At 44.4% G+C, this 144,179-nt stretch overlaps 1 long non-coding RNA gene across 2 annotated transcripts; it reads left to right on the top strand.

Moving 5' to 3' along the window:
* Nucleotides 1-61,427: 61,427 nt before the first annotated feature.
* LOC137544182 (uncharacterized) lies at nt 61,428-98,786 on the top strand. Of its 2 annotated transcripts, none has more exons than XR_011025765.1 (3): nt 61,428-61,498; nt 93,530-93,623; nt 98,622-98,786. It is a non-coding gene; the product is annotated as an uncharacterized lncRNA (long non-coding RNA). The 2 variants fall into 2 exon arrangements; XR_011025764.1 differs by lacking the exon at nt 61,428-61,498 and adding an exon at nt 89,206-89,292.
* Nucleotides 98,787-144,179: the final 45,393 nt, after the last annotated feature.

The following is a 144,179-nucleotide window of genomic DNA, read 5'->3' as shown; positions in this document are numbered from 1 at the left end:
ATTTTCCCCCGACCCCCCTACAGTATCCCTTTAAAGTCATAATAACTTACACTGCAAGACAAGCAGCATTTTCCTGAAGGTCACACAGAAAGTCAGTGGCCACAAACAGTAGCAGTTTAACTTACAAAGCAGTTTCCTTCTTTTACATTTACTCAGTACTCTAATATTATTTATTTCCCCTGCTTTTAAACCTTGACATGAAATAGATACTCTGCTGTAATTGATACAAAGTATTTAAAGGTTAAATTACACCCCTCTGCATTAGTACATAAAAATGATTACAGAATTCCAGTCTAAAGGTCATTGCCTTTTCAGTAATTGTACAGTAATTACTACGATGAGTGGCAGTGTCATCACTATGGAATTCAACCGCTTAGAAACTTTGACCCTTTGTGTGCTGATCTACCATCACAGAACATTGTGACCAAGCGAGCACTGATGAAGTCTCAAAAACAGGCCACGTGGATCCGTCCATATAAATAGATGTTAAAGAGACTCTGAAGCGAGTCAAAATCCATGTTTCTCACTTCTATTTATGTTAAGCACTATAGCTAGTGCTAAAACGATGCATCCTTACGGAAAAACAAGGGGTTTATACCCCCCTAATCACAGGGGAAAAATCCACGACTTTCTTGGTCGTGGATTTTGCTGCCCAGGGAGGCAGAGCTTTGAGCTGCAGCTCTGCCTCCATTTGCGTCAATCCACCACGGATCTCCGCCTCTTTCCCGCCCCTCTCAGTGAAGGAAGATTGAGAGAGGCGGGGAGAGGTGGCGATCTGCGGGGACTGATGCGAGGAGAGGCAGAGCTACAGCCCTAAGCTCTGCCTCAATCAGGAAGTGTTCTCGCATGTAGCCCAGGGGATTTGGGGGTATAAACCCCTCGTTTTGCCGTGGGGATGCCACGTTTTAGCACTAGCTATAGTGCTTAACATAAATAAAAGTTCAAAAGCATAGATTTTATCTCACTTCAGAGTCTCTTTAAAAAAATTAATCTTTAGAATGATAATTAAGAAGAACAAACGTTTTCTTTCCTAAAACAGAAAGAATTTGCGATAATTCAGGTTGGAGTGAGCTTGAGATGTCTCCCAGAGCAACACTGCTGAATATATGCAAATTAACCATTAATAATAATTAGGAAGATGAGACAAATGTGAAATATCCTATTCCTTCATAACTTAGAACTGCCAGGGTCAACTCATGCTAGTAATGATCAGAATGCAGGACAGGAAGTAAGGTAACCAGGGGCCTAGTAATAGCCATAGCAGCCATAGCAACTACTATGGGGCCTTGGAGCATAGGGGGCCCGAGTGGTAATTGATGTCTTAAAGGGAGCCTTAACTCTAAAAAAAAAATGAGTTTTACTTACCTGGGGCATCTGCCAGCCCCCTGCAGCCATCCTGTGTCCTCGCAGTACCTCATGGCTCCTCTGGTCCCCCGCTGCCAGCTAGTTTCGTTTTTGCTGACTGGGATTCGGTCGCCGCCATGCATACGTTTTTACGCATTTCCTGCTGGTGCAGGAAGCTATTGCAAACAAGTAAATTTTTGTACGTGTTACGCGTGTAATGCGTAAACTTTTACGCATTACAACCGTAACGCGTAAAAACATGTACTTGTCTGCAATAGCTTCCTGCACCAGCAGGAAATGCGTAAAAACGTACCCATGGGGGCCGGCCGACTCCCAGTCGGCAAAAACGAAACTAGCTGGCAGCGGAGGACCAGAGGAGCCATGAGTGACTGTGAGGGCACAGGATGGCTGCAGGGGGCTGGTAGATGCCCCAGGTAAGTAAAACTCATGTTTTTTTAGAGTTAAGGTTCCTTTTAAGTTAACTATTAATTTTCCTGTATTTCTTCACCAACTGACTTTTTATTGGTCCCCATAGACTGTTTGCAGTGTACATTGCATAGGAATGTCCATTTCCCAGTCAACTTATATCCCATGAGGTAGGGGCAGGTGGCATTGCTCAAGATTGCCAACATCTGATGGCCCCCATCAAAATTCTGCAATGGGGCCCCATGATCTCTAGCTACGCCTCTGAAGTTAACCTCTCTATTGAGGACAGAGACAGAAATGAAAACCTGACAGAAGTTGCAACCATTGTCTGTGCTACCGAGAAGCAAAATTGTACTGTATTGTCCATTAGTGTTATTTTTTTTCATGTCTTCTTTTGGTGCCTGGCCAACTAAGGAAAGGAAATGTTGATAAAACCATGCATTGCAAGCCGTATAAACTGAGCACTTGATCAGTTGTATAGGGTAATACTTTTAAAGGACCTCTACAGCCAAAAAAGAAAGCAGTTTACACATCTGACAGAACTGACAGGTTTTGGACTAGTCCATCTCCTCATGGGGGATTCTCAGGGTTTTCTTTGTTTTCAAAAGCATTCCCTGAATTTCAGTTCCCAGGTCTAACTGCCAAAATAGTGAGCCAGTCAGTAGGGAGGCTGGCTGGTATATTGCTATTTTGCATTTCCATTCAGGAAATACTTATGAAAACAAAGAAAACCCTGAGAATCCCCCATGAGGAGATGGACTAGATAGACTAGTCCAAACCCTGTCAGTTCTGTCAGATTTTAACTGCTTACTTTTTCACCATAGTGGTCCTTTAATACCTAACTGTACAAGAGATCTTTGCACGATTTCAAAACTTTAAGTTTCTTCGTCAGGCAAGATACAGAACTGGATCAGAACCATATAAAGCTATTTCTGATCTACTTCTGTATCATGTATGAAGAAGAAACTTAAGAGAATCTGTAATGTAAAACCCCCCCTCTTGAGGATACTTACCTTGGGAGGGGGTAGCTTCCGGATCTTAACGAGGCTTCCCCGTCCTCCCCCATCCCCCTGTTCAAGCGCCGGGACCCCCCGAAGTGCGGGGAGGTAAATATTTACCTACAGCGATCCTGCGCAGGTGCACTAGTGGCTCTTTGTTCTGGTAAGTCGATAGTAGTAAAAATGTTTCTGTACCGTGTTAGCCAAACAATATATGTAGGTAGAAAAAAACAAAGTCTTGTAAAAGTAATACCTTTTAATGGCTAACTGATAAAGTTAAATAATGCTAATTATTATATAAGCATTATTTAACTTTATCAGTTAGCCATTAAAAGGTATTACTTTTACAAGACTTTGTTTTTTTCTACCTACATTCTGGTAAGTCGGAAATAGCCGAATCCAATCAGTCCCGCTGTGCTGCGCAGGAGCGAGTCCTTAGCGCCTGCGCAGTAGAGCTGATACGATTAGGCTTGGTTATTTCCTCCTAGCTCGAATGAAGAGCCGCTAGTGCACCTGCGCAGGATCGTGGAAAGGTAAATCTTGTCGGGGGGGTTCTGGGGAGCCAGCGCCGGATTCCTCCAAGCTTCAGATGTCGGGGAAGCCTCATTGGGACCCTGAGGCTTCCCCCTCCCGAGTTAAAGGGAACCTTAACTGAGAGGGATATGGATGTTTCCCATTAAACAATACACTTGCCTGGCATCCTGCTGATCTCTTTGGCTGCATTAGTGGCTGAATCACACACCTGAAACAAGCATGCAGCTAATCCAGTCTGACTTCAGTCAGAGCACCTGATCTGCATGCTTTTTGAGGGGCTGTGACTAAAAGTATTAGAGACACAGGATCAGCAGGAGAGCCAGGCAACCTGTATTTTTTTAAAAGGAAAAATCCACATCCTTCTCAGTTTAGGTTCCCCCACAGTTTTTTTTTTTTTGTTACAGGTTCTCTTTAAACTTTGGAAAGCCTGCAAGGAAACCTTGTAAATGTAGTCATTAAATGTATTACCTACACAACTTTTGTTGTTATGTCTTTGGATTATCTCCATAACTAACACAGGACCACAAACAACTGAGTATCAGAAACTTCAATTTTATAAAACTTTTGGCATCTATAATAAATGATAATTGTACACCAGTGGCGTATGCTGTTGTGTGGCTGAAGAAGTTCCACTTTAAAGAGAATGTTAATATACAAAACTTACTGGAAAGCTTTTAGCCACCTTTTACTTCACAGTGCCCTACACAGATGCTGTGAAAGTGAGGAATGAGAAATATCACATTCATCATTCAAGGTGTCTTCTGGCTCAATGAACTGCAAAGAATGACTAGATAGAGAGAAGCAGAGCTGGTGCTGTCAAGTTGTTATAGATGAAACCACGCACAGCATATGACGGAGTGGCCAACAGTCCAAATGCTACAGCCCCCAATGAAAAGATTTGTTGCAGTGCAAACCATTCTTTTTTTTTCCTCTTTGTCTCAGTTCTCATACTGTTTTCTGCAGATAACTAATATTTTTTCTCTGTTTATTTTAATAAAAGCAGTACAAATAAGAACTAATAAGTGTAAAAGGGTTCACTGCTGAAGTAACATATTGTTTAGAGGACCCATGCAATTAAAGGATACCTTAGTCCAAAATAAAATGTAAAAATGGGGGGACCCGGTATGTGTAGTGGGGTCTCCTCATGCCCTCTGCTCCCCCATTCTCCTCTGTTACTCTGTACCAACCTGCTGAAGCTACTTCCTGGTCAGCACGGTCGGCGAAGGCCGTGCCATCGCTGCCCGGTGACACGCGTCCTTGATCGCGTGCCCTTAGGCCAGGAGCGCTCTGCACATGCGCACTGCATCACAACTGCGTAGTGGGCACGCACAGAGCGCTCCTGGCTGCGGGCACACAATCAAGGACATGCGTCGCAGGGCAGCATCTGCACAGTCTTCGCCAACCCCCCTGACCAGGAAGTAGCTACAGACATAGGAAAAGATCATGTGAACTCTTTATTTTTGTACTCTTTGATCCCAAAATGGTTGTAGCTTGGTGCAATTACCCTTATTATTGCATTTTGTTACATGAAAACATGGACTTCATACACAAATATTTGTTTCTGGCATTCAGTAAGTCTCATTTTGACACCAGGAAAATGAGGAATTGTTATTTTTTTAAATCTGCAATAGTATTTTTTTCAACTTTGTGGTTTTCAAGTAGTAAAAAGTGTCCCATGCAGCATCTATTTATAACACTCCAAAGTACACCAAAGCACAAAATAACAAGTGGAAAGCAGGATAATGCTGCATTACTTATTCCATCCAATTTATTGCAACAAAATTCACAAGAATTAAGGTAGCCATACACTGCTCGATTTGCCATCAGATTCGACCAACAGACAGATCCCTCTCTGTTCGAATCTGATCAGAGAAGGATCGTATGGCTACCTTTACTGCAAACAGATTGTGAACTGATTTCAGCCTGAAACCGTTCACAATCTGTTGTGGTGGTGTTGCTGCCGCCGCTCCCCCCGCCCGCGTGCCCGCATACATTACCTGCTCTGCCGGCGCGACTCCAGTCCCCAGGTCTCCGCTGTCTTCTCCGCTCTCGTCTCCAGGTCCGGCATGCTTTACTTTTTCCTGCCTGGCAGGAAGTTTAAACAGTAGAGTGCCCTCTACTGCTTAAACTTCCTGCCGGGCAGGAGGAACTGAAGCATGCCGGAGACCAGCGCGGACACGGAGCAGCGGTGACCGGGGGTAGTCGCGCCGGCGGAACAGGTAATGTATTGCCGCTCTATTGCGTCGGTCGTCGGGCACTCGAACGCCGCTAGCGACACGCTCCCTACCCGCGGGCGATCGACGGTAATTTTCCGCACGGAGTGATCGACGGGATCGGACGAAATGGATCGAAATTCGGCATGTAGCGCGAACGATTGGCAGCAGATTCGATCCCAGTGATCGAATCTGCTGTCGAAACGGCGGCAAATCGGGCCAGTGTATGGCCAGCTTAAGGCTATGTTCACACTAGACCACATCCACAATGTGGATGGTCACTTCAGGCCCAATGTAAACTTGACAGTGTCTGATTTCATGGTGTCCATTGAAACAGACATGTCATAGATAGCTTGCCATCTATGGCGAGTCTTAAGGCCCATACACACGTCGGATTTGCGCGAACGACGGGTCGTTTGAACGTTCCGTCGTTCGCACGTTTCCGCATGAAATCCGGCGTGTGTACAGACTATCGTTCGGGAGATAAGACTGGTTACCAGCGATCCGCCCGGCGGATCGTTGGTAACCAGTCTTATCTCCCGAACGATAGTCTGTACACACGCCGGATTTCATGCGGAAACGTGCGAACGACGGAACGTTCAAACGACCCGTCGTTCGCGCAAATCCGACGTGTGTATGGGCCTATATATATGTGCAGTGTCCGGAAAAGTCAAGCCGGACTGGACTTTGCGTTCCATCACCGCCACTGTCAGAAAGGACAATGGACAAAAGGACATGTCTGAACATGTCTGAATGGATCCTATAATTAACATGGAAACCACCAACATGTACATTTGTCTGTTGCAGAAAACTAAAGTGTGTGAAGCTAGCTGAAAGCTGAAGAAGAGACTGCAAAATATTTGCTATGACGGGCAGATTTCTTTGGGAAAGGGCAGGAAAGACGAACGTAAACATGCATAATGCAGTTTTTGGAGGTTTCTTGCTGCTTTTGGTATCTTTAAGTATAATGTTGTGTGAGATATTTATGATAATGACAAAATGGCCTCAATTCACTAAGCAGTTTAGACTAGTCTACAGATTGTTTTTAGTCTACTAATGGTTTGGTGTAATGTTGTAGACCTAGGCCAGGTTTAACATTCAGTAATTACACAATTCACAAAGGCAAACAAGGAGTAACCACGCCCACTTTTTCTGACAGAGATTAGACCAGCTGATTTCGGTCGGTAAAGTAATTCTGTGAGGTATTTTAGATGTGAGAATGGAACCTTTTGAATTAATTATGCAGTAGTTTAATTGTATGCAGAGGAGAAGGATGTCAGTCATAGCTACTTGTTTGTGAATTGCATCTTTTGATCATTTCCCCTGCTTTACCAACCTAATTACCAAATGGTTTAGACCAGGTCTAAAAACAGGTCTAAAACATTTGGTAATAGTGAATTCCCCTTTGATGCAACTGACCAAACCATCAGTAGACTAAAAACCATCTGTAGACTAGTCTAAACTGCTTAGTGAACTGAGGCCAATGTATATGAGCCGTCACCAGGCAGGCGGCACCAGGTAAGACAAAATTATAGATAATTTTGTCTTACCGTGGACTGATGAACAGCAAGGCACTTGGAGACACTTTTATAACCCTTTCCAGCTTTATGCAAGTCAACAATTCTTAATTGTAGGACTTCTGAGAGCTCTTTTGTGGGAGTTACCATTCACATCAGGCAATGCTTCTTGGGAAAAGCAAACCCAAAACTGGTGTGTGTTTTTTATAGGGCAGGACAGCTGTAACTAACACCAACAATCTTATCTCATTGATTGGACTCCAGCTGGCTAACACTTCACTATAATTAGCTCTTGGAGATGTCATTAGTCTAGGGCAGTGATCTGCAAACTTGGCTTTCCAGGTGTTAAGGAACTACAAGTCCCACAATGCATTTGCCTTTATGAATCATGACTGTGGCTGTCAGACTCTTGCAATGCATTGTGGGACTTGTAGTTCCTTAACAGCTGGAAAGCCAAGTTTGCAGATCACTGGTCTAAGGGTTCACATACCTTTTCCACCTGCACTGTGAATGTTTACATGGTGGGTTCAAAAAAACATAGAAACATTTAATTATGTGTGTGGTATTAGTTTAAGCAGACTGTGATCGTCTATTGTTGTGACTTAGATGAAGATCAGATCACATTTTATGACCAATTTGTGCAGAAATCCATGTAATTCCAAAGGGTTTACATACTTTTTACTGCTACTTTATAGCGCCAACATATTACACAGCGCTGTACAATACATAATTTTACAGACAATGATAACAGGGGTGATCGAAAACACAAACAGGTAATAAGCAATAAGATGCAACAACATAATACAGGTAATAAGCAATAACATACTTATCAAAATACATGTAATAATACAATGCCAGATCATACACTGAAGCGGTAATGCCAATAATACAAGCTCACATTACTCTGGGTAGAGTCCACACTCAAGTACGATACACAAAGAGAGAGGGCCCTGCCAGCTGCCAATGGCTTACAATCTAGAGCAGGGGTCTCAAACTCGCGGCTCGCGGGCCATTTGCGGCCCTCGATACAATATTTTGTGGCCCTTGCCGGCAAAAGCTTCCTTATAGTTCGCTTCAGTGCTCCCAAGTAATCCGCTGCATCCCCGCCGCTAAACGAGGGCTGAAGAGCCCCCAAATCTCCCGGGGGGCAATCCGCCTGCATTTCCTGGAAGGAGCAGAGCTTTCAGCTTCAGCTCTGCCTCTCCTGACGTCAATCGCCGCACGGATCGCCGCCTCTTCCCGCCCCTCTCTGTGAAGGAAGAGTGAGAGGGGCAGGCAGAGGCGGCGATGCGCCGCGATTGTGAAATTCCTTATGCGGCCCAGCCTCATCCTGACTTTGCCTCCTGCGGCCCCCCAGGTAAATTGAGTTTGAGACCCCTGATGTAGAGGGAGGGGTGGTGTCACAAAAGTACTATCTACTATACCTCTTTGCCATCCAGATGCACATGAAGCATGTTCAGGCTGAGCCAAACACATGGTACATATTCATGTAAATATTTTTAATGACAGTTTCATGTGTATTGAATGTTTGTTCTTGTCTTTCCCCCTTTTTACTGATGTAGCTTCCCATGGCAAATGGATGCACTGGGGTTACAGACAGGTTGGGAGAGGTGTAAACCCGGCCTGCTGGTGCGTGCCCTTGTTATATCTATAGAATAATTTTATTTGAGTTGAAAGGAAGAATCACCCTAGAAAACAGAGGTTAAACTCCTGACATAAATGCAATCTTAGGGTTAGAAGGAAGGACAATATACCACCCCAGGCATGCAAACCTTGGCCACAGAACACTTCATTATGAGAATGTGTTACAGTTTACATCTGGAACTACAGCTGCATAGAAAAATGGGGACGGAACGGAAGTTACACACTGGCCAGGCCAATCATTTTGGCATGATTTGGTACAAAATTGATTATATTTCAGCCATCTGGAATACATTTCTTGCTGTAAAAAAAAAGTTTTGAAACATCCATGTGTAATGTTAGATTCCCTTGAAAACCATGCAGAGGGGAACTCTAAATGGAAGTTAAGGTTCTATAAATATAAATCTGAATGATGTTACTCATATGTGAACATTACAAATAGTAATGTTTCCTAAGGTTGCTACACACAAACCATTCACTTAGAGAGTCCTGAACCATTGCCACAGAGTAACTACTAATTACAGATAGACCCAAGTACTGAAAGCTCGGCTACTGTACCTGTGGCTTATTCCTTCCTGTTTCCATCCCAAAATGTTCTTTGCTATGGTTTACTAAAATGTTTTCTGCAATATCAATGAATGCGTCAATAGATTTTGTTAAAGAAGGGAAAAAGACAAAATGATTACATAAAATAAAAAAAAAAGTAAATCTAAAGTATGCTGTCTTAAGAAAATTACTCAAGACTTATTTTTAAAACGTACAAGAGAAGGAAGAAAGAAAGAAAGAGAGAAAGAAAGAAAGAAAGAAAGAAAGAAAGAAAGAAAGAAAGAAAGAAAGAAAGAAAGCAGGATTCTTTTCAGTGTTCTCTTTGTGTGAGGAGATTACAGTATTACTTTTATTTTCATTAAATATTTTAAGTGCTTTTACTCTGTCTAAGAAGATCAAAGAAATAGATCTATTTTTGTGTGTGCACGATGTGCTGGTATATCATTCATAAAACATATTGTAATGAAATATTTTACATAATTATTCCGACAATGAAAGACACACTCTATAATCCTGCTCAGCAATATTATGTAACTGAGTTATATGCCAGGTGTATGGTAATACTTTGGCCAGCTGGTCTTCCAGATGGAACCAAGTATGTGAAGTTATTTATTAAACAGTCCAAAACCTGTTATTACGTACATGATTGAAGACAGCGCGCGTATTGCCTCGCTTTGAGATCATTCAAGGTAAATTCTGTTTTGATCATGTTCAGTGCAGCAGACACGGGCGGAGAAAAAAAAAGTTTTCTCATAGTTTCTTTAAAATCTGAGATGCTCAAAATGGATCTGCAAGATTAAAAAAAAAAAAAAGCACAGCCACTGGCCATCAATTCCCCCTCCCGCCAATTGCCCATGCCCATACAGCAGATAGAAATATCTCTAAACAACCAAAACAGCTATTGCCTGACAGTCACATGAGAAGCACAGGCTGCTCCTTTTTTTTTTGCGCAGGATTGTCATGCCGGCCGCCGTGATGATGTGTAGTGGCCGGTGTGATGATGCGGAGGGTCCAGATCCAGGAAGTGTCGGCCCGACACCCGGTGTCGCCGTTAAGGGAGCTGCCAGCAGGACCTGGAGAGGCGCCAGGAGGACGCCAGGGGACCTCCTGGCCTAGGATGGGCTGGAGGAAGCCCCAGGTAAGTGACATTTTTGATTTTACCTACTGCACAGGGTCCTTTTAAAGGACTTACGAGGCGAATATTAGAAAAAATTTTAGTTACCTTATTGCAATATCAGACCTCAGGGCAGATGATCAGTGCCTCCCCTGTCAGTTTCAGGCGCTCTGTTATCTAAATCCAGGATTCATTACAGGCCCCGACCCTCTGCAGGGTCGCCTGAACTGATGAGCTAAGAATTGCCGCTTTAAACAGCAATGTGAGTTACACTCGTGGCCGCCACATAGCGGCTCCCTCCCCAGCTGTGAGCCGCTGCTAGGAGGGAGCTGCTGCTATAGTAGGCAGCCCTGCCGGTATCATCCATTCACAAGCCGCGGCCTCCCTTCCCCCACCCGCCGAGCAGCCAGCACATCTACTCTACCCCCTTTTTCGGCGGAATTCTGGGCATGCTGACATGCGGTCACTGAAGAGCCGCTGACTCATATTGAGCAGAGAGTCACTGAGGAGCCGCTGGTGAGCCGGCTCACGTACGAGCGGAGTGCAGATAACAAAGAACCGCTGGTGAATCAGAATCAGAATACAAATTCTGATTCTGATTCACCAGCGGTTCTTTGTTATCTGCACTCCGCTCGTACGTGAGCCGGCTCACCAGCGGCTCCTCAGTGACTCTCTGCTCAATATGAGTCAGCGGCTCTTCAGTGACCGCATGTCAGCATGCCCAGAATTCCGCCGAAAAAGGGGGTAGAGTAGATGTGCTGGCTGCTCGGCGGGTGGGGGAAGGGAGGCCGCGGCTTGTGAATGGATGATACCGGCAGGGCTGCCTACTATAGCAGCGGCTCCCTCCTAGCAGCGGCTTACAGCTGGGGAGGGAGCCGCTATGTGGCGGCCACGAGTGTAACTCACATTGCTGTTTAAAGCGGCAATTCTTAGCTCATCAGTTCAGGCGACCCTGCAGAGGGTCGGGGCCTGTAATGAATCCTGGATTTAGATAACAGAGCGCCTGAAACTGACAGGGGAGGCACTGATCGTCTGCCCTGAGGTCTGATATTGCAATAAGGTAACTAACATTTTTTCTAATATTCGCCTCGTAAGTCCTTTAAGGGAACGTTTATAGACTGCAAAACTTTATAGAAAGGGGCCAAATCCAGGAAGCCAGCCCATATAGAATAGAGCACCAAGTACACTGCCTACTGGGTGAGGACAGCTTTTTTGATATCCAGCGCTATTTTGGAATCTTATCACTTAAAGGGAACCTGTACTGAGTACAATTATTTAAAATAAACACATGAGGTAACTTCAAATGAACATTAAATAGTTACCTTGCCATCAGTTCCTCTCAGAAGCTCACCATTTTCTTCTGACAATAATCTCTTCCAGTTCTGACAACATTTTGTCAGAACTGAAGTATATCAGTTGCTGTCAGTTATATATCAGTTGCTGTCAGTTATAGCTGAGTGGACAACCGATGTGCCCGGTAATGTTCATGTTTCCCTATTGCTCAAGTGGGCGATGTTAACAGTGTGCTGACCAGAAAGCTGTTATGGGGTAATGTCCATTTTTAAAAAGGAGGACGGAGAATTCCCTTGATCACAGTGGACAAACAGGACACGGGAGAGGATAAAGAGATTGAGGAGTAGACTACATGGGAGGTAAGTATGACTTGTTTATGTTTATTTTGACTTTTAATTTTCAGTTCAGGTTTTCTTTAAGGTGGCTACTAGTGGTCCAATTTCTAGCAAAAAATTGTTTGAGCGTTCAGAAATTCTGATTGGATTGGTTGTAAATAATCTCTGTTGATGGGCACAATCTTCCCATTGGATTTCCGTTAAACCAACATTTGAATTTTCTTATTGGTTGTGATAGATAGGAAGCAAAGATTGGTTTGTTGATGGTTTAGTGAACGATTTCACTTCCAATCAGAATTATCTGATCGCTCAAACAATTTTTTGCTAGAAATTGCATCGTTAGTGGCCACCTTTAGAATGCAATGCAGTAGAGGATCTGATCTGGAAGAGGCACACCTTGCCATCTTTGGTTGGGTGCATGACCAGGATGCAAAGCGACATCCAGTGCAGTAAACCGTGCAGGGTCAGTTAGCACACCAGAAGTAAGTTGCTGAAGTATTTATTCTTCAATGCATAAACATTGAAGAATACATACTTCTGCAACTTACTTCTGTTGTGCTAACCGAACCCTGGACTTTGATCACTTAGAATGCAGTGATGTCTGGGGTGAGAGAAGGAATTGCCGCCATATTTAAATCCTTAAACTGACAACTAATAATTGGCTAATCTGCTATTGCTCTATGGCACCCTGACTCTAAAAAACTCCTGCCTCCTCCGCCAACCATCCACACATCTCAGGCTTCCTGCATTTAACCTCACACCCCAAGTCTACCTCTCCATAATCAATCTACTGTGTGACTGGCCAGGGTGACCCTTTTTTCTGGTTTATTTAAGAAGGCTCTTACAACTGCCCTATAATTAGTTCAAATTTGCCATACACCATTTTTATACACCCAAATCACATAGCCAAGGCAACCAAGAAGTGGCTCAAGAAGATGCACATGAAGGTCCAGGAGTGGCCTTTTTCTACAGCCCTTTTTTGCCGTAATGTACTGCCCACAGCCTTGAACAGTTGAGTTGCGGCTGGTGAACTGATGCGGTGTCAGTTGGATGCCAAAACGCCAGTTCACCTGCAGGAGGCGGCACTGAATATGGCCCTGCAACGGTGGGACAGATGAAATTGCCAAACGAGCCGTATTCAGTCCAGGGGCCGTAGTTTGCCCACCCCTGGACTAGGAAAAAAATGTGTGTATGTGGATAGAAACCTGGTTAAGGGTAAGGCAAAGGGTGGTGGTAAACGGGTAATGTTCAAAGTGGAAAACAATTAGCAGTGATGTCCTGCAAGGGTCAGTACTAGGTCCTAATCTTTTCAATGTATTTATTAATGATCTAGCACAGGGGTCCCCAAACTTTTTCAGTCAAGGGCTGGGTCTACATACTTTAGACTGCTCGGGGGCCGGAACATACATAAAATGAGGTTGAAAACATTACATTGAATCTAGGTATTGCTTCCCCCCAATCATGCCCGGAGGAGAACTCCCAGCAGCAGCCATTCAGTCATGCAGCACCTGAAGAACGTCTTTGTGCACCAGACAGTGAAGCATATCCAGGTGACAACCTGCCGTCCAGTTGGACAGCAGTGTCATCTGATGCAGAATTGGAAGCCAGCGAATGACTGCTCATTGGCTTCTACAGTATGTGGATGGGTGGTGCCAGCACTGCTATTCTATATGCGGGCCGCCAATCTTTAAATGTGTAGTGAGCTGCATCTATAAGTTATACATTCATGCTCCTGGGAAGTGCCAGTGGTAGAGCACCATATAAGAGAAATGACATACAGTTGGGAAAATCAGACTTGGAGAAGTATTTGGGAACGCTGGTTGATATCAAGTTAAACAACCTAATTCGATGCCAAGCAACAACAGCTAAATTCTGGGATGCATAAAATGGGAAATAAAATCGGGAGATGCTAGTATACTGCTATCTATGTATTAAATACTTGTGAGGCCACATCTGGAGTATTGGATACAGAGTTTTGGACACCACACTATACAAAGGACATTTACATACTAGAACAGATACAAAGATGGGCAACTAAATTAATCAGAGGGATGGAAAGTCTCGGTAAGGAGGAAAAAATGTTTTGCTAAATTAGGTAGAGGTTATTTTACACTCTTAAAGAGAGACTCCGACCAAATATTGAACTTTATCCCAATCAGTAGCTGATACCCCCTTTTACATGAGAAATCTATTCCTTTTCACAAACAAACCATCAGGGGGCGCTGTATGACTGATATTGTGGTGAAACCCCTCCCACAAAAAAACCCTCCCACAAGAAAAGTTCGAACTTTTGGCAGTTTCCTGTCTGTGAACCCTGTTGCATTGTGGAAAATGGCTGTTTACAGCTGTTTCCAACTGCCAAAAACCATGCAGCAGCTACATCACCTGCCAACAGTAAAATGTTCACTGGAGTTCCTTTTTAAATGTCTTATATTTTACCACAGGAAGTAGTTGTGGCAAATGTTATATCTGCATTGAAAGGAGGCTTGAATGCTTTCCTTGCATTGAAGGACATCCATGGCTGTATTTTCTAGGTAATTTCCAGTGGTGTTGATCCAATTATTTTATCTGACTGTCACCTGGCATCGGAAAGGATTTTTTTCCGTTGAAAGGTTAATTGTTCCAAGCCTTATAAGGGATATTTTTTTTTTTGCCTTCCTCTGGATATGCGAAGGTGCAGGACAGAAATACACCTAATATTTATTTCTTTATTTGTTTCCCTTTTCTTTATTTTTTTTCCTCCTGGTTGGACGTGGTAGAGAGATGTATTTTACCAAACTAACTATTTAATTTTGCATTCCCAAACAGGATAGGGCCTCTTCTCCCTTCTTTGTAAGAGCCCAGGTTTTACTGGCATTTGGTGACAACTGGATGAATGATGGTTTTGTATGTATCCTTCTCACTTCTTCTTGTTAGGAGACATGATTGTAGGTGTTGTAGGCTATAATAGCTTCTGTTACCAGAGCTTATCCGTGCTTGTATCACTTTGCTAACCTCATTTCTTTTGGTGATAATAGATCTCAGGAAATTGAAGCTTTCCACTCTTTCATACTCTTCATTGTTACCAACAGGAGGTTCTCCATGTGTGTCACTGCAACCTGTCATTACCATGTGTTTATTTTTCCAATGTTAACGCATAATCCAGCTTGATAGGATGCTTCCTCCAGCTGATTAAGGTTTTTAACCAATGCTCAAGTTTTCCTGTTTATAGGCAGGTATTGTGATGTTCTGTTTGGTGATGGACTACCTGGGTTCCTTCAGATCGAATTATTCTGTCCAGCATGAAGTTAAAAGGCACACAGGGCAGGGGCTGATCTTGTTTCAGTCACTAGTTTAACTTAAATATTGCAAGTTCGCCCATGCTACCATGTAAATAGTTGTGGTTAATACTATTATACATTTGTGTGCAGTCAACAAGCTGATGTACAAAGATTTTACGCAGAACCGTATCAGAGCCGTACAATCAGTTCTGTATACTGTTATGCCCAGGGCCGGCGTTACCATAGAGGCAGAGGAGGCAGCTGCCACAGGGCCCCAGAGCTTGTAGGGGCCCCCAGTGGCTACAAGAGGAAAAAAAAAATTCAAATTGGCCTTATAGTTTTTGAGAAAATCGATTTTAAAGTTTCAAAGGAAAAAAACAAAACACATTTAAAAACCTGTCGACTTTAATGGTTAATAGCAAATCCACCTTAAATGCTAGAAACCCTAAATTTGCAGGATATGTTAAGGAGATCGTTAGGAATAAGAGGAAAAAACAATTTTTTAAAAAGACCTTATAGTTTTTGAGAAAATCGATTTTAAAGTTTAGAAGGAAAAAAGTATACTTTTAAATGCGGTAAATGTCACTTTTAGTAGCAAACCTAACGGTAGTGTAATTTTATATGCTTTAAACGAAAGCGCAATAAATTTCCTGATGGGGTTTCCAATGGGTCTATACGCAGCCACAGCGCTTTGGCCAGAGATCGCTATACAGCCGCAATATGGCTGTATGAAGATCCCTGGCATTTTTTTCTATTTTTCCAATTTTTTTTCTATGTTTAGAGTGTGGGAATTAAAAAAAAAAATTATGTGGGGTCCCCCTCCTGAAACTTTTGAACCCCTTGTCCCCCATGCAGGCTGGGATAGCCAGAATGTGGAGCTCCGACCAATTGGGACTTCACATCCTGACTATATCAGCTGCAAAAAAGGTCCCCTAATGCCGATTTTTGTTCCGGGGTATATGTTGGGGGGGCCCCCCAGGTTTATTTTGCCCTGGGGCCCCATTGTTGCTTAAACCGGCCCTGGTTATGCCTGAAGAAGAAACTTAACGTTTTGAAAGCTTGCAATAAACCATGCACAGTTAGTCATTAAAAGTATCACCAGAATCATTGTTTGTTGGTTTGATGTCTGCATTAACGCTCCTCGACTAACACCGGACCATACTTCACTTGCTTCAGCATTTTTTGAGAAAGCGTCATATAGTAAAGATTTGGACTACCATAGCATTTTTATTGGGTTACTCATTTTGAGCTTATTTTTTATCATTCTTCTCTGGATTGGAAACATCTACATGTGTTGATGAATTAAATAAATAATTTGAGCCAACCATGACTGTTTCCCTGAAATGGGTTTATCCTCATTTAAGGCTCACTGCACTCCTTACATCACAGACATTAAAGTTAACCAAGCACCATTTTTAGCACTCAGTGCATCTCAGTAGCACATTAAAAATGCATGCCAATAAGGGGGGTCATTATAAAAAAAAACTTCAAGTTTACCGTTTCTTTTTACATTTAAAAGTTTAGCAGAGGCTTTTTACGCTACTTTCAAGTCCTGCTCTACCTCAGAACTTCCAGGCAGATAAGGACTGAATTATTTTATTGCACACATTAGCAGAGAGCAAACAAAAGCTATCATCAGGGGGAGGAAAGGGGGAGGGGGTCAGCATAAGACACTTTGCTTCAAAGAGTTTAGAAAAGTCACAGATGCTATCTTCACACCTTCCCTTGGATAAATAATGGGCAGCTAGAAGTTTAGGGAAGGGAAGACATGGCAGCTCCCATAGCTGCTCCCGTGCTTATTTATTATTTATATATTTTTTTATTGTATTTATAAAGCGCCAACATATTACACAGCACTTCTTTTGACTTTCACTAGATGCACACTCGCTCTCGTCTTGCTGGTGTCCCGGCGTGAACGCTCCATGGCCCTCTGCAATTCATGCGCGGTTGCAGTATTTCAATACGGGTCAGGAGCTAGAACGGACCTGGGAGCGGGGAGAACAGAGGCACGCAGCGACGAACAGAGGAGTAAGTGACCACGAACCCCCTCCCTCCAGCACAATATTTTTTTTAAGCAGAGCCGGTTAAGCTCTGGTATCTTTAAACAACTCTGGTTGCTTGACTGTCTTGTTGATGTCTCCAATATGTTAAGTAATTGATCAAGAATGGTCTCTCTGACTAAAGCATGACCACAGTAACCGCAGGCTTGACTCAGGTGTATGTCAGACACTATCGAAGCCAGTAGGATCAATTCAGCAGGACAGCCAGGCAGTTGGCATTATTTAAAAGGAATTGAACTCACCGGGTGTTGCGGCCTTCTGGGCTTGTAATCGCCTCTGTGATATAGGCCATCCCACAGCCTCACTGGCAATCCACCATCACCGCCTTCCTAGCTGCCCTGTCTGCCACTTCAACCAAATCACGTTTTTCTTGGAGTTGGTTGAAGGGGCAGACTGCTATGGAGGCAGTGACAGTGGATTGCCAGTGAGGCTGTGGGGTGGCCTATATCCCAGAGGCGATTACGAGCCCAGAAGGCCCCAACATCCGGTGAGTTCAAACCTGAAGGGGGGACTCTGCTGTATTGAATTGAAATAATCAGAATCATTTTTTTTTGCCAAGGATAGCAAGAGCTATACTCGGAATTATTTGTGGTTCACATGGCATAGACAGCCTAAAGACAGACATACAACACATACAATTTGAAATGCAGTAGACAAATAAAAATGCTGGTAAGGGCCCCGAGTCCATTTTCAGATAAGAACCAAGGCAGGCAGCGGCGTGGGCCGGCTGACCGACCCGGCAGTTAGAGATGCAGGCTGGGCAGGGGGAGGTTGGAGTTCAGTAACCGAACAGCTTGGGGGAAGAAGGTATTCTTCCGCCTGGTGGTTTTGGATGGAATAGTCCTGTAGGGACGCCCAACGGGAGGAGCTTGAAGTAGTGGCTGCCAGGGATAGAGGGGTCACGGGAGATCATGGTGTCCCTCTTCCTCATCCTAGCGGAGTGGAGGAGATCAAGAGGTGGAAGAGGAGACCCGATGATTCTCTCTGCATCAGCTATGACCCTCTGCAGTTTGTGTTTATCGCTGGCCATTGCGCCCACGCCCAAACAATGACTGAGGAGCAGAGGATGGATTCTATGGTGGCAGTGTAGAAGCTGGCCAGCAGCTCCCGTGGCATGCCAAATCTCTTCAGTTGGCGCAGGAAGAACAACCTCTGCTGGGATTTCTTCTGAATTTTGGTGGTGTTATGCCCCCATTTAGGTTGTTAGTGAGAGTCGTGCCGAGGAACCGAACCGATGACACCATAAAGACTTCTGTTCCTCCAATGAGTACAACTCCTCCAATACAACTAGTTCAACAGTCTTTGCTGTGTTAAGGACTAGGTTGTTTTCCCTGCACCAGTTGCCTATTCTCTCGACCTCGCTACGATATTCATGCTCCCCGTTGCTTCCAATTAGGCCGATAAGAGTGGTATCGTCTGCAAATTTTATGACTTTCACAGGGTCAGCGGATGAGATGCAGTTGTTGGTATAAAGGGAGAACAGTAGAGGTGACAGAACACAGCCTTGTGGAGCCCCGGTTTTGGTGGTTCGAACTCTGGAGTAGTAGTTGCCAAGCTTCACCTGTTGCGTTCTGTTAGTCAGGAAGTCCTTGATCCATGCTCGGAGGGTAGGATCAACTCCGAGCTGTGTCAGATTGGTGATTAGGATGTCTGGGCAGATCGTGTTGAACGCTGAGCTAAAGTCTAAGAACAGGATCCTGACGTAGGAGGCCGGGCTGTCCAGGTGCTCAGTGATGTGTGCCATGCCGACATTGATGGCATCCTCCACGGATCTGTTTGCCCTATATGCAAATTGGAGCGGGTCTAAAAGGGCGTCCGTGGACCTCTTCAGCTGGGCAAGGACCAACCGCTCAAGGAGCTTCATGATGTTAGATTTTAGGGCCACTGGACGGAAGTTGTTGTGCTCGGTACTGCCTGGTTTTTTAGGGACTGGTACAATTATAGACCTCTTAAAACAGAAGGGGACTGTACCATCAGATAATGACTGCTTAAATAGGGAGGTGAGCACAGGGGCTAGCTGGTCGGCACAAGTTCGCAGGCAGATAGACGACACACCGTCCGGGCCGGAAGATTTCCTGGGGTTCAGCTTCCGGAGGTGCCGGAGTACCTCCGATTCCAGAACAGCACTAGGAGCCAGGGCGCCGAGTTCACAAGTGGGGGGGGGGGGTCGATGCTGTATGGCCCACGGGCTGGTTGAGATGTTGCTCCGATTCCAGAACAGCACTAGGAGCCAGGGTGCCGAGTTCACCAGGGCAGGGGGGGTCAATGCTGTATGGCCCACGTGCTGCTTGGGATGTTGCTCGAACCTTCAGTAGAACTCGTTGAGCTCCTCCGCCAGTCGGGGGCTCAGGGTCGCCGATTGGGATGCTGGTTTTAAGTTCATGGCTGCTCTCAGGCCCTTCCATACCTCCCGTGTGTTGGTAGACTGGAGGCAGAGCCCCAGCTTCTCGGCGTAGGCCCTCTTTGCCGAACGCAGTTCTCTTTTCAGGGCGAGCCTGGCCTCTCTGAATTCCTCTGGGGAACCAGACCTGTGCGCTTCCTCTTTGCGTTTCTGCAGTCGGCGAAGCTTATCGTTGAACCAAGGCTTGTTATTGTGGTAGACTCTGAGGGACTTAGACGGAATACATGCCTCTTCACAGAAGCTAATGTAGGAGGTGATATTCTCGGCTAATTCATCGAGGGTGGGTGCCTCCAGAGTCGACCAGACGGTGGTTTCAAAGCAAGCTTGGAGCTCCAGTTTGGCATCTACTGTCCATTTTTTAATAGTTTTGATGACTGGCTGTGATGTCTCTAGGAGCCTCCTGTAGGTGGGGATCAGGTGTATTTAATAAGAGACTCTTATTTATCTTTGTCTGTTAATGCTTGTTTTTTGGCATTACACTTTATCATAGACGTTTATGCTATAAGGTTTTTATTCCTAATCTGTGTATGAGCACAGTATCGGTCTGTCTGATCTGTCCTATATCTGCTTTTTATTATTTAAAAGGAAACAAATATGGCAGCCTCCTTAAACCTGTCACTACATGGTCACTTTAATAAGTGTGGTCAAGTAATCCAACTGTGCATGCTAATGCATGTTTCATTGTAATAATTATTGTGTCTGAATATCTAACCACTACTTTACATCACTTGTAGGTGGAAGATGATTACCCAATGCATTCATTTACAATCACATCTCAGATCAGGCAACAATCATGTGTCTCCTCCCATCCTTTACAGCTGTCTCTGCTCCGGTGAGATCAGCTGCATTGGACTTTTCATATAAACTCAATGGAGTTGAAATGGAAGTTATAACAAACAGTCAGACATTAAGATAATGGATACTATATGGTATTGCAAACATAAGATACTGCTTGTTATAATGACCTAAAGACCTGTACCCACCTCGCTAGTTTTCCTACGATATTACCGCTGACCGGCAATTTTTTTTGAGCTACGATCGGTCGTTTCTGCACTCTCGCAACGTGGGTACAGGTGCATGATCACGCAAACGTCATTTAGCGTTGCGCAGCAATAACTGCCATCATGGTGGATCAGATCTTTAAGGAGCCTGATGAATCATGTGCAAAATACCATGATCGCTTGAAGTCTCGTTTGCGCCCGTCATGCCATCACGTAACGTTGCACATACCGGCAGCAGGAAGATAGACTAGGGAGCACTGGTCATCATGGGATGTCGCTGTGATTCATATTCCTTTGTCGCCAGGTGAATATTCAGCTTAAGGAAGACTCCAGTAGCCTGACACCTCAGAAGGTCACTCATTCTTTCCCGATATTTACATCTTTTCTCTTGTTTTCCTTAGTCTTGTCTTTCCTGGTTTAACAATCACATAGAAGATAGGCCTCGATTCATCATTGTCTTTGAGATAGCTTTTTCCAGTTTGTTAAATTACCAAATTCGAAGTTTATCGATTTCTAGTTGTATTCATCAAGTTTTTTTTCCGCATTTGGTGTGAATTCGATAAAATATCGATAACAATTCGGTAACGTGTCGATATTTCCATTTTACAGCGGTAATTTAACACACACAAGGCCATAAGATTCCCATGGAATTGTGGGTAAAAGGCAGTCCTTTGAACGCTACATAGAAACATTCTGAATTGGGCTTAACACCTGGACCAAGATTCTGCAAGTGGCTTGGGACAATCCCACAATTTCGCCAGCTGCGGCTTGATAGGAGCCTTTTCTAAAAAAATATAGTGCTGCTAGCAAATTAGTAAACCCTGGCACTGCCTGTGTTCTCTTACAAGATGATTCAAGAGAAATGCAGATGTCCTGTTATAGCAAATAAATCTATTCTCTTGCAAATTGATATGGTTCTAGACCTTATTCTTGCCCTTCTGCGCCTTTGAATCACTCTCAGCTGATACATAACGACTTCAAATGGCTCCATCTTCTCTGTCAGCGATGATCTGACAGGAATAACGACAGAGCAGTGAAGGAGATAACTAATCCTAAATGTAACGCTAAACCACACCCACATTCATTTTCATGAATTGCACTTTCTTCTATTTTAACGCATCACTAACGAATTATTATTACTGAATGCTCGCTAACAGCTGTAGATAAATTTGATGAATCCTGAAATCAACTTAACGGATTTTACCGAACTGTCGTTAACCAATTATATAAGTCTTGATGAATCGAGGCCATAGTATCGCTGACTGCGGATCTCCTATGAATATTGCCTAGTATAGAACACGCTATACCTTGAATCACTATGTTATACTTACCTGCCAGTAAAACAATCCGAACAGTTGTCTTACTTCCAGATGCACTCTATTCCCAATGATTGGACTATTGTATCTTTTGTAAAGATCCCATTCAAAATCTTTGAAGGAATATAAATCTGTTAAAGTTACTACATCATCCTAATGTATTGATAAGAATAAACTATCTTTACGCTATCTATTCTATGTTCTCTTACCTGACGATTTTCTGTATATTGTTTCACAGATCATTATTTAAAAAGATTTCAAATGGCTGAAAGTAGAATACCAGGCAGAGTCCTGATGAAAAGATAACTGAAGATGGAGATTTGTTGCTAACTGCAGTGAATCATTCAGGGTAATTTTCTTTCTTACAGGCTGACTGTATTGAATAATGACGCTATGAAGCAAGAATAAAAGCATAGCTTATAGTCAATGTATTTTTTTTTAAAGATAAATTGCTATTTTGGAATATCTTATATAATTACAGGCATGGTATAGAGATTTACAGCTAATTACAGTTTACACTTCAGTGTGCTTTGTCTCGCCACTGTGATTTTTTCCAGCACTTTACCTGAAGCAGATGTGAGGTTAACAAACTGATCTGTAATTACCTGCTTGTGGTCAAGCCACACATTTGGAATTTAACATCTTATTAAAGAAGAGAAGAAACTAGTTGAGTGTGAATAGTTATCATCACAGCATCTCCACTGAAATTTGACAGAAATGATGAAACGCATTTAAATGTGCTGTTAATTTCTGTCAATCAATGCAAATTCAGATGTGATTTCACATGGTTGATCACATACTGCGGCACTGAGCTGGGAATATACTGAATCGTCTTTTTTTTATTGGTGTGGATCCTTGTACTGGTGGTTATATGTGTGCAGCACAGCAAGCATTGTTCAAAGCTTCTGTGAATTACTAACGGACCCATATTGGAGAGAGTTAGGGTGCCTACAAGGGATGCTTATTCGGATTTTGCCGATATGAAATTTCGTTATTTCCAATCAGAACTAGGAAATTGGATTTCTGTGGAAATACTGCATTACCACCACTCTGTGATTTTAGCCCAATCACAGAACTCAGAAGCATTGGATCAATCAGAGGATGTAAAGTCAACATGGATGTATTTGGCCAATCAGAGAATGCAAAAAATGACTGAAAAAAAGACTCCTCAGAGATCGGAAAATGGAAATTAGATTTCTGCAGACATACTGCATTACCGCAAATTGGTAATTTTATCCCAATCACAGAACTCGAAAGCATTGGACCAATCAGAGGATGTAGAGTCAATATGGAAGTATTTGGCCAATCAGAGAATGCAACAAAAAAAAAAGACTCCTCAGGAATTGGAAAATGGAAATCAGCAGAATCAGTAATCAGCAATGGTGGAAATGGGAATTTCCATGGAATCAGAAATTGTCTACAGTCAGACTACAGTCAGAACCTGATTTTTTAGCCCCTTATCTCCTACACAGGTTGAGATTGCCAGAATGGCTGAGCCAGAAAGTGTGGGGCTCCGGCAGCTGAACAATATTAGCCCACATGGTCCATGACATGGGGGTGCTCTGCAAGAGGGAGGCAGAAATCCTTTCTTCCCCTTAAGTCCAAGAGCAATAAGCACACCTCTCCCCTCAACCTGTGCAACCAGATTTAAGTCCAAATATTAAAGAAAATCTGTAATGAAAAAAACTCCCCTGGGGGGTACTCACTTCGGATGGGGGAAGCCTCTGGATCCTATTAAGGCTTCCCTCGTCCTCCTCCGTCCCCCGGCGGCGGAGAAAATTCTCCCAGAGCGGCGGCGGTGTAAATAATTACCTTTTGGCTCCAGCGCAGGTGCAGTATCCGCTCTTCCCAAGGAGATAGGCGAAAATAGCCGATCTCCATCGGGCCTCTCTACTGCACAGGTGCAAGTCTCCTGCACCTACGCAGTTGAGCAGCCCCGATGGAGATCGGCTATTTTCGCCTATCTCCGTCAGAAGAGCCGCAACAGCACCCCGCTGGAGCCCGAAAAGGTAAATATTGCCCAGGCTGTCGGATTTGTCACCTGCACGTTCTGGGGGCTGCAGCAAGACCGTCATGGGACACAGGAGGACGGGGTAAGCCTCGATAGGGTCCAGAGGCTTCCCCCTACTGAGGTGAGTATCCCCCAGGGGAACTTTTTTTCAGTACAGGTTTTCTTTAAAGGATCCGAGGCCTGGAAACTAAAAACAATTATGTAAAATAGTACCCGTTAAGTGCTGTCTACCTTTATTTGCTGCCCATGACATTGTCTCTTAAAGGGAACCAGAGATGAACGATTCACACAAAATAAACATATCAGTTGATAGCTTGTAAAGAATAAATGCTCTACCTGATAATTTTGCCACTCTGGTGTGCCTTTTTGAGTGTTTTTTATCCATTATTGCTCCAAGGAATATCCAATATGGCCGCTGGCTCATATCCCTTCTGCTTCCAGGGTAGGAGTTGTGCTGGATGTGCTGTCTAGGCTATATGAGACTATAGACAAGCAGGGCTGCTGCAGCCTTTCATCTGTCTGCTTTCAACTTGATTATTCTGGTATGCTGTGTGGCTGCCTGTAGGAAGTGTCTCTCATAGAAATGAAACTGCATACAGTAGATAATGAATGGCAGCACAGTGCACACAGATACACTGTCTGTTTCAGAGCTTCTTTCTCGGCAGCAGCAGCCCCTCCCATGTCAACAGCTCTGAGTAGGAAATCTGAGCTAGGAGGGGGCAGGCTTGGGCTTGAAAAGACTCCACAGAAGAGTGACTCTGCTATAATGATTCCAGGTCAAACCTCGACTGAATCAGTCGGTGGATTCTTATCACAGTTGATAACAGATAGATTAGACTGAGAAGAATAAAACTAAAAGCAGGGTAGGTGTTTACTGTCATGTTCCCACTGATAAATGTAATAAAATACATGAGGGTGCTTCGTCTCTGGTTCTCTTTAAGGGACCAAATTGTAAATATTGAATGTACAAGTAGCTAGGGCACCTTTAAATTGCTACCACTTCTGAAGTAAACTGGAGCAAACACAGTGTTCCATCACATTATCCCACTGCTGCAGAAAGCCTTATTCCCAAGGGTAACACAGATGCCCAGCTGAGGATGAAGCACTGGGATGCTTTCAGAACAATTGCCAGGACTACCTGTGTCCACTTCACTCCCTGTGTGCCACTCCAGAGATGTCACAATGAAATGGGCATGCATCAATGGCAGAATCCAAGTTTATTGATTAAAGTGGTATACAGAGACTGACAAATAGTGATACTTAAATAAGCATTCCACACTCTGTGGCACAATGCTGGTGCTGAAGGCTATGCCCACTCTCAGTCCGACTGGTTTCGTCTCCTGGCATCATCAGGGATATTGTTATGGTAAATATGGTCCAGGCCTCTAAGTGAAATAAAAAGAACATACATATGAGCAAACTTATGATCAGTAGGTTAATAGGCATTTGAAAAAAATTATGAGCAGTATAGCTAGAGTTTGTTCATACATTTTGTTATATTTTTATTTTGTTGAAGAGAGTTTATGCCAGGTGACAGTTACACTCATATAAAAACGGGAATCAATAGCAACACCAAAGGCTTGATTCACAAAGCGGTGCTAACAGTTAGCATGCTGGTGAAAAGCCCCTTATCACGCCTAAACTCAGTTTAGGCGTGATAAGTTTAGGCATGATAAGTTTAGGCATGATAAGTTTAGGCGTGATAAGTTTAAGCACCAACTGGGTTAGCACCGCAGTGCACAGCTGATCAAAAGTTTTGCTCTAGCAAAGTCTGGAGCACTTCGTATAGAGTTTAATGGCGTTGCTTTGCGCGTGGGACTTTGCGCGTGATCTAAACTTATCACGCCTAAACTTATCACGCCTAAACTGGCTTTTCACCAGCGTGATTCAATGGTTATCACGCCTAAAGTCTTTTAGGCGTGCTAACTGGGTTAGCACCGCTTTGTGAATCAGGCCCCAAGATTCCATTTTGGGCACACCCCTTGACAAATCATTATCCATTTGAAGTAAACAAGACTGGAGACTGCAATAGGTATGCTTCACAGATGCTTAGGACATATATGTGCAAAATGGTGTCATTTCAAAACGTGTTACTTTAACCTTTTCCAGACCGATGCAGTTGAAATTTACGTCCTGTGTGTGGCAGCAGTGCAGATCTGACAGGACGTAGACTTCAGTGCGCCACCACCGCTCCCACTGATCGCACCGCTCTGTTCCCACCGCAGATCACTCGCCCTGCCGTCTATATGATTGCAGAGCTGTGTGAGCCAGTCAGGAGCCAATTTCATTGGCTCCTGACCCTGTCATCACTGTAAGCCAATCCCATTGGCTTACATTGATTGACAGCATCAGGAGCCAATGATAGCAGCTTCTGACCTGCTTGCACAGCTCTGCTGTCATAGCGACGGCAGAGAGAGGGACCTGCAGCGGTCCAGAGTGGCGTGACCGGCAGATCTTTGCGGCGATTCGTCGGTAAGAGACATTACCGTACTAGCAGTCTCTGGTCCTTTAGGGGGCAGAGACTGCTGGTACAGAAGTAGTTAAACCTTTTACAATCTCTTATTTGGTTTTAACAACAAAGCAAAACATAAATATACACTGACTGCTGAGATCCAGTACAGATAGGATATCAAACAATACAAATATATATTGATAGTATAATGCCCTCTCAAAATCTATATCAAATACCTTACAAAGCAAAAACAAATAAGGGTTTTAGTTAAGTATAGTAAATTTCAAAAAGTATAAATCATAACTTTTAATGTCACATAAAAGTACATATTAAAGGACAGATATGTATAAAACAGACAAATACATCATGGTAGTAACATTCGACACAGGCTGATGTGGGTTTCCCTCACACGGATGGTCACTTCTTCAAATAGTATACAGTGGTTTGCAAAAGTATTCGGCCCCCTTGAAGTTTTCCACATTTTGTCATATTACTCCAGACTAAATCCAGACTGAAAACCCACCTGTTCAGTCTGGCATTTGCAGAAATATAACTTTTGTTGTGTGAATACTTCATCCTACTAATTACTGAATCTGAGAGAGCCTAAGCACTTTGAGTCCTATGGGAGAAAAGCGCTATAGAAATGTTATTGTATATTGTATTGTATATTACTGCCACAAACATGAATCAATTTTATTGGAATTCCACGTGACAGACCAATACAAAGTGGTGTACACGTGAGAAGTGGAACGAAAATCATACATGGTTACAAACATTTTTTTTACAAATAAATAACTGCAAAGTGGGGTGTGCAAAATTATTCAGCCCCCGTTGGTCTGAGTGCAGTCAGTTGCCCATAGACATTGCCTGATGAGTGCTAATGACTAAATAGAGTGCACCTGTGTGTAATCTAATGTCAGTAAAAATACAGCTGCTCTGTGAGGCCTCAGAGGTTGTCTAAAAGAATATTGGGAGCAACAACACCATGAAGTCCAAAGAACACACCAGGCAGGTCAGGGATAAAGTTATTGAGAAATTTAAAGCAGGCTTAGGCTACACAAAGATTTCCAAAGTCTTGAACATCCCACGGAGCATTGTTCAAGCGATCATTCAGAAATGGAAGGAGTATGGCACAGCTGTAAACCTACCAAGACAAGGCCGTCCACCTAAATTCACAGGCCGAACAAGGAGAGCGCTGATCAGAAATGCAGTCAAGAGACCCATGGTGACTCTGGACGAGCTGCAGAGATCTATAGCTCGGGTGGGGGAATCTGTCCATAGATTAGTTGTGTACTGCACAAAGTTGGCCTTTATGGAAGAGTGGCAAGAAGAAAGCCATTGTTAACAGAAAAGCATAAGAAGTCCCATTTGCAGTTTGCCATGATGTGGGGGAAACAGCAAACATGTGGAAGAAGGTGCTCTGGTCAGCAAAACGCTATTTGTGGCGGAAAACTGACACTGCACATCACTCTGAACACACCATCCCCAAATATGGTGGTGGCAGCATCATGCTCTGGGGGTGCTTCTCTTCAGCAAGGACAGGGAAGCTGGTCAGAGTTGATGGGAAGATGGATGGAGCCAAATACAGGGCAATCTTGGAAGAAAACCTCTTGGAGTCTGCAAAAGACTTGAGACTGGGGTGGAGGTTCACCTTCCAGCAGGACAACGGCCCTAAACATAAAGCCAGGGCAACAATGGAATGGTTTAAAACAAAACATATCCATGTGTTAGAATGGCTCAGTCAAAGTCTAGATCTATATCCAATCGAGAATATGTGGCAAGATCTGAAAACTGCTGTTCACAAACACTGTCTATCTAATCTGACTGAGCTGGATCTGTTTTGCAAAGAAGAATGGGCAAGGATTTCAGTCTCTAGATGTGCAAAGCTGGTAGAGACATACCCTAAAACCTAGGTTCTCAACATGTGGTACGTGTACCCCAGGGGGTACTTCTGATGGTTCCAGGGGGTACTCGGGCTTGATATACTTAACCAAGAATACCAAATTTCGAGTTTTAGAAAATGATAAATCATATTTAAACAACACCAAATTAGTGTTTTAGCTACTTAAAAGCAATAGCAAATTCTTGGAAATGGTTTAGAACCAATTATCATGTACTACGATTAAATATATATTTGTCAAGGGGTACATGTGATCATTTTTAGTATTCTAGGGGGTACTTGGTGAGTACAGGGTTTTAAAAGAGGTACACACCAATAAAATGTTGAGAAACACTGCCCTAAAAGACTGGCAGCTGTAATTTCAGAAAAATGTGGTTCTATAAAGTATTGACTCAGGGGGCTGAATAATTACGCACACCCCACTCTGCAGTAATTTTTTTTTTTTTAATGTTTGGAATCATGTATGATTTTCGTTCCACTTCTCATGTGTACACCACTTTGTATTGGCCTTTACGTTGAATTCCAATAAAATTGATGCATGTTTGTGGCAGTAATGTGACAAAATGTGGAAAACTTCAAGGGGGCCGAATACTTTTGCAAACCACTGTAGATACAAATCTCCATCTCTTCAGTGTTAAGTTATAAAGTCATTGTAAGTGCAGGAGTCATGCACAGCATGCAGGTAGAGTGGAGGTGAAACACTGAAATAATAAATATGTTATAAATTTTACAGTGGCTAGAATATTTGCAGTTTAAGAGATATGAGATCATAAATGTTGGACAGAGAACAGATAGGTTGGTTAAAGTATAACAGCAAGGTGATTGGGTGCAAAATAAATGCATGCTGTGCGGGTACTTGCTGTTGTGTGAAGTTGAAGGACATATGTCGCAAAACGGAAAAAAATATGTTTTTTTTTTTGTACAACATTTGTGAACTGTACTATAAAAAAGAAAAAACTAATTGGGCATCCTCTATAATAAAACCCCTTTGTCCCTGCGTGTGCCTGTCTCTGTGTAGCTGGGTCCGTGCTTTTTGCTACTGCGCATACGTACGAGCGGCAGGTGCGTGCATGTGCTGCGGGTGCGCGTGTTCGACAGGTGCGCGTGCATGTGCACTATTAAAAGATAGACCTAGAACCCATTTTAAAACGGGCTTGGGTCTACTAGTTATAAAATTATATATGAATGTCAATCTATTATAACATTGATGTTCGATGGACTTAGGGAAATAATAACATGATACCCTGTGGGCATAGAGACCCGAGGAAGCAGTTATTAGGTGAGTGTTAACCCTCGGTTTCCTTCTGTTCGCGACTCTGCATGGAGGGATGGAGAGAGGAGAGGAATCTGGCCCGCGTGCCATAGTTTGCACAGCACTGCTATAGTCTGTACTGATGTGAGCTCAACTACTATGTGTCAGCTTATGATCATACAGAAAGAGGACTGAGGTTATATATGATGTGCATGCATATGTTTTGTGTGTGTGCGTGTGCATGCGTGCGCCTGTGTGTGTGTGTGTGTGCGTGCGTGTGTGTGTATGTGTGTATGTTTTGCGTGTGTGTGTGCGTGCGTGCATGTGTGTGTGTTTGTTTTGTGTGTTTGTGTGTGTTTGTTTTGTGTGTGTGTGTGTGTGTGTGTGTGTGTGTGTGTGTGTGTGTGTGTGTGTGTGTGTGTGTGTGTGTGTGTGTGTGTGTGTGTGTGTGTGTGTGTGTGTGTGTGTGTGGGTGCGTGCATGTGTGTTTGTGTGTGTTTGTTTTGTGTGTGTGTGTGTGTGTGGGTGCGTGCATGTGTGTTTGTGTGTGTTTGTTGTGTGTGTGTGTGTGTGTGGGTGCGTGCAAGTGTGTGTGTGTGTGTGTGTGTGTGTGTGTGTGTGTGTGTGTGTGTGTGTGTGTGTGTGTGTGTGTGTGTGTGTGTGTGTGTGTGTGTGTGTGTGTGTGTGTGTGTGTGTGTGTGTGTGTGTGTGTGTGTGTGTGTGTGGGTGCGTGCATGTGTGTTTGTGTGTGTTTGTTTTGTGTGTGTGTGTGTGTGTGGGTGCGTGCATGTGTGTTTGTGTGTGTTTGTTGTGTGTGTGTGTGTGTGTGGGTGCGTGCAAGTGTGTGTGTGTGTGTGTGTGTGTGTGTGTGTGTGTGTGTGTGTGTGTGTGTGTGTGTGTGTGTGTGTGTGTGTGTGTGCATGTGTGTGTGGCTTGAAGATTATTTTGTTAAAGGGACACTTAAGTCAAACAAAGAAAAATGAGTTTTACTCACCTAGGGCTTCCAATAGCACCCTGCAGCTCTCCGGTGCCCTCGCCGTCTCCCTCCGATCCTCCTGGCCCCGCTGGCAGCCACTTCCTGTTTCGGTGACAGGAGCTGACAGGCTGGGGACGCGAGTGATTCTTTGCGTTCCCAGACACATTAGCACCCTCTATGCTGCTATATGGTATATGATATATGCTATAGCAGCATAGATGGCGCTATTGTGGCCAGAAACGCGAAGAATCACTCGCGTCCCCAGCCTGTCAGCTCCTGTCACCGAAACAGGAAGTGGCTGCCGGCGGGGCCAGGAGGATCGGAGGGAGACCGCGAGGGCACCAGAGAGCTGCAGGGGGCTATTGGAAGCCCCAGGTGAGTAAAACTCATTTTTTTTGTTTGACTTAATTGTCCCTTTAAGCTCTGCATTATAACAAAACCACACTTTGCATTGCTTTTATTTTATTTTCAGACATTTCCTCTTGGCATTTATACATTGAAACTAATCTTTATTTTCCAGGAATTCAGCAAGGAACACTGTGAACTTTTTCAGTTGAGGCAGAGAAGGAAAATATTATGGATATCAGTTTCAATCACTTCCTGAGCTTGTTACTTGTGAATAGGAAGAGACTTCTCATGATTAATCTTGCAACTGTAATACTGTATATATCCGGAATGGATCATGTTAGTTTTATGTAATGTGAAACTGCCATGACAAACTGAATTCTAACTACAAATGTATAAATCATACAGATCTGATCTTAGTTTATCTTATCTGCCTGAAAAACTGAAAAAAAGTATCTTGCTTCAGGTCTAAAAAGTCACACAAAAATACCCTGTAAAACAACGTTTGGATATGGCATTCAATGAATAAGCAAGATGACATATGTGACATCCCTACCATCAAACAAGTACACCTTTTTTAGTGATGGAATGAATGAAATACAACAATTACACATTTTTGAAAAATTGTGAGCAAATTTGACTACTTGGCACTTGCAGTCCATGAATTAATTTCTTGCCAGAGGCGCTTAATTTGAATCCTTGTGCAGATTGTTTGATACTCCTCCCTATATTGCCTGATGAAGCGGGGTTGAACCTGCGAAACGCGTTGCATTTCTTTTTGGAGTTCCTAATAAATGTGTTTGACTGTCTGAATCGCAGTCGTTGTCGTGTCTGCTTGAGGGAGGTAAGACCACCACTTCCTCCTTCAATTTTGCCATTTAAGTTGGTTTTTAAGCTCATTTAATCTAATCTTATACTTTTGGCGCCTCTGTTCATTGTATACAATTTTGAGTCCACCCTTGGTGGAGGGTTGCTACCCTTTCTTCCTGTCTACAGAGAGCGACTTCTTAATCCTGAGTGGGGTCAGGACAATCTCCCCACCTGCCTTTACAGTGGTTGCCTGCTGGTGACCCTGACTTGTGAGTATCTAGCAATACAAACTTATTGCCACCTTGTCCAGTACGAATTACACTATTGGGGCTCTTGGTGTTCCCTGTTTTTAATTTCTTGCCAGAACTCTGTTTGCCAGGGCAACAGCAACAGCCATAGATAGCTATTGGATTCTAGAGTAGGTAAGGGAACACTTTCCTCCTAATTACCTGATTTGTGCCCCCCCCCCCCCCATTTGTGACTGCCAGGGACTTTAGCTACATGACAGAGCTCCGGGAGTGGTATGAATTGCGAGGACTCTGCAGCTGTGCATTTGTGTGTGTGGGGGGGGGGGGGGGAGGAGCAGGGGGGCCCGGGGGGGAACAGTTATCTTCTTTTCCTCTTTTTACTTTATGCACTGTACAGGGGCATACCTAGAAATCACTGCATCCCCCTGCAAAACTTTGGATGGGGCCCCTCCCCCTGCTTTCTACACAGGTAAACTGAGATCCAATGTTTTTCAATTGGCTAGTTCACACTTGAGTGTGTTTTCCCCATGCAGACTTCTCCAGCATCACTACAGGACAGAGCACTTGGGGAGGGGTAGGTTGGGGCTGGACAGTGTACACAAGACCCTGCTGAACCTTGAATAGGGACAGTCTATAAATCTTTGTCTGCAAAACTTTGTATGATTCCTTATCAGTGGCTGAGCAGATGCAGTCATTAGAACAATCATGCAGAGAGTAGAAAGTTTTTTTCACTCCATGTCCTTAGTTGTCAATCTCTCGGAACAGGGAAAATAAAGTTCTCCCCCCAGGGGGCCCCCTGCGGCTTCTGATTACTTCCCCCCCTCCCCCCGCAGCTGCATCCCAGGGTCTGTTGTTATGCCCATATGTTAGCCTCTATGCCATATCCAGTCATACATGAAATTAAGTACCATCAGTTCAATATTCCTAGTGTTGATGATGCTATAAAAATTTTGCTGCAGGACCCCATAAGTCTAGTATGTTTGCCTTGTGTTTGGAAGGGTTTCTTCTCGGTTTGTGATTTCCTCCAACAACCAGAAACCATTCCCAAAGCCATAGGCTAATTGCCCTCTCCCAACCCACCACCCCAACTCTCACTAATAATAATCACATAGATGAGTATCATCCTGTCTGGGAAAGCAAGCAATCATTCTTCTCATATAAGCATTCACAGGATGTTGGACATACACTAGAGGCAAACATACAGTATATTCAGGTGAATTAAATAGTTGCAGTTTTCCAATTCATTGTATTTCTCTAATTTAACTAATTGGCTTTTCCCCAGACTGTCATTGATTTTATACTTAATGATGCAGCTCTTTCACAGTTCAGGTCAAATGCCATCTCAGATCACTAGACCTTTGCCAGTACTTAAACCATGCCAATGCCTCATAGCAACAATTCTACTTAAGAAAAGATTCAGATGAATTGATTGTGTTTGCTTTATTTCTACAGAGCATTTGTATTATTCTTACCAGAACAGCACAATAGTGTATTGGAGAAAATATGAACCTGTCAAATGTCAAATAAGAGGGATTGTACAGTAGCTATGATAAAATATACTAGAGCAATAAATAAACATAACATTAAAATAAAGATATTTTATCTATTGTTTAAATTTGCTTGCTCAGTTTATCTTTAAGAAGGCCCGCTAGTTGTAACTTAAACACAAATGAATAATGAGATACCATCATTGAAGTGTTTGTTACTTTATTGAAGCTTTTATAACTTTATATGCTTGCAGTCACAGCTCACTCCATCTTCTTTCTTCAAATCCAGCAGCAAACTGATGTAATCTTGGCAGTTGCATGCATCTATACACATGTTGGGGCGCCATCAGTGACATCATTGACTTGATTGTGCAGTGTCAGCTAACACCTGCTTCCAGCAGGTCTAATGCTACGTACACATGGGGAACCGTTGTAGCTTGTCGCTAGCACACCGGGGACGTGTGCGCGACAGCTCGGTGACAGCTCGGCGCCAGGTCCCTCTGTACAGCAGCCATACACACGGCACACAGAGGGACAGAGATGCGGCGGAAGCTGTCGCCGAAGGTTCCTCCCCCCCGCCGGAAGTTCCGTGAGTAGTGTATTGTGTTGCTGTCGCTAGTCCGCATTCACACGCAGTACGCGTGGCGGACTAGCGGCAGTTGCGATGAAGTTGCGACGACAGCTGTTGCCGGCGATTGGCCACGCCAATCGCCTGGCAACAGCTCTGACTAGCGACGGTTCGTGGCGCGCGCGTTATACACACGGGCGACCTGTCGCCGCAACGTGCATGTGCCACGTGGTTGCGGTGACAGTTGTAGCCCGTGTGTACTCACCATAAAGCTATTTCTTAGGTCATGCATGAGAAATGCTGCTGGTAACTAAATGCAGTCCTGAATCCTTCACTAATACAAAATGAGATAACTTTGCATGATTTTGCAGTGCTTTCTTGGGACATGGCTTTAGGCTTTTTGGTACACTACAAAAAAATCCAAGTAGTTCTCTATGATTTGTAAATAGCAGGAAAAGCAGGGTGCAGCTCAAGTCAGAGGAGTAAAGGTCTTTACTCTGTGTGAATCTAAGAATGGGCATCTCTCTGCTCACACGGGATAGGATTTGGAGTCTAACCATTGCATCTATATACATTACTGTAAGAACCACTTTGGCAAAAAAAAAAAAAACCTGTACAATGTAAAATACACACATACAAGATCAGTGGCATAGCTTAAGAGCTCTGGGTTCCAGTGTGAATTTTACATTGGGCCCCAGAGCCGGATTAAGGCTAAATGGGGCCCTAAGCAAAGAAACTGATTTGGGCCCCCCCATCATGTTGTAATAGAATCAGAAGATGCAGCTGCACAGCAACATGCCGCACACACCGGGGCAGCCGAGATACTGGTTGCTATGGGCAACAGCCCGCTTTCCTCTGTGGGTGCACAATGCAGGGAATAGCAGCGGCAAAATGCAGAGTGAGAGATGAATGGCTGGGACATTTGCACTCAGGGGCTGGGGCACCCCTGTGAAGAGGGCGCCAGATATCACAGCAGCAGCACTTTCCCCCTGCATCTCCAGCCTGGCAATAGCAGAAAGCTCTGGACAGAGAAATTTTGGATTAGTCCATCTCCTCAAGCGGTATTCTCTAGGTTTCCTATATTCTTTTCAAAGCAATCCCTGAATGGCAGAGACACAGTTCAACTGCCAGAATAATGTCCGTGCAAGTAGGCAGGCTGGCCAGCATGTATGTATAGATCCTTGCCTGGGAGTGCTTTTAAAGAAAGAACCTGGGGCGGATTTTCTAAAGATAACAGGACACAGAGCAGAGGCAGTGCAGTTTCTAGGCTAAAATGCACCCAGGGCGAGGATGTAAAAACTGCGCCCCCCCCCGAGCAAGGTATGGGTGCCCACAGTATAGGTTAGCCAGGTCTAGTTGCACTTAGTATAAGTCCCCCCAGTATAGGTAGCCAAGAATAGGTACCCCAGTATAGGTAGCCAGGCATAAGTGAGCCGGTATAGTTGCCCCCACTATAGGTTAGCCAGGTAGGTGCCTCCAGTATAGGTAGCCAGTATAGTTGCCCCCAGTATAGGTTAGATAGGCAGGCACCCCCGGTATAAGTTAGATAGGTAGGTGCCCCAGTACAGGTTAGCTAGGTGGGTGCCTCTAATATAGGTAGCCAGAATAGTTGCCCCCAGCATAGGTTAGATAGGTAGGTGCCCCCAGTATAGGTTATTTAGGTAGGTGCCTGCAATATAGGTAGCCAGTATAGTTGCCACCTGTATAGGCTAGCTAGGTAGGTGCCCCCAATACAGGTTAGATAAGTGCCCCCAGCGTAGGTTAGATCGGTAGCTGCCCCCCAGTGTAGGTTAGATCGGTAGCTGCCCCCCAGTGTAGGTTAGATTAGGTAGCTGCCCCCCAGTGTAGGTTAGATAGGTAGCTGCGCCCCAGCGTAGGTTAGATAGGTAGCTGCCCCCCAGTATAGGTTAGATGGGTAGCTGCCCCCCAGTATAGGTTAGATTAGGTAGGTGCCCCCAGTGTAGGTTAGATTAGGTAGGTGCCCCCCAGTATAGGTTAGATAGGTAGCTGCCCCCCAGCGTAGGTTAGATTAGGTAGCTGCCCCCCAGTATAGGTTAGATTAGGTAGCTGCCCCCCAGCGTAGGTTAGATTAGGTAGTTGCCCCCCAGTGTAGGTTAGATAGGTAGCTGCCCCCCAGTGTAGGTTAGATAGGTAGCTGCCCCCCAGTGTAGGTTAGATTAGGTAGGTGCCCCCCAGTATAGGTTAGATAGGTAGGTGCCCCCCAGCGTAGGTTAGATTAAGTAGCTGCCCCCCAGTATAGGTTAGATTAGGTAGCTGCCCCCCAGCGTAGGTTAGATTAGGTAGGTGCCCCCCAGGGTAGGTTAGATAGGTAGCTGTCCCCCATAATGGAGGGGGGAGCCGGAGCCACGGGGAGGGCAGCCCGACCTCTCCCTCCCTCTCCTGGGCCGCCCTCCGTGCTCCCCCCTCAGATGCAGAGCGAGCAGCCAGGGAGGAAGTGCTGTATACAACATACCTCCCTGCGTTCCAAGCGCTGCTCTCTCGCCGCCGGTCTCTTCCTCTCTACCTATACGTTGATACACACGCTGCTTCCAGAAGCAGCGTGTGTATCATCGTATAGGCAGAGAGGAAGAGACCGGCGGCGAGAGAGCAGCGCTTGGAACGCAGAGAGGTATGTTGTATACAGCGCTTCCTCCCTGGCTGCTCGCTCTGCATCTGAGGGGGGAGCACGGAGGGCGGCCCAGGTGAGGGAGGGAGAGGTTGGGCTGCCCTCCCCGTGGCTCCGGCTCCCCCCTCCATTACAGCGCCCACCTCCCACCAGCTCCCAACAGCGCCCTGGGCGACGGCACGGGCCGCACGGCCCTAGAAACGGGCCTGCACAGAGGCATATTCTGTGCACAATGACATGCCTCTGTGTCCTTCTATAGAGTTGGGCCGAACGGTTCGCCTGCGAACGGTTCCACGCGAACTTCGGTGGTTCGTGTTCGCGTCCCGCAGGCGAACCTTTGCGGAAGTTCGGTTCGCCCCATAATGCACATGGAGGGTCAACTTTGACCCTCTACATCACAGTCAGCAGGCCCAGTGTAGCCAATTAGGCTACACTAGCTCCTGGAGCCCCACCCCCCCTTATATAAGGCAGGCAGCGGCGGCCATTACGGTCACTCGTGTGCTGCCTGCGTTAGTGAGAGTAGGGCGAGCTGCTGCAGACTGTCTCTCAGGGAAAGATTAGTTAGGCTTAACTTGTTCCTGTCTGGCTGCATACCTGTTCTGTGAACCCACCACTGCATACCTGTGCTGTGAACCCACCACTGCATACCTGTGCTGTGAACCCACCACTGCATACCTGTGCTGTGAACCCACCACTGCATACCTGTGCTGTGAACCCACCACTGCATACCTGTTCAGTGAACCCACCACTGCATACCTGTGCTGTGAACCCACCACTGCATACCTGTTCAGTGAACCAGCCCCTGCATACCTGTTCTGTTCAGTGGACCCGCCACTGTATACCTGTTCATTGAACCCACCACTGCATACCTGTGCTGTGAACCCACCACTGCATACCTGTTGTGTGAACCCACCACTGCATACCTGTGCTGTGAACCCACCACTGCATACCTGTTCAGTGAACCTGCCACTGCATACCTGTTCTGTTCAGTGGACCCGCCACTGTATACCTGTTCATTGAACCCACCACTGCATACCTGTGCTGTGAACCCACCACTGCATACCTGTTCTGTGAACCCACCACTGCATACCTATTCAGTGAACCTGCCACTGCATACCTGTTCTGTTCAGTGGACCCGCCACTGTATACCTGTTCATTGAACCCACCACTGCATACCTGTGCTGTGAACCCACCACTGCATACCTGTTCTGTGAACCCACCACTGCATACCTGTGCTGTGAACCCACCACTGCATACCTGTTCAGTGAACCTGCCACTGCATACCTGTTCTGTTCAGTGGACCCGCCACTGTATACCTGTTCATTGAACCCACCACTGCATACCTGTGCTGTGAACCCACCACTGCATACCTGTTCTGTGAACCCACCACTGCATACCTGTTCAGTGAACCCGCCACTGCATACCTGTTCTGTTCAGTGGACCCGCCACTGTATACCTGTTCAGTGAACCCGCCACTGCATACCTGTTCTGTTCAGTGGACCCGCCACTGTATACCTGTTCAGTGAACCCGCCACTGCATACCTGTTCTGTTCAGTGGACCCGCCACTGTATACCTGTTCAGTGAACCCGCCACTGCATACCTGTTCTGTTCAGTGGACCCGCCACTGTATACCTGTTCAGTGAACCCGCCACTGCATACCTGTTGTGTTCAGTGAACCTGCCACTGCATACCTGTTCTGTGAACCCGCCACTGTATACCTGTTCTGTTTAGTGAACCCGCCACTGCATACCTGTTCTGTTCAGTGGACCCGCCACTGTATACCTGTTCAGTGAACCCGCCACTGCATACCTGTTGTGTTCAGTGAACCTGCCACTGCATACCTGTTCTGTGAACCCGCCACTGTATACCTGTTCTGTTTAGTGAACCCGCCACTGTATACCTGTTCTGTTTAGTGAACCCGCCACTGCACACCTGTTCTGTTCAGTGGACCCGCCACTGTATACCTGTTCAGTGAACCCGCCACTGCATACCTGTTCTGTTCAGTGGACCCGCCACTGTATACCTGTTCAGTGAACCCGCCACTGTATACCTGTTCTGTTTAGTGAACCCGCCACTGCATACCTGTTCTGTTCAGTGGACCCGCCACTGTATACCTGTTCAGTGAACCCGCCACTGCATACCTGTTGTGTTCAGTGAACCTGCCACTGCATACCTGTTCTGTGAACCCGCCACTGTATACCTGTTCTGTTTAGTGAACCCGCCACTGCATACCTGTTCTGTTCAGTGGACCCGCCACTGTATACCTGTTCAGTGAACCCGCCACTGCATACCTGTTCTGTTCAGTGGACCCGCCACTGTATACCTGTTCAGTGAACCCGCCACTGCATACCTGTTGTGTTCAGTGAACCTGCCACTGCATACCTGTTCTGTGAACCCGCCACTGTATACCTGTTCTGTTTAGTGAACCCGCCACTGCATACCTGTTCTGTTCAGTGGACCCGCCACTGTATACCTGTTCAGTGAACCCGCCACTGCATACCTGTTGTGTTCAGTAAACCTGCCACTGCATACCTGTTCTGTGAACCCGCCACTGTATACCTGTTCTGTTTAGTGAACCCGCCACTGCATACCTGTTCTGTTCAGTGGACCCGCCACTGTATGCCTGTTCAGTGAACCCGCCACTGCATACCTGTTCTGTTCAGTGGACCCGCCACTGTATACCTGTTCAGTGAACCCGCCACTGTATACCTGTTCTGTTTAGTGAACCCGCCACTGCATACCTGTTCTGTTCAGTGGACCCGCCACTGTATACCTGTTCAGTGAACCCGCCACTGCATACCTGTTGTGTTCAGTGAACCCGCCACTGCATACCTGTTGTGTTCAGTGAACCTGCCACTGCATACCTGTTCTGTGAACCCGCCACTGTATACCTGTTCTGTTTAGTGAACCCGCCACTGTATACCTGTTCTGTTTAGTGAACCCGCCACTGCATACCTGTTCTGTTCAGTGGACCCGCCACTGTATACCTGTTCTGTTTAGTGAACCCGCCACTGCATACCTGTTGTGTTCAGTGAACCTGCCACTGCATACCTGTTCTGTGAACCCGCCACTGTATACCTGTTCTGTTCAGTGAACCCACCGCATCAGTGCGCATACCTGTGCAGTTAAGTGAACCCACCTACCTACGTGAGTGCACGCAGTGTGATATACCACTCCGTGCATACCCGATATGGACAAAACAGGTAGAGGAAGAGGTAGTGCCAGAGCCAGAGGAAGGCCACCCGGCAGGTCTGCGCGAGGTCGTGTAAATGTAATTTCGTGTGGACCTGGCCCACAGTACAGTGCTCGGAAGAAGGCACGTCCCATCACCTCCCAAGATTGTCAGGACGTGGTTGAGTATTTAGCGACACAGAACACCTCATCTTGCTCAGCCACCAGCGCTACTACTAGCACCACTTCCGCTGCATTTGACACTTCGCAAGAATTATTTAGTGGTGAAATCACTGATGCACAGCCATTGTTGTTACAGCCAGATGAATTTTCACCAGCTCATATGTCTGAGTTACGCGGCAACACTATGGATGTAACGTGTCAGGAGGATGAAGGACCTACTGATGGTGCAAGTTTGGATTTGTCTGAGGCAAGCGAAGCTGGGCAGGATGACTACGATGATGACGGTGATAGGGATCCTCTGTATGTTCCCAATAGAGGAGATGAAGAGGGGGACAGTTCAGAGGGGGAGTCAGAGAGTAGTAGGAGGAGAGAAGTTGCTGAAAGAAGCTGGGGCAGCTCTTCGTCAGAAACAGCTGGTGGCAGAGTCCGGCACCATGTATCGCCACCTATGTACAGCCATCCAACTTGCCCTTCAGCATCAGCTGCTGAGGTCCCCATAGTGCCCACATCCCAGGGTGGCTCAGCGGTGTGGAAATTTTTTAATGTGTGTGCCTCAGATCAGACCAAAGCCATCTGTTCGCTCTGCCAACAAAAATTGAGCCGTGGAAAGGCCAACACTCACGTAGGGACAAGTGCCTTACGAAGGCACCTGGAGAAAAGGCACAAACAGCAATGGGATGGCCACCTGAGCAAAACCAGCAGCAGCACACAAAAGCAAAGCCACCCTCCTTCTCCTCTTCCTCCTCCATCAGGTGCATTATCTGCTTCTGCCGCTTTCTCCCTTCCACTTTCACAGGCACCCTCCTCCACTCCGCCTCTGCCCTTGAGCGGTTCCTGCTCCTCTGCCCACAGCAGCAGTCAGGTGTCCGTGAAGGAAATGTTTGAGCGGAAGAAGCCAATTTCGGCCAGTCACCCCCTTGCCCGGCGTCTGACAGCTGGCGTGGCGGAACTGTTAGCTCGGCAGCTGTTACCATACCGGCTGGTGGACTCTGAGGCCTTCCGTAAATTTGTGGCCATCGGAACACCGCAGTGGAAGATGCCAGGCCGCACTTATTTTTCGAGAAAGGCCATACCCCAACTGCACTGTGAAGTTGAGAGGCAAGTGGTGTCATCTCTTGCGAAGAGCGTTGGGTCAAGGGTACACCTGACCACGGATGCCTGGTCTGCCAAGCACGGGCAGGGCCGCTACATTACCTACACAGCCCATTGGGTGAACCTGGTGGTGAACGATGGCAAGCAGGGCGCAGCGGACCAAATTGTGACACCTCCACGGCTTGCAGGCAGGCCTCCTGACACCTCCTCTCCTCCTGCTACATGCTCTTCGCTGTCCTCCTCCTCCTTGGCTGAGTGGCAGTTCTCCTCTCCAGCTACACAGCCCCAGCTCCACAGGGCCTATGCTGCATGCCAGGTAAGACGGTGTCACGCCATCTTAGACATGTCTTGTCTCAAAGCGGAGAGTCACACTGGAGCAGCTCTCCTGGCTGCTCTTAAGAAACAGGTGGATGAGTGGCTGACCCTGCACCACCTGGAGATAGGCAACGTGGTGTGCGACAACGGCAGTAATCTGCTTGCCGATTTGCATATGGGGAAGCTGACACACATACCCTGCATGGCACATGTCATGAATCTATAGTTCAAAGATTTGTGGCAAAGTACCCTGGCTTAGCGAATGTCCTGAAGCAGGCCAGGAAGTTCTGTGGGCATTTGAGGCGGTCTTACACAGCCATGGCACGCTTTGCGGAAATTCAGCGCAAAAACAACATGCCGGTGAGACGCCTCATTTGCGATAGCCCGACTCGCTGGAACTCGACCCTGCTCATGTTCTCCCGCCTGCTAGAACAGAAGAAAGCCGTGACCCACTACCTCTACAACTACAGTAGAATGAAACAGTCTGGGAAGATGGGGATGTTCTGGCCCGACAACTGGACACTGATGCAAAATGCATGCAGGCTCATGCGGCCGTTTGAGGAGGTGACCAACCTGGTGAGCCGCAGTGAGGGCACCATCAGCGACTTAATTCCCTACGCTTACTTCTTGGAGCGTGCTGTGCGTAGAGTGGCGGATGAAGCTGTGAATGAGCGTGACCAGGAACCGTTACGGCAGGAACAGGCATGGGACCAATTTTCATCAGACCCAGCTGTTTCCTCAACACCTGCGGCAGCACAGAGGGGGGAGGAGGAGGAAGAAGAGAAGTCGTGTGCAGAAGACGAGTCAGACTCAGAGGATGATGAGCAAGGTGTTTCTTTGGGGGAGGAGGAGGAGGAGGAGGAGGGGACAGCGGCAGGAGAACAACCTCAGCAGGCATCGCAAGGGGCTTGTGCTGCTCAACCTTCCCGTGGTATTGTTCGCGGCTGGGGGGAGGAGGTTGACTTACCTGACGTCACTGAGGAAGAGCAAGAGGAGATGGAGGGTACTGGATCCGACTTTGTGCAGATGTCGTCTTTTATGCTGTCCTGCCTGTTGAGGGACCCCCGTATAAAAAACCTCAAGGGGAATGAGCTGTACTGGGTGGCCACACTACTAGACCCTCGGTACAGGCACAAAGTGGCGGACCTGTTACCAACTCACCGGAAGGTGGAAAGGATGCAGCACATGCAGAACCAGCTGTCAACTATGCTTTACAATGCCTTTAAGGGTGATGTGACGGCACAACGCCAGCAAGGTACCACTGCCACTAATCCTCCTCCCGTGTCCACGCAGTCAAAGACAGGACGCTCCAGCGATCTCATGGTGATGTCGGACATGCGGACGTTCTTTAGTCCAACGCCTCGCCGTAGCCCTTCCGGATCCACCCTCCACCAACGCCTGGAACGGCAGGTAGCCGACTACCTGGCCTTAAGTGTGGATGTAGACACTGCTGTGAACAGCGGTGAGGAACCCTTGAACTACTGGGTGCGCAGGCTTGACCTGTGGCCAGAGCTGTCCCAATTTGCCATCCAACTTCTCTCCTGCCCTGCCGCAAGCGTCCTGTCAGAAAGGACCTTCAGCGCAGCTGGAGGCATTGTCACAGAGAAGAGAAGTCGCCTAAGTCACAAAAGTGTTAAGTACCTCACCTTTATCAAAATGAATGAGGCATGGATCCCAGAGGGCTGCTGCCCGCCCCAAGACTAAGTCAGTCCCCGCACTCACAGCATCTCTGCCTGCACGCCGTGTGACTGGCTGCCTGGCCTGCCCCAAGAAGACTAAGTCGCTCCCAGTCCCTCCACACAGCATGTCTGCCTGCAGGCCGCTTGACTACCTTCTCCGCCACCACCAACAGGGTCCGGGACTCCAGGCGGATTGCTGAATTTTTTAGGCCGCTGCTAGCAGCAGCCGCTGTAATAATTTTTCTGGTGCGTGAACATGACTGCCTAATTTTTCTGGCTGCACTGCGGGCAGCTGCAACAACAAAAGAAAAGGCATGTACATGCGCCCATTCCCCTTCGTGATCATTACCTTGCCGTGGTGAAGGGGCTTGCGTATCACAATGAAGCAATGACCGGCGCCTAGATGAGTGTCTCGGGGGGCACACCCACGATAATAAGGTCGTTGCCTCATTGTGGTTAGACCAAATTCGATCAGCTGGACAGTCACTGTTCTGTCATTCAGCTACATCAGCCAGGCGACCATATGGGCTGTAAAGCCACCAAAACCTGCACTCTCGCCATGGTGCGCACCAGTCCAGCACGGCCGTCACTACACAAACAGCTGTTTGTGGTGCGTTACACGGTGAGTTTGGTGTGTCAGTGTGAAGCAGTACCTTAATTACACTACCCGATTGATGTATACACATGCAAGATGTTTGAAAGCACTTTAGGCCTGTCATTTAGCATTCAATGTGATTTCTGCCCTTAAAACGCTGCTTTGCGTCAAATCCAGATTTTTCCCCGGGACTTTTGGCATGTATTCCACTCCGCCATGCCCCCCTCCAGGTGTTAGACCCCTTGAAACATCTTTTCCATCACTTTTGTGGCCAGCATAATTATTTTTTTTTTTCAAAGTTCGCATCCCCATTGAAGTCTATTGCGGTTCGCGAACTTTAACGCGAACCGAACCTTCCGCGGAAGTTCGCGAACCAGGTTCGCGAACCTAAAATCGGAGGTTCGGCCCAACTCTATCCTTCTATTGCCGCTGCCAGTCCCCCCTGATCTCTGCTGTCCCCCCTGAAAAATAGGGCCAGGTTAGCGACAGGTCCAAAAGCCTGCCGGTTCAGAGTCGACACATTAAAAGTCCTACCAGTTATGATCATAATCTGCTAATTATGATTACATGAAATTTCACATACATTTTTGCAATTACGGCCATGTGTAATTACGATTTGGACATCCAACTGATTTTGTGTAATCCATTTGGAATTTCACGTAATATTCACATAAGTTTGTGCCGGATTTAGCAGTTGCTAGCTAAGCCCCCATACATGTTATCGTCTCCAGTATTGCTACATATTAGAAAAGTGGCCAGCACTGCACACTGACCACAATGTGTGTGCTTGGGCTGGTAATTAGACAAAATAGGCAGAAAAGGGTCAGCCCCTAAGAACAGCACTACACAGATAATTATGCAAAAATATGAAACATTTATTGAAAAAGATTATTCCACTACAAAAACATTCTAAAAACAATTAAAAGAGAAGTAGCCATACCAACATGCATATTATAATAGCCAGTATCTTCAATATAACCTTAATATTCAACCTTTGTACCTCATGTCCCCTTGTACCTCTTGTGTCTCCCATTGTCCCCCTTGTGTCCTCCTGTGCCGCCTCTGTTCTCCTTGTGTCTTCAACTATGCACCTTTGTGTCCCCATGTGTCCTCCTCTATGCCCCTCTGTGTCCTCCATTTGTCCCCCTGTGCCCTCCTCTATATGGGCACAGTACAGGGAGTCCCCGACATTGCGGTGGGTTGGAGGTTCGTATTGGCAGGTTTTCACGAGTTAGAAACTCCCTGCATTTGGACTATAAGACGCAGTGACTTCTTTTCCACACTTTTGGGGGAGAAAAAGTGAGTCCTATAGTCCAGAAAATACAGTAATCACCCAAGGTGCTCAATGATAGAGTAGAGCCTATTTGGGATCTGAACCCGGGTTCAGTAACCTCTGTAATTAAAGTGCATCAATAAAGTGAAAAAAAAAACGCTATGAGAGTGACATGGATCTCCATAAGGACATAGTGAAATTAGCATGATGAGAATGCATAGGAACACACATATATAACATACCAAACAGAACTGAGTTAGAATGATATGCAGTGGACAATAGAGAAATAATGTAGCAGATATACTTAGCCGGGCTGGAGAGGTGTGGATGGCAGTGGTATGGTGGATTGGGAGCCCCTGGTAGACTGCTCCACCGGTATTGCTTCCCTCATGCCGCTTTCTCAAAGAGCGGGGGAATCCGACTAATATTGCTACATATGTTAAGAAGAAGGGTGGGAACAAGACAAAAAAATAATAATTTTTAGAAAAATGATAGTTTAAAAACCATTTTTCCTTTCCATTTTTAAAATCTATTTTCTCAAAAACTACAGGGTGTTTTTGAAAAATTATTATTTTTTTACTTGTTTCCACTACTCCCTTAACATACATTGGTGATGATAGCATGTATGGGGGCTTTGCTATTAACTGCTAATGTGGGCACGAAATTACACATAAATTACACAAAATTACGGTTCCTGATTATGGGCTCGATTCACAAAGCGGTGCTAACCTAGTTAGCACGCCTAAAGGCTTTAGGTGTGCTAACTAGGGTGCTAAGTAGTTAGCATGCACAAAGGTTCAGGAAATCGCGCGCAAAGAGTTTTTCGCAAGCTAATTTGCGTGCGAAAGACATTGCACCAACCTACATCTCTGACCTGGTCAGCAGATATACACCTGGCCGCCCACTTCGCTCCTCCAACGACCTCCTCTTAACCACTCCACGCATCTTGCACTCCCATGCCAGACTGCAGGACTTCACTAGAGCTGCCCCTATCCTGTGGAACTCTCTCCCACTGCCCATCAGGCTCGCTCCCACCTTCAACACCTTCAAAAAAGCACTCAAAACTCACTTCTTCAAGGAGGCCTACATCAACTCAACACTACCCTAATCCTTTCTGCCAATAACTTCTTGATGCACCCCCTCCTTTTGTGTCACCAGCCCCTCCCTCTAGATTGTAAGCCTTTGGCAGGGCCCTCTCCCCTTGTGTATTATACTTGACTGTGTGCACTTTACCCAGAATTTGGAACTGGTAATTTTTTATCACTACCATTCCAGTTTATGATCTGGCATTTTACTATTATCTGCATTGTTTTGTGTATCTTATTGCTATTACCTGTATTGTTGTATCTATGGTCTGTTACCTGTATTGTTCTGTCAACCCTGTTATCATTGTCTGTAATCCTATTTATTGTACAGCGCTGCGTAATATGTTGGCGCTATAAAATCTAATAAATAATAATAATAATAATAATAATAATAATTGCACGCAAAGTTTATGCGTAAAGTGCACACGAAAAACACACCTAATATGCTTATTTAGCGCACAGCGCGAAACTTTGCGTGCATAAAGTTTTGCGCAGGTAAAGTTTTAAAGTAAAGTTTTGCGTGCGAATTAACGCGCAAAAAGCTCTTTTAGGCGTGCTAAGAGACTTTTCACAGGCGTGCTAACACTTAGCACCCTTTTGTGAATCAAGCCCTATGTGTGCAAATTAAATTAGTTACGATTTTATCGGAAATTTCGCATTACGATTTTGCAATGTAATTGCGAATTACGATGCAAAATTACGATAATGCAAAATTTGTGCTCATCACTAAGGAAAAGGTCATTTAAAGTGCATGTTTACTGTGGGGCGAATGTAAGTCTTCTATGTATGTCTGCACGTGTTTTTTGTTCACCGTAGTGCTCCTTTTAATTGCACTCTTAGTCATGTTGACTGCATTTGCGGAGAAAGCAATGGCAACTTGCTGACTGTTCCAAGTGGGATATTGATTCTTAAGCATGTCTAATGTGAGTCATTTTGTATGGGCAATTATAACAATGATGTATGGACAAGAACTGTTTGCTATAAATATTTACCTTAATTGTGTGTCATTTTCAATAATTATTGCTAATGGAGATGACCCTGTCCGGATGCGCTGCCCTTGCTGCTGCGCTAGCTAAAATGTGTTATATTGCTACATTTTTTTTAAACTAATTAAGCAAAGCTTTGCTTCATAGATAAAAAAAAACGTCTTTTTAAAGTGAAAATCATTAGAGCTAGTTCTGTTTAAGCTTAAAAGAAAAAGAGACAGAAAAAAAGAGAATAACCGGATCAATCCTGCACACATCAGTGGCAGCCCACCGCATTCTGGGTGTTCTCATATTGACAGACAGGAAATCTCGTATAGCTTTCTTTCCGCTGCTAGAAATAAGCATTTATTCACAGAGGTACACATAGTTGCATAAGTGGGTTTCATCTGCAGCACAGGGCAAGAAGCCAACACACAGAAGGAAAGGCAGAGGCATCACTAATACGCAGCCACAGCCAAAAAATACTCATAGGCCTGACAGTGTATACGTATCAGCTGTATGGGATGTTCAACAGTACACTGAAATGGTTTACAAACACAGTTTGATTTTTTATTTTATATTTTTGTGATACTTTGAATTAACTAGGAATAGAACATGATTCCTCCCTTCTCATCTTGAGATTAGTAAATTACTTATTAATTCAATCTCAAGAAAGACCATAAATTTACATTTATTGAGCAGCGGAAGGGAGTTAAAGTGGTATGGAACTCAGCATTTACTTTTTGTTCTAAAAGATTATTTACAGCATAAAATCTGCTACCACAAAAACATGTGTAGCAGATCAGCATTTAACCACTTGAGGACCTAGCCTTTACCCCCCCTTAAGGACCAGCGCTGTCTTTTCAGATCTGTGCTGGGTGGGCTCTACAGCCCCCAGCACAGATCAAATGACAGGCAGAGCGACCAGACCGCCCCCCTTTTTTCCCCACTAGGGGGATGATGTGCTGGGGGGGTCTGATCGCTCCTGCATGCTGTGGGTGGGGGGGGGGGGGGGCACCTCAAAGCCCCCTCCACCGCAGGATTCCCCCTCTCCCTCTCCTCCCTCCCTTCCCCAAGAGATCGGAGGCTGCACAGGAACGGATCTGTCCTGTGCAGCCTCTAACAGGCTCCCCACTGTCATGTGACAGCGATCCCCGGCCGCTGATTGGCCGGGGATCGCTGATCTACTACAACGCTGCTACTGTAGCAGCGTTGTAAAAATGTAAACAAAGCGGATTATTTCCGCTTGTGTTTACATTTAGCCTGCGAGCCGCGATCGGCGGCCCGCAGGCTAATCACGGAGCCCCCTGCCGTGAAATGACAGGAATTGATTAATTAGCCTGCAGCCGGCGACGCAGATCTGCGTCGCTGGTCCTGCAGCTGCCACTTTGCCGACGTGCGGTATGAGTGCGCGGTCGGCAAGTGGTTAAACAGTTTCACACAGTATTTTTTTCTTCAGTGGAAAGCTCCTGGCTACATACACATTGGTTATAACATTATCTTCTGTTTACATTCCTTTGTCAGATACATTTAGGAAACATTAGCACACTGTCAAAACTGAGCTACACTGAGCTGAGAAGCAGAAATAGCTGAGAAGTGATCACTAGATAGATTTTAATATATAAATACAGCAGGTATACAATAAATTGCAATGGCAGCTTTCAGAGCAGATAAACTGTACTTTGAGAACTTTGAGAACACATTTTTATTGAATGTTATGTCAGAGTTTTATCTCACTTTAAAGGATACCTGAACTGACATGTGACATAATGAGATAGACATGTGTATGTACAGTGCCTAGCACACAAATAACTATGCTTTTTTTCTTTCTCTGCCTGAAAGAGTTAAAGATCAGGTATGTACGTGGCTGACTCAGTCCTGACTCCGGCAGGAAGTGACTACAGTATGACCCTCACTGATAAGAAATTCCAACTATAAAACACTTTCCTAGCTTCTGAGAGCAAGAAAAAAAGAAAAAAATGGGAATTTCTTATCAGTGAGAGCCACACTGTAGTCACTTCCTGTCTGAGTCAGGACTGGGCCAGCCACTTACATACCTGATATTTAACTCTTTCAGGCATGGAAAGAAAAAAAGGAACGCAGCATAGTTATTTGTGTGCTAGGCACTGTACATACACATGTCTATCTCATTATGTCACATGTCAGTTCGGGTATCCTTTAAGCAGGATTTATGTCTATGCATTTGTGCACTGCCCTGAGTAATACTATGAAGGTACCTGGGAGCAGTATGTTGATTTCTGCTAAAATATAAATGAGACAAACATGTGTATGTGGTGGTGGTGGTGGTACTGGGGGGGGGGGGGATTTATTGTTATATTAAAAATGAGAAAAAAGTTGTCCACCTGCAATATTTTATTATCATCCAAATTGAAGGTTGTTTTTTTTTAAAGAGATTCTTTATTGATTTCCAAAACCAATACAAAAGATAAAAAACAATAAAATACACAAAAAGCAAAAGGAAAAGAGAAAGAAAACAGTAGTTCCAGCAAAAACAATGCAATTGTATAGCATTATAACATACAGTAAAATCACATAGCATTAGTACAAAGGTGTTGATAATCTTACTATTCAATATGCTCGATCGACATATATATAGCAGTAAGATACTTATATGACACCCGTTACGTTGCAAGGTTATTATTATTCTATGTGTCACTAAACCCATTGTAGGTCTTGGACTGCGACACTGATATCGAGGTTGGGGATTGTGGTTTCTGAAGCATTGACCCATCTATACCAGACTTTATCAAATTTTTTAAATTGTTTTCGTGATTGGTATGTGATTTTGTATAGTGGGAGCGCTAAGTTTACTAGCTTTATCCATTCCCTTGTGGATGGTGCTTGAGGTAGCTTCCACTTTAAGGTTATGGCTTTCCTGGCATAGTGTAGAAGGATTTTAATCAGAATTGATTGGTTTTTACTACAGGGTATTTCCCCTATGATTCCCAATAAGCATAGTTGTAGATCCAAAACCACCGGCAACTGTAAAGTATCTCGCAGGAAATTAATCACAGATTTCCAATAACTGTTCACTAAGGGACAATTCCACACGCAGTGAAGAAAATCTGCGCGTGGAGCTGTACATTTAAAACAGAAGTCATTATAAGTTGGGCCCATTTTAGCTAGTTTTAAAGGCGTAAAATATATTTGATGAAACCATTTAATGTTTATGAGCTTGTCCTGAGAGGCAATAATATCTCTATTAAAGAATTCAGCGTGTTCTGTCCACTTTTCTTGTGTTAAGCTTGGGTCAAGTGTTAGCCAACGTTCTCTAGAGGACTGAATTTTCCCCTTATTACCGTGGGTGCTTAGAAAGTTGTACATGGTGGATATTTGTTTTGTGTGGTCCTTCCTAAGTAGCATTTCCTCAAGTCCTAAGGGGGCTGTGGAGACTTCCGTTAGTCCAATCTGAGCCCGAATTGCATGGCGCAGTTGGAAATAACGGAAAAGAGCATGTTTGGGTAGACTAAATTCCAAACGAAGTGTAGCGAATTCCTTGAAAGTCCCATTGTCATATAATTGAGATACGTATTTGATATTATGCGCGTGCCAAAAGGTAGTGTCAGGTATTGATTGAAGTTCGGGTAAGTTAGGGTTTCCCCATAAAGGTGAGTTGTGTGATATTTGGTTTAATGGCTCGCCAAGATATCTTCGAGCTCTTTTGTAAGTTTTAATAGTGTTTTGTATGAGAGTTGTTCCTTCATTTCCACTAGATACCTTATATCTATATATCGCCCCACATAGGGACTCATATGAGCCTGCGATGTCTGCCTCAGTTGCTAGACTGGCGTTGGTTCTATCATCGCTAAGCCAACTTTGTATGGGGATTAATTGAGCTGCCATGTGATATAGAAAGAAATTGGGCAGAGCCATGCCACCAAAACTAGTTGGGAGTTGGAGGGTAGCTAATGAGATACGAGGTTTAGAACCGGACCAAATGAAAGAGCGTATCATAGAGTTGATGCGTTTGAAAAAGGATTGTGGAATCCATATTGGGGACATTTGCATAATATATAAAAGTTTAGGAGCAATAACCATCTTGATGACACATACTCTGCCACATAAGTTTAGGGGAAGAGAAGACCACTTCCGTAACCTCTCCTCCGTCTGCGTTAGCGCTGGGACCAGATTTACTTGAAGGAAGGATGTTGCCCGCCGTGTTACCCATATACCTAAATATCTAAATTCCTCTACAATCTGCAGTTGTGAAGACTTAGTAATTTTTTGAGAGTCAAATATATCCAGAGGGAATAGGAACGATTTGGACCAATTAATGGAGAGCCCCGAAATCTTGTAGAAAGCCTCATATATGTTTAGAGTTGTCTCTAAAGAGGGACCCGGATCTGCCAAGTATACCAACATGTCATCAGCGTATAGGGATATTCGTTCCTCGACTTCACGTATCTTGAGTCCTCTAAGTGTGGGATTAATACGGATAGTTTGGGCAAGGGGCTCGATGGCTAGAGCAAAAAGGAGGGGTGAAAGTGGGCAGCCCTGTCTTGTGCCTCTTGTAATAGAAAAAAGGGGGGAAATCAGGGAATTTATTCGTATTTTGGCTTTGGGTTTATTGTATAAGATCTGGAACCACTTTTGAAAAACAGGGCCGAAACCAAAGGATTTCAAGACTGCTCTTACATATGTCCATTCTATAGAATCAAAAGCCTTGTTAGCGTCAAGGGATAGGATTATTCTTGTTCCAGAGTTTGAGTGTGGGTATTGTAGGTTTGAAAACAAGCGTCTAATATTTAATTTGGTAGAACGACCAGGTATAAAACCCGTTTGGTCTGGGTGGACAATAGAGGTGATGCATTCATTGAGTCTGGTGGCCAGAATTTTTGTAAGTATTTTAATATCTGTATTAATGAGGGATATCGGGCGATATGAATCGCAGAGAGTGGGGTCCTTGTTAGGTTTTAAAATTAGGGAGATTAGTGCTTCATACATTGTATCGGGAAGGTGACCAGTGTCAAATATATGTTGGAATAGTGATAGTAAGTGCGGGACTATTAGAGTTTTGTTTTTTGCATACCATTCAATAGGTAAGCCATCTGGGCCAGGTGCTTTGTTATGTTTAAATGAAGAGATGGTCATGTTTATTTCCTGAGCCGTAATGGGAGCGTCTAAAATTTTAACCGCGTCTTCTGATAATGTTGGCAGATCCAGGTCTCCCAGAAATTCCTCAGTTTCTTTGTCTACATTTCCTGTTTTAGTAGAGTATAGATCTGTATAAAATTCCGTGAAAGCATTAGCAATATCAAGGGATGTCGTACAAACCCGTGGGGGTTCTGATGCGGGGAATTGCCATAGATTCTGATGTAAATTTTAAAAGGTATGTTAGTAGCTTGCTACACTTATTCCCATACTCAAAGTATCGCTGGGACTGGATAATATCTCTGCGTTTAGTTCTTTGCAAGGTTATTAATTCAAGTTTTCTACGTGCTATCTGCCATTTTATGTAATTGGAGTCAGAGGGATTAATGATCAGGGTGGTTCGGGCTTCATTAGAGGCCTTTTCATGATACTCTTGTGAGGCGGTTTCGTTTTGTCTGATACGTGAGAGGGAGGCCCGGAAGAGGCCCCTAAGGACTGCCTTGCTTGCATCCCAGCATATGTGTTCCTTAACTGATTGCTTATTGATCTGCCAAAATTCCTCCATGCCTTTTTGACATTCCTGAAGGACCACTTCGTCCTCTAACCAACATGGATTCATTCTCCATAGCGTCTGGGAGGTCAGGGTGGAAAGCCTCAGATTACACATAAGTGGGGAATGGTCTGATATACCATGAGCTAGGTAGGTAATGGAGTCCACTAGGGGCATAGTATCTAGGGATCCCATACACATATCGATTCTGGACATTGTTTTATAGGAGTCAGAGAAGCAGGAGAAAGATTTGGAGTCAGGGAACTTCCATCTCCAGAGATCTTGTAAGTTGTATGTGTCTAACCAACTCAAGAGTGCTGGAAAGGTTCTTCCTCCAGGCTTCAATCTATCTAAGTTGGGGTCTAAAATTGCATTAAAATCGCCTATTAGAATTAGGGGGGCATCTAGAAGGGGATGTATCTTGGTCATCAATTCAGTTAGAACTGATATATTGAAGGGAGGTGGTACATATATGGACGCAATTATTATTGGGCGGCCTTCTATTAAACATTTAATCACTACAAAATTACCTTTGGCATCCACCCTAACATCCGTGACGCTGCCCGGGAATGCTTTAGTAATCAGAATAGTTGTGCCCCTTGAGAAGGAGGAGTAGTGAGCCAAGTGGTATTGCGCTATCCAGGGCTTCTTAAGAAGAAATGCTCTGGCTCCTAATAGATGAGTTTCTTGTAGGCAGATTATATGAGGGTTTAATTTGCGAATGTGGTTGAAAATCAGTTTGCGTTTAATTGAGTTGTTCATGCCTCTGACATTCCATGAAAGTATTGAAGTCAGTGCCATAAGTTTAATTTATTATATTTCTTGAACACTGGGTTACTCACTACTACACCTTCTCGGATAAGGCTATGGGAGGAGGCTTGCTTAGCATAGTTCTGCTGGAGAGAAAAGAAACAAAAAAGATAGCAGTAGTAAAAGAAGACAAGTAACATAAAGAAATAAAATGAGAACCCCGGTGAGGGTTTCCTGTTAACACGGGAACACCCCCACGTGAATCTAACACCCTACCCCCTGTTTCTAAACTAACAGAGAGTCTTATACCCTAAACTGTCTAAAGTGGAGAGCAATAAAAAGGTCCGCTATGTCCATCTCACCACTTAATGACAAATATATATATATAACTTCCTTATAGATATAATTATAATTCCAACATATTAACTTTGTCATGGATACCGCCATTACAGTTATAATTTGGCCTCTATCCAAATTGAAGGTTGGTGCAGCACAACATGAAACATAGCTCCAATCAAATGCATTACATGTTGTTGGTAAAAAAGCAGAGGCAGCAGCCCGTTTCTGGCCTCAACAGCTTATCACAAAAGGGTATAATGCAGATAGCAAAGTTGTGATGCCAAGAAAGCGATGCACATGTTTGCAGGTGTCACTCTCCACCTGGTTTGGATACTTATCTAAGTAGTGGGAAGCCTCTAAATGTTCAGATGCTTTGCAGATCCTCCTGGAGCCCACCACCGCTGCCCAGGACTCTATTCTTCTTCTGGCTACACTCTTTGGCATATACAAGTGCATGTGTACTGGGCATGTGCGAGTACGGTCCACGCATAACCAGTAGAAGAAAGCCACTCCTGCATGGAGAAAAAAACAGCGCACAAACTGCTTCACTCTACTGGGCATGAGTGAACTGTTCTTGCATACACCCAGTATGGATATGCTCGTACATGGCAGGAGCATGGCCTATGGATATGCCAGTACATGGCAGGAGTGTGGTTTATGGATATGCTCATACACGGCAGGAGCATGGCTCATGGATATGCTCGTACATGGCAGGAGCGTGGCCTATGGATATGCTCGTACACAGCAGGAGTGTGACCTATGGATATGCTCGTACACGGCAGGAGCGTGGCCTATGCATATGCTCATACATGGCAGTAGCGTGGCCTATGGATATGCTCGTACACGGCAAGAGCGTGGCCTATGGATATGCTCATACACGCAGGAGCGTGGCCTATGGATATGCTTGTACATGCAGGAGCGTGGCCAATGGATAAACTTGTACATGGCAGGAGCGGGGCCTATGAATATGCTCGTACACGGCAGGAAGGTGGCGTATGGATATATTTGTACATGGCAGGAGCGGGGCCTATGGATATGCTCATACACGGCAGGAGCGTGGCCTATGGTTATGCTCATACATGGCAGGAGCGTGGCCTATGGATATGCTTGTACACGGCAGTAGCGTGGCCTGTGGATATGCTCGTACATGTCAGGAGCGTGCCCTATGGATATGCTTGTACACGGCAGGAGCGTGGCCTATGTATATGCTCATACATGGCAGTAGCGTGGCCTATGGATATGCTCGTACACGGCAAGAGCATGGCCTATGGATATGCTCATACACGCAGGAGCGTGGCCTATGGATATGCTTGTACATGCAGGAGCGTGGCCAATGGATAAACTTGTACATGGCAGGAGCGGGGCCTATGAATATGCTCGTACACGGCAGGAAGGTGGCGTATGGATATATTTGTACATGGCAGGAGCGGGGCCTATGGATATGCTCATACACGGCAGGAGCGTGGCCTATGGTTATGCTCATACATGGCAGGAGCGTGGCCTATGGATATGCTTGTACACGGCAGTAGCGTGGCCTGTGGATATGCTCGTACATGTCAGGAGCGTGTCCTATGGATATGCTTGTACACGGCAGGAGCGTGGCCTATGGATATGCTCATACATGGCAGGAGCGTGATCTGTGGATATGCTCATACATGCAGGAGCGTGGCCTATGGATATGCCCGTACACGGCAGGAGCGTGGCCTATGGATATACTCGTACATGGCAGGAGCGTGAGTTTGGCCACATAAACATATTAAGGGGCTACCTACATCTGAAGTAAGTTTCTAATTTCAGCTTCTGGTAAGCTGTAATATCATCCAGAGTTCAGGAATGCTTTAATAGCGTAGTAGAATATAGAAATGGTAGACATTATTTTTCCTCTGACCAGAGAACTGCAGCAGTTATGAGAAACATTGTGTCCTGGTACATTTCCATGTTTTTTTTTTCCTTTTCGTCCTTGTAGTTTATATCTGTGAACCGATGGCAGTTTTACAACTGTGATTAGATGTAAATTATCTCTCCTCCTTGTCTATTTGTTCCTGCAGTGATTCATAAAAAGCCCAACAGGAACAAACACGATAAGACTAATAGGCTTGTGTATGGATTTATTTAGTCTTCTGGCCCAAACTCAATTCCTTTTTGTAATCTGAAGCACAAACTACATTTTATTTGATTACATTATATTTGGGTGAAATAACGTTGCTTTTATGCCTGTTTTTCGTGAACACCTACTTTTGTGTACATGAGCGAATGTAAACATCCCTCACTAAGGTATGATATAGCAATGTATGACAATGCTGATAAATTGTAAGGGTCTGTATTGTAAAAACATTTCAATTCATGACGGCTTTTACATTAGACCAAGGAAAATAATGATTCTTTTCATTAGGTTGTAGATTGTGTTATGTTTCATTTGCACAGTACTTTAGCATTTTGCAGTGCAACAATTATTCAGTAGGACACTGTATATATCTCAGACTGTGTCTATTTAACACGCTAGTATACAGAAATTGCAGTTTGGCATTTAGCATGTCAGTTCACAACATCATCAAGTTCTTGGGCTTGATTCACAAAGCCATGCTAATGATCGTACTATGCGATTGGCACGCAATGTGACATGCGTGAAGGTTTACGCGCGTAAAGATTTACATGCGCACGCTAACGAATGTGTTCACGCGTTAATGCGCGCACTTTGCTGCATTAGCATGCACACATAAATCTTTACACGTGTAAACCTTCACGCGCGCCACATTGCGTGCTAAACACATAGCACGGTCGTGCTCTGCATTAGCACGGCTTTGTGAATCAAGCCTCTTGTGTGTGTCAAATATCTGGAAGCCCAAAGGTAGACATAGGCATTCAAAGGTAGCCATAGGTATTCAGAGCTAGCCGAAATTGATAAGGACCCAACGTGTTATTCCACAAAACTAATCGAGCAAGCTTACAGGTTCAGCTTTGTTTATTAAGTCCAGCAAAAAGCTAAAATTAAAGACAGTCTGCAGGGCTAGCGCAGATGAGTTCAGCACTGCCCTCCATGTATTACTTGTCAGAGCTTTTGTTTGTCATAGTGCAGTTTGTGTGTCTACTGTCTCCAGTGTCGATTTGTCATTTAGGACAGTGGTTCTTAAACTTTTTTGGGTGAGGGCACCCTTGATGGCTTTAAAAATTTTTCAAGGCACCCCTCGGCAAAAACTACCAAAATACCGTCATGACCCTTAATAAGTAGCACCCCCTCCAAGTAGCTAGTGATGCCTATTAGGCAGCATCCGCCTCTAAGTATTCAGTGACCCCCTCCCACATTATGCAGCCCCCCAAAAGCACAAAAGGATAAAGAGTCAACCTTGTAGACCACAAAGACATTTCCCTACATGGGGACTGCAGTAAGTAACGGGATTAAAGGTTAACTGGCAGGTAATTCAGCTAGTTGCATTACCTGATGGCATTGTACAAAGGAATGGGATGCATGCTGAGGCACCCCTGGGAGGTGCTCAAGGCGCACCAGGGTGCCGCGACACCCAGTTTGAGAACCCCTGATTTAGGAGTTCTGACCACATCTTCTGCAGGCTAGTGACACTTTTGTACAGCATCAGTCTCCAAACAAAACTGTCACCTGAGGGATTGATCTCAGTCTGCATCAACCTCCTTATACAAGTCTTAAAGGAATCATGAGGTAAAATATACAAAATGAGATCTACTTACCCGGGGCTTCCTCCAGCCCCTGGCAGCCAACATGTCCCTTGCCGCAGCGCCGATGGCTCCCGGTCCCCTCAGTTGGAGATGCCAACCTCACCTCGCCTGGTCAACATCTACTACGCCTGAGCGAGAGCCACTTGTGGGCGCACTGACAACTACTTTGCCTGCGCAGTACACTCTGAAACACGTCAATGCGACCACAAGCGCAGGCACAGTAGATGCTGACCTAGAGAGGTTGGCATTTCCAACGGAGGGGACCGGGAGCCACCGGAACTGCTGCGAGGGAAATATCGGCTGCAACGGGCTCCAGGAAGCCCCAGGTAAGTAGCTCTCATTTTGTATATTTTGCCTGATGATTTATTTAAGGGAACCTCATATAGTTCCACTGTCCTTGCAGGCAATCAGCAAGTGTTTGGAAAGTGCTGCTTATGGGTTCCGGCCCTTACTGCACTTTATTTACATAGGCAGTGTTGTGTGCAAGAAACGCCGAATTGTGATCCCCTAATCCCCACCTCCGTTCAATGTAGCTTAACCATTCCAATATCCAAATACCTGCTAATGAATAGTGGCCTTTTGAGTAATTATTGGCCATTTGTGGCTTTTTACAGTGGAGTTCCATCAAGATTACTGTACAATGCACATGGAAAGCACTGTTTTCTATGAGAAGATGTCTCCGAGTTCATCTGCTTCCACAGAAATGTTGGTCTCACAACATTTCTTAAATATGCATCATACTTTGGTCCAACTGCAGTGGTTTGTGATTGACGTTGGTATTGGCCCCACCCAGAGGGGGTGACAGGAAAAGACTGTTCCTGCAGCGTGAAGCAAAATGGATAAAGATTTAATTGTGTGCACCCGAATGGGCTGAATGAATGTCTGAGTCTAAAATGTTTCCTTCAATGTTTTTTCTCTGTCCTGGATATAGCCAGATGTTGCCTTTGTATATACAGTATATATATTTTGTGTTTGGCTGCAGAATCATTTGACAGTCACCTAATTTACATTATATTTATCTCTAGAAGACACTAATATATAATTCAAAGATAGACAGTTGTCAACAGATTTACTTGATTTGGTTTTAGTGTACAATAGTTTACCTTATGCACTCCTAGGCTAACTTTCTTGTTCCTTTGCCTTCTCATGGGACTGCTCTTCCCATCTATGAGCAATATCATCCCTTCTATTACATGTGCAACCTTATGTGTAACATCCATGTACAGTACCCCATCTCCTTCATGTACACCACCCGTGCACAGCAGCACCCCTCTTCCATGGGTTGCTCACCATTTGCACCCTTCCTTTATCATTTGCAGCCTTCTCTTCCATGTTCACCATGGAAGACATGTCTGCCCCTTTAGGCAAAACTTCCCAAGGCCTGGTTTCCAGAAATTTGGTCCTAGTTCAATATGATGAGTATATGGACAGATTTTCTTTTCTGGAGCACTGGAGAACCTGGTGTTAGTGAGACGGGAATAAAGGTCTGTGGCTAATCAGAAACATATAACATTTTTCAGTCATGATAATACAAGACAGTTTGCCATCTATTAAGAAGTTTCAATGAATGCGCTATATAAATGCACATTAATGATGGTAATAAAAAGTTATGTCAAGTCAGTGTAACGTGTGTCTGATGTCTCTTCCGTTCAATCTAGTTTCCTTGGCAAGTTTCATCAGCTACTTGCTCCTGTGACTGTATATTGATTAGCCATTTGCACATCCACCTCGCCTCACGTGCACATAGACCAGTGTATATCAGCATGGCTGATCGATTCACAATGGTAAAATAATTCATTTCTAATGAATGGGCAATACCTATCACTTTATAAAATTGTTTTGTTGATAGAAAGAAAATATTGGATGCCGTGTAACAGCATTTGATCCAGATCTGAGAAGGACTAACAGATGTTTCTAAACTTCCATGATGTTGTAATAACAACAATAATTATTATTATTCATGTATTTAGTGCTGGCGCATGTACAGAGAACACTGAACAAGGTCTAATTCCCGCCGGCAAGGAGGCAGCGCAGAACTTTTTTTAAATTTTTTTTCTCAACTCATGTAGCGAGCCCAGGGCTCGCTACATGATAGCCGCTGAGCGGCGGCATCCCCCACCCGCTCCGATCGTCGGGACGTCACAGGGAATCCCGATCCACCCCTCAGCAAACCCAGCGGGGCCTGAGAAATCCTCCTGCGCAGGTTACCCCGAGCTGAGCTCGGGATAACCGGCAAGGAGGTTAAATGATTACAATAACACATCCTGCTGCTTTTTCTGAACTCACACCTAGACTGTTGTAGAAATAACAGTCAACAGAAACACACAAACAAAAGATGTTAAAGCTACAAAAATAAATCAAACATCAAAAATAGAGCACACCAATAAACAAATAAAAAGGAACAGAAAAACCCATCTTTGCAAAAGTATAAAGCAATTTTATTAATAATCTTAAAAAAGGCACGCAGTGTTTGTCCCTAAAGTGCAAATCCCCATAAGTTAAAAAGACCCAGGAAACATGTCCTAATCACCAACTGCATATATGCAGTTGGTGATTAGGAAACATGTCCTAATCACCAACTGCATATATGCAGTTGGTGATTAGGACATGTTTCCTGGGTCTTTTTAACTTATGGGGATTTGCACTTTAGGGACAAACACTGCGTGCCTTTTTTAAGATTATTAATAAAATTGGTTTATACTTTTGCAAAGATGGGTTTTTCTGTTCCTTTTTATTAATAAATCAAACATGTTTATAAAAATTAAGCTACATACTCACCAAAATGATGTAGGAAGATGGATCCAACGATGTCCCACCACGATGAGTGCTCCCTAATCCAACTTCCTGCCGGCGGGTATGCGCGATGTCACACAACGTTACACGACAGGTGTGAACAAGACTTCAAGCGATTGGGGTACTTTTCGCAGAGTCATCGGGGATTTTAAAGATGCAATTCACTGTGACGGTTATTATCGGCGTGCGCTAGCTCGATCACGCGCCTGTACCCATGTTGCAAGATTGTGGAAACAATCGTTCATAGCACAAAAAAGAACGTCGGTTGTCGGAAAAATCATTGGGAAAATCGTGTGGTGGGTACAGGCCTTTAGACATTAGAAAAAGGTATTTCTAACGGCTTACAGTGCTTTAGAAGTTCTTTATTTATAAAATCAAAGGGGAAGAGATTAGGAGAAGAGATTAGATACTTGGAGAAAGAATTACTGGTAGGAAGCAACAAATACACCCCAGTCATTCCATGAAGACAAATACCAGGTACCAATATACAGTTTCCTCTTCTGTCAGCATCTGGCTTGAGGGATATGCTAGAGATAAGAGCAGAAGCTAAACACAATTGCCTAGGGCCCTCACTGACTGCTGCACTCAAGAGGGCCTTTTAAATTGCAGTCCCATGAGAAAGCAAAGCAAACTAATTCTATTAACATGTTTGATATAGGCTTTACTAAGCTTCAGAGAGGAGCCAGAAGGGCTTTTTTTAATCAACAGTAAAGTAATTGGTTAGAGGGATCCTGAATACCTGTACTGATCCTTGCCAGGCCCCTACTCAATATGTTTCTAAATACAGATGAAGTTTTATACGCAGAAGTATGTTTAATGAATGTTGTTTGCCTTTGTGTTTCAGCCTCCTGTTCCTCCAGCCGCTGCACATTCTTTCACTCTGAAGCCCAGGATGTAAATGAAGCAGAGGGCTCACTGTCTGCTTTTAGTTACAATGTCTGTTTGTTGACATCTCAGATGAAAACCTGCTGTGTCCCTGGCTCTGTCTCCTTCATTTCCCCTCTAATAAGGCTTTGCTCTCAATTAAGTTAATGATGCAACTTTTCCTATGGATCATTTGGTCTTTCAATCAATTAGCAAAATATGAAGGGAGCATCTCTCTTTTAGACATCAGCAGCTTTTACATCAAAGATTGCTGGCAAAGGGTTTCCCTTGATTCAACACCGTATAACCCAATTACCCAGACTCCCAGCTTCTTTCCGGTGAATGGGGCCATGTGCCAGATCTTCCGGTCAGTGACATTGGTTTTCATGGTATTGTAATTATTATCTGTAATTCTTTATGTGTTTGTTTTTGTTTGTTTTTTTCTCTTTTTGCAGAACTAATAAATGTACCTAAATGGCAAAGATGTTTTACTTGTCCTGTGTGCAAAAGAAACAGGACTGCCAGAGAAATGAGGGTTAACTTAAAAAAATAAAGAAAAAATAAAAAAAATTATGGGATAACAGCCAATGTACTTTAAAGTGTACCTAAGATGAAGAAAACAAAATAATTTCTACTTATCTGGGGCTCCTGTATAGTGTCCACTCCGATGTCCTCCCAATTCCATCCATTGATCTGTTGTTAACCCCATTAAAGTCCGTGACTTGGCTCGGTTTTGGACCGGTTTCGTCATGTGACCCAATGACCCTTTTTGAAAAAGTCACATGACGAAACCTAACCTAAATTTAAAACCTTGGGAGCAGCTAAGCAAAAAAAATGTGTAACTTACATTTTGTTGAACAGCGAGGAGAACGCCAGCGCATACCACTAAGGCTGCATCTGAAATGACCACCAGCTCAGTGTGCAGCACCTAAATAGATTTTCTGCACACTTTGCATTCAATTCAGATGCAAATCATATGCAAATCTGCTACTACTTATCATGCAAACAGGAAACTCAGGAGGAGGGGCTGGGAGCAGCTAACCTGACAGTTACATAGTTACAAAGTTAAGAAAAGGTGGGGGGAAAGGCTGCGCATCCCTAAACACATGTTGCAATTGAATGGTTAATCGCACAGGCATACACCGCCTCTGCCAGACTGAAAAATGCATACCCTGCATCCAAGACAGGTGCTAACATTTATTAAACTAGGAGGAACCCTAGTTCGCATCTGAATTGAATGCAAAGTGTGCAGAAAATCTATTTAGGTGCTGCACACTGAGCTGGTGGTCATTTCAGATGCAGCCTTAGTGGTATGCGCTGGCATTCTCCTTGCCACCCTTTAAGCTTTGTATACATGCTAGATAAAACTCAGCCAAGGTGACCGATAACTGCCTCTGCTGAGAATTTAGCATGCATACAGTGCCATCCTATGCCTCATCCAGTTCTCAACCGGGTGGATCTCCGGCCGAGAGCATTGTTCTCACCACTCACCTCACCTGCCACATGATGTTCCCTCCTGTGCCGCTCCATTGACCCTCTGCCCCTCCCCCCCCCTCCCCAGAGCAATAGAACATGTCACTTGCCTGCAGGCTAAAGATGCATCTGTACAATTTTGACCATGCAATGCCATCTGGTGACATTCCTTGTACATGTGCACTAACTTTTAATTGGATTGCTGTTTCCTGGCAAGGTTCGGGACTTTATCCCTCGTGTGACAGCTCATAGCCGATTCTGTACAGATATGTCATTAATCAAGCTTATGATACATCTGTTGCTATGGTGGGGGGGGGGGGGGAGGGAAAGTGAAAGGACCCTGAACAGCGCAGGATGGAGAAGTTTACCAGCATGCTGAATTTAAAGCAGGCAGTGGGTTGCTACTGTCCACAAATTGCATTCACTCAAGGCTCTCAGCTGAGGTAGACAGATTTTATCGTCATGGCCACATTCCGTGCAGCACGTCTATAAAGCTGGAGAGTGCTATGACTACTGGGCCACTGAGGCAATGCGATGGGCAGCAGCTCTATCTACCACCAATGTCCATAAGCCTTTAGTGAAGGTCACCCTTATTAATAAGCAATTGTGTTTGTGTTTCTTTAGCATATATTATGACACAAGGGAGGTAATAATTCAAACTGTGCACAGAGGCTTTGTTCTGAATTGTAAACTTCATATTTGGAAGTCTAAACAATGTTGCAAAGAGCTATAAATAAGAGTTCACAGAAAATAAATTCTCTGTGTGTCTAGCACACCCGTTGATTTTATTATTCTGCTTCTTTGTGACAAATATAACTAGACATGACTATAAAAGTGTAGGACAGAGCAAAAACACAAATTTACTGTCAAAGAGATGCTGCTTACAGTCACCAGAATGGAAAACAGATGAGAGTTGGGTCAAACCTCTATTCACGTTCCATATAATAAAAGGCTGACTGCAGGCTTTGAGCTTTGCTTCCAGTCACAGACAAAAGCAATTGCAGAGCAAGACTAATAACAGGATTTAGCATAAATCCGCCTCAGGAAGTGAAAAGTTGTAGAGACAAATAATTAGCTGGGGAACTTTTATGGCAATATCAGGATGCTCCACACAGCGTAGTCACAGGAACAATGCCGCTATGAAAATAACTTCATTTTCTAGAAGGAATTTATTTACTGTCAGCAGGGCATGCTAATCAGCATTTTATTTGTCTAATTCACAAGTCACAGTCAGTAATGAAATGATCGTTTTAAGGGGGGGTTCCCTTCCTTTCCTATTGCTGTTTTCAGTGACTATGGATTGCATTGTTTACCATACACATAATGACTAATAACACAGTTGTGTCCAGAACATAGATTCTGAACATTTGCCAGCTTGTCAATGCTGGAGAGGAGGTATGAATACCAAACAGGTCATTGCAAGCGATGTGCATTGTCTTGCTATAATAAAGGTAATTTCTTAAAGGACAACTGTAACAAGAGGGTTATGGAGGCTGCCATATTTTTTCCTTTTAAGCAATACCAGTTGCTTGGCAGCCCAGCTGATCCTCTGCTTCTAATACTTTTAGCCATAAACCCTGAACAAGCATGTTGCAGATCAGCCGTTATTATTATTATTTAGTATTTATATAGCGCCGACATATTACGCAGCGCTGTACAATGTATATATATATATATATATATATATATATATATATATATATATATATATATATATATATATATATATATCTTGTCACTAACTGTCCCTCAAAGGAGCTCACAATCTAATCCCTACCATTGCCATATGTCTATATTATGTAGTGTAAGTACTGTAGTCTAGGGCCAATTTTTTTAGGGGGAGCCAATTAACTTATCCGTATGTTTTTAGAATGTGGGAGGAAACCGGAGTGCCCGGAGGAAACCCACGCAGATACGGAGAGAACATACCCGTTTCTGACATTTATGGCAGATCTGACAAGATTAGCTGCATGCTTGTTTCTGGTATTGTTCAGCCACTGCTGCGGGCAAATAGATCAGCAGGGCTGCCAGGCAACTGGTATTGTTCAAAAGGAAATAAATATGGCTGCCTCCATGTTCATCTCACTACAGTTGTCATTTAAAAGTAAGGTAAACTACACACTAGTCTACTGAAAATTGTGCATCTTCTTGATGCAGCAATAAACTAAACTTTTGATTTAAAAAAGTGGAACATTTCTCTTGATCACAATGTCAGAAGGCTTCCCCATTCTAACGCTTGAAAAAAATGTTTGTAGAGTACAGATCACAAACATAGGACCCTACACAGGAAAGAATTGTTCAGACATTAGCATTTAGTCAATTGAAGCAATCATTTTTGTTTCAGCCCACAGTCTACCCAAGCAGTTAGCTGACCAAAAAAAAACCCTCTGTGGCTTATTGCATGTTGCTCTTAAAGGGACTCAGAGCTGAACGAAATAAAAATATTTATATATACATGGGGCTTCCTCCAGCCCCATGCTCCGATCGCTCCCGCGCTGCCGTCCTCCGTTGCCCGCAGCTTTGGGAACCGGGTCCCCGCACTTCTGTCAGTCGGCTCCAGTCTGACATAAGAGAAGTGCGCTCTTTGTGTATCTCTCCAGCAGCAGTGGGTAGACTGGAGCCGACTGACGGCAGTGACGGGACCCGGTTCCCGAAACTGAGGGCAGTGGAGGACGGCGGCATGGTAGCAATGTGAGCGGATGGGGCTGGAGAAAGCCCCAGGTATGTATAAAACTTTTTGTTCCATTCAGCTCTGGTACACTTTAACAAGCACAGAATATGAATGATTTACGTTTATATGTGCAAACATCAAACTAATACCTGTGTCAACCACAAATGATGATGATGTTCTTCAGGAATCTGGTAGCTGTCAGCACTGCAGCAGCTGGACTGGTGTGTGTCTATACTGTATTTTGTGTGTATGACACTGTCTGCATTATTATGTACTCCATGTTTCTTTCTAAAGGTGGCCATACACTAAAGGTAGCCATACACTGGTCGATTTGCCATTAGATCGACCAGCTGACAGATCCCTATCTGATCGAATCTGATCAGAGAGGGATCGTATGGCTGCCTTTACTGCAAACAGATTGTGAATCGATTTCAGCCTGAAACCGATCACAATCTGTTGAGCTACTCCTGCCGCCTGTCCCCCCCACCCGTATACATTACCTGATGTTGGCTCCCGGGCATCTTCTCCGCGCTGCACGGCTCTGTTCCGGCTCCATCCCGGCGCTTCCTGTGTCACTCCGTGACCAGGAAGTTCAAATAGAGGGCGCTCTATTTGAACTTCCTGGTCACGGAGTGACACAGGAAGCGCCGGGATGGAGCCGGAACAGAGCCGTGCAGCGCGGAGAAGATGCCCGGGAGCCAGCTTCAGGTAATGTATACCTGATCGGATCGGCCGCCGCTAGCGACGCGCTCCCTACCCGCGGGCGATCGAGGGTAATTTCCCGCACGGCGCGATCGACGGACCTATCCGATTTCGGGAGGAAATCGGATCGGCGGGTGCGTTTACCGCGAACCATTGGCAGCAGATTCGATCCCAAGATCGAATCTGCTGTCGAAACGGCCGCGAATCGGGCCAGTGTATGGCCACCTTTACAGATTTGCAGCAGATTCAACCATCGGATAGATTTCTGTCAGATGCCTGTCAAGTCGAATCTGACAGGAATCTATCTGATGTGTGCCACACACTAGGAACAGATTTCCAATAGATTTCAGAATGAAATCTATTGGAAATAGATCTAAATGCATTATTGGACCATGGGCAGCACGGTGGGCAGCACGGTGGTGTAGTGGTTAGCGCTCTCGCCTTGCAGCGTTGGGTCCCCGGTTCGAATCCAAGCCAGGTCAACATCTGCAAGGAGTTTGTATGTTCTCCCTGTGTCTGCCTGGGTTTCCTCCGGGCACTCAGGTGTCTTCCCACATCCCCAAAAAACATACAGTTAAGTTAATTGGCTTCCCCCTAAAATTGGCCCTAGACTATAATACATGCATTACATGATATATACATAGACATATGACTGTTGTAGGGACTAGATTGTGAACCCCTCTGAGGGACAGTTAGTGACAAGACAATATACTCTGTACAGCGCTGTGTAATATGTTGGCGCTATATAAATACTTAAATAAATAAATCAATAGATCCAATGCAACCCTATGGGCCATCGATCTGCTGCCAGAAGGAAGATCGACCTAGATTTTCCATCCTGTCAGTTAGACCAAATTGATTGAAATCGGCTAGAAATCAATCAACCAGAGGGGCCCACTAGAGGCCCCACTCCATCTGTCTTATAAGCTTTTCATTGGTGTTATGCTGGTAATGAACACCCCTGTATGTGCGTTGCTTAGTGGTAATCCTTACACTGTTTTCTTACTCTGATTACTCCTCTCTGACACTGCAGCTGTATTTATAGGTTTTGGGGCTCCACATCAATAGAGTGCTAGTTACACCACTGCTTGGTGCTTTATAAATCAATAATAACAAGTCTAATCAGTGGCGTAGCAATAGGGGTTGCAGAGGTTGTGACCGCATCGTGGCCCTTGGGCCTGAGGGGCCCCATGGTGCCCTCCCTAACACACAATATTAGCTCTCTATTGGTCCTGTGCTGGTAATGAGAAAGATTGAGGTGGCTTACCTAGTAGACGACAAAAATACTTTAGGTAAGGAAATTTATTAGAATGTTTGGCACAGGCTACGCGTTTCGTGGGTCTACGCCCACTTCCTCAGGCCAAGTAAAGTGCCCTGGTAGTCTATAGACCGCACTTGGGGCGCCTCTAGTGCGGTCTATAGACTACCAGGGCACTTTACTTGGCCTGAGGAAGTGGGCGTAGACCCACAAAACGCGTAGCCTGTGCCAAACATTCTAATAAATTTCCTTACCTAAAGTATTTTTGTCGTCTATGAGGTAAGCCACCTCAATCTTTCTCATTTTAATTGATTTTAAAGTATTTTATAAATATTGGGCACCTCTCCACCTTCTACTGTACCTTACTCCCCCCGTCCTACCTGGAGGGGGGCCTTGCGCACCTGCTTAAGGAGCGTGGATTTTTTACGAAGAGAGCGACCGAGTCCAGGATTCCTGGGTAACCTGAGTGGAGTCGGGTTTCAAAGCGTTTCAAACGTGCTTGAAGTGGTCGGTAGTACCTTTCTACAGAAATATTTTTCTATAACCCAATACTCGTGATATACTGCACCATTTGGGCTCCCGTTTGTCTTTGTTTTTTCTTTCCAGTATTATAACTGTGCTGGTAATAATTACTTCTATAAATGCTGTAAATAGTTGTAATCATTAACAAACTGTTCCCCATCCCCTTCTTGCACCTCTGACACTGTGGTTGTCCTTGGCAGGTTTTGGTGCGCTGTATCATTTGTTATGTAAAGAGTGCTTGGGGGGCCCCATGTAAAACTTGCACTGGGGCCCATAGCTCGTTAGTTACACCACTGAGTCTAATCAAAGGTTTTGTTATTCCACCAACTTATAGGACTTGAAAGTTCTGTCAGTAATATCTTGGTTCCAGATACCTTTGGACAGCTTCGGTAATGTTTTCCACTTCTCAAAGGGTCAGACTCAGAGACATTTTAGCAGCACAAGTGGGGCCTATGCAATATAAGGCAGGTGATTTTAATGTTTTGGCTGATCAGTGTATATAGTTTTCACATCATTGCAGTTTGGTGCAGCAAATGCATAGTTGAGATCATAGAGAGGACAGAGACCATATTGAGAGTGACTATACAGAGTTGGAGTAGAGCCTAGGGCACATGATTAATATAGGAGTCACTATACAGGTAACCTCGATTCCCAAGACTGTTTATATCAAGACTATTTACTTCATATATTATGGTCTTTAAGCGAACCTTTAATAGAAGAAGACCGAGACACTATTAGCTATATCTATTAAGCTCGTGCCTCATATTTATAGCTATAATCATTTATTGTAATGGTATGAAGTATCAGTTTAATTCAGGACTGTATTGCATTGGCAGCTGCAAAGCTTTTCCAGCGCTCTGAATAAAGTCCATGTTTTGCCAATACAGTAAATTACAGGATGTTTACACAACTCCTCAGCCAAGTTCCTTCATGACAAGGAGTGAAAGTGCTTGTAAACTAAATACATAGTCTAAACAGGAAATACCCTATGTTTGCTTTAGATAACAACTCTGTCCTATGCATGGCAGTTTACTTATGATCATTAAAATAAAAAAGAACTTAATCTTTGACCTTGTAGTGGGGAATAGCTTAAGGGCATGCTGTGAGCTTAGGCTGGCGATCCTGGCCCACAAGATTTGGAGAGGTAGCTATTGATTCCCTTATCTCGGCGTACACTATCAAGGGCATAACCATGTCAACCGGCTCAAGGGCGAGCTGGAGGATTGCTTCTGACAATAAAATAACATTATTTCAGTAATGTAGATGAAGGTAATGTGAGCCTCTCTGCCATCACACTGTGAAGAGGTTTATCAACATTCTATTCTAGAGTTTCACAAGGGTCAAAAAGACATCCGTATTTGTTAGTGAATATATGCCAGTGTTATTAATGGACTCGTGCCTAGAGAACGTGGACTGAACACAAAGCTTCCACAAACATGCAATATATCATTTAAACGCCATAGTGTCTCCATTCACCTTCTCCTGTGGATGCAGTTAGCAGCGGAGTTAAAGCAAACCTTAATATGAGATAATGAACTGTATGTGTAGCACAGCTAAGAAATAGAACATTAGTAGCAAAGAAAAGAGTCTCATCGTGTGTTCCAGTAGAGGAAGAGTTAAAAAAGTCAGTTGTTATCCTTGTTAAAGAGCTTCTCTGAGCTATTTGACCCACTAGGTTGTATATGCTAGATACATACCATACAATTTTGTGTTAGATAGATGGTTTGATAGATCATTTCCGACATGTCCGATCTTATTTTCGATCGTTTTTCTGATCGATTTCTCATAGAAGTTAATGGAAATAGATACAAAAAGATAAGAGAGTCGAATCGGAAAACGATCGGACGGAAAATCGACAGAAAAAACGCATCGTGTGTACCCAGCAATATAGTCCTGTTTTCTGAAGCACTTCAACAGCCAAGAAACACTGCAAGAAAACATGAGATAAGGATTTACTGCAGGACAGTTCAAAGGGTCATTATTTCTCCTTTGTTTTATAGGGTGTGGATTCTAAACATGCAACTGTGACAGAATGATGCAATGTTATAAAAAAGAAAGCTATATAACTGAAAATAAAAATATGAGATTCATTTCTCTGCTACTCAATACTCATGTTCTATTCATTTTCTGCATTACACATACAATTCATTATATCATAAGGTTTCTTTTTGCTTCAGGTTTGCTTTAAGCAGGATTCCTGAGCATTGTAAGGGGCCAAAATGAGAAGTTACTATTATTATAAATTTGTATTTATAAAGCACCAACATCTTCTGCAGCGCTGTACAGAGTATATATAGCCTTGTCACTTTACTGTCCCTCAGAGAGGCTCACAATCTCACCCCTACTATAGTCATATGTCTATCATAATATAGGGCCAAGTTTTTAGGGGAAGCCAATGAACTTATCCGTATGTTTTTGGAATGTGGGAGGAAACTGGAGCGCCCGGAGGAAACCCACACAGACACGGGGAGGACTTACAAACTCTGTGCAGATGGGGCCCTAGCTGGGATTCAAACCAGGGACCCAGCTGTAATGATTGTGGAATTCTCTCCGTGATCAGCGCACAAGATGCACGCCGACACTGCGGAAATCCTCCACAAGCGCATAATTTGAGGGAACCCAGCAAAAGGTGCAACGCACCTGTAGAGGGAAATTCCCGTCGGCAGGTGGAGCTGTGGAGCGCAGAGGAACAGCTCCTCTGTCCTGCCACAGACGCAAGACAGGAATTGCACGAAGGGAAGAAATGCAGGGCAAGATAGCCCTGAAAGAGAGAGATCAAAGCGACAGAGGGTATGTGTGTTCACCAATCTAGTCGCCACACTGCGACGATGAACACACAACCAGGAAGATACAGGTGAGAAGGCAATCGCCAGAGATGGCGATTGCCAACAGCGACACAAGACTGAATAAGCACAGATGAGTAATGTATGTATGTCCACCAATCTAGCCGCCAACCTGCGACGGCGGATACACAACAAAGGAAACCGAGTGAGAACGCAATCGCCCGAGAAGCGATTGCGAATGAGATTGAGCAAAGGGACAGATTGTATGTGTGTGCACCAAACTAGTCGCCAACCCGCGACGATGCATACACAACAGCAGATATGAAGTAGGAACGCAATCGCGGGAGAGGCAATTGCCAGAGGTGACACAAGGCTACAGCAAGGCAGAGCACGAGAGTAGCAAAGGCACAGCAAATCATACAATGAGAAGATAAGGAAAATAACGCTAACTAAACGCAAACACCGCACTCATTCGCAACAGTGCACGCGTTTTTGCGCGGTCTCCGCGTGTTAAGCACAACAGAGACAAGCACGCCTAACTAACCACCGACAGACAAACATGAAACAGAGGACGCGAGCGCTTGCTCAACGGTTACCCCACCGAGCCTCCAGCAAGCGTTCATAGCAGACAAGACAGATACATGAAAACAGGAATAAGTGAGAGAGACGGATCCACAGCACTAGCGTAAGGCGAGTGCGATCCAGGCAAGACAGATTAGATGAGATAGCTGGTAGCAACCGCTGCTCCAGCTACACTCCAAGAACAAAGATCAGAACGACTTCCTGTCGACCACCGCTGGGACAGAACAATCGCAACAGACAAACAAAACTGATATGCAATCCTAACTGCACTAGGGAACCTGCCTTATGCAGTCCTAGGAATTACTCTAAGCTAATCTTTACATAATGAGCAAGGCTGACACTCCAGGAGTTTTTCACAGGACTAACCCTTATGACCAGCCCAGGTCTGTGATATCACATGGTATTTATAGTACAAACCTCCAGAGGAAGTGGCTAGGAAATTTGCATGACCAACATATGCAAATTCCCTAGCAGCAGCAAGCTGCAAAACTGACAAAAGGTCTCTCTTCCAGAGACCTGCAGAATGCAGACCTGAACAGTGGTCAAAAAGTTGCTGAGCGGATCATTACACCAGCGCTGCAAGGGGAGAGTACTATCCACTGTGATGCAGTGATTGCAGACCATGATATCAGGCACCTGGGGGGGATTTTTACTGATTGCAGACTTAATAACAAAATGTTATTGATCCAAGAATCACAAAGCAGTGTATGCACTAGCAACTGCCACATCAGTATTGCTGGTCTCTGTGGTCTGTGTATAGAGCCAGTTCTCTCATGAAGCAAGGTGAAACATTTGTACCAGGCACAGAGATTACAAGGGCGGGATGTTTGTACTATGTTTACACTTACAGCATGCAGTCAGAGTAGGAGGAGAAGTGAGAGAAGCGAGGTGAAGAGGTCATCATTGGGGAAAAGCAGCTTGTTGTGCCGTGTGAGGAGTCTGACATTGAGTGAGGAAGGGGGATGCAGGAAAACAGCAGTGTTTCATTTGACTTGTACAACAGAAGGGAGGAGGTGGCACTGCTGTCCTGAGTGAGGAGGAATGGAGGATGGCCGACTGGCTGAGGGTTAGCAGTTTGTTTGTCACAGCCAACTAGCAAGCCAGTGTGTTATTATGTTGAGCTGCAGCATGTCATATCTTAAATTGCTGCATATGCTCCTTTGCTGACTGAGAACATTAAATGAAACCAAATTTGTGGGTCCTGTGCAGCCAAATTGGTGGGGGGGGGAGAGGGGGATTTTCACAAGTTTGCCTCAGGCAGCAAAATGTCTAGAACCGGCTCTGTCTGTGTAATTGAGGCAAAATGTATAGTTTACTCATCTGGAGGGAAAGGACAGCTCTTGGTGATGCGGTATCACTGTAGAGTATTTCTATACCTAATTTAAGTCATAACTGGATATGTACTTTAATGTTTTCACAACAAGTTAATCATAGCTAAGACTTTGGCGGTGCAGGTAAGGAAGGGGTTCTTGGTACCATTAGTACATATTAGGGGGGGATGGGGGAGTGCAGGTTGGCTGTACAGAGAAGGAAGCTGTAAGTGTAAGTGTGACAGAGTGTAGCAGCAGGCTGTGTAGGGTAGAGGTTGTATCTCAGGGAGCAGAGCAGAGGAACTAGAGTCCTGTGTGGCCACCATTGCCTAAGTACTTCCAATTTAATATAGAAACATTATATTATAGTGTGCTGTATTTCATTGTATTTTAGTATGTTACGTTATCTCTGTTCATTGGAGTTTGCTTCTAAAATATTCCCTCCACTCAGTAAACAGTTAAACCTAATTATGCAGAGAGTGGGGCCAACAATTCCTAGAACAATATATCTAATATGGAACTCTTAACTGTGAGCAGCAAATATTTGCTCTTATCAAACAAGGAGGGAAGTCGTTTGGTTACAAATAAAGCAATCTCTCATAAAACAAGGCTTCACACTGGGTGATTTAGTGGAAAGAAGACTCTCATAAATGCTGCTTCCAATCTGTCTGCTGGTTTAGTAACACCTCCTAATAATTAATGGACAGCTAAGGGAAGTTATGCCATCCTGTGATTTAGCTCAGAGACTCCTTTAGGTTTTGTAGCATTGAAACGACTCTCCAGAATCTCCAGATTACAAAGAAGTCATCCTTGAAGAGTTGTCAGGAGTGTTCCCTGCCTGTCTTCATGTGTCTTACCAGTGTTCCTGCAGTGACTTCACTGCTTGGCATTTATTGAGGAAGCTTGTTGTGTGGGTGGGAGTTTGATGTTGAAGACTATTTTTAGCCACTTAATAATCACAACCTTTAATCTTGATTCCCCATGCACTAGAAATTGTATGCATAGGATGCTTGCTATCACTGTGGTTATGCTGCTTACAGTTCATGCACATTCACTTATGTCCATAATAAGTATATTTGCTGTCCATTGTAATCTAATATTTTCAGCAGTTAAAGATACTTTAAGTTTGCTATCAGTCAACAAGAGGCATATATTAAGGTTAATGACTGCATAATTGATGCTTTATAAAGTTACTAGTAGGCCTAAGCCCATTATAATAACAGGCTCTAGGCCTCCCTCACAACCCACCTCCCCTCCCGCCCCGTCACCGCCGCCGCCGCATGTCACCGCCGCCACACACGTACACACCTGCCCGGTCCCCTGGCCCCATCCTGCTCCTGTCACAACGGCTGGCCGCGTGCTGCGCATGCGCGGTAGTAAAAAGCACGGACACAGGGACACAGAGGACAATGCGGGGACACAGGGTGTTTATTATGTAGGATGTGAAACAGATACAACCAGGACATTATGTCTTTAATCTGGGATCCAGTACTGCTGCGGCAATTTCATCGGCATAGCAACCACAATCATGTTGTGGCTTATACACAATAATGCTTTTTTAAAGGACAACCAAGGTGACATGTGGCATGATGAGATAGGCATGTGTATGTACAGTATCAAATACACAAATGACTATACTATGTTCCTATTTTTCTCTGCCTGAGGCCTCTTGCACACTACATGTGATTCCTATTTTTTATACGATCCGATTTTTGATTCCGGATAAAAAAAAGTACTGCATGCTGCTAGGTTTTTCAATCGGAATCAAAAATCGTATCGTATTAAAAATCGGAATCGCATGTAGTGTGCAAGAGGACTGGAAGAGTTAAACATCAGGTATGCAAGTGACAGTTTCTGTCTGGGTCGGGACTGGGTCAGACTATAGCATAACCCTCACTGATAAGTAATTACACCCATAAAACACTTTCATGTCAGTAAATGGCTTTTGAGACCAGGAAATAGGTAAAAATAGTTCATAGATTAGAGCTCTGGCATACTTCAATGCACATGTCACTGAGCAGAGACAATGAAACAGTAAAAACTTAAAAAGTAAAATTTAAATATAAAATAAAACTGCGGGATGTCTAAAAAAGTCATTTTTAAGAGAAGGAGGATAGATCCAATTGTTTATCTCATCAGGTTATTTTCACCTCAGTTGTCCTTTAGGCCTCTTTCACACAAAAAATGAGTTTTACTCACCTGGGGCTTCCAATAGCCCCCTGCAGCTGTCCGGTGCCCTCGCCGTGTCCCTCCAATCCTCCTGATTCTTCCAGTTTCGCCGTCAGGAGCCGACAGACTGGGAACGCGAGTGATTCATCGCATTCCCAGCCACAATATCGCCCTCTATGCTGCTATATGCTTGCTTTAGCAGCATAGAGGGCGATATTGTGGCTGGGAACGCGAAGGATCACTCACGTTCCAAGCCTGCCGGCTCCTGACGGCGAACTGGAAGGATCAGGAGGATTGGAGGGACACGGCGAGGGCACCGGACAGCTGCAGGGGGCTATTTTTTGTTTGACTTAAGGTTCACTTTAAGGTTGCATAACGTGCCCCTAACGCAACGCATGGTGCTGTTGAAGTTGGATGTCAGATTGAGCTGTGTTATGAGGCTCTTGGTGCTATCCTGGGAAGTCCGGATCTTTTCAATGATTCGGATGATTCGAATCGGATCATTGAAAAGATCCGGATCTTTGAACCCAATTTTTGAATCATTTTACTAGGGAAGCAGGAAGCAGGGGTGCAGCAGAGTGAGAGGTGCAGGAGAATGAGGGCACATTGAGGGTGCTAATGGGGAAGGGAGAGATGCAGCAGGAAGATTGTGCTTGTGCACAGAAGCTGCAGTTCCTGTTTCTTCCAGACATCCACTGTGAACCGAATCCTTCATTGTGATGATCCGGATGATTCGACTCACAAAAAAGATCCGGATCAAAGATCCAAATTGTTCATGATCTGGACAACACTACAGAGCAGTGAATACTAATTAGCCATGTGGCTAGGAACAATAGCGGACTCTCCCCTTACTGAGCATGTGCAAACAGTCTAACTCAGCTAAAATCACCTATAACGCACAGCATGCTGCACTTTCTTTGAACGTCCAGCGTTACACTGTAAAGCAACGTGGGCACTGTGAACAGCCCATTGATTTTTCATTACTGTGAGTTGGGACGCGTTACAGGCTGCACTAACATGCGCCTGTAACGTCCCACTGTGAAAGCAGCCTTAAAGAGAACCCGAGGTGGGATTTAATTATGTTACTGGGGCACAGAGGCTGGCTGTGCACACTAAGACCAGCCTCCATTGCCCCATGGTGTGCCTCCATGTCCCCCCTGCGCGCCGCTATACCCCCGCAGTGCTGGCGACACGCAGCGTGTCGCCAGCACAATGTTTACCTAAGCGCTGTCTGTCAGCGCCGCTCCCCCGCCTCCTCCGCATCGGCGCTACCCGCCCGTGTCCCTTCCCTCCCGCTGATAGGAGGGAAGTGACGCGGGCAGGTAGCGCAGATGCGGAGGAGGCGGGGGAGTGGCACTGACTGACAGCACATAGGGAAACATTGTGTTGGCGACGCACTGCGTGTCGCCAGCACTGTGGGGGGTATAGCGGCGCACAGGGGGGACATGGAGGCACACCATGGGGCAATGGAGGCTGGTCTTAGTGTGCACAACCAGCCTCTGTGCCCCAGTAACATAATTAAAGCCCACCTCGGGTTCTCTTTAAGTTGTATGTGGGTACAAAGGTGCCCAATAACTATACAATTTTTAGTGAACAATCATATTTTCTATTAGAACTTTCAAATTGAAAGAAAAGATTGTATTTAATCGATCCGCACTACTAAACATTCCAACTTGTGATCATATCTCCATCAGTCATGATCATATTTATCAAAAATCCGCTATACGAAACAATCATGTCTTTAGAAAAACAATCCATCGTTCAGGGTCGATTGGGCCCATCAGCTTCTCTATTTTCATGCAATACAATCTGAATAATCTAAAGATTGTTCAATGAATGGATAATTCAGTTCATACAATGGGAAGCATGATCTATGTAAGAGCAGGAACATGAAGAAGCTGTAAAGCACTGCTCTGGAGGCCTCTGTGGTTTTGACACTACCTCTACATGCTATTTGTATACTTCTTAGAAACCATCAAGCATTTCACACGTTTTACCTTTAACGTCTTACCTATAACCTCCTCACGAATGTTAATAATTCTTCCTGTACTTATAATAAACACTAGTTTTAACCTTCGGAAATTTTAAGCATTTGATGAGTACAATTTTTAACTGTGTCGTGATAACAGACTACCTATAACTTCCTCATGAATGTTACTTTTTAACCACTTTACTCTGAACAGTTGCAGGTCTGTTTAATAAGACAATACAAAGAATGCAAAGAGCACCGAGTTCAGGAACTTAAAGTGTGACTTTTACATGTTACCATTTACAGAGTACCCACTGTATAAAGCAAACAATTTGCGTCAGTGTTTTAGCCATTTTTAGCAGTTTTCTCAGTGCAGTGGCAGGGCCATTGTTTACTAAACGTGGCTAAAACAGTGACGCAGATTATTCTGCCAGCTGCATGTAAACAATGACCCTGCCACGGCACTGAGGAAAACTGCTAAATTTGGCTAAAACAGTGAAGCAAATTGTTCTGTCAAACTGCATGTAGTATACTCAGTGCAGTGGCAGGGCCATTGTTTACATGCAGCTGACAAAACAATTTGCTGCACTGTTTTTAGCCAGCTGCATGTAAACAATGGCCCTGCCATGGCACTGAGGAAAACTGCTAAACATGGCTAAAAACAGTGCAGCAAATTGTTCTGTCAGCTGCATGTAAACAATGGCCCTGCCAGTGTACTGAGAAAACTACATGCAGTTTGACAGAACAATTTGCTTCACTGTTTTAGCCATATTTAGCAGTTTTCCTCAGTGCCATGGCAGGGTCATTGTTTACATGCAGCTGGTAGAATAATTTGCATCACTGTTTAGTAATTTGCCATGTTTAGTAGTTTTCTCAGTTCAGTGGCTGGGCCATTGTTTCCATGCAGCTGACAGAACAATTATCTTCAGTGTTTTAGCCACGTTTAGCAGTTTTCTCAGTGCCGTGGCAGGGTCATTGTTTACATGCAGTTGACAGAACTGCAATTGCCAGCTAGCGTCTCCATTCTCCTACCACTGCGCTTAGAAACCCAGCCAGGCAGCCCTTTAAAAGGTAGCAGTTCTGCTCACTTAACCTCTTTTCCAGCTTTTATCTTTCATCTTGTCTCTGAAGTGCCAATCACTGAAATCTAATCCTGGAAACATGATTTTCCTTTTTTTTCTGTTATTAAACTCAGCAAAAATGGCCTCAGCAACTCTGTGCAGACAAGTTTCCAGGTTTTCTGACTACTTTATTATACAATCTTCCACCTTTACTTCCCAAATCAGAATTAGGGCTGGTGCACACCAGAAGAGCTTTTCAGAATCAGAATCAGAAACTTTATTTCGCCAAGCACGACTGGGTCGTGCCCGGAATTGGGCTTGGCATGTACAGGGTACTGATACACAATATAGTTACATATACAGGACAGGACTTGCAGTAGGAACAGAACATTAATAGAATACAGAACATTATATAACCTTTATGCAGAGGGAGACAATGTGGCATAAGTTACAATACAAAAACAACCGAAAGGTACGCTTGAGCTGGAGTGCCGTCTGTGTGCAGAGTGCTTCAGTGCATCATGGTATTGTGGGGTGGGGATGGGCATTTCCATGGAGAGAGTTCAGGCGGTTGACAGCCGAGGGAAAGAAACTGTTCTTGTGTCTTGAGGTCCTGGTGTAGATGGATCGGAATCTGAGCTTCCGGCTCGAGGGGAGCTGATTAAAGAAGCGGTAGCCTGGGTATGAGGGGTCGTTGGCGATCTTTAATGCTCTGGTTTTCAGCCTGGAGTGGTAGAGGAAGTTCAGAGTGGCAAGGGATCTCCTGATGATTCTCTCCGCAGATCTGATGACACTCCGCAGTTTGAGCCTGTCGCTGGCGGAGGAGCTGGCTGAGCGCTTTGTGATTTTAAAAGCTCTTGCTAATGTTATCCTATTTGTGTGTGCTGTGCACACTGGAGCGACGTGATTTTGTAAAAATTCCCCATAGCATTGCATTAGCAGGAGCTTTTAAAATCTCTAGCGTTTAAAAAGCTCTTGTGGTGTGCACCAGCCCTTAGAACGTTTTTTGTCCCGTTTGTAAAGCTAAGTATCCACCGGCAGATCACGGCCAGATGGATCGGGGATCTCCGCCAACGAACTATCATTCCCCGATCCATCTAGCCAAATCTGCAAGCGGCGATAAAAAACAAATGATCGTGTAAAAGATTGTTTACAGGATCGCAGCAAAACCCACGAAAAATCAATGAGGACCGGAATGATCTTTCATGACTTAATTGGATATGGCGGTCATTTAAAACTGAACGATCCCCACGGGTGGGTGTGTCATTACACTTTGTTTAACAATTTTCGTGATATCGTAAAAAAAATTGTTCAGGATAATCGCTTAGGGCCTGAGCCCACTGACACAGTTGTATCCGCTTTTCAGTTACACATCAATGTTAGAGATGCTGAAAAGCAGACAGAAGCGGATACAACTGCATCAGTGGGCTCAGGCCCTTAGTGAGTATGGGCCTTAACTTTGCAACAGAAAGACATTGCCTAAGGGCTGGTGCACACCAGAAGAGCTTTTCTGAGTGGTTTGTGATCTTAAAAGCTCCTGCTAATGTTATCCTATTTGTGTGTGCTGTGCATACTGGAGCGATGTGATTTTGTAAAAATCCCCCATAGCATTGCATTAGCAAGAGCTAAAATCTCTAGCGCTTAAAAGGGGTCACAGAAAAATGGTGCACAGTGCCGATGTTTACAAATGGCGCCGCATTGAAAACATAGCCTTAACGTTATTTAGCAATATCAATGTTTAATTATGGCGCACAAACAAAAAACGAATTGAAAGGCTAACTTGTTAAGCGGCAACGCACCATGAGGAGGATTGCTCCGGCTGCTGGCTCATTCACTGACACAATTTCCTCATATGTGGTGGCTTCTCAAGTTTCAACACAAGCAGCAGGAGGGAAGAGAGAGGAGTGGACGGGTGGAGAGTGGACACATTAGCCCTGCCACCTCTGCCGTCTAGGAAGAGCAGATTCCAGGGTTAGGATGGTTGGCACAGCTCAGGGATGATGCTGGCAGGAGGAGAGCGCAGCCAGAGCCAGAAAGCCACGCAGACAGCAGTGAGCTGGATCACCCACATGGGATCGGCTGCTTGACCACTTCCAGCACAACTTGACTGTGGGCACTGCCTGCCAGCCACCAGCCAGGAGCATCATGCACAGGGTAAGAAAGTACTTTCAATGGCAGTGGCAGAGCCCTGGCATTTATATTTGTAGCCTCTGTCATCTGGCTGTTATTTGACATGGCAGGTTTGAGGTTCTCTTTTAATGAGATTAACAGCAGGCAACACAGAGAAGAACGTACGTGTTATAGCTAAATATTAAATAATGTTTAATAACGTTTATAGCTTATTGTTAAATAACGATAAGCGGCAAAAAAAAACAGTGGTATCACCGTGCACCATTTTTCATACGCGCCATTTTTGACTGGACCCGTTTAAAAGCTATTGTGGTGTGCACCAGCCCTAAGACAGGTTTTTGTTTGGTACATTTGCAATGGAGCTTCTAGCTTTTTGATTCCTGAGGCAAGATATGAACCTCTGAGACTGAACAATCTCTGACCATTTTTACCACCTCCATGTAGTAAGAGAGTTTACTTACACAAAATGTTCAAAGTATTTAAAAATTTGTTGACCATCATACTGCATGGAGGTTGTAAAATTACCCTATCAAAATTGAAGGTCAGTACCAGGCTTTAAAGCGGACCCAAACCAAACATTTTTTTAATTCAAAATATTTAGTTGCACCACTCTGACACATAGAAAGATAAATAAACACTCCTTCAAACCTATGAGCATTTCAGTGCATGCTTTTCACCCTTCTCTTTTCATAGCTAGGGTTATACTGGGGGCAGCCATTAGCAATTCCTCCATTGCCGGACACCTTCTACTCCACTCCAATTTGAAAGGAAGGGAGGGGTTCCTCCAATAAATGTAAAATATTTTATATTTGTCATCATGCAGCTGAAAAAAGGCTGCTATTTATTATTATAATTTAGGAAATAGATTTTATTTCTGAAATCTTGTATTTTTAATTTGGGTCCACTTTAAGCATCCTTGAGGAGCTTACAGTGATTTTGGCCCCGACACATGCACGTCAGACATAGGGATGTTATAGCTGGGCAGTGGGTACTACTGGTGGTAATTGCCTGACCAAAAACTAAAAATATGAATCACATTAACTAGTAATAGTAAATATTGAAAAAAGTAGATGGATAGTCCAGCACCACATTTTTTTTGTGGCCACATTGCTTCTGGAGATGCTTGAGTAGCAAAACGGACGTTAGGCAGGCCGCCACTCCCACACCACCCCACAGCCATCACACTGCCATAAGGGAATGGATATGTGCAATGCAGGCCCAGATTTACATCACAGTAGCCTACAGGCACATATGTCCTGGCACCCTAGACCGCCCTTCATGAACCCACAAACCCCCAACGAACCGCACTGGAAGTGTGCTGGCTGGTCCAGTTTTCACCTCCCCCCTACTTCCCCAACCTGGCATAGGTAGTCACAGGTGCTCTTTAGTATTAGGTACCCAGAAGAACCCTCAGTATTAACCTGCTGGGCGGTCTGGACGAGCACAGCTCGTCCAGTACCGCCGGAGGCTGCCGCTCAGGCCCTGCTGGGCCGATTTGGCTGAAATAAAAAGCAGCACACGCAGCCGGCACTTTGCCAGCCGCGTGTGCTGCCTGATCGCCGCCGCTCTGCGGCGATTCGCCGCGAGCAGCGGCGAAAGAGGGCCCCCCTAGCCGCCTGAGCCCTGCGCAGCCGGAACAAAAAGTTCCGGCCAGCGCTAAGGGCTGGATCGGAGGCGGCTGACGTCACGACGTCGGCTGACGTCGATGACGTCACTCCGCTCGTCGCTATGGCGACGATATAAGCAAAACAAGGAAGGCCGCTCATTGCGGCCTTCCTTGTTTATTCTGGGCGCCGGAGGCGATCGGAAGATCGCCTCCGGAGCGCCCTCTAGTGGGCTTTCATGCAGCCAACTTTCAGTTGGCTGCATGAAATAGTTTTTTTTTTATTAAAAAAAAACCCTCCCGCAGCCTGCCTGGCGATCTTAATAGAACGCCAGGCAGGTTAAGTAGCTAGAGATGTCTCAAAGTATTAGGTAGCTAGAGATGCCCCCGGCTGAAGGGACAACTTGTCAGTGGAATGCTGAGAGCCGGGTCAGTAACCTGTCATTTAAACTCTGCTTGGAACTCTGTATAGGGAAGGAGGGAGGCACTGGGGGAGGGGAGTGAGCCACCTTTCCATCATTAGCGCCTGTAGGCACGTGCCTACAGTGCCTTATGGAAAATCCGGTCCTGGTGCAAAGTATGTGTGATGCTGAGCAGAAATCTGCTTTTAATATTTGTGTAAGCCGACACAATAAAGCTTTTTTATCTGTTGAAATGTGTTGCCGAACTATCCATCTACTTTTTTCAGATATCCATGGACTGTTTCCTCTTGTCCTTGAGCACACATTTTAAAAAGACAGTTTACAGTGCCCAAAACCCAGGAGCCGAGCACTGGGTCATCTTGTACAATATGCTTTGCAGTGCCTGCCACTGTTCTCTTATATGATATACAGTAATTGGTAAATATTGACCATGTTGATACCAATGATGAATGTCAAACATTGCTGCCTGTGTCCGAGGCCACTCACCCCCCTGAAGTTGCTGCCTTGCGTACATTTGTTAAGTTGGGTGTCAGGCATAGCTGATAGCCTATTGGTAAATTGTTGTTATGGACATTCTTCTATGACTGTAACTGCAACTTTACATTCATTTGAGTGTTTGTTGCTCTTCCCAGTCATTCCATTTGGCTATTTCTGCATCCTAATTTAGAAGTTCATTGTCCTCCCTGCAAAAAACCCTTTCTGATGCCTAAACTTAACCCTGCCATGTACATTTCTAAATTTCTTCCTAATACGTAGACGCAGTAGCAGTAGCATAGCAATGCAATAGTAAAATGTAAATGTAAAAGTATTTGTAGTTTTTAAGAAAATCAATTTCAAAGTTATAATAGGGAAAATATTTTTTAAATGTGGTTCGATGACAGATTATGTATCTACTCATCGGTAATGAAAATGTACATGTATCCCCAGAAACAGCAGTGAATTACCTGCTGGAGTATCCTGGTGGTCAATACAATATGCAGTGCATAATGATCACCAGGAAACCTTGGGGCAAGTAGCAACACAGCTAATGTTTGCAGTATAGTTGCAATACTTCTGTATAAGGATTACTGGCAAATATACCTATAGCCTCTTTAACCCCAAGCAGGCTGGTATGGGCAGAATGTGAAGCCCGGACAGCGTGGAGCTCCACGCTTTGAGTGATGCCAGCCCACATGGTCCATGATGGGGGAGGGGGGGCTCTAGCAGAGAGGGGCGGTAAAGCTTTCCCCTCTCCCCATAAAGCCCTTGTCCACACTATTGGACAAGAGGCTTATCCCCACCTCCAGTGCTCAACAGAAGGTGGGGTCTAGATCCTGGGAAGGGGGGTTCATGGTGGCATCTGGGGGTCACCTTTATAAAAAAAGCACCCCAGATGCCCCGCCCCCAGGAAAAAAATGAGTATACAGGTACTGAAGTACCCCTGACCCAATTCATCAAAGTGAAAGAAAAATGCAACCATGGAAATAATTTAAATTTTCTTATTTAACCATAAATACTTACTTATAATCAATGTTCCCATGTCAATATCCTCAGAAATTATCCCATGCCAATATCCTCTTGATACTTGATTGAAGATCCCCGACAACGTCTGCACACATCCCTCTACATCCCAGACACTTGCTATACTAAAATATAGAAAGCGTCGGCAAAGAATCTTTAAAGTGTACTTGAAAGGAAAAAAGTACCCCTGGGGTACTTACCTCGGGGGGAGGAAGCCTCTGGATCCTAAAGATGCTTCTCCATGCCCTTCAGCAGGGGGAATCCAGCGCTGGGACCTCCAAAAAGTTCGCCAACAAGGCTTGTCAGTGATGCTCAAAGGTGCAGTAGCATTCCAATGGGCTTTGGTGGAAATAGCCAAACCTGACCAGGTCTGCTCTGCTGTGCAGGCCCATCTATCTCTGCCGGCGAGGTTTTACCTAGATCCACATAATGCAATGCCAGCCTAGCCCAGTGTACTCCATAGTGAAACATATATCATTAGCATGTAAGGCTAAGGTAGAAAATAAACAAAAGTTTGCTTTCTTAAAACAGAAAGAATTTGTGATACTTCAGGTTGGAGTGAGCTTGAGATGTCTCCCAGAGCATCGCTGCTGACTATGCAAATTAACCATTGTTACCCTTATCATTATTATTATTATTTAGTATTTATATAGCGCCGACATATTCCGCAGCGCTGTACAGAGTATATATTTTTTTTTGTCACTTAACTGTCCCTCTGAGGGGCTCACAATCTAATCCCTACTATAGTACTATGTCTGTGTATGTATTGTGTAGTGCCTGTATCCTAGTCTAGGGCCAATTTTAGGGTGAAGCCAATTAACTTATCTGTATGTTTTGGGGATGTGGGAGGAAACCAGAGTACCTGGAGGAAACCCACACAGACACGGGAAGAACATACAAACTCCTTGCAGTTGTTGACCTGGCTGGGATTCGAACCAGGGACCCAGCGCTGCAAGGCGAGAGCGCTAACCACTATGCCACCGTGCTGCCCTTAGAAGCTAAACACTCCTCCAGATCTGTTGGAATGCAATGATGTGTCAGCTTGTTAATTTGTACAGAGCCATAACTGACTGTTGTATTTTTCAACTGTAAAAACTTTGTTGGTTTGGGCTTGTAAATATGGCCCCCAGCTGTATAATAACTATTATAAAGACCAAATGTATAAATAAACATTTATTATCAGAAAAAAAAAAAAAAAAAAAAAAATATTTGTACAGAGCCATAATAATCCAACATGCATACAGACTGTTTCAGATTGTTTGATCCTCATCAGTGCATGGCATGGATTAATTTGGCTCTATGGATGGAGTAGGGCTTGTAACACCGAGAGGTACAGACTAACCAGCAAGCTCATGGTAACAATGGTTAATTTGCATATATTCAGCAGTGATGCACTGGGAGACATCTCAAGCTCACTCCAACCTGAATTATCGCAAATTCTTTCTTTTTTAAGAAAGCAATCTTTTGTTTTTCTTATCATTTTAGTAAGGGGGCTTTTAGGACCATTGTAGCCCCTTATACACTCCAATGAGTTCTGGGTCACCATGAGCTTGCTGGTTAGTAGAAAATAAAGTAGTTACATTTCTTTTTCAATAAGCAAAGAGCAAAGTACAAATGCACATTAGCTAGTGTACCTAGTGTGATAAATTCAGTAACTGAGCAGGTCATTGGTTGCTACGGGTTTCTGCCCTTTGCACTGTCTAAATAAACATTACCTGCTTTTCGATTTTATTGTTCCATGTTATAAAAATAAAATAAGCATGTTATTAGAAATGGAACCAGAAAACTCTGTCCCGCATCATATATTAAAACCACTGTATTATTTCCCCACCGGCCTTCATGCCGTGCGTTAATAAATTATAGGCCAGAAGAGTGTCGAAAAATCAATGCCAAATAATATCTGCCTGCACAAAAGCAATGTTTCAGCGGAGAAGAGAATTCTGAAGTATTTTACTGCACCAGCCAGATAAAAGTTACTTAGGGCAATCATTTGGATGAGAGCGAAGTCACCAGCAACATCTTCCAGGAAATAGGAGAAAAATGAGGATCAGCACTATTTTATCTCATGGAAGGCATGCATCACCTTTTTTTTATCAGCCAGCAGTAGAATCATGAATTTGTGTGACTGCTGGAGCCAGCACCTCTATAACACTTCTGTAACACTGAGGTGTCTGCTTACTAAGCAGCATTTTTTGCTTTGCCAGCCATCACATTGTGTAACTGTATCAGACCTTTTTCTCTCCAGTATGAATAATGATTTTTTTTCCAATGTTTAAGTGACACAATTCCTCCACTGCGCTGTAAAATTAATAAAGCCTGTAAAATTAATAAAGCCTCTGTGGACTTGTAACTGACAGTGGAGGCAGCACCAACCTCTGCTAGAATGTCAGCGGCTTTCTTCATATCCTAATTGCTCTCCACAGAAACATTATGCACAACAGCTTTGGGAGAAAACAATTTATTTTAGCTATGGATAGTGTGAAAAGGGGTTGAATTATCTTTTAGTTTTTTACTATTATTTGTGTGCCCTTCTGAGAGAATTTTCATCACTACCTGTTCTGACAGGAATTCATATACTACTTTGCTGTTTGAATAGATTAGACATTAAATAGAACCCGAGGTGGGGTTCTAAGAACAAAATCTCCATACAGAGGCTGGCTCTGCCTATAGAGCCCAGCCTCTGTTGCTATTTAGATTCCCCCTAAGTACCCCCTAAGTTTGCAGACACAGAGCGTGTCACAGCGGAATGTATTTACCTCCATAATGCCAGTCTCGCCGCTCCCCCCGCCTCCTGCATCGCTCCGGTCCCCGCCCACGCCCGCAGATTGCAACTTGTGACAAAAAATAAAATCTTCTATGAACTCATCATACACCTAACGGAATACCTTGGGGTGTCTTCTTTCTAAAATGGGGTCACTTGGTGGGGTTCCTATACTGCCCTGGGATTTTAGGGGCCCAAAGCCGTGAGGAGTAGTCTGGAAACCAAATGCCTCAAAATACCTGTTCAGTGGTATAAGCATCTGCAAATTTTGATGACAGGTGGTCTATGAGGGGCCGAATTTTGTGGAACATAAGCAGGGTGGCCTCTTAGATTGACAGGTTGTATTGGCACTGAAGTGCAGGAAGCGCAGGATGTTCTCAAATCGTGACCTGGACATGGCAACAGAGAACATGGGCATGTGATGTATTGGGTGTGTAGACCAATAAGACCGGAAAACATTCTTTTTGACTAGACCCATGCTAAGGAGAAGGCCCCAAAAAATGTTACGTTCGGAAACTTGGAGTGGTTTCCACCGATAAGGCTGGGCATGGTAGCTTCTTGGATTGGCGGTTGCATATTGTGTGGCATAACGGTTGGTCTCAGCGACAATTAAGTCGTAGAGACCAGCAGTGATCAGAAAAAAAAATTCTGTCACTGCAGTGGGACGGGTGAGGGTTTGACCAGGTGATCAGAAGCCCGCAGGGGGCAGATTAGGGCCTGATATGATGGATAGGAGTGCTAGGGGTGACAGGAGGTGATTGATGGGTGTCTCAGGGGGTGATTAGAGGGGAGAATAGAAGCAAACAATGCGCTGGGGAGGTGATCGGAAGGGAGTCTGAGGGGGATCTGAGGGTTTGGCCGAGTGATCAGGAGTAGTGTTGGGCGAACACCTGGATGTTCGGGTTCGGGAACGTTCGCCGAACATGGCCGCGATGTTCGGCATGTTCGGGCCGAACCCCGAACTTCCCGAACATCCTGCTTTTGGGGGCCCTATGAGGTTGCAGGCATAAGGGGGGAGCATGCCCCGATCGCGGGGGGGGGGGGTCGGAAATTCCCCCCACCCCCTCCGCTAGCGCTCCCCCCTCTGCCCGCTTCCCCATACAAAAGTTTAAGGAAAGTAAAATAGTACCGGTGGTAGTGGCTGGCAGTGGCACTGTGAAGTGAGTGAGGAGGAGGAGTCCGGAGAGTGACGCGTTGAGGGAGGCCAGGCAGCGGGCGGTTCAGCGGTAGTACCCTTGTGGTACTTCCGCCCTTTCTCTGACCTCACGTCCTCTGCGTGATGACGCATACGAGGGTACGCGTGACGCGTACCCTCGTATGCAGAGGACGTGAGGTCAGAGAAAGGGCGGAAGTACCACAAGGGTACTACCGCTGAACCGCCCGCTGCCTGGCCTCCCTCAACGAGTGAGGACTCCTCCTCCTCACTCACTTCACAGTGCCACTGCCAGCCACTACCACCGGTACTATTTTACTTTCCTTAAACTTTTGTATGGGGAAGCGGGCAGAGGGGGGAGCGCTAGCGGAGGGAGTGGGGGGAATTTCCGACCCCCCCCCCCCCGCGATCGGGGCATGCTCCCCCCTTATGCCTGCGACCCCATAGGGGGGCCGTAATCGGCCGAACAGGGCCCTGTTCGGGCGAACAGGGGCCCTGTTCGGCCAGGCATTGAGCCGTTCGGGCAAACCCGAACAGTTTGGCCGAACACCACCAGGTGTTCGGCCGAACTCGAACATCACCCAAACAGGGTGATGTTCTGCAGAACCCGAACAGTGGCGAACACTGTTCGCCCAACACTAATCAGGAGCCCACACGGGGCAAATTAGGGCCTGATCTGATAGGTAGGTGTGCTAGGGGGTGACAGGTGGTGACAGGAGGTGATTGATGGGTGTCAATCACAAAGCTGGTTTTAGACTTTTTCCGTCTCTAGGCCAACATTCTTGTGGCTTCCCTTTCAGGTATAGAAGCCAAATCAATGTGCAGACCCCTCTTTCATGTGTAACATTCATGTACAGCTATCCCTCTCTTTCATGTACAGCTCCCCTGAGCAGCTGCTCCCCTCTTCCATGTGTAACATTCATGTACATGTGTCCCTCTCTTTCATGTACAGCTCCCCTGAGCAGCTGCTCCCCTCTTCCATGTGTAACATTCATGTACAGCTATCCCTCTCTTTCATGTACAGCTCCCCTGAGCAGCTGCTCCCCTCTTTCATGTGTAACATTCATGTACATGTGTCCCTCTCTTTCATGTACAGCTCCCCTGAGCAGCTGCTCCCCTCTTCCATGTGTAACATTCATGTACAGCTATCCCTCTCTTTCATGTACAGCTCCCCTGAGCAGCTGCTCCCCTCTTCCATGTGTAACATTCATGTACAGGTGTCCCTCTCTTTCATGTACAGCTCCCCTGAGCAGCTGCTCCCCTCTACCATGTGTAACATTCATGTACAGCTATCCCTCTCTTTCATGTACAGCTCCCCTGAGCAGCTGCTCCCCTCTTCCATGTGTTGCTCCGCATTTGTAGTTTCCGTTTCCATATGCAGCAGTCCATCTGCCAGCTTCAGGTCCCCCATTGGGCAGCAGCCACCCAAAGCCCGGGACATTGTGTCTTTTCCAGAAATCCATCCCTGAAATTAAACGGTACCTTCAAGACACTGGAAATCTAGTTTGCACTCTTTCACTGCAGCCCTGGAGTCCTAGGTCCAAATACCAGTCAGGACTCTATCTGAAGGAAGATTGTATGCTCTCTCTATGTTCCCTTTTCCAATTATAACACAAAAGAAGGTAGATTATTTGGCTTTAAGAGGAACTTTAGTGAAAAGGGGTAAAAAATAAATCATACATTGCAACCTGAGCAGCTAAAAAATAGAAAAGCGTTAAAGAATGATTGATATTTGCCATGCAATTTGTTCATGTTGTTTGATCCACAATGAGCCTGCATGTCATCATCTTTACTACTGGCAGACTAGAAAAAACTAGACAGCACCAATTGCCATTATTTATAACCATACCCACTAAAATTGCAATAGGCTAAACGGTTGTTTTTTTATAGTCATATATATACGAACAGAGGCAAATACTGGTTGCTTGGCATTTGAAAACAGCTGTTATTTGCCAGTATGCAGCAAGGCCCACAGACAGGAAACTGTCAGGACCTAGATCTTGACATCACACTGTGGGATGGGTTTCGCCACGATATCTGCCATACAGACCCCCCTTTTGTGAATATGTAAAGATTTCTCATGGGAAAGGAGGTATCAGCTACTAATTGGAATGAAGTTCAATCCTTAGTTACCGTTCCTCTATAAATTACACCTGAAGTGAGAGGGATATGGAGGCTTCCATATTTATTTCCATTTAAACAGTACCAGTTGCCTGGCAGTCCTGCTGATCTTTCTGGCTTCAGTAATTTGTGAATCACACACCTGAAACCAGCACGTGGCTAACCCAGTCAGACTTCAGTCAGAAACACCTGGTCTGCAAGCTTGTTCAGGATCAATGCCTAAAAGTATTAAAGGAAGATGATTAGCATGACAGCCGGGTAATTTGCACTGTTTAAAAGGAAATGAATATGTCAGCCTCCATATCCCTCTAATTTCAGGCGTGCTTTAAATGGAACCTGAGGGGAGAGGGAAATAGAGGCTGATATACAGTATGTATTTCCTTTACACAATGCAAGTTGCCTGGCAGTCCTGCTAATCCTCTGCCTTTATTACTTTTAGCCACAGACCCTGACATGCAGATCAGATGTTTCTGACAAAAAGCTGCACGTTTGTTTCAGATGGGTGACTCAAACACTACTGCAGTCAAAGGCAACTTGTATTGTTTATAAGGAAATACATATGGCAGCCTCCATATCACTCACCGCAGGTTCCCTTCAATTCAATTCCAGGCCTACCTTTGTAATGAGACCCACCATTAGTGATGTGAACTATTGAATGCAGAAAATGTTTCTCATTAAATCCATTTTATTAAAGTTTTTAAAGGTTAACTGAAGGAAAAAGAATATGGAGGCTGCCATTAGTCTGGCAGCCCCGCTGATCTATTTGACTTGAGGTAGTGTCTGAAAAACATCAGAAACAAGCATGCAGCTAATCTTATCAGATCTGGCAATAATGTCAGAAACACCTGATCTCATGCATGCTTGTTCAGGGTCTATGGCTAAAAGTATAAAGCCCAATCTACACGATACGATTCTTTGTGCAATTCGATTACGATTCTATTTACGATTCGATTACGATTCTATTTACGATTCGATTAAATCCGACATGTTCGATCGGGATTCAATTTGATTCAGTTCGATTTGCAATTGCAAAACAATGGCAAATCGAATTGTATCGAATCAAATCCTGATCGGACATGTCGGATTAATCGTATCGTAAATAGAATCGTAATCGAATCGCACAAAGACTCGTATCGTGTAGATGGGGCTTGATCGAATCTGCTGTGATATTGTTGCACAAACGCTGACAGAATGATCGATTTCCGTACGAAATCAATCGTTCCCGTCGATTCCCGTCAATCCGTCCATGCGGAAGATTTTGCTTGATCGCCGGCGGGTCGGAGTGCGTCGATAGCGGCGTTTGAATGCCTGACGACCGACGCTAGCAGCAATACATTACCTGCTCCAGCTGGCGCGTATCCCCGGTCTCCGCTGTCCCTTCTTCGTGCTCAGCTCCTCCAGCTTCACTGTACTTCCTGTCACGGCAAGAAGTTTAAACAGTACAGCGCCCTCTACTGTTTAAACTTCCTCGGACAGGATGTAAAGTGAAGCTGGAGCCCAGAGCGGAGAAGAAGACAGCAGAGAACGGGGGACTCGCGCCGTCCAAATCAGGTAATGTATGCAGGGGGGCGGCGGCAGCGGCAGCTTCACAGATGGTGAATCGATTTCATGCTGAAATCGATTCACAATCTGTTTGCAGTAAAGGCAGCCATACGATCCCTCTCTGATCAGATTCGATCAGAGAGAGATCTATCTGTTGGTCGGATCTGATGGCAAATCGACCAGTGTATGGCTACGTTTAGTTGCTCAGATATGTACATAATGCTGGGAATATACGGTTCAATTTTGAGCCATTTAGATGGCTCGATAGATAATTTCCGACATGTCCGATCTCCCGCTCGATCGTTTTGCCACTCGATTCCAGATAGCAGTGAATGGAAAAAGATAAGAAAAACGAGCGGAAGAGAATTGACTGCAGATCCCAGAGGCGAAACGATCGAACGGGAGAATTGAGCAGCAAAAATGAGCCGTGTATGCCCAGCATAAAACTTAAGAGGAGCAACTGTGATTGGAACAGTGACAGGAGATTTGAGTCCAAAATAAGGACTGTCTCTCCAAAAAAGGTATAACTGGAAGCTATGAGAATGTAGTTGTAAAATATAAGGCTTGGTACACAGTGAGCCACATCACAAATAGCCTGCTTGAACAGACAGCTCAATGTCCACTCCAATGGTGTTTTTCATGTCTAGACAGGACCAGATTTACCATAAGGGACTGTAGGCACTTGCCTACAGGCGCCTGATGATGGAAAGGCGGCTCATTCTCTCTCCTTCCTTATGATGAATCCTATTGAGAACATAGCTTCCAACTGTCCCATTTGTGGAGGGATAGTCCCTCTTTGGGAACCCAATCCTACTGTCCCTCTTTCTTCCTCATTTGTCCCTCTTTCAGGGAGCAGCTCCAGCACAAGGGACTCAGCTGCTGGGAGAGGGACTTGACTCCTCTCTCTCTCTCCTCGGGTTTCCCTCCATGCTCCCTCCTCCTTTGAAAGAGATGTCAGACAGTGGTGGTGGGAAGTTGGCAATAAGGGCTGGTGCACACCAAAAACCGCAAGCAGATCCGCAAAACGCTAGCAGATTTTTAAACGCTTTTTTTTATTTTTATGAGGCGTTTTGCTAGCGTTTTGTGGATTGCTGCTGCGGTTTTCAGTATAGTAGATTTCATATATTGTTACAGTAAAGCTGTTACTGAACAGCTTCTGTAACAAAAACGCCTGCAAAACCGCTCTGAACAGGCGTTTTTCAGAGCGGTTTGCGTTTTTCCTATACTTAACATTGAGGCAGAAACGCATCCGAAATCCAAAAAATGCCTCACCCAGGCATTTTTCGTTTCTGCAAAACGCCTGCCGCTCTGGTGTGCACCACCCCATTGAGATACATTGACCAAGCAGATCCGCAGCCGCAAGCGGATCTGAAAACGCCCAAAAAGCCGCTCGGTGTGCACCAGCCCTGACTTACCTTCTGGGTTTTGAGTTGCATGTACCGGAAGCGATCAAACGGATCCATTCCAGACTGACAGTGTGAGCAGATCTCATTAATAATATAGTGTGAACTGAGGCTAACATTTATTGCCTTATCAAACAGATTAAATATCAACAGCAAGTTTTCTAGGCAATTCAGGCCTATTTGCCTTTGTCTAGCATGGTGTAATACAGACACCTAAAACAGTCTTCCACTCTGCTTTAGTTGAGAGATTTAGAAATAATTCTAGCTGGAGGATCAGTATTACAGCAAAGAAATTTGCATTTTAATTACGGATGTACTTAAACACCATTGACTAGGAGTACTTTACCAAGGTACTTGGCATTAAAATATGCTTGTTCAAAATGTTGAATTGTAGAATTCAGAATTATGAATACTAATTATGATTATAAACACCATTTTATCTGAGTAACATAAGAGGCATTGATGTTAAAGAGGAGGGGGAAAAAATCACCTCCACACTTATGACAGAATCATCTGAATCATCTCAACAGAGCTGCATCAACAAGACAACAAGTAAGGCCCTTACCCACTATGCGATTTCTACAACGATTTTTCCAAAGACCAGTGATTTTTTGATTGAAGAGCAATTGTTTATGTGATCTCACAACATGGGTACAGGCACACGATTACGCAAGCGACATTTGGCGATGTGCGGTGATATCGACCATAACGGCGGATTAGATCTTTAACATCCCTGATGACTCCGGTGCAAAGAGCTAGTTTGATTTCTTTTTCTCGCCCAATACGTGACTTTGCTTGTACTTCTCTGGCAGGGGAACGCACGTCATCGAGGGACGTCACTGGGATCCATCTTTCTCCGTCATCGGTTGAGTAATCAGCTTGAGACATCAGCTCTGGCCACAGCAGCAGGGGGCCTTAGCTTTACTACAGGGTTGATAGCTTGGTTTCATTACAGATGGTGGCCATGGCCAATAGCAGCGTTAGGGAAACATTATAATTGGGTAGAACCAGTTAGATTTGGGGGGCCAGAAAGGAAACTGAAAGAGCATTGCTATATTGCATTTACCAATACACTAGTATTTGGCTGTGTGATGCTGTATATGCCATCAGTCACCCAATCCTAACTGATGTCCTTAAATGTTGTTTCTGATTAACTACTTCTTGGTACCTCCCCCTCCCCCGACATGTTGCTTCCAGGATCGGCTAAGTGCCGAGAAGATAACAATAATAATAATAACATTTCTATACGCTTTTCTCCCATAGGACTCAAAGCACTTAGGCTCTCTCAGATTGGTGGTCGGATGCAGTATTAACACAGAGGATAAAAATATATTTCAGCAAATGCCAAACTGAACAGGTGGGTTTTCAGTCTGGATTTACGCACATCTAGAGATGGAGCTGTCCTGACTGCTGAGGTAAGGAGTTCAGGATCAAAACAAAGCGGTTGAGCAAAAGATGTTTAATGGCGGTAAGCGATAGTACCAGCGCAGACACAGGGCGACTGCAGGGGGCTGGTAGAAACCCCAGGTAAGTAAACCTGCCTTTGTTGTATGCCTTAAAGAGGAACTCCAGTGAAAATAATGTAATAAAAAAAGCTTCATTTTTACAATAATTATGTATAAATGATTTAGTCAGTGTTTGCCCATTGTAAAATCTTTTAAATCCCTGATTTACATTCTGACATTTATTACATGGTGACATTTTTACTGTTGGCAGGTGATGTAGCTGCTGCATGGTTTTTTTTTTTGGCAGTTGGAAACAGCTGTAAACAGCTATTTCCCACAATGCAATGAGGTTCACAGACAGGAAACTGCCAAGAGTATGTACGTTTCTTGTTTCTTGTGGGAGGGGTTACACCCCAATATCAGCCATACAGCACCCCCTGATGGTCTGTTTGTGAAAAGGAATAGATTTCTCATGTAAAAGGGGGTATCGGCTACTGATTGGGATAAAGTTCAATTCTTGGTCGGAGTTTCTCTTTAAAGCGGATCCGAGATGAAAAACTAACTAGAACAAGTAACTTGTCTATATATCTTATCGAAAGTTTAGATAGTTTACACAGCCAATCTAGCTGAAAACAGCTTTAATAGAATATGATTATTTCTTCCTGTGATGGAATGAGGGCAGCCATGTTGTTTGTAAACATTACACAGAGGCAGGCTTATCTGCATCTTGAGCAAAAAAACCTAATCCCCCCTCCTCCTCCCCTCTGCCTCTAAAATCTCTGGCTAGTAATACCTACCCCTCCTCCTGCCCAGACTGAGCTCCCAATTGCCCTTGCTACTGTCTGAAAGTGCCTTGGCTCTTTAAAAACCTGTGGGCATGGCTTGTTTAGTTTATAGGGAATTAGAGTATTAAAACAAAAACGTATTTGGCTTGAGGAATGCCCTATAAACAATAGGAAAGGAACACATATGCAAACATTTATGCAATGAGTAAAAGTTCATCTCGGATCCACTTTAACCACCTTAGCGGTATGGACGAGCTCAGCTCGTCCATTACCGCCAGAGGGTGCCGCTCAGGCCCTGCTGGGCCGATTTTGATCAAATAAAGAGCAGCACACGCAGCCGGCACTTTGCCAGCCGCGTGTGCTGCCCGATCGCCGCCGCTCTGCGGCGATCCGCCGCGAGCAGCGGCGAAAGAGGGTCCCCCCAGCCGCCTGAGCCCTGCGCAGCCGGAACAAATAGTTCCGGCCAGCGCTAAGGGCTGGATCGGAGGCGGCTGACGTCAGGACGTCGGCTGACGTCCATGACGTCACTCCGCTCGTCGCCATGGCGACAGGAGAAGCCAAACACGGAAGGCTGCTCATTGCGGCCTTCCGTGTTACTTTTGGCCGCCAGAGGCGATCAGAAGAACGCCTCCGGAGCACCATCTAGTGGGCTTTCATGCAGCCAACTTTCAGTTGGCTGCATGAAATAGTTTATTTTTTATTTAGAAAAAACCCTCATGCAAATGCCCTGGCGATCTTAATAGAACGCCAGGGTGGTTAAGTATCCCTTTAATTCCTTACTGACACCTAAGGACAGAAAACGGGAAATACAACACTTCATTAAAAAATACAGATAAGTTGCAAAGCCTATAAGAGTATTCAGTCCCTTTCAACGTTTTTATGTTATTTTCCTAGTAGTAGTATGTTGTACTGGGTTAGCCATGGATAGCAGTAAACAGAAGATGGATAGTTGTTGCAGGCGATACTTTTTATTGGCTAACTGAATAAATTCACAGATGCAAGCTTTTGGGAAATTTTAAATTGTCTTCTTCAGGCAATGTTTTATCTAACATCACCTGTAAAATGGAATTTAAACCTTCCTGAAAGCTTACATTTGTAAATCTATTTAGTTCGGCTATAAAAGATATCACCAGCTAGCTACAACTATCCTTTTTCTTTCTGTTATTCCACAAAGCATTCAAATATTTATTATTTACACTAATCAACACGATGTTATTTATTCAGATCTGTGCAAATTGATTTAAATAAAAAATAAAGAAAAATCGAAAACACAAAAATGACTGACTGCATAAGTGTTTACTCCCTTTAAGTAAGGCTAAGTTTACAGTGGATATTGCGTTGTTTGCCTGTAACAGCAAGACTGCAATGCAGTGGAATGGGGAAAATGGCCCTGCATGTTATTCATTGCGTGGCATATAGTGAAGCATACAGTCAATGAAAAGTAAGCTTCACTGTTACTTTTAACACACACGTTATGTGGTAACGCACTGGAAACTTCCCATAGGTGGTGCATTACAGGGTGGCAAGCCAGGTTAAAGGACACCTGAACTGAGAGGGATATGGAGGCTGATATAATTATTTCCTGTTTAACAATACCAGTTCCCTGGCAGCCCTGCTGATCTCTTTGGCTGCAGTAGTATCTGAATCACACACCTGAAACAAGCATGAAGCTAGTCCAGTCAGAATAATTTAATCTGCATACTTGTTCATGGTCAGTGGCTAAAAGTATTAGAGGCAGAGGATCAGCAGGACAGCCAGACAATGTGCATTGTTTAAAAGGAAATACATTTGCCAGCCTCCTCATGTCTCTCACCTTAGGTTCCCTTTAAAATGTGGCTGTTATGCCGCACCGTAACGCCCCATTGTTAATTAAAGCCTAGGAATGGGGTCAAGCAGGTGCTGAGTCTTCCAGATCTTGCTAATGGCCGTTCTGTGGTTTTGAATACATTTTAGTAGAGTACCTGTTAAATTTGGCGCCTGTTCTTGCTGCTAGATAGAATCCTGGTAGTGTTACCAGTGTTCTACTATCAGCTTCTCTTAGCTATACCACACACTAACTTCCCACCTATTCCTATCACTAACCCTCCAACCCAGGCCTAACACTAGTCACCCCCCCACCCCACCTACGCCTAACAATCGCCACCACCCTACCTTCACCTAATGCTAAAACCAACCCTAACCCAACTAGCCCCCACCCACCAACACTAATGCTAAAACCAACACTAACCCAACTAGCCCCCCACCCACCAACACTAATGCTGAAACCAACACTAACCCAACTAGCCCCCCACTCACCAACACTAATGCTGAAACCAACACTAACCCAACTAGCCCCTCCACCCACCAACACTAACATCCCCCCTACACCTAATACCAACTGAGCTGATAGCCATGCGACACGCCACGGCCGATCTGCTATTCAACTATATGATAGTCGAACCCTGGCTAGCGATTGTCCACTCTCATCACACAATATAATATCTGCTCCTCAACTACATATTAGTCAAACTGAAATTTGTTGAAATGTCAGTGCAGAAGAGAGGAATCTGGAACATATATAAAATAAATATATTAAAAATATAAACATCATATACTTGATTCCCAGACACTCTTTCCCTGCACTATGTAGACAAACATTTTATAACAGAGAAGGAAAGGAACAAGTTAGACCCATATTATTCAAGCAGGCATCAGTGTACTCTCTTGCTAGTTTTTTTTTTTTGTTAGTTTAGCAATGCAGAGTAAAAGCTTATACTGTACACACAGGCAGGGGCATAACTATAAACCATGGGGCCCCCCAGTAAATCTTCTATGCCCCCCCATGTTCACACCCTACCACTTGACAAACCCTTGTGACCCTCACAACCTGGAGGCCCATCTTGTAAGAGTCATAAAACTAGTGTGGACTTTGTAATCTTCCCACTCATAACAAATGAAGCCACAAAAATACCTGATCTGAAGGATGGACCCCTTTATCAGAGGGAGTGAAGTAGTACTTGGGGCCCCCTTACAGCTCTGTGCCCCCCTGCAGGGGCAACTCCCCTGTAGTTACACCCCTGCACACAGGGGCTGACATTCTAGTACTATAAAACTGTACTAAAATTTGAACCCGCCCTTTAGGGCAGCCCCTCCTTCAACATCTTCAAGAAGGCCCTCAAAACGCACGTTTTCACTCTAGCCTACCACCCCTCACTGGTGCTCTAAACCCGCAGGCGCAGCTGAACTCTGGTCCCCTACCCTTCATGTTCTTACCTCTCCCTCTAGATTGTAAGCCTTTGGCAGGGTCTTCCTCCTTGTGTCTCCTACCTGTTCATGCACCTCCATTACTGTACACCCATGCTATGGATCTGAGTGAACTCGACTGGCCTAATCTCCATCCAGTGACTAACTAAGCATTACCTTGTACTCATACTGTGCTGCGTGACCTTTGTTTCCTTGTATTCCTGTATTGTCTTATTGCTGTATGTCACCCCTAAATATTGTCTGTAACCTTAACTAATGTCCAGTGCTGTGCAATATGTTGGCGCTTTATAAATATGATCAATAAATAAAATTGCAATTATTATTATTGATTTATAAAGCATCAACATATTAGTGGAGCTTTACAAAGTAAGAAACAAACATGGGGTACATAATAATAAAGACAATGATATACACCAATATACAAAATACAGGATCAATACAAAATTCAGAATTGGTAATTACAGTTAAAAAAGTGACATGATGAAAATAAAATGTATAATAAATTCCAAGACATAAATGGCGAGAGAGCCCTGCCCTTGTGAGCTTACAATCAAAAGGAAGAACATTGCAAGAACATTACAGTATTGATAGGGCCCACCCCATTTAAGACATTTTACGCACCTTCCGCACCTTAGGGAATTTTACATTTTATGCACCTTAGGGAATGTATACAAAAAGTTGAGGGAAATGCCGTGTGTGCTTTATGGAAGCATAATTACATTTGTAACAGGTAGCCAGCTCCCGTAAGTCAGCAAAATGTCAGATCTACTTTTTTCTATACTGTTGCTCCAATCTTCTGCTCTTTGCCTCATGATTTACATCCCCGAATCATGGGTGAAATTGTGTAAAGCTATGAATAATCACATTTCTTCTTACTTGCAGGTGTGAAAGGCCCAGCGTGTTAGCGGCACTAGAGGAAAAGTCTGCTGTTAGGAAATTGTGGTCTCTTGCATCCCTGGCCTGGAGCTGCTACGTGCTAGACCTCGCTTGTATCTTCTGGACTTGCATGGAAAACGCTCGTTGGGTAGTGTGAATGCTTTCCTTTTTAAAGAGTGATTTTTACTGTATGTACAATAAACAATCGTAATGTCTATATTTAAATGTTTATGGAAGCCATCTTGGAGGATTTAGTAATGTTAGCGTTAGCTGAACGTGCAATTTGTAATGTTTGCTTGCAAAATCACCGCAGGGCTGGTTTTTTCCTTTCTCATATAAGGTCAGAACTTTGGCTTCATTTAGAATCTACCTCATGCGGGTGTATCAAAACCAGAGCAGGGGAAAATCTGAGCTTCGCCCAGTAACTAGGGCAGATTTAATAGAGGTGTCTGGCTAAACTTCGTACAGAGCTCCAACCGCCAGTTTATGAGGGAAAATCCAAGTAAATATCACAGACCGCTTTGTGAGTTAAAGGGGATTCCTCTATTATATGACCAAAATAGATCACATTTGTAACACTCATTTTTATTGATATTGTTAAAGGATGCAATCAACCAGATAACATCATTAAAGCAAACCAAGTCCAGACAACAGCCCATATGCAATTAACTTTCTCTTGGAGATAACTTTTATCTTCTCTTTTAACATCTTGGCAACTATTGTGTCCTCCTGCAAGGCTTCAGTGGTCACTTCTTGTAACATCTGAGTGGTTCCTGCATCTTCCTGTAATGTGTTAGTGATCAAATCATTCCCCACTGCTCCTTCTGTCACTCCTCCTTTAACAAGTAGAGAGAATGCTAAAGTGGAAAAAAGGGCACAGGAGCCCTTATGAGAAAAAAAGGGCGCTGCCATAGGGTGCCTATTGTAAAATCTGCAATTTGCGGCTAAGGACAGAAATTTGGCCACACTGCGGCACCCACTATCGGGGCCACCCGGCACAGAAATATGCCTTTTTTGATGCAAATCACAGCTTTTATAATGGTGGAGGTGCCTGGTTAGCGGAGCACCCCCATGCAATGCTGCAGATAGGATTTCTGCAAGCCCATAGTGCCCATGATGCTATCTGGTGCTGAGATTTTCTTTCTCTCCCACTAACCATGCACCACAGAGTGCCAAAACTTACCTTGCTTCCAGTGTATCCCCGCTTTTCGGCAGAGTGGGGGTTAAGATTTGGGGGGTAGGTTTAGGTGCCCCGGGGGGAAGTTAGGGATAGGCTCTGTTGGGATATTAGGGTTAGGAACTACCAGAAAGGGGTCTAATGGCCCGCACTCATGGGAAACCAAAACTGCGTGTCGCTAGAACACGGGAGCGTGTGCGCGACAGTTCGGCGACAGCTCGTCGCCACGTCCCTCCGCATACACACTGCGGAAGAGGGACTAGTGGCGCGACGGAAGCTGTCGCTGACGTTCCCCCTCCCCGCCGGAAACTCAGTGCGCCGTCTATGGGGTTGCTGTCGCTAGTCCGCATACACACGCGGACTAGCGACAGTTGCGGCGAAGCTGCGGCGGTTCGATCGCCTGGCGACATCAGCGACGAGCGACGGTTCGGGGTGCGCGCTCGTGCAACGCCTCATACTCACGGCCGACCTGTCGCCGCAACACCCGCGTGTTGCGCGACAATTTTAGCCCGTGAGTATGGACTATTAGGGTTAGGCACCACCAGGGGGGTCCCAGGGTTAGGCATGGGCAGAGGGAGGGTTCTGTGTGAGAGTATGGATAGGTTTAGCCATAGTAAAATATTGGTAAACAGTAGAATATCGCTAATTGTAGAGATATTCTACTAGCAGCAATCCCCTGCGCCCTTTTTTTCATGTATGAAACAGAATGTAATGAAGGAAGTGCACTTTACCTTTGCCTTGTGTGCCAGGGAATCTTGTCTTGGTGCTGTTTATAGGGAAGAGTTAGAAACTTGAACATGAACTGTGCTCATATATGCTTTGCTGCATTTAAAGTTACATAGAATCTTAAAAAAGGCAATAAAATAAATATGTTCAACCCAACAAAAGTAAGTCACTACAGGAAAGACTCATTTATTTGAAAGGCTGAGTTTTCAGCCACTAGGCAGTTTTTCTGGCCAGACAAGAAAGTCCCCAACCAGCATTTCTCTGTAATTATTTTAATGTGTAAAACCTCTCCATGACATTTTGAAGATTTGTAATTTGTAATTGTAATGCAGATTCACATAAACAATATTTAAAATACATATAAAAGTAATAAAAACATACATTTCCACACTTTTTTTTTGCAATACTACTGCTGATTTCTAAATGAATCTCTGCTCATTGCCAAAACGAGGAAATAAATTTAAGTCTGGATTCTCTTAGAAGCTGTGACAAGCATGCAAAAGTAAGAAGAACACACATTGTACTTGTACAGCTATTGTACACAAAGGAAGTACATAGAAATATAGGGCTTCAAAACTGATTTACTAATCAATCATAGCATGGAGGAAGTCATTCTGAAAGAAGGTTGGCTGGGTGCCTCATTGTGTTTCAAGAAGATTTCAGACATTATCCTATGAAGTGTATTCTTGCTTAGTGTACACTCAGCAGTTTGCATACAGTGTGGATTTTAACCTCTCTTTATTCTAAGCAATGCAACATTGAATGTGTATAGGTGCATGTTTGTTTAAGAAAAACCTGCATTTTGTAAGATCTTTTGTGAAGCAGAGATAAGCTAAAGGAAGAAATGTTTTTTGCTTATCATGATCAAGTTATTTTCATTATAAATGAAAATCATAGTGGAAAACTTTAAAGTGAACCCGAGGTGAAATAAACTGATAACAATTGACAATTGAACAATTGAATCTGTCCTCCTACTCCTAAAAATGACTCTTTAGATATCTCATGGTTTTATTTCATGTACAGTATAAACATTTACAAAGTAGATTGAGTTTCCACTAGTTTTCACTAGTGCGGTGCAATTTCTTTGTGGAAAATACATAAACGAAATCACATGCGGGTGTTTGTATGCAAATTTGCATGTGTTTTCGTGTATCTTTGTAAGTATGCAAATTTAACGTTATCAGTGCATGTGTGCTTTTACATTGCTTTTACACGGAAATGTATGTGAATTCGCCTAGCAAAAACCACATGCGAATTTCCTATTAATTACATTACATGTGAATCGCACACTAGCCTTGCAATGTGCAAATTGGCTCTGATGGCTCTGCTGTGCAGATTTTTCCTGCACAGTAAAATGCTCACTTTTTCTGACAAGTGGAAACAGGCCCATTGACTATTATTGGCTACAGTGGCGTAGCTAAGGAGCTGTGGGCCCCGATGGAAGTTTTACAATGGGGCCCCCTAAGCACTCTATACATAACAATTGATACGGCGCACCAAAACCTGCCAATGGCAACTACAGTGTCTGAGGAGCAAGAAGGGAATGGAGAACAGGTTGTTAATGATTACTACTATTCAAAGTATCTATAGAAGTGATTATTATGAGCACAGGACCAATAGAAAGCTAATGCTGTAGTTGAAGGTGGGCCCTGCGGGGCCCCTCTGGCCCATGGGCCCAGATGCGGCCGCAACCTCTGCAACCCCTATTGCTACGCCCCTGATTGGCTATGCAAATCTGCGTGCAGAAAACGCATGCAGATTTGCTCTAGTGGAAACGGGCCCTGAAAGTTTTATTATCTCTGCTAAATTGCAGTGTCTAAAGCATGCCAGATTGAAAATACATGAACTATTGACCCTTTATTCTACTCCTTGCAGTCAAAATCCCAGGTATCTGCTTAAGAAAGTGTTTTATTGCTGTAATTTGTTTTCAGTGAGGGACGCTATACCCCGACTGGGTCCCGACTGAAGAAAAACTGTCAGATGCTTAGCTGGCTATTCACTCTTTCAGGCAGTATGCTTGGCACTGTATATACACATATCTATCTCATCATGTCATCTAGGGTTAGGGTACACTTTAAAGGCTGTCTGATCAGATTTGGGTAATTCTAGTATAGATTATATAAATATAATGTAAATAAATATGATGTGAAACAAGATGTTTGGAGACTTTGGAGGTGGGGCTTAGTCACCATGAGTTCCTGACCCCTGAGCAGAGCGCATAGGGGTAGATTCATAAGTTTAACCACCCTGGCGTTCTATTAAATCTGCCAGGGTGGCTGCGCAGCATTTTTAAAAAAAAAATCTTTTTAAATCATGTAGCTAGCCTAGCCCACTAGCAAAGGGCTAGCTGCGTGTTTTCTAAAAAAATTATTAAAATCGGCCCAGCGTGGCCTGTACGGCGCTCTCTGGCGGTAATGGACGAGCTGAGCTCGTCATTACCACCAAGCTGGTTAATGACAGGAGCGCCATCTCAGTGCATGCTATGCTGCGGTAGTGCAGCTAACCAGAGCCGGGACAAGGTCCTCCAGCACCCAAGGCTGAGACACCAAAGTGCGCCCCTCCATCCCTCCCACCCCAGCCGTCACACACTGATTGCTATTAGACTAAGAGGGCCACAGGGCCCACAACCTCCCCAACACCTTAATATCTAGTTATCTGGCTTGCAGTCACTGCCATGTATCCCCTTTTCTTATTTCTTGCTGCTTCATACACAATTAGGAATGACAGCTGAATGAATTGTGCGCCCCCTCCTACACTGCGCCCTGAGGCTGGAGCCTCTCCAGCCTATGCCTCGGCCCGGCCCTGCAGCTAACGTGCGCTGGTAACTTACGCTCACTCCACTACACTGAACTGAGCCCCGGCGGGTCCAATGGCTTTAGTTGACACAATTCCCGCACTTTGATTGTCCCAATAGAGACAAGTGACAGGCAGCCTACTGGGCCAATCAAAGCGCTGGAATCACATTCATTGCACACAGATGAATTTGACTTGAGGAAGTTTTTAGCAATGTATTAGCAATTTATTAACCAACAACACTATTCCGTTTCGAGGCATGAATTACCCTTCATCAGGCCTTTGCCAACAAAGTCTCCTCAGGAGTTCTTCTATGAAAGAGGCATCTATACCAACCAAATAAGGCCTCACACCATCCCAACGGCAAAGGAGAAGTCAGCCCGTGGAGCTACTTGAGAGTGCCACTGGGGTCCGCACATTGCAATGGGGGGGGGGGGGGGGGGCAGGAGCACATGGGAGGCCGATGCAGGATTCAGAGGATCCTTTATCTAAGGTAATTTTTTGGGGGGTCGCTTGGGGTACCCTTTAAGCCATCTCCATTGAAACTGTTCCCTAAGCCAGTCTTTATAGGAATGTATCGCTCATAAAAAGTTATAGACAAGACATTCGCCATGACTCGGTAATGGCTGTACACTTTCCTGTGTGTATCAGTCGTATGCATTAATCACAATACAGTACTGTATTTGTAAACATCATCTTAATGCATGCATAACTTTTGCATGAATGATTTTCCTTCAGAAATGAATGCTAATTAGTTTTTAATGGAAAGATAATTTATGAGTTAGGAAAACACAAAACGATGAATCAGAATAATCACAGCGTCTGCACAGAGCATGCTTGTCATCAGTATACTGGGCACGAGCACAAACCTGTTTTTGCCTAAAACCTGAGTGTTATTATGCGTATCAGTGTGGGCACAAGTGAATCACTACAGGCAGCATGATTCATTTAAGAGGATACACTTCATAGCAGTCAGTCTTACTGTGCGAGATGCCTTTCCAAGTTCTTAACATCATTTATAACTGCCCAAAAAAATGAAATTTACTGGAAAGAACTGGAAAATCTGGTAGACACCCACACAGCTGTTATTTTTCCAGGTTTCCTCTACAAAGAGTTCTCACACATTTGTATTCTATTGTGCACAGTGGAAAGTCTGTAGGTGTAGTGGTGTTTATTAACAGAATGAAGTATATGGCAACATGTAAGGGCCTGTTCAGACTATCTGCGTATGAAGAATGCGTTTAAAATCAAAGAAACGCAAGTTAAAAACGCATGCGTTTTTCTTGCGTTCTAATGCGTATTCTATTGCGTTTTGCACACACACGTGACCCATGGGAAAAAAAATAATTATGGGAACCGCAGAGGAAAACGAACGCTAAAAACGCAATAGTACGCGTTTTTGATAAGCATCTATAGACTTTCATTGCGTCCGTTTCTATGCGTAACGCACAGAACTGCGTGCAGCAATGCGGATGAGAAACGTATGCGTCTCAGACGCATACATGTGAACTAGCCCATTCAAAAGCATTAGGAGCCGTTCCTATGCGTTTTTGGTACCCAGACACGTTCCCTGAAAACGTCTAGGAACGCGCATAGTCTGAACAGGCCCTAAGACCCCCAAATACTACACACAGCATAATATTGATCACTGAGTAAGAACAGTTCTGCTGATTTCTGACAGGTGTCTGTATTTGTGAAGCTGTATCTGTTTTGAATGCAAGTTATGTAATTTGCCTGTTTTTCGGGCTCTGCACATCTATGCAGGTAGTTAATTTGGGTGCAGCCTCTGGAAACACTGCTAATGTCTCCTGTTGTACATAACAACTATCTTTATATGCATGTTTATAATGATCAGATCAGAGCTCACCAAGCAGGAGAATGCTGGATCATCTGCAGGTCAGATAGGTGAGCAAGTACCAAGAACAAGTGTGTGTTTGTGTGTGTGTGTGTGTGTGTGTGCGTGCGTGCGTGCGTGCGTGCGTGTGTGCGCGCGTGCATGCATGCATGCGCATGTGTGTGTGTGTGTGTGCGAGATGGAGGAGATGGGAACATGGAAATGTTGTAAAATGTCACTGCAAGGGACCTGCAGGAACCTCTTTTCCTGAGATACTGATACAGTACACTGAGCAGACTCATTAGCAGACTTATTAGTATGACATCAGAGTGACATCATTAGAATATAAGAAGTTTCCTTGTATGTGATAGACGTAAAAGCCAGCAGAAGATGTGGGCAAAGGAATGACAAGTGCCGCTTGAGCAGAGAAAACAGCTCTCTGCTACTGGTTCCTCATTAGTGACTTCCTCTGGCTTCACCTTGTTTAGAGACTAGAATGGTGAATAGATAGCTATTAATGTAATACATTATCATCTTTTAACCCCGCTGCCCCGTCCCATGATCATAACAAAGAGTGAGAATTACGATTTGTGAAAGGAGGGTGAAAGCCAACCCAAACCAAACCCTCTCCCATAGGTCCTCACAGGAGGTTAAAGAACACTGTGATAATAGAGCTACTACTACTTCCATCAGATAGAGGAAAACAGGGAAGTGGTTAAAAGAAAAAAAAATACCTGGAGATCTGTTTTTCTATATTATTCATTGCAAATGTGTATCTAATGAGGAAAGAGATGAGAAAAGAAAATTTGTTGCCATGCTACTGCAGCACTGGTGATCTTGGTGCAGAATGATGTTGTGAGAAGCATCAAGCATCCCACTCCTTTTCAAGTTGTATGAAGGCTCTGTGTCTAGATAATATATGGGAAGAATATACTGCTTTATGAAGCAAATATACAAAGATATAGGGAGTGATAAAAAAAAATCCAAGCAGAGGCTCAAATCCTCCATGCACGAGCAGTTCTGTGCTCCTGCTTGTGCATCTGCATCACTGCCATGCTTATGCCAGAAGAGGCATCACCTGGAAGGTCCTGGGCAGTGGCGGAGGACCGGACGTCAGCGAAGAAAGCCTCCTTAGGATCCCTCTCCTCAGGTATGTGTTTCTGAACCGACTCAGGTTCCAGCTATTTGTGTGATAAGCTTTCACTGATGTTCAAGTGTAGTGAAGATGGATTTGTGAACATCATTTTAATTTGACATCTCTACCTTGGAGCTCCCGTAATGCCTGAGAATTGCCGAGGGGCCACCTCCGTGAGGACCTTCCCACACAACTACTTTTGTTTTCTGCCAATTTCTTTTAAATTCTGAGTAGCTTATTTTCCATTTATTAGCTCTAGCCTATTCCCGAATATTCAACGTGCACTTGGGGGGAAAAATGTGTCTTTCTATGACAAAACCTTGACTAAGGCTGTTACGATGATAAATGTGTTTGCAGAAGGTATCTTCTCTTAGCTTTCATTTAAAAGCCAAATCCAGCCAGTGTCACTTTTAATATTACATTTTAAAAGCTTCTTGCAGTGTTATTTTATCAAACTTGCAATTTCCGAAAGGATTTGGAAAGGATTTTGCAGTGTTTTAGTCACCAGGGAGGTCCAACAATGGCTGCCAAGATGCTCGGCAGCTAAAGCTTGCTCACACTTCCAAACACATAAAACATTTTTGCAGTCAGAAGGCTTTTTTTTTCTTACTCTTAATCTCAAGCAGATTCTAATGTGTTTGGGTAAAACGTGTTTGCTGTAATAGCTAATGCCTTAAATAATGAAGGCATATATTGTTTGGAAATATATCTCCCAGCTGAAATCTCTGCCTAGCACGTTACCCAAATGAAATATTGTACTATAATATCTATTTATTATTTTGCTTTATTTCTTCTTTCAAGGGCCATAAAAAGTGACTGGCAGGAGAATTACTGCTCCTGAATGACAATAATTGGGAGGCTACGTCAAATGAAAGCTTATCCCTCTCCCTCCCTATGAAATGCAATTCGATGCTAGCAACCATCCATTATTAACGGAGACTTATTGTGCATTTCTTCGGGCTGTTCTTTATATATGATGATGATAATGCAAAGTGCTGGTGGTAATGTATTAGCACCAAGATTAAAGCTGTCTAGGAGTAAAAAATAGATATCAAATATCCTACAGAGCAGCAATATGGTTACACTACCACTTCATCTCCACTCCAACCCCCACCAAATCTATCTATCTATCTATCTATCTAGACTATCATTGTAGACAAACCAATTCTAATGAACCTATCACAGCTCTCAGAATTTTGTAAATCAACATTGCTTCATCAAGCACCAGTTCTACTTTCTCCTTGACATCATAAGTTACAAGCTTATCATTGCAACAGATCATCTTTGGTGGACAGGTCTTTACTTCAGGCATAATGCAGCCATGTCATGGGTGAGGGTGAAGGGGGGCCATTTCCACTTCTATGGTGGTGGGCTTATAATCTATCCCTTGGCTTCTGGTCATTAGGGAGGCATGGCAGCAGTGGGCATCATATTTGGCCCTTCCCCATGGATACGGATCATATCGCTGTGGAGAACAGGTGAGGGGAAATTCAGAGACCACAGCCTATGGTCATTGAGGGTTTTGTCAACATCAATAGATTAAAGTGGGGTTTTCAGTGGGATTATACTCGTTTGTTTTTTTTCACTATAATTTTTATTGAAAGATTTTTTTTTTCACAACAGCATACAGAGGATGCAATAAGCAAAACAAGTATGCGCTGTTCACTTAAATCAATATACCATCAATGGCTACAGTGAACATGTAATGCGGGCACACACTCTATAAACAAGAGAAAAAAGTCACAATAACAGAAGAAGAACCAGGTCAACTATCCAGGATGGGCTGTAAAGGTACGGTATCCATGGAAGAGGAGCCGAAGGAAATCTAATGATCCAAGGAGTCCAAATTTGGTTGAAAGTATGCAGCATGTCCTTTAAAGTATCGGATATTTGCTCCATGCAGTGGCGTAGCTAAGGAGCTGTGGGCCCCGATGCAAGTTTTACAATGGGGCCCCCCAAGCACTCTATACATAACAATTTATACGGCGCACCAAAATCTGCCAATGGCAACTACAGTGTCAGAGGTGCAAGAAGGGGATGGGGAACAGTTTGTTAATGATTACCACTATTCAAAGTATCTACAGAAGTCATTATTATGAGCATAGGACCAATAGAGAGCTAATTCTGTAGTTAAGGTATGGCCCTTCGGGGCCCCTCTGTCCCAAGGGCCCCGATGCGGTCGCTACCTCTGCACCCCCTATTGCTACGCCCCTGGCTCCATGTGATATTACATATCCACCACATTCTTTGTAACAGCCAGGGGGCAGGCAGTAGGGGACCCTTCCAAGACTTGGTAGGGTTTATATTCCAACTTCAATGTAGTGTCACTGCTGATTTGCATTACAATAGATCTCCCTACCTGGACTGAACCATTTTGAGATATTAGACCTGCTCCATATGGCTTGTCCATAGACCTTTTCGGGATCTGGAGCACTATTTACCTTACTTACCCAGGTAAAAAAGTTTGCCAGGCGAAAAAAAACAGGCAAAAAAATCATGTATGCTCTGTAATCCTTCAAAAATCTCAGGTCAGCATTGCACAAAGATATAGATTTCTAACTTGAGGTTTTGCTTTGCCTCTTCATTAACAACAAACCAATAAGAGCAGTTCAGTTGACATACAGTAAAAGGGATCTCAATGGTTTATAGAGGTAAGCTAGCTATAAGTGAACATTTGTGGTTACCCACAATGCACCATTACTGAATATGCAAATTATCTCCTTTCGCCTCTGTAAGCCAGACAAGCATCCAGAACCGCTGGTGTATAGCAAGCCTATAGCTTTAAATATTATGCAAAAGGTGGATCAGCGCAACACCAGGCCACCTCCGAATGGCCTCCATTTAGAGGTGCGCTGAGCCCCCCCCAGAAACTACAAACGCACCTTGAACCCAAACAGAAGCTCTGCATATACACCAAAAGCATGGCTGTTAAGTGGGAGCAGCTGACCAAAAACGAAATAAATTAGTACAAAGCAAGGAAATGAACAGCGCTACTTAAAAACAGGCAAGTGCCTACCTGCAAAGGAGTGCAAGCCCCACTTGTGGGATATAATACACACCGAGCATACACATGACCTGTCTACCACTGGAGGAGGATGTTAGTTTCCTGTAACAGCTTGCATGCAACCTATTAAGTACTTGTCCCTCCCACTGCGAAGAAGTCGATCCTCCATGGGAGGGGCCTAACACTAACTAAATCCTAACCTATGTATATGCATAGCCTGGGTGCGGCTAATCAAATAAAATCGAAAAATTGAAAATTGCGCAAAAGGTGGATCAGCGCAACACCAGGCCGCCTCCAAATGGCCTCCAATCAGAGGTGCGCTGAGCCCCCCCAGAAACTACAAAGGCACCTTGAACCCAAACAGAAGCTCTGCATATACACCAAAAGCATGGCTGTTAAGTGGGAGCAGCTGACCAAAAACGAAATAAATTAGTACATAGCAAGGAAATGAACAGCGCTACTTAAAAACAGGCAAGTGCCTACCTGCAAAAGAGTGCAAGCCCCACTTGTGGGATATAATACACACCGAGCATACACATGACCTGTCTACCACTGGAGGAGGATGTTAGTTTCCTGTAACAGCTTGCATGCAACCTATTAAGTACTTGTCCCTCCCACTGCGAAGAAGTCGATCTTCCATGGGAGGGGCCTAACACTAACTAAATCCTAACCTATGTATATGCATAGCCTGGGTGCGGCTAATCAAATAAAATCGAAAATTGAAAATTGCGCAAGAGGTGGATCAGCGCAACACCAGGCCGCCTCCGAATGGCCTCCAATCAGAGGTGCGCTGAGCCCCCCCAGAAACTACAAAGGCACCTTGAACCCAAACAGAAGCTCTGCATATACACCAAAAGCATGGCTGTTAAGTGGGAGCAGCTGACCAAAAACGAAATAAATTAGTACATAGCAAGGAAATGAACAGCGCTACTTAAAAACAGGCAAGTGCCTACCTGCAAAAGAGTGCAAGCCCCACTTGTGGGATATAATACACACCGAGCATACACATGACCTGTCTACCACTGGAGGAGGATGTTAGTTTCCTGTAACAGCTTGCATGCAACCTATTAAGTACTTGTCCCTCCCACTGCGAAGAAGTCAATCCTCCATGGGAGGGGCCTAACACTAACTAAATCCTAACCTATGTATATGCATAGCCTGGGTGCGGCTAATCAAATAAAATCGAAAATTGAAAATTGCGCAAAAGGTGGATCAGCGCAACACCAGGCCGCCTCCGAATGCCCTCCAATCAGAGGTGCGCTGAGCCCCCCCAGAAACTACAAAGGCACCTTGAACCCAAACAGAAGCTCTGCATATACACCAAAAGCATGGCTGTTAAGTGGGAGCAGCTGACCAAAAACAAAATAAATTAGTACATAGCAAGGAAATGAACAGCGCTACTTAAAAACAGGCAAGTGCCTACCTGCAAAAGAGTGCAAGCCCCACTTGTGGGATATAATACACACCGAGCATACACATGACCTGTCTACCACTGGAGGAGGATGTTAGTTTCCTGTAACAGCTTGCATGCAACCTATTAAGTACTTGTCCCTCCCACTGCGAAGAAGTCGATCCTCCATGGGAGGGGCCTAACACTAACTAAATCCTAACCTATGTATATGCATAGCCTGGGTGCGGCTAATCAAATAAAATCGAAAATTGAAAATTGCGCAAGAGGTGGATCAGCGCAACACCAGGCCGCCTCCGAATGGCCTCCAATCAGAGGTGCGCTGAGCCCCCCCAGAAACTACAAAGGCACCTTGAACCCAAACAGAAGCTCTGCATATACACCAAAAGCATGGCTGTTAAGTGGGAGCAGCTGACGAAAAACGAAATAAATTAGTACATAGCAAGGAAATGAACAGCGCTACTTAAAAACAGGCAAGTGCCTACCTGCAAAAGAGTGCAAGCCCCACTTGTGGGATATAATACACACCGAGCATACACATGACCTGTCTACCACTGGAGGAGGATGTTAGTTTCCTGTAACAGCTTGCATGCAACCTATTAAGTACTTGTCCCTCCCACTGCGAAGAAGTCGATCCTCCATGGGAGGGGCCTAACACTAACTAAATCCTAACCTATGTATATGCATAGCCTGGGTGCGGCTAATCAAATAAAATCGAAAATTGAAAATTGCGCAAAAGGTGGATCTGCGCAACACCAGGCCGCCTCCGAATGGCCTCCAATCAGAGGTGCGCTGAGCCCCCCCCAGAAACTACAAAGGCACCTTGAACCCAAACAGAAGCTCTGCATATACACCAAAAGCATGGCTGTTAAGTGGGAGCAGCTGACCAAAAACGAAATAAATTAGTACATAGCAAGGAAATGAACAGCGCTACTTAAAAACAGGCAAGTGCCTACCTGCAAAAGAGTGCAAGCCCCACTTGTGGGATATAATACACACCGAGCATACACATGACCTGTCTACCACTGGAGGAGGATGTTAGTTTCCTGTAACAGCTTGCATGCAACCTATTAAGTACTTGTCCCTCCCACTGCGAAGAAGTCGATCCTCCATGGGAGGGGCCTAACACTAACTAAATCCTAACCTGTGTATATATGCATAGCCTGGGTGCGGCTAATCAAATAAAATCGAAAATTGAAAATTGTGCAAGAGGTGGATCAGCGCAACACCAGGCCGCCTCCGAATGGCCTCCAATCAGAGGTGCGCTGAGCCCCCCCAGAAACTACAAACGCACCTTGAACCCAAACAGAAGCTCTGCATATACACCAAAAGCATGGCTGTTAAGTGGGAGCAGCTGACCAAAAACAAAATAAATTAGTACATAGCAAGGAAATGAACAGCGCTACTTAAAAACAGGCAAGTGCCTACCTGCAAAAGAGTGCAAGCCCCACTTGTGGGATATAATACACACCGAGCATACACATGACCTGTCTACCACTGGAGGAGGATGTTAGTTTCCTGTAACAGCTTGCATGCAACCTATTAAGTACTTGTCCCTCCCACTGCGAAGAAGTCGATCCTCCATGGGAGGGGCCTAACACTAACTAAATCCTAACCTATGTATATGCATAGCCTGGGTGCGGCTAATCAAATAAAATCGAAAATTGAAAATTGCGCAAAAGGTGGATCAGCGCAACACCAGGCCGCCTCCGAATGGCCTCCAATCAGAGGTGCGCTGAGCCCCCCCCCCAGAAACTACAAACGCACCTTAAACCCAAACAGAAGCTCTGCATATACACCAAAAGCAAACATCCTCCTCCAGTGGTAGACAGGTCATTTGTATGCTCGGTGTGTATTATATCCCACAAGTGGGGCTTGCACTTTTTTGCAGGTAGGCACTTGCCTGTTTTTAAGTAGCGCTGTTCATTTCCTTGCTATGTACTAATTTATTTCGTTTTTGGTCAGCTGCTCCCACTTAACAGCCATGCTTTTGGTGTATATGCAGAGCTTCTGTTTGGGTTCAAGGTGCGTTTGTAGTTTCTGGGGGGGCTCAGCGCACCTCTGATTGGAGGGCATTCGGAGGCGGCCTGGTGTTGCGCTGATCCACCTTTTGCGCAATTTTCAATTTTCGATTTGATTAGCCGCACCCAGGCTATGCGTATACATAGGTTAGGATTTAGTTAGTGTTAGGCCCCTCCCATGGAGGATCGACTTCTTCGCAGTGGGAGGGACAAGTACTTAATAGGTTGCATGCAAGCTGTTACAGGAAACTAACATCCTCCTCCAGTGGTAGACAGGTCATGTGTATGCTCGGTGTGTATTATATCCCACAAGTGGGGCTTGCACTCTTTTGCAGGTAGGCACTTGCCTGTTTTTAAGTAGCGCTGTTCATTTCCTTGCTATGTACATCTTTAAATATTACACAGCCACACCAACCCCACATTTAGACAGCCTGTTTCGGGCTTTTGGCCCTCATCAGTACATGGCAGTGATTGATATGGCTGTATGGCTGTATAGAGATAAGGTAAGCCCCATGTTCAGGGTACACCTGAAACTTATAGAGACTGTACATCCTGGGAAAAGTATATACATGGATAATTGCAAATTATTTGTGGTGTTTTCTCTTATGCTAGGAATACACGGTACGTTTTGTACCGTGTAATCGAGCCGCTGGATCGATTCCGGCGCGTCCCCGCTCGTCCCCGCGGATCTTCTTATCTTCTCCTCGTTTTCTTCTATTGTCCTGCCCACGGTATCAAGCAGGGAATCGATCCGACGGGGGATCGGGCACGTCGGATTTCATCAATCGAGCCATCAGCGGCTCGATTACACGGTACAAAGCGTACTGTGTATTCCTAGCATAAAAGAGACTCTGAAGACTCAAGAAAAACATCTTTTTAGTTAAAAAATGTGTTTAATATGTTTGCCCTACCTAAACCGCCTAAATTCCCGCTGCTGTAATCTATCTAAATCCCCTCAAACTCCCCGTGGGCAATCCGGGCAGTGCTTCCATGAGAGGGGAGAGCTTTGAGCCGCAGCTCTGCCTCTCAGCGCGTCTATCAGCCAGGATCGCCGCCTCTCCCCGCCCCTCTCAGTCTTCCTTCACTGAGAGGGACGGGGAAAGGCGGAGATACGCGGCTGGAGGCAGAGTTGTGGCTCATAGCTCTGCCTCCTATAGCAGCAAAATCCATGGATTTTGCGGGGGAGAGGGCGGCGGTTTAGGTAGGGCTAGCATATTAAACACATTTTTTAAATAAAAAGATATTTTTCTTGAGTCTTCAGTGTCTCTTTAAAGGACAACTATAGCTAAAAAAAGTAGGCAGTTAAAATTTGACAGAACCAACAGGTTTTGGGCCAGTTCATCTCTTCATGGGGGATTCTCAGGGTTTTCCTTGTTTTCAACAGCATTTTCTGAACAGCAGTTTAACTGTCAAAAATTATACTATATAGTAAGATACCAGCCGGCCTCCCTACTCAATTGCACACTATGTTGTCAGTTAGTCTTTGCAACTGCTGTTCAGGAAATGCTGTTGAAAACAAAGAAAGCCCTGAGAATCCCCATGAAGAGATTGGCTGGCCCAAAACCTTGTCGGTTCTGTCACATTTTAACTGCCTACTTTTTTCGCGATAATGGTCCTTTAAAGAGGAACTCTAGTGAACATTTTAGTGTTGGCAGGTGATGTAGCTGCTGCATGGTTTTTGGCAGTTGGAAACAGCTGTAACAGCTATTTTCCACAATGCAACAAGGTTCACAGACAGGAAACTGCCCCAAAAAGTACGTACTTTTCTTGTGGGAGGGGTTTCTTGTGGGAGGGGTTTCACTACAATATCAGTCATACAGCGCCCCCTGATGGTCTGTTTGTGAAAAGGAATAGATTTCTCATGTAAAAGGGGGTATCAGCTACTGATTAGGATAAAGTTCAATTTTTGGTCGGAGTTTCTCTTTAACCTCCTGGGCGATAATCCCGAGCTGAGCTCGCGGTATGTCGCGCAGGAGGAGTTCTCAGGCCCTGGTGGGCTGATTTGCATAATTTTTTTTGTTACACGATCTCCGCCGCTCGCCGCCGATCCGCCGCTCGCTGCCGTGCCGCGCAGCCTCCCCCCCTCCCAGAACTCTTGCGCAGCCTGGCCAATCAGTGCCAGGCAGCGCTGAGGGGTGGATCGGGACATACATTTTCACGCGTTAAAAAATTTACGCATTGAGCCACTAACGCGTAAAAATGTACGTGTTAATGTTCCTGCACTAGCGGGAATGCGTAAAAATGTACGCAATGGGACCCGCCGAACTTCGAGGTCGTCATGCTGCCAGCGGGGGACTGGAGCAGCAGTGAGTGACTACGAGGGCACAGGATGGCTGCATGGTGCTGGTAGAAGCCCCAGGTAAGTGAAACTCATTTTTTTATTTTGCTTGGACCTTCCCTTTAACTACAGTATTAGCTCTCTATTGGACCTGTCCTCATAATAATCACTTCTATACATACGTTGAATAGTGGTAATAATTAACAAACTGTTCCCCATCCCCTTCTTGAACCTCTGACACTGTAGTTGCCAATGGCAGGTGTTGGTGCGCCTTATCAATTGTAATGTATAGAGTGCAGAATTCAGAAGCAAAAGACATAATTTTATAATTCAGACCACAATGGTCCTCTCTATCATCAATAGTTATTCATTTTAACATTTTAAAATAAGAAATATATCACATTAAATTGTAGAAATACATATATTTACATAGATCTGTACATAAGTCCTGAAAGAGGGACAAGTGAGGAAGAAAGAGGGAGAAAGGGACAGGGTCCCAAAAGAGGGACTGTCCCTCTGAAAAATGGACAGTTGGGAGCTTTGAAGTAGGTACAGCTGTTTAAGTCAGCACTTCTTTGTAAAGAAAAATGAGGAGATCCCATAGCATTCACACAATGCCTTATTAAACCTACCACACTCGAGCAGCTACACGTGGTCCTGTCAGCGTCACATTCGCTTCACTTACGCTCGATCCTTGTAAGTGCCATGCGATGTGCTTGTAGCATGACCGCGATACATCACTAATGCACCCACTACTATGTTAATTAATGTGGTAGCAGCCAAGCTAGTGAATTCATGTTGTAGCGGCCGCGCTAGTGACATATCGCGGTTGTGCTACAAGCACATTGTGCAGTACTTACAAGGATCTCAGCTAAGTGAAGAGGGCGCGCTATGCTAATAGGACTGCATGTAGCGTGCGCTGCTTGTATTAGCTTGCGCTGCTTGAGCGCGGTAGGTTTAATAAATCACCCCCAATAAGAGGCTGCTTCTTGGTAAGCAAGGCATAATGGAGGATCTGTTCTTTATATCCGAAGGACTAGATCCTAGAGTGTGTGGCAAGACTTAATACTGGCTTCTGGAATCTCCTTCCCTCTAGGGCTCCTCCTGTGCTTTACCCCAGCAGCACGCTAGGCACTCCCTTTGAGTGACAGGAAATTGTTTTGTGCTGCGCGGCGCCCATTTTTTTTCTTCCAGCATGCAGTTGCCAGGTGCAGGTGCCTTTGCTGGGATGAGTTGTTGATAGTAAATGTAGGTGAGGAAGTCTTAATCCCTTTCACTGATGAAGAAAAACATTGTCAGTGATATGAATGATGCCCGGCATGCTTCGCATTCCACAATATTAGAAATACTGGAGTGAAGAACAGGAGAAAATGAGGAAAAATCACTTTTCTCTTCCCAATGACGGTAATGAACTTAATGCAGGTGCAATGTTTTTCCGAACAAAGAGAGTTTTGTTTAGCGGACATTCTGAAGAATGAAAACCAACCCTATGTGCACTAGATTAAAATGTTGATACTCATTCTTGGCAAAAGCGTGTTTTTGTAGTTCTTAAAGATGCTGATGGAAAAGGATTTACTACATCAGGAGTAACTTAATAAAGTAACATGTTATTATATTCCTTTTTTATTTGTACAAGCTTTGTATCGCTCCAATCAGTTCTGTTTCAGGGATACGGAAATTGGCTTTCAAATAAAACATAAAGATGGAGTGTAGCCTATATTTATGGAGACTCCAAAGCTGACAACCAGGCAAGATATTTGTCAGTAATCAACAATGGGAACGTGAGCCGCTGCCAGATAAAGTGAGGGAACGCCTAGGAGAGATTTCATAAAGCTTGTATTGTGCTGGGGTGCTTCCATCCACTCTCGCAGAAAATATTTGATTAACGCCTGAAAAAAAAAAAGCAGCTGCACTAGGCACGAGCTGTACAGAAAGTGATAGATTGTTTTACTAAAGCTTTACACAGGGATCATTGTGCAATACAAATATTTGTGCAGCGCTTTCTGGGTTTAGATCATTTCACCAAGTTTGGGGTGCTGGAGAATTGCAACAGAGGATCTGAGGAGAAAGAATCAATGGGACTGGGTGTGCTCAGTCTACTTTCCATTGCTGTACAGAAAACTCACTTAAAGGATATCTGAGGCAAGTTGTAAAATCTATACTTACCTGGGGCTTCTAGCCCCTAGAGGTCACATGTGCCCCTCGCTACATCTCCAGTTTTATTCCGGGTCCTGCTGGCCGCCTCTGAAGTATCCCCAACCCCTGAAGGGTCAGTGTCTTCTGCGCAAGCACGGGTGCACGCACCCACGTCACCGGGAGCAGTACACTCCTGATGACACATTCGTGCATTAGGAGCATTTACAGAAGATGCCGACCCATTGTGGGTTGTTGATATTTTAGAGGTGGCCAGCGGGACTGGGAGAAGATCAAAGCTGCAGTGAGGGACCTATAGGGGCTGAAAGAAGCCCCAGACAAGTATAGATTTTACAACTCGCCTTGGATATCCTTTAAAGTAAACCTGTAATCAGAGAGAAAAAAAAAACATACTTACCTCAATAGGAGGAAGCTCCCATCCATGTATAAGTGCAGCCTCACTGTGAAGGCACCAGTGGATTTGCTTATGTGCAATGGCCTGGAGCCTGTCGTGCACGGAGAGAAAGGCCATGCAATATGAGATTACAATAATATCATTACTGTGTATGACTTACACAGTTTCACAGCTTAACAAAAGGCCCCTAACTGCCCATCTAACAGCCCCCATCCTGGACTCTTCTCAAGTGCACAGGTACTCATTTTTATTGCTCTGGTATTGCCACTCCACAACCCACAGTTTTCCAATTCAAAGCTAGAAGCAGAGGAGCTCCACCCTCTCCCTCAGGAGCTTTAAGGGTGCTACAAATCTATCACTGTCTACACCTGAGGAAACCATGTGTACTGGGGTATGGTTTAGGAACATTTTAGTGATCGGAGTTCAGGAAAGGTACCTTCATAGTGCTAGCCATAAACAATGTTTTGAGAGGTGGGTGTGCTCAAACCTTTGGTTGAGGCTGCCTTTTTAGTGAATGTAGTAATTATAATGTGAAAAGTTCAAACTTGTGTGAAGGGTGATTGAGCAGACAGAAATGCAAAGCTTACATAGTTACCTATCCTCATTTCCCATCCTGAGTCATACAATGTCACACGGCATGTGACATGAGAGAATAAGCGCCTGTACCACTTCCGCTTCCCTGGCTTCTGCATTCATTAGCATTTGAGGAAGTCAAAGTGATTGACTTCAACTGGACAGTACGGAATTCCAGGCACCAGGATTACCCCTATATATGCCACTGGGAGCAGCAGCATACAGGAATGCCAGAGGAGTTGTATCAGAAATCTCATTCCCACTCCCATTCCCAAGGGATTGCTCCCTCTGTAATTACACCGCTAGTTTTATTTATCAGTTCCCAGAGTTCTCCTTTAAAGAGAAACTCTGACCAAGAATTGAACTGTATCCCAATCAGTAGCTGATATCCCCTTTCACATGAGAAATCTATTCCTTTTCACAAACAGACCATCAGGGGGCGCTGTATGGCTGATATTGTAGTGAAACCCCTCCAACAAAGAGATTCTGAGTACGTACTCTTGGCAGTTTCCTGTCTGTGAACCCTGTTGCATTGTGGGAAATAGCTGTTTACAGCTGTTTCCAACTGTCAAAATAGCAAGCAGCAGCTACATCACTTGCCAGCAGTAAAAATGTGACATTTATCACCATGTGATAAATGTCAGAATATAAATCAGGGATTTCAAATATTTTACAAAGGGCAAACACTGACTAAATCATTTATAGATAATTATTGTAAAAATGAAGCACTTTTTTATTACATTATTTTCACTGGAGTTCCTCTTTAAGTGTGGTTTATTGCCATAGATGAACGTTTGCCATAGGTGAACCACAATAATTTTGACATTCTGTTACCCTCATTCCCAGTAATAGCAATTCTCGGAAATTCCACCTTTCAATATTTTAAGATCTTTATCTATCATCTGCAGCGCTGACAGATACAGGAATCCCCCTCTTGACCTTGTCTTTTACAAATGACAAGATGTCTAATTGCCGTTACATTTCTTTGCACAGCATTGACCTGGCAGTTACTACAGTGAAGTGATGGCTGGTAGAAGTCATCTCATGACAAACAAGGGGCAATAGATATTGTGTATATACTGTATATATATTTATTTTTGCTTCTATTGTATTTTTTATATTTATGACTATGGGGTTGAAAGTTGCCAGCATTTTAACCTTTACTGGTGCTTCAGGGAGAATATCAATTCATGTTAGACATTGTTTGGTGGGTCAAAACCCCACTTAATGGAAGACATCCAAAAAAAATGCATTCTAATGCCTAGACACACATTGAGATTTTCTGGCAGATTTACTGTCAGATCGCCTATTTCTAAGATGTCCGATCTGATTTCCAATCGATTTTCCAATTGATTTTTCATAGAAGTACACAGAAAATCGATCTGAAATAAGATCCGACATATTGGAAATAATCGATCTGATTAACCAGTGTTGCTGCACCAATGGGTTTCGATGTGCGGGGACCACCCCTGGAGTCACAGTGAATCTTCAGCAATCACCAAAGGTCCGCACCATCCAATATTCAAGTTTCTTTATTTATAGCTCTTAGTACAAAACATCTTAAAAACAGATCTGCAAGTTGATGACGCACAGGCGTTTCGACTCTTCTTTCTCAAATCATTGCAGAGTCTGACAATCTGTTACACATACCACAAATCTTTTATAGGTCTCAAGAAGACCTGATGGAAGACTTACAATTTGCGTATTCATAAGTGAGGTCCACCAATCACAAAGAAGCACAATGACTTCTCACAGCAATATATTAGATTCTAATAAAATTCATCTTAGTTCTTAATTCTAATATAAATACACATTCTAATCACTTAAAAAGACTTTCATTTCTCACTTGTTACTACTTGTTACTCTTAAAACCGGAATTGTCCTATCATGGATCACACAACCAATCATTTGCATGTCTACAACGTCCCCTTCAAAGACTACGTATATGCGTACAAAAATACGTATTGGCTGTACCGCCGACAGCGTCCGCAATAAGTCTTCAGCCGACAACGTCCGCCAACAGACTTCTACGCATAATACCCGTACAAAAGTACGCATTGGCGCTAGCCAATCAAAAATATGCCTACAACGTCTGCATAAAGACTAAACGCGTCACATCCGTACATAAGTACGCACGGACGCGTCCAAACGCACCTAAGGCGTCCAGAACCGACAAACATGCGGAAAAAAAGCCACAACCTATAGTGTAAGGCACATAGATTAATGCAACGATTGTAGTGTACCCATGAGTAGTAACAATTTCTTTAGTAGACATCCATCGAACTCCACTTTAGATATCTGAGTTATACAATTAATTTACAAATATCATATTCACGATTCAAACCTTTGGGTTCCAAGGTGTCAAGTCTCTTTATCCAAAAATATTCCCGTCTTAGCAATTCCTTTACTCTGTCGCCTCCCCTCCTCAGCGGTGGCACTCCTTCCAAAACCTTAACCCTCAACTGCGCTACACTGTGTCCAAATGCGACACTGTGACAATTCCGGTTTTAAGAGTAACAAGTAGTAACAAGTGAGAAATGAAAGTGTTTTTAAGTGATTAGAATGTGTATTTATATTAGAATTAAGAACTAAGATGAATTTTATTAGAATCTAATATATTGCTGTGAGAAGTCATTGTGCTTCTTTGTGATTGGTGGACCTCACTTATGAATATGCAAATTGTAAGTCTTCCATCAGGTCTTCTTGAGACCTATAAAAGATTTGTGGTATGTGTAACAGATTGTCAGACTCTGCAATGATTTGAGAAAGAAGAGTCGAAACGCCTGTGCGTCATCAACTTGCAGATGTTTTGTACTAAGAGCTATAAATAAAGAAACTTGAATATTGGATGGTGCGGACCTTTGGTGATTGCGGAAATAATCGATCTGACAGTGAATCCTCAGACATTCCCTCTTTTTGGAAAATAAGTGTTTTGAAATTTAATCACATGACCAGATTTGGACGCAGGGTTGAACAGAAAAAAAGTGATTTAAAGGGTGCAGAAAATAGCCGGTAGTAGAATATTGCTAAATTTACATATATTCTACTACTTAATTCTTATAGTGAATTATCAGTAATGTTTGCAGATATTTCACTATAGTCTAACCTCTCCCTACTCTCACACAGAACCTCCTTGATGGTGCCTAACCTTAACCCCCCTGGTGGTCTCTATTCTTAACCCCCCTGGTGGAGCCCAACCTTAACCCTCAGTGGTGGGTGCCTAACCTTAATCCCCCATTGGTGGGCAACTAACCTTAAACCCGTGGCCAACGACCCTTAACACCTCAGACAAATTTGGGTGCCCTCTATGCAAACTGTGACCACTAATAGTGGGTGTGTCCACGCTAGTCATGGCCCAAACAGTTTGCCGGCAGACAGTTCCTGGCGAACTGCAAACATATGGCATGTTTGACCAGCACCCTATACATCATCATGGAGCCAAACTTTGACCCCTTATCTCACAGTCAGCAGACACATGGCAGTCAATCAGCTAGCACCCTTTCCTGGATCCCCCACACCCTATTAAAAATCAGTTGCGATGGCCATGTTGGATTCATTCTCTGCTGGCTGTTAGTGAGAGCAGGGTCAGACTTGCTGCAGATAGGTAGGGAAAGCATTAGCTAGGCTTGTGTTCTTGTTCCTCACTTGCTGTGAAAGCACCCTAAACAGTCCTTTTGAGGGCTAGTACATCCTGTGCTATGCATAATGTGATTTCTGCCCTTTAGAGATTAAAACCTGACTTTGGGTCAACTCAGTAAATTTTGGTGGGACTTTTTGCATGGATCCCAGTTTGGCATGTCCCAGTCAAGGCGTTAGACCCCTTTAAACAACTTTTCCATCACTTTTGTGGCCAGAAACAGTCTTTGTAGGTTTTAAAATTTGCCTGCCCATTGAAGTCTATGGCGGTTTGTATGTTCGCAAACATTTATGGAAGTTCGCGTTCGCTGTTTGCAAACAGAAAATTCTATGTCCGTGACATCTCTAGTCTACGCTTATCTGTTCCTACAGCTGGTGCCTAGAACATTACATTCCCGGTGTACAGACTGCAAGGGGAAGGCACAGGCTAAATCTATCTGAGAAGATTGCAGCCTGTAGTATGGATATTCCCTCATGCAGGAGCTGTCTAGTGTCTTTACCAGAAATTTCTCAAGTGATTTATTTGACATTAGCTGACCAGAACATTTTTAGACAGGTAATAACAAGTTCTCCAAACACAACGTTTACTGATACCCCTAACCGAATGCTTGACTAAAAGATGCTAATTTTAGTCAAGCATTCAGTTAGGGGTATTAGTAAAGATTGTATTTGGGGATGGGATGAAACCAAATTCCAGAATAAAATATAATAATGTATTTGCATTTTGAGAGTGTTGTAAGGGGTTAAAAACTTCTTTTAAATGTTATTGCTGTCCTGAATTCCCATTTGTTAGAATATTTATCAGTTTCTCTCTGGACAGAAAGTCAGGTTAACTTTACAAGAGTGACAGGCAGCAACAGTGTTGTAGAGTGGGAAAGTGTTCGGCTACATACTCACGCTGGATTGGCCAATAAGGACCACCACAGGTGAGAATATAGTGTATGTACAGGAGGCCCCTGATGTTGCCTAAAGTCCAATGTCTAACCGACCCCCCAAAGGCATTATTCGCCTACTTACCCCATCTATCAGAAGGCACACTGTTATGGACCACGCATCATCCCTCCTAGCTGCTCCATAGTAACAGATGCATTGCTAGCCTTGAGGCTAGTGACATGTCAGTACAGAACACCGCCCCGAAGTATCGCTCATGCAATTGAGTCCCAATCCCTGAGGGTGACCATCCTCGAATGTGTGTACAAGGCCTTAGAATCTCTAGATGGTTATCACTGTCCCTCATTCCCTGTCTCCAGGACTGCTAGTATCCATATCAAAGCTGCAAAACTCCACGGAAATCTAAGACATGGAAAACGAGGAAAAAAATCTCCAGTGGAGAAGCAGACAGCAAAGAAAAACATAAAAAATGTTCTACACTATACAAAAAAAAATCATATTTTTCCTCCTGGAATTGAGATTTTAGTTGTGTTATGCTGGGGATACACGGTACGTTTCTGTACCGTGTATCGACCAGCTGATCCGGCCAGCTGATAATATTTAGCTGGCCCGATCAAGCCGCTCGACCTCCGCCCGCTCAATTCCTGCCTGCGGACAATGGCAGGGAATCGAGCGCTGATAAGGAAGCGCCGGCGGGGGCGAGCGGTAATCGATCCGTTCGCACGCGCGGACGAGCGGGGACGCGACTGGGGTCGATCCGGTGGCTAATCGAGCCGCCAGTCGACCCGTCTATGCCCGGCATAAGGTGTAGATTAAGGATGAAGGCTAGCATTAGGGATAGGTCAGGGATAAAGGTTGTTTTTAAAGTAAAGTGAGGTGAGGTCATGTATTAGTGAAAGGGAATTAATAACTTTCAGAGATATCTGAATAACATTTTCGATTTAAATATTTTGCTCAAAAAACATACAGTGTAAATGTAATGGCAGAAAGAAAAAAACACATTGTAAAGCATTCAGAATTAGAACAGCAGATCAAAACCATGGAATCCACATGGCAAACAGGTCTGTGAAGGCTTACATTTATTCAGGTCATCCATTATTGAAAAATATGGAAGGAATTGTTAACTGTATAGCAAAGACGTGCTGCTGTCCCAAGGTTTCTCTTCTTTATGGAGGCCTTGCTATAATGTAGCATGCCAGCATTCTGTCTGCATTCCCTTCCCGTCTGCAAAGCTCAATCATCCTGACTGCTTTCACATTACATAAACAGTGGAAAATGAATAAAGGTGTTATGTCCCAAAAAGTGCAGTTTATTTTGGAAACAAAAACTATATTAATTGAAAAAAAAACACTTTTTGTCAATAAATATATCAAACATGTCATTTATTTAATTTCAGAAAAGTTAACCACTTGTCGACCACCTAACGCAGAATGATGGCGGCAGAGAGGCTCTGTTGTTCCTCAGCGACGCCATATGGAGCTATCTCACGAGCAGCGTGATTTGATGGGAGCTTGCACGAGCGCAAGCTCCCGTCACTGTAACCAGAGGGGTGCAGCGATCAGCCTGCCAGTGGCTGATCAGCGCTGGCATGCTGTTGTTTTTTTTAATTTACCAACAAGATAAGATTTATATAGCACTGCCATCTTCCTGTACAGAGGATAATCTTATCACTTAACTGTCCCTCGGAGGGGCTCACAATCTAATCCCTGCCATAGCCGTATGTCTATATGTGTATTGTGTAATGTGTGTATGTGTAGTGCAATGAAAAAAAAGCCCCTGGGGGGTACATACCTCAGGGGGTAGCCTCTGGATCCTAATGAGGCTTCTTCCATCCTTTTTAGCCTCCTGGATCCAGCGCTGACAGCCCCCAAACTCCACGTGCGGCAATATTTACCTTTTGTGCTCCAGTGCAGGTGCAGTAGAGGCTTGCCGGTCGAGCTCCAGCAGAAATGGCCCGAGTCCCATTAGGTCTGCTCTACTGCACAGCAGGACGGTCCAGATTAGGCTCTCCAGATTTCTGATAGAGCCCGAGCGTAGGGCTTATAGTGTGCCTGCACTGGAGCCCTGAAGGTAAATATAGCTGCTGTGCCTGCACAGTGCTTGTCGGGGGAATTTTCAAGGGAGCCAACGATGGATCACCAAGGCTAAAGAGGATTGGGAAAGCCTCATTAGGATGCTGAGGCTTCCTCCTCCTAAAGTAAATACCCCATAGGGGTTGGGGTTTTTTTTGTTACAGGTTTACTTGTTTACTTCAACCACTTAAGGACCACAGGCTTTATTCCTCCCAGTGACCAGGCTATTTTTTTTTACAAATTAGGCCACTGCAGCTTTAAGGGGTCGCTGCAGGGCTGTAGAGCTCAGCACACAAGTGCCCCCCCCCCTTTTCTGCCCACCAACAGAACTTTCTGTTAGTGGGCTCTGATAAATGCTGCTTTGTTAATTAATTAATTTATTTTAATAAATATAGCTATTTTTTATTTATTTATGTTTTCCACCTCCCTTCCCCACCAGCCAATGACAGCGATCGGCTGACATAGGCATCAGTCTATGAAAGCCGATCGCTCCTGTACTTGGGACAACCGAGTGACATGGCTGTCCCAAGTACAGCGCTGCCGTAGATTGCAGCGCTGTACAGTGTAAATAGACGGCGGTTTTGCCATCTAATAGTATCCTAGCGGCGATTGCCACTGGGAGAATGTTGACAGAGCGGAGCTCCGTCATTCAAGATTTGCACAAAATTTCCTGCAAAACCCCGCCCCAGGATCGTTGAGCGGTCCTGGGGATGCCGCCGCATTGCTGCCGGAAGGAGGAAGTGCGCGTAGTGAGGCGTCCAATAGGACGTGTGCAAGCTGTTTGGAGCAAAGGCAGGATGGTGGAATTATGGGTAAATAACCCCTTATCATTCAGCCGCACAGCTACGGCAATTAAGGCTTATTTTAATTAGGAATTTGAGTCCTTACGGACTCGTGATTACTCGAGAGCCCATACCTGTTATCAACAACAATGGAAGCATTTCCTAGTAAACAGACAATGGGCTTGATTCACAAAGCGGTGCTAACTGTTTGCATGCCTGTGAAAACCCCCTTAGCACGTCTAAACTTTATGCGTGCAAAACGTTATGCGCGTAAAGTTTTACGCGCACACTGCACAGAGCGCAAAGTGCCCATTAAAGCCTATGGGACTTAGCGCGCACACAGGACTTTGCGCACGCAAAACTTTGCGCGCAAAACTTTGCGCGCGATCTGATTGAGAAATCCAGTGCTAACCTACTTAGCACCCTGGTTAGCACGTCTAAAGACTTTAGACGTGCTAAGTAGGTTAGCACCGCTTTGTGAATAAAGCCCAATGTGTATAAATATAGAGAAACCACTTTAAGATTTACTGAGAGTCCTTAAAAGACCTTAGTACAGTTACAACACTTACTAGAGAACAATAGCAGCTCACTAATTGGTTTAACTTGTTGCCTGCAGTTGTTATTTAATAGGAATCTCATGAAGTTATGAAGGTAACTGTGTCAGAAGCAGCTGTCATCCTCTGGTAATAACACAGTTTTGCTGACTCCCAAACCACACACTAATTCTGGGGTGCTGATGTCTCTCTCTCTCTCTCTGCTAAACTACAGAAGTTCAGAATTACTACTTTAAAACTTGTAGGGAGCCAAGATGTCAGAAAATGCCCAGTGCTGTCAGAGGATGGCAGCTTCTTCTTCTTTATGCATTAGCAGTGGAGACAGATTGCCTCAGAGAGACTGCAGCAGCAAAAAATATTGACGGGCAAAACTATCCAGGCAAAGAACAATGCAATGGTACAACTTCAGGAATCTAATTTTAAAGAGTCAGTACAAGGAAAGAAAAAATAAAGTGAATTTGTAGTGAAAAGCATATGGAAGCTACCATCTTATTCTTTTTTTAATATATGGGCAGCCCCCAGGTTACAAACCAGATAGACACTGTAGGTTTGTTCTTAACTTGATTTTGTATGAATGTTTGAACAGTTGCATTTACCTATTAATGTTCAGATCAGATAGGGTTTTCAGTGCCCTTGGATAAAGATCGGTTTAGCATCCCGTTCCTTGTGGTGCTTGTAATGCCATCCTTTCAGCATCTGTGCCCTGCACTCTTCCCCACCACCTCCATTGTTCAACACTGTTTTGCCGCTATACACTATGTTATCAGGTCTTGACCAGTACACTGGTCAAGATTTTTGAGCTGGAACTAATGGCTGCCACATGCACAGTAGCTTTTCATTACACACGTAGACAGCACTGTCCACAGTCCCGGCAGCTCTCCATGCCAGCCACAAATTCTCCTCAGCTCAATTTCTCTGGTGAAAGCAGGCTTCTTTCTTTCAGGCAGGGAACACACTCTCCTCCACTGTGTATCTAGTTTTTGGTGGGGCGGAGTGGAAGAGGCCGCAGGATAATTGTTCATTCTGTGCATCATCGTAGATATGCCACCACAAGTGGCAGTGGCAGGCAGCCACTTAGTGCCCCTAAATTACTGCACCAGGGGACATATGTCCCCTATTGCCCCCCCCCCCCCTCTACACCTCTGTTCCCAAAGTTGCTACCTGTGCCTCATTTTGTACCTTCTCTGTGCCCCTTTTTGTGCTTCCTCTGTGCTTCCAATGTCCCCTTTTGTGCCTCCTATGCCCATTTTCATGCCTACCCTGCACCTGATGTGGCTAACTCACTGGGGGTCTTATTTGCTAGAGGCAGAAGCAGCAGCAAAGCACAGACTCTTCTTAACCCATATGTGTGCCACCCAGGCTGTCCAAGTTTGTAAGTACGAGTCAGCTGTAACTCGGATGTTTGTAACTTTTTGTCAATGCCTATAATTCTTTAATGACTGTTACTATCATGGCCCTGTAGTGCTTTCCGAATCCCACCCAGAACAAGTCTGTAGATCAGCTGATCTGACTCAAGTCTGACTTCACTGGTTATACACATATAACTCATATGATACTTTGACACCTCTGAAGGTGGGAGGTTGGCATGACAACTAGGCAGTTGGAACAGTGCAGCATTCACATTCCTTGTACTACAGTAATCCTGCCATACAAATGTTTCAGCCTTAGGTTTATGGGTACCTGAACACAAATGTAACTTTCTGTCAGTGTGCCTTGGGTTGCTTGAAATACAGTGGTATATCTAGAGTAGGATCATCCACCAGGCAACCAAGGCAATTTCTTGGGGCATCGTGGGCGTCAGTGGGCCCACCTGCCATCTTCTTTGACCTCTCTTAATTTTAGCTTACCAAAAGGACTAAATGGGGGCCCAAAATCCTTACATCTTAATTCATCATCTTAATCTCCATCACTTAGAGATGCAGAGTCCTCCAGGGCCCCTGGATAAGAGGGCTTGCATAGACCCTTCTTCAGCTGTATCATTATCTCCTCATCGGTGCTACAGTTGTAATGATCACCTTTGTATGTTCTTTGAATAGTGGTAATTGTTAATTGTGTCATAACTATCTTTCCTCCATCTACTTCCACATATCTCACACAGTGGCTCTCCTGGAAAATTACAATTTGGTCCTCTATATCGTGTGCTTGCTATATAGATAGTAGTGATATTGGAGGCAGAGTAAAATTTGCACTGAGGCTCGTGGCTTACAAATTTAAAACAATCAAACTCCAAAACTAGCTGCTATTCCCAGCATCATCGTTGATACATGGATCACGCATTAATGGCTGATAAAATCTTATTGGTTGGAAGATGTGCTATTATTCTCATTCTCCTTTTGCTCTTCCTATACATATTAATTGGCTGTTCTACAGACTATGCTGTAGTTCATTTAAACAGATCGAGACAGCTACAGAAGATAAGAGATAGCTATAATAAAGCTAGTATGAAATGGTTTATTAGTTGTTTGTCGGCACAGTCACACATGGACATTGTGTATTATACTGCAAGATAGCAAGTTATTCTGAAGGCAGGTACATATTCAATGATTCCTATTTAACTAGAAAACCCTTATCTTCTTCTTGTAAAGCACTTCACTTATTTGTTTATTTGTCCTTGGTATCATTCAAGGGAGAAAAAAACAGTTTTAAGGTGTTATTTAACTTCGTGAAACAGAAAGTCTTTTTTCTTTTAGCATAACTTGGTTCCCCTTTGCCATGTGTCTGCCGTGTCATTAACATAATAACGTTGCATTTTGTGCAATAGATGAGTTCGAATATTATTTCCTTGGGAATTAAGCTTTGGCTCCTCAGTTAAAGCAAACATGAGAAATTCTGATGTAATCTGTGCTTATGAGAAAGATGTCTTTTTCAATAAACAGCCGGCCCTCACGCATATGTTGATGATATTGAACAATCATAAACCATAAAATTGATTAAAGACGTCCAGTGAAATAGGAAGTTCTTGTGGTGTGACAGCTCATATGGTTGCACTGGAAAACCTCTCAACTACTTCCTGTGGTCAGCAGGATTCCAGGGGCTTGCTCAACTGTTGGAGAGTGGAATAAAGATGTCTTAGAAATTACAGTATTCAGGAGGCCTGCGCATTCCATGTGACTGAGAACTGGATGATTTTCAGCGTCTTGAGCAAACTTGAGATAAAACTGAAAAAAGTCGAGCTGCTTATCCTGGAAAAATTCCCATAAAGCAGGGCTCCAGCTGTGCCAAACAAATTTGCAAAGGTTTTCCTTCTAAAGTTAAAATCAAAATAGCAAGCAGCTATAGCAGATCTGGAGCTAGTACTGACAGCCCTAATATTTAGCTGGACATAATATTATTATTATTTTATGGTGTTGACACATTTTCCGCAGTGCATTACAGGATACATGGAACAATAAACTGTTCCTCAGCAGTGCTTACAATCTTATGCTTTTACATGTCTAATCTTGTTTTTATTTATCTCTGAAAAAGAAAGTGATTTAATTCAAAGTAAACACACTAAACTTTGATGTAATTATTAAACAAAAGATGTCAACAGAAATATGTATTTTGAGGGAACAGTTAAAGGGATGCTTAAGCCTAAGAAAATATCAGTTTTACTCGCCTTCTATCAGCTATCAGCCCCCTGCAGCTGTCCCGTGCCCTCGCAGTCACTCTCGGATCCTCCTGTCCTCCGCCGGCAGCTACTTTCATTGTCTGCCGACAGGCTTGCTGCGCCTACGCAGGCCTTGCACGCGTCTCCTTCCACGCGCAGACATGGGACGCAATTGTGGACGGAATCGCATAGAACACTAGCATGGCCAGGCCTGTCGGGCTTGTCAGCAAAATGAAAATAGCTGGTGGCGAGGGACAGGAGGATCCAAGAGTGACTGCAAGGGCACGGGATAGCTGCAGGGGTTGGTAGACGCCCCAGGTGAGTAACACTGATTTTTTTTCTTAGGCTTAAGTATCCCTTTAAGACACTCTGGCCCCCAGCCCCCCACCACTGAATCAATATAAACAAAAAATATTGCTTTTCATCATTAACCTTCATAATCAAACAAACTATTGAAACTTTTCAATAACCAGTTATCAATAATACATGTGCATTATGACCCTTATGATTGACCTATATTTTTTCTCAAAAAAGTAATTGATATTTTAAGCTTTGGCTCCACACTCCACAATGGTCAACTTTTTTTTATCCGGCACTAAGTTAATGCACAAACGATAGTTCATTAAACTACATAACACAGACAAACATATACATACTGTATTATTATTATTATTATTATTATTATTTAGTATTTATATAGCGCCGACATATTACGCAGCGCTGTACAGTGTATATATATATATAGATCTGGTCACTAACTGTCCCTCAAAGGAGCTCACAATCTAATCCCTACCATTGCCATATGTCTATATTATGTAGTGTAAGTACTGTAGTCCAGGGCCAATTTTTTTAGGGGGAGCCAATTAACTTATCCGTATGTTTTTGGAGTGTGGGAGGAAACCGGAGTGCCCGGAGGAAACCCACGCAGACACGGAGAGAACATACAAACTCTTTGCAGATAGTGCCCTGGCAGGGACCCAGCGCTGCAAGGCGAGAGCGCTAACCACTACGCCACCGTGCTGCTGTATACAGTATATATATATCTACATATACAGACATTAGTGTATTTCATACAACCTCTGTTTTGATAATGTTCAAACAGTGTTAGGATCAGGGGTTAAGGTTAGTTGTTCATGGGGGGGTTAAGGTACGTTACCCAAGGTGGGGTTAAGGTTAATTGCCCACCAGGGAGGGTTAAGATTAGTTGCCCACCAGAAGGAGGTGGCAGGAATAAAGGGCGTCGTCATAGATGAAAAGGGCACCGCCATAGACTTTAATGCAATTATCGTTAATACAGCGAAAAAAGCAGAAAAAAGGGTGCTGTAATAAATATCGTTAACAACATTAGAACATTAAAGTTTTTGAAGTATGTTATTGTTTTAGAAGCTTGCAACATTATCGTTTTTATCATATTATTTTGTTTGTATGTACAGATTTTACGGGTGTTTCCGCAGAGGGAGTGGTTAGGCAACACCAGGGGGAGTGGTTATGGTCAGGCACCACCCGGGCGGCGGTTAGTTTTAGGCAACACCAGGAGGGGTTAGGCATCATCAGGGGGGTGGTAGGGTTGGGCACTACCGGGGGGTTATGGTTAGGCACCACCCGGGCGGTGGTTAGTTTTAGGCAACACCAGGGGAAGTTAGGGTTAGGCATCATCAGGGGGGCGGTAGGGTTGGGCACTACCGGGGGGTTATGGTTAGGTACCACCCGGGCGGCGGTTCGTTTTAGGCAATACTAGGGGGGGTTAGGGTTAGGCATCATCAGGGGGGTGGTAGGGTTGGCCACTACCGGGGGGTTATGGTTAGGCACCACCCGGGCGGCGGTTAGTTTTTCGGCAACACCAGAAGGGGTGGTTAGAGTTAGGCTCCACTGGGGGGGGGGGGGGGGGTTAGGGTTAGGCACCACCGGGGGTGGTTAGGGTTAGGCGCCACCAGGGGAGTGGTTAGTTTTAGGCACCACCAGGGGAGTGTCCTGTGTGAGTGTGATGGTTAAGCTGTATTGTTGAATTACGTAATGATTTTTAACGTTAATATATTTTCGTTATTATTTCCCGTCTGTTTTAACAATGGTATTTACTGTATCGTCAACCAAGTTTCACAATGTTGTTTATCATTATCAGATTTTGTTATCCACCGATGCCATTTCGTTCTCCAGCTGGGCCCTTTTTTTCACGGCGCCCTTTTTTCATGCACGCCAGAAGGGGTTGGATGTTCTGATTGTCCAGTGTGTTGAACAACTTATGTATCCACTGACCCACTATTGTCTGTTTTGTCCTCTGTACATCGCTAGGGAAGATGGTGGCTCTACAGTATACATGTTAAAAATAATAATCACTGAAATGAGGGGAGAAATAACTCACAAATGTTCTAACACTTTTCTATGCTATTTAAATGTATACCTACTGCTTTCTGTTTCCCTACTGGAGAGATTTCACCTCATTTCTGCAAGTCACTGAAGCTGACAGTGAGAGGAAATCTCTTCAACTAAAACTTAGATAGCAAGGGAAAAAAAGATTGATCTATCCAAAGCTAAAAAAAAGGTTTGATTGTGTCCGCACATTGAGTCTGTTTTCTATTTTCAATGGACTTCAGCTCTGCATGGCCCCTGCTCATGTGTGCTCCTTTGTAAATTATAAGGAATTAATTTCATTGCTGGCAAATCAGTAGAATTTACACATCCTTTTAAAGCGGTATTGTCACCATCAAAATCTAATTTCAACAGCAACTGGTCTGAGTGTATTAAGTGATAAAGCTGCTAATCCTGCATTCAAAACTTTCAAAACTTTTTCTGCTGTTATGATTTGGAGTTATCACATACTTAAGGAGCACTGGCCCTTTAGTAGTCGGTGCCAAAGGACTGCATGCTGGGGGTTCTTTTTATCTATAATGTATTCCTCCTCTTTCCTTTATTTCCCTGCCAGCTGCTTATCTGAAACCTAATCCCCTACTCACTTGTGTTTACAAGCAAGGCTGAGGCGACTCAGCGATTGGAGGAGACAAGAAAAAAAGTAAAGGGCGGAAATGACATCACGAGTTAATTGCAGTATTTGTATAGCGCCTTTCTCCTGTCTGACTCAAAGCGCTTGCGAGGCAGCCACTAGAGCGCACTCAGTAGGCAGTAGCAGTGTTAAGGAGACTTGCCCAAGAAACTCTTTACTGAAATAGGTGCTGGCTTACTGAACAGGCAGAGCAGAGATTTGAACCCAGGTCTCCTGTGTCAGGCCCTGTTCACACTTGCGTTTTGGCATGCAAACGGACCGGATCGGATCAGGACCTGATCCGGATTGGAACCGTACGGTTCCGAACCGGATCCGGTCCGTTTGCATCAGGCATGCATCAGGCTGCTATCCGGATCCATGTGGTAAAAACAGCAAAATTACTAATAAAATTGTTGGGGTCAGCAGAAGGTGCACCTGGTGCACCTGTAGAATCAGGTCCTCCGCTGTTTAGGCCTCACCTCCACCTCCGACATACTGCCAAACAGCTCCAGCACGTTAGTCACTGCTGCTCCACTGATGGCCATGTGTCCCCATCCGAAATGGCCGCTAGAATACGCATAGGAAGTGGGGTAGAACGTCAGGTGTTTGTATCCTGTGTGTTCTGTGCTTTCCGTTCCCCATAGGTTTCTATTTTCCGGACCGTATACTGTACAAACGGAACGTACGTTCCGCATAGCAATGCAAAGTCTATGCGGACGTTCACATGCGTACGTTCCGTACAGAACGGAGCCGGATCGGATCCGGACTCCGGACACTTTTCCAATATGCGCTATTTTTCGGGTCCGGATCATCTGGCCCACGCACCCGGATCGGAGCCTAACTGCACCAGTCAGGCTCCGATCCGGGTGCGTGGGCCAGATGATCCGGACCCGAAAAATAGCGCATGTTGGAAAAGTGTCCGGAGTCCGGATCCGATCCGGCTCCGTTCTGTACGGAACGTACGCATGTGAACGTCCACATAGACTTTGCATTGCTATGCGGAACGTACGTTCCATTTGTACAGTATACGGTCCGGATTCGATCAGGCGGATCCGTACAGGGAACGCTAATGTGAACCAGGTCTCAGAGGCAGAGCCCTTAACCATTAAACTATCCAGCCACTTAACTGTTAGCCTTAACTATGGGCAAAAGACATGGCCCCCATCACTAACAGAATTCTCGTCATTTACTATATAACATTCACTGAAATCAAAACGTGGGCAGTATAATACATGTGTTATGTAAGTAGATAAAGTATTTATCTACTTATATATGTTTTTTTCCCTGGCATAGTATGGCTGATCCTCCTGCTTTAAATATAGTAACAAATGTGTACTATAATAAATAATATTGTTGACATATCCAGAAATGTATGGAAAATGTTAACTGTAAGTACATGTAGCAGCAACCAGCTTTTACTTTTCAGCTATCAACTTACTTAAAGGGAACCTGAAGCAAGCGGTACATGGCGGCTGACATATTTGTTTCCTATTACCCAATACCAGGTGCCAGGCTATCCTGGTGATCCTCTTCCTCTAATACTTTTAGCCATAGGCCCTGAACAAGCATGCAGCAGATCAGGTGTTTCTGACCTTTCTGTCAAATCTTACAAGTTTAGCTGCATGCTTGTTTCTGGTGTAATTCAAACACTACTGCAGCCACATAGACTAACAGGGCTGCCAGGCAACTGGTATTGTTTAAAAGGATATACATATGGCAGCCTCCATATACTTCTCGCTTCAAGTTCCCTTTAAAGGACACCTGAAGTGAAAGAGATATGGAGGCTGCCATATTTATTTCCTTTTATACAATGCAAATTGACTGATGAAGCGTGATTGATAGATTTAAGTCTACCTTGACATGTACTTTTTCCGCTAAACATTCCCAAATATCAGTCTATATTACCAATAGGTAACAAAGGAGCAGAGAAAACATGCATGCTGCCGACATTCAGTGTGTAATTATTGTGACAAAATTGGATGGCTTTGTACTTAAATGTGCCAGTGTATTCATTGTCAACTAGAGGCAACATTTAATGAATCAACCTGAAAAAAGAGATTAAATGGGACTCTAAGGGACACTTCATCCATTTTCCAAGTCTATCTTTTAAGAACTTGCCCTTAATTATACATCTTCACTGCAGCGTTAATGCTTCTCTCAGGGCTGTCGTTCAGTAAAGTCACTGAAAGCGATACACGAGAAAATCTTCAAATAGAAACAGTTTACCCACAAAAGCTATTAATCTCTGCACTGCCTATCAAAATAGCGTAAGCCGTACATCATATACATAAGCCGAGATAGAAAGGCACCAGAGCTCATCCGTAAAAGGTGCTGTAGGCCTTTTTATTTTGATATTTCTCAGACACATTGTTCAGGACTAGCAAAATACACCGACCAGGAAAAGAACTGCTCCTTCACAATTTTGAGAGTTATTTATATTTCTTTTGAGATTGACATCAAGATGTATTTTGGCAGTCACAATTGTGTCTTAGGCTAACTCTGTAAGCAAGTGACTCAGGATGACTTGGAAGCTCTTTATATTCATCAAGAGTGTATGCAGCATAATCAGACATCCAAGGTGTTAGTCAGAGTTTATGGAGAGGAAATCCCTCTTGCACAGTTATGACAGACCGTGGAATTCTGAGATGGAATGTTTTACAGGAAGAGCATATGTTCTGGGAACATGTGGTTGCTGCAGCCTCAAAATGATGACACATTAAATTGTGTATAAAAGAAAGAGCCATGAGCAGCGAGGGAAGTGGGATGTTAATGTAATATGTTCTTCCTTCTGCTAAGAAGACATAGGTATAAATCTAAGAGGCCGTTTCTGAGTTCTGGTGTCAGTATTGGCCACTTAGTATGACAGATGTCAATGGATTTCTTGAGAGCTTTTCAGTCAATGGAATCTATCTGCTTTTTTTCAGTTCTGTTTTAAGACATCTTAACTGGAGAAGTGAGCCCGAAGGGAAATAATGGTAAATATTATTTTTTCTCCAGCAAAGGGACGGATGCATTGCTTCCAGTAATATGGGAAGATCATTTTGTGCAAATGTGTAGAGTAATTTACTACAAATACCATCACTGTGATTTAAAGGGATACTGTAGGGGGGTCGGGGGAAAATGAGCTGAACTTACCCGGGGCTTCTAATGGTCGCCCGCAGACATCCTGTGCCCGCGCAGCCACTCACCGATGCTCTGGCCCCGCCTCCGGTTCACTTCTGGAATTTCTGACTTTAAAGTCAGAAAACCACTGCGCCTGCGTTGCCGTGTCCTCGATCCCGCTGATGTCATCAAGAGCGCACAGCGCAGGCCCAGTATGGTCTGTGTCTGCGCAGTACACTCCTGGTGACATCAGCGGGAGCGAGGACACGGCAACGCAGGCGCAGTGGTTTTCTGACTTTAAAGTCAGAAATTCCAGAAGTGAACTGGAGGCGGGGCCGGAGCATCGGTGAGAGGCTGCACGGGCACAGGATGTCTGCGGGGGACCATTAGAAGCCCCGGGTAAGTTCAGCTCATTTTCCACCGACCCCCCTACAGTATCCCTTTAAGCTATATTTTTATGCTATGAGAACATTTACAGTAAATGTGCAGATGCTCATTGTATGAGAAAGCAAAGTGTATTTCCATACTCTGTGTCAAATAAAGAATTATCCTCCACACGTTACAATATAAACACCCTACGTTGTGACTTCTAATTGTTTTAGATAATTGGCCAATCAAAATTAATGTAGCCCAGTGTCCTCTCCTTGGTAACAGTGGCGTCATGTGACAAGAGACACTGCCATTACCAAGGAGAGGACACTGGGCGGGCTGCAGAGGAGAGATGATGTCATCAATGGAACCTCGTAGCCGGTGAGTCTTCTCCTGTTACTAGCATTCGCACTCCTCTGCAGCGGGAGGAAGGGAAAGAAGCAGGGACACTTTGGGCGGCCATTGAGCTGCCTCTCAAGCATGTGGGGGTGTGGCGAGGGGACATATGTCCCCCTCCCTTCCCCAGCTACACCTCTGATATCATTTGCCAGTTGATAAAGAAAAATTGTATCCCTTCTACAGCACACCACTTATGGGAGATTAGTGGCAGGGCAATGGAGGGGCAGTATTCTAAATGTTAGTATACTTCTCCCTGTGTATAAATCACTTGTGAGGCCACATCTGGAGTTTGGGATACTGTTTTGGCCACCACGTTAAGGAAAGGACATTGGAGAGACTCTGAAGCCTCAGAAAATTGCCCTTTTTTCAGCCAGTCCAGTTAAGCACTAATGGCTTCGCTGAAACGCCACTATCCCGCGGCAAAACAAGGCTTTATTCACTCCCAAATACCGGGGCAAAAATTCACAACTTTCCTGGCCGTGGATTTTGCTGCCCGGGAGGCAGAGCTTTGAGCTGTAGCTCTGTCTCCATTCGTGTCTCTCACAGATCTCCGCCTCCTCCCCGTCCCTCTCAGTGAAAGAAGTTAGAGAGTGGAGGGAGGAGGTGGAGATCTGCGGGAGATAGACGCGAATGGAGGCTGAGCTGCAGCTCAGAACTCTGCCTTCAACAGGAAGGAGCCCCGTTATTTGCCCCGGGCATTTTGGGGTGAATAAAGCCTCATTTTGCAGTGGGATAGCGGTGTTTCAACTAATCCATTAGTGCTTAACAGGACTGGCTGAAAAAAGGGTGATTTTCCGAGGCTTCAGACTCTCTTCAACCTTCAAAAATGGGTACAAACACAGGCAACTAAGTTAATCAGAGGGATGGAAGGTCTCACATACCAAGAAAAGTTGAACAAACTGGGCTTATTTAGCTTAAAAAGTAGATGACTGAGAGCTGACCTGATTAACATGTATAAATATATCAGAGAGCAATACAAAAGCTTGGCAGATGAGCTTTTTTTTCCTAGGCTTGTACAACAGACAATGATACAGCAAAATAAAGAGGCACAACGTTCCAGGCTACATGCCCTTTGTCAAGTGCTTAACCATCTGGACACTCTGTAACAATTATATAGACCAGGGGTCCCCAAACTTTTTCGGTCAAGGGTCGGGTCAACATACTTCAGACTGCTGGGGGAGGGAACATAAAATTATGTTGAAAAACATTACATTGAATATCGGTATTGATACCCCCCAATCATGCCCGGAGGAGAACTCCCACCAACAGCCATTCAGTCATGCGGCGCTCAAAGAACGTCTTTGTGCGCCAGACAGTGAAGCATACCCAGGTGACAACCTGCTGTCCAGTTGGACAGCAGTGTCACTTGATGCAAAATTGGATTGGAAGCCTGTGAATGACTGCTCACTGACTTCAACAGTATGTGGATGGGTGGTGCCAGCACCACTATTCTATATGCAGGGCGTTGATATTTAAAGTTGCAGTGGGCCACATCTATAAGATTTCGTGTTTGGGGGGCCAGTAAAAAAGCATCGGGGGGATGCATTCGGCCCACGGGCCGTAATTTGAGGACTACTGATATAGGAATCAGGAATCAGTAATAGTTTATTTCGCCAAGCATGACTGGGTCATGCCCGGAATTGGGTTTGACACATTACATTTGGCTCAGAAGAGACATCAATCGATAACATAGATAAGCAACAGGAGCAGAAATTTACAGTTACACATGTCAGTAGCAGACGGTTACATTTGCGTTACAATAACATTTACATTTTACTTTGCATTTTCATTTCCAGTTTACATACTAGAGCAGCAGTTGGCTCTGTGTGTGACAGTTCTATATGTCATGGGGGTGCCCTGATGGGAGTATGTGGAGGGAGTTCAGAAGGCTGACAGCTGAGGGGAAGAAGGAATTACTGTGTCTAGCCGTCTTTGTGTAGATGGCCCGAAGCCTCCGTCCCAATGGCATCGGACTTAAGTAGCAGTGGCCCGGGTGAGAGGGGTCGTTAGCGATCTTCAGGGCCCTCGATCTCAGTCTTTTGTTGTGTAGGAGGGCAAGTGAGGGGAGCGTTCTCCCAATAACCCTCTCCGCCACCCTGATGACCCTCTGAAGTAAGTGCCTGTCGCTGGCGGTTGCGCCAGCGTACCAGACCAGAATGGATGAGCAGAGGATCGACTCAATGGTAGCGGAGTAGAAATTGGTCAGAATCTCTTGGGCCATGCCAAATTTCCTCAGCTGGCGGAGGAAGTAAAGTCTCTGCTGAGCTTTTCTCTGTATTGCAGTGATATTGGGCCTCCAGGTGAGGTCACAGGAGATTGTGGTGCCCAGGAGGCGAGCGCAGGGTACTCTTGCCACCTCCGTACCATCGATGTGAATTGGGGGTGGGGTGGAAGCAGACCTTCTGAAGTCAACAATTAGTTCTACAGTTTTTGCGGTGTTAAGTACCAGCCTGTTCTCCTTGCACCAGAGGGAGATTCTCTCCACCTGCTGACAGTACTTCTGGATATTGTCCTTGGTGATGAGTCCAATGATAGTAGTATCGTCGGCGAACTTGATGATCTTAACTGAGTCTGCCCTGGATCTGCATTTGTTTGTGTAAAGGGAGAACAGCAGTGGAGACAGGACGCATCCTTGAGGCGCGCCTGTGTTCGTGGTCATACTTCGTGAACTGATGTCCCCCAACCTGACGACTTGGGTCCTGTTGGTGAGAAAGTCTGTGATCCAAAGTCGTAGGCTTGGGTGCACTCCCAGTGCAGCTAGTTCTTCCTGCAAAATGCGTGGACAGATGGTGTTAAACGCCAAGCTGAAGTCCAAGAGTAGTATTCTGGCGTACGTGTCTGGTCTATCCAGGTGGTCATAGATAGATTCAAGGCAGATGTTTACTGCGTCATCAGTGGACCTGTTTGCCCTATACGCGAACTGATAGGGATCCAGAAGGGGCAAGGTGGAGAGTTTGAGGTTGGATAGAACTGCTCGCTCCAGGGTTTTCATTATGACGGATGTAAGGCCACTGGTCTAAAGTTGTTAAGCTCGGAAAGTAGACACACCCATACAAAGTAGACACACCCATGCCTATCAAGTGGGAGGGGGGCAGGGGGGCACAATAATCTTATATCTTGTTAACCATTCCTAACCTAAAAGTACAGCAAGGCTATAGGAAGTACCTCAAACTAAAATCCATTGGGGGATTGCGTACCCAGCCTGTCCATCCACCAAGCTTCCTGCTTCAGAAAGGCATTTTTAAACTCTCTCCCCTCATGGTGTTGGACAACCTCAAGTACTTGCCAGCAGAGTTGGTTAACACTATCGCCTCGAGCGGTATTTAAACTCAGAAAAAATGAGTAGAGAAAGAGGACGATAAAAAGACAGAATATCCCTTAGCAAGACATTTCATGGAGTTTGGCCATAGAGTTAGCCAACTCCACTGGCAAGTACTTGAGGTTGTCCAACACCATAAAGGCTGAGAGTTTAGAAATGCCTTAATGAGTCAGGAATCTTGGTAGATGGACAGGCTGGGGAAGGCAAACTCACAATGGCCTTAAAGAGGATTTTAGTTTGAGGTGCATCCATTGCTGTTCTTTCTGGTTAGAGATGGTTAACAAGATGTAAGATTAATGTGCCCACCTCCCAATTGATTGGAGTGGGTGTGTCTAATTTGTATTGTCTATCTGATAGTTACTCAGTATCCAGATGGTTAAAGGGACTCAGAGCTGAAAACAGTAAAAAGATTTATACATACCTGGGGCTTCCTCCAGCCCCATCAGCTCGGATCGCTCCCACACCACTGCCACGCCACGCTGCCTGCAGCTTCGGGAACCGGCTCCCGCCACTTACATCGGTCGGCTTCAGTCTACGCAGGAGAAGCACGCACTTCTCCTGAAATTCCTCTGTTTATGAATCCATTGACTCCGAATCCAGGTACCCAAAAATTGCTCCGACTCCTGGACTCCGACTCCACAGCCCTGTCTAGCACACAGGAATGATGGTTTATAGCAGCACAGGGTACAGCTCGGTAAGCAATATTTATATATCTGCTTCAGATTTCTTGAAACAAATTTGGCCAAACATGTTTTCTGTTAAATAAAATTAGGCTAGGCATATAGCAATTTATATAAATAAAAAGCTGCAGATCCACATCTTGATACCTCTTAAGACACAATTGTAAGTAGATTCAAGAGCAACTGTATGTCTCCGGCTGGTGCCCAGCGTCGGGTTGCTATTTGTAAAGTGTACTGCTGACTTGTTTTCATGTTTTCTTTGGAGTCTTAATATCCCTTGATGGAAAAGTTGGTAGTGTACTTTAATTTAAAACGCAGAGTTAGACTTTTTTTTATAATTAAATAAACAGCTCTTAGGGATTGAAAAGGATATGAATACATGTTACTACAGTAGATTTTTATCCAAGAAATGTGTTAAATGAATTTACAGTGACTGTACAGTTTCTGAAGCCTGTAATATTTACCGGTAGGTTTGGCATCACAAAGACCGCTGTTGAGTACAGTGATATATGGGTAAGATAGCAGTATTTACGGTTCTTATTTTGATTTATTTTATTTTTATTTTGTCTTTCTTGTGCCAAGCAATTTAAGTGAAATTTCCTCAACATAAAATAGACACATTTACAACATTTAAAATGTACCTGAGGTGATATGTGACATGATGAGATACGCATTTGTGTATGTACAGTGCAAAGCATATTAATAACCAGGCTGTTTTACTTGTTTTATTTTGCTGCCTGAAAAAGTTAATTTCTAGGCATGGAAGTGACAGCTTCTGTCTTGTCGGTAGCTTGTCAGGAATATAGTAAACATCACCAACCGATAAGCAAATTACAGCCATAAAAGTTTTCCTGGCAGAATGCAACTACTGAGGCCAGGGAGAGATAAAATACATGAACTATTGACCTTTTTCTAACTCTGGGACACTGTATAGGCTGCCACTGATTAGAGACCATAAAACATTCAACATACTTTGTAAATGTTTAAATAGAAAAGAAAACCCTGGGATACTTCCAAAAAAGTTATTTTTAGGAGTAGGAGAATAAATATAACTATTTATCTCATCAGTTTATTTTCACGGTAACATTTCTGCAAAATAGTCTCTGAGTGATCCACTTGGTGCTAATGGGAAAAGATAAGTGCATGAGGCCACATTTGTATGCCATAAAATGAATTGGTCATTAAGATAAATACCTGTTCATAAGGCCTCCAACAATAGGAGTTTTCTTGATACTTCACCTTTATGCTGCTTCCAGGGCAAGAACATTACCTGCCGTTAGGATGTGCTTCACTGAAATGGATTTACTGAGGTTAGAGCTTGCCGAGTCCAACAGCTGCTGTCCACTTTAGAACGCTGTTACAGGTCTCAGAGAGATAATACTCATGGCCTTCCTGTGATTTTCATTGGATAGTTAAATTGGATCATCTACGGAAAATTGCAGACTGCAGCAGATAAACGTGGATAACGTTCATATGAGGAAGTCTTAGCATGAAGATACTGCTTGTTCAGGTGCCTATTTTTCTCTGCTGTTAGTATAAAAGCAGCATACATTCCCCTCAGATTTGGAAGGCGTGTTAGCTGAAGTAGAATATAAAGACTTGATTGGTGAAGATTATAGCATTGACGTTTTCCCTCTAAATAAAGATTTTTTAAAAAGTATCCCTACTCATAGCTGCAGTAAATTGGCTCCTTGAAAAGGTATCCCGCTATACAGACAAAAAAAAAAATGAAAGCCAATAGTTGCAAAGCTTCCTCTCTTTTTGTATCGGAGTATTCACAGGCACTCCATAGACTATGTAACATCATCATTCAGAAATATTATCTGTTACAGCTTAATATTTAATCACTCTTTACCCCATACCAATTGGCAGATATATATAGTTCTCGATACATTATTTAGAAAAGGAATATTTTAATGAGGGGGCCATTTTGACTTTGTAGAGGATATATTGGACTGTTTGCTGGAAAAGAACATTCGACTTTTCGTGGGAGATTCTATTGGCAGTGTAGGTGCACAGCCATGGACAGTCCAGGTCCTCCCTAAGGTGACTTCCTCAAGCGGCAGAAGTCTGGGGGCAGCACCAGGCAGAAACAGGAAGTGAAGAGAGTGCCTGGCTAAGCTATACTGGGGGCAACTGTACCTGGCTAACCTATACTGGGGGCAACTGTACCTATCTACCAATACTGGGGGCACCTATACCAGGCTACTAACCTATAGTGAGCTATAATGTGCGGAGCAAATTGTCGGGTGCTATGCAATCATTCCAATTTGGGGAGGAGGGGCATCCTCACAAGTTTGCCTAAGGCAGCAAACAATCTAGAACCGGCCCTGGCCATGGAGGCAGCATGTTCTCAATCCTATGAGTGCCTCCATCTGGGATTATGGGAGAAGATGGTTGTAAGGAGGATGCAAAAATATCAGGAGCACGTTGCCGTCTGGCTGTGCATTGTGGATGATATTTGAACAAGGAAGAGAATTGGCTCTTTGGTGCATGAAGATGTAAAAAATACACTTTATTAAACAATCAAGTAAACATGATAAGTAACTACTATATCTGATACAAATACATAAAACCCATTAAAAACGATACAGACACCATACAAAAATGGAGCTACCCCTCCACACCACCCCCTGACCCAAAAGAATGGGGCTGCAGTCCCCACTGATCCAAAAATTGACGCCAAAAATCAAAAAGGCCACATAGAAAGAACACATGTGTATGTTTGTGCTAGCATGATGGAGACAGGACTGGAATGATTCCGCTGAGCAGACAGGCAGTTTGTGGAACATGAGCATATGCATACATTGATGCCTTATGGCACTGGCCCCCCACTCGCAGGGGTCACTCCACAAAAGATGTTATCCAGAAAGTGGCCGTAACCAGGCTTTAGATTAAATTGAGAATTGGTTCCTTAATGGCAAAGTTAATCTGTCATTGGATGTAGCAGCATGCAGAAAACATGACATTTATGAGCTGGTTGTTGATAATGAAGGCAATGTAATGTTCCAACATATGAAGCAGACCATGAGCATAACAAATGCAGGCATAACATGCAAGACTTCCAAGCAATAATTCATGTGCTGATGGAAACAGCGAAAGCATATGCACAAGCTTCCAGGCAAGAATTCATGCAGTGATGGCGCCGGCATAAACATGTATAGCCAAAAGTTGCAGTATAGGTAAATAGTGCAGCCATGAGATGATTCCCAGCATAGTTACCAGTCCTCCTGAAATGTATTTTCCATGAAGCCGGCCAAAAAGGATCAATGGTGGATCAGAGGTGATGGTGGAAGCGGGGCTCCAAAGCTACTGAACGCCTGACATGTTTCGCCGCCCCTGGCGGCCTTTTCAAAGGCAAAGCAGCTAAATCACGGAGGTAGGACGCCATTATGGCGTTCTTAAACCTCCCCATGTGACCTATTCCCTCCTCCCAGCTGCCGAGACACTCCCCATTCCACCTCCCCTGTTGAGGGAGGCGTGGTTTTCTCGTCAGTGGAGCGCATGACGCGTTACAGGCCGCAAGAGTGAGGCGCAGAGCGCGCACGCGCACCAGAGGCGGGCGCCCGGGTCCTGCACCGCCCAGATAGGAGGCACAATCTCAGAATCCGGCCCGCAGCTGGGACGCAAATGCGCTCCATTGCTGCGGACCCGGAAGTGAGGGGCCCCCGTAAGGCGGCCACCAGACGCTTAACCA

This window comes from Hyperolius riggenbachi, chromosome 2 (assembly GCF_040937935.1).
Source record: "Hyperolius riggenbachi isolate aHypRig1 chromosome 2, aHypRig1.pri, whole genome shotgun sequence".
Taxonomy (NCBI): domain Eukaryota; kingdom Metazoa; phylum Chordata; class Amphibia; order Anura; family Hyperoliidae; genus Hyperolius; species Hyperolius riggenbachi.
This window is presented reverse-complemented; position numbering and strand designations above follow the sequence as displayed.